The sequence below is a fragment of the Rhinolophus ferrumequinum genome, chromosome 2 (genome assembly GCF_004115265.2).
Source record: "Rhinolophus ferrumequinum isolate MPI-CBG mRhiFer1 chromosome 2, mRhiFer1_v1.p, whole genome shotgun sequence".
Classification (NCBI taxonomy): domain Eukaryota; kingdom Metazoa; phylum Chordata; class Mammalia; order Chiroptera; family Rhinolophidae; genus Rhinolophus; species Rhinolophus ferrumequinum.
Window position 1 is genome coordinate 63,663,637 of NC_046285.1, and position 144,179 is coordinate 63,807,815.

A 144,179-nucleotide genomic window follows, 5' to 3' on the forward strand; every position below is an offset into this window, starting at 1 on the left:
AAATACGTGGACAACAGGAGAACATGAGCTACATTCAAAACACAAAAAGGTTACATTTTCAAATAATGAACTCAAGCCATTTCTACGTCCTACCTCTAAATAGCAGGTACAAATTGGTTTATTTGCATTTTCTTGGTTAATTACACATTTTGGAATGATCTGTCCATGTGGAAGTCATTGATAACAGGATCTAATTCCAGAGACCAAAGTGCCATTAGGTTCATTGAATTGCAGCATTTTCAGAGGTTGGAGCCAAAGCCTGGGAATTAGAAATTGTGAGTCTTAATTACATCTTGGTCACAGATTGGTTGTTTTCTTGGAAACACACAACCTCAAGAAATTCGAGTGCCTGTGAAATGAACATGAGAATCTTTGCCTTTTTCAACATTGGACTTTTATGTGGTTTAATGAAATATTACCTGTAAACACCTTTGAATTCCTAGGATTACTTTCCTGAGCCCTTAAATAAAGTGGTTATTTAGCATCATGAACAAATAAGTAAATCAAGGTCTTTGGTCCAGTGGAATGCAAAGTCTAGTTATGTATAAAGGAGGCACAGAAACAGGGAAGGGAAGAAAGCCTAGTATTCACCAATTGGGTGTTGGGCCAGGCTCTTTATGTTTAATCCTTAGAAAATTTTTATGAGATAGACAGAACACATTTTATCCATAATGAAACTGAACCTCAGATACCTTAAGCAATTTTCTTCAAAGTCACACAAACAACAGCTGGATGATGGTCTGTGTGCTGGTCTTTGTAGAATTATGATGTAAAAAGACTATGCTTTTGGTTCTGGTAAACTAAGCCATTTACTTAAAACATTTAATAAAAACGAGGCACCCATTTTGGTTATCTTTTCAAAAGTAGTGCTATATGTTTTTTTTTAATAACTATTGTCAGCAATAGGGGGAACTTTCAACCTCAGAGTGTTTTTGCTCTATCAGGGTGGCTAATAAATTTAAATACTTAGCCCTTGAGTTTGTCTCTAGATGTGACTACAGGAAATCTGTGGGAAGTCATTCTCAAACTACAGATTAGGCATCAGATTCACTTGTGAAGTTTATTGAAAAAGTCAACCCTAGAACTATTTCATGTCGACTCTGAATCTGAAGGACGTGTGTGTGTGTGTGTGTGTGTGTGTGTTTACACTCTCCTCTCTGAGATAGAAAGATAATGATCTAAGAATGACAGGTTTCCCTGGGAGAAGACTAAAGCCAGTCCTGTGAAGGTGCATGATTGTGAGAAACCCTATGAAATCTAGGTTCTTTTCAAGGCAACCAAAGTCCCTAAACTCATTCTACAGTTGCACACATTTCTAAACTGGCTTCAGAATTGACCTGCTCTTTATATAATCCATTTGGCAGAGACATCACCTGGTCCTGATAAATTCTCGTCTCTCATCCTGAAGTAGGTTCAAGTCAAAACAGCTAACAGAGGTGAAGAGACAGCCTCTGGGTGAATATGTGAAACAGCTAAAAGGAGAACCTCTTGGCAACAAGCCAAAAACCTTACCATTAAAGGAGGCTGCACCCCTTTCAACCACCAGATAAGACGGGATAATGCCTTCATGTCTCACTTGGCCAGTTCATAATGTGGCACTGGAAAGGCAGCAGGTCTGTCAAGCTTGTATCTGCATTATCTGATTTTCCCCACACTGCCCTTGCTGTCCCCCATTGTGTCAGAAGTGCATTCCTTGTTGGAGCAGTGAGGCTCAACCAACGTGCAGAGTGGGGTTGAGAGGATTATGGTGAAGAGCAGTGAGGCTCAACTAATGTGAGGAATCCAGGGAGAGGCAGGGAGACGTACAACAACACAAGCTCTGCTTTGACTCACATGACCAAATCTAGTTGAAAAGCCAGTTCAGATTTTGGTTTAACAGCTCTATTGGCAAAAGACAGCAAGAGTTTTCCCAAAACTGTTTCTTTTGAATCCCGAGGAGACAGTGTTAGAAGGATGTAAATATCATTCTCGTAACTGCTTTTCTTGGAAAAGATTTAAGCGTGTGTGTGTATCCACATGTGTGTGCAATAATTTTTTACTCCCTATACTGCTATGGAAACATGGAAGAAGCCTCTCTTGGAAAGAGTCATAGAGTGCTATGGGATAAAGTGATCTCACTCATATTTTTCTTGTCCATAATACACAGAATTTGACCTGATATTTCTTTCCCATGGAAACCAGTAGTAGTTAAACAATATAGCATGGGTGTCTTATGAGGATGAGGGTGTATGAAGGTCCATATCTTGATTTGAAATGGCAACTGTATGCAAAAGCAAATAGTTTATGGCATAGTCAAACAATCAGTATACAGTATACAGAGTGACTGTGGATTCTAGTTATGGATAATAGTTCATAAAATTATTATTAATTAATATAGGTATACTAATCACAATGATTATGAAAACTGGCCTTAGAAAACCACAGAGATCATTTAAAATATTGACAGTTTAACCAGTTTAAATAGATCTGATCCTAGGTGATGCCCTGCTTTTTCTCATCTTCCTATGAAAGAAAATTTTAAATTCCTCAGGTGAGAATACCACTTAGGAAGTGTACGGCAACTTTTACTAGTGAACCTTAAATGTACTTTTTAAATGAATATTAAACTAATAAATAGTAATAATAAAAACAGTTGCCATTTACTGAGTAACTACTACATATCTGACACAGTGGTGTTTTATACAAATTATCTAGATCAATTCTTTCAAAAGTACTGTATACTTAGTGCTATTAGTATCCCCATTTTACTGATGAGGAAAATGAAGCTTAGAGATTTCAAGGTCACACAGCTAGAATAAGGAATGCAACTTATAGAGTCCTGATCCTTGGGATTTGGCTCTATCCTGGAATAACAAACACCTACAACATAACACAGAGATGTAGCAAAAGGAGTTAAAGTCTTTTCATATTGATGGATCTAGGGCAAGGTTTTCCAAATTCATAAATTGGGGGTTGTTCACTAGAACATATAAAATCTTCATTAAGGCAAATTAAATTGTCCTCCTCGTTTGCTAGCCTGATCTCAATAAAGTATGAACCAGGGAGACCAGATTTCCAGTTAAAATTTGTACCAAGTAGAAACTTATGCAATGTAAGCAACACCCACTGTCAAAAAGACCCCAGAGACACTCTATTACAATCTCTTTATGTTTCTTTTTAAATCAATAATTTCTATTTACTAAAGAAATATAGCTTCATTTAAAAAAAGAAAGAAAAATAGAGATATATTCAAGGAAAAAAAAGTGAAGCTTAACATGATCAAGTAACTTTCCCAAAATAACATCACTACTGGATAATGGAGCCAGATAAGGTGACCTTGACCATGCTAAACTTTACTTTCCTTTTCTGTAAAAGGGGAATGACAATAAATATCTACTTCATAGGATTGCTGTGAAGCTGAAATGATAGAAATAGAGTGCTTAGCTTAAGGCCTAGCATTGAAAAACAGATCAATAAATGCTAACTGTTAGTCTGTTTGTAGTCCCTTCATTTCAAAGATAAAAAAAATTAGGTCCACAAAGTACAGCATACATGGCTGAAGCATTGAGATGATAAGTCAAAATGACACAGGAAATTCAGTAAGAAAAAGGACATGTCTGGTCTTAGGTGATACATTTTTTGTGCCTGGCTGATCAATATGGGTATCTTTTAAAAATATTTTCAGGTAACTTCCTGTGGCTAGTGCTCAGCATATATTAATTAGTGACATGAACAGTGGGATAGGAAGTATGCTCATTAAACCTGCCAGTGCAAGGGAGGAAGTGAGTGCACTTCATCTTGAAAGAAAGAACCAAGAATATACAATTCTCAAGGAAAAGGGATAGTTGTCTATTTAAAGAGAAAAATCAGTTGCCTAAATACCAGGTAGGGAATGAGTGATTATGTTCAAATCAGGCAGAAAAGGTGGACCGTGTTTCCTTGAAAATAAGACCTAGCTGGATCATCAGCTCTAATATGTCTTTTGGAGCAAAAATTAATATAAAATCCGGTATTATATTACATTACATTATATTATATTATACTATATTATATAAGACCTGGTCTTACATTATAGTAAACTAAGACCGGGTCTTATATTAATTTTTGCTCCAGAAAACACATTAGAGCTGATGGTCTGGCTAGGTCTTATTTTCAGGGAAACACGGTATTAGCCAGTTTGTGCAAAAAAACGTACTATGAATGTAATTCTGCAGATTAAATTAACCTAGGAGGCTTGAGTAGACTGAGAACTGGATGGTGTCCTGCTCCTTTGGGGGCACCAATGGTCAGCTTTCTATATAAATAACAAGGCAGGACTGGCTTCCTAATTGCCTTGCAGAATATAGGATGTCATCAGAGGAGACCTGCAATACCAATGGCTGGAAGGATTACAGGACTTAGCAGTATTCACTTTGAAGAGTTTAAGTCAGACAATTTTGTGATGTTTTTATTTTTTTAAGTATGGGCAAAACTCTCTTGAGAGGAAAGTGTACAAGCATTTATTTCCACTGAGAACACAACTATAGGAAGTGAATTTCAAACTACAGCATGAAAGATTTAAGTTAGAATGATTGGGAAAAAAACAACTATTACTAGTGTGAACTGTAAAACAGTACAAATAATTACCAAGGAAAGCTATGTGATCTCTCTTCGGAATTATTTAAAACAGGACTTTTTTGCATTGGTTTCAAATTATTTTAGTGGGTCTTAACTAAAGGCAGGAGAATAGGCTGGGTAGACTCTCAAGGTTCCTTTCTATGATTTGATGATAAAAAAGACTTGATCCTATAAAGATTGCTTCTGGCTTCTTTTCTATTGCAGCTACCTAAGGAATAGCTGTTGCCTTGACAACAAGGGACATTCTTAGATTCCTCATATGCTAATAAGAAAACGGCCAATTTTCTTGTTCATAAAAGAAAACTGTTGGTTAATGCGTGTATCCCCCCCCCACTACCACCATTATGGGCCACCTTTACAATAACCTCAGTGACAGAGTTAAATAAGATAAGAAAGAGAGTAGAATAGTTTTTGTTTTTGGAAATCCTCACTGAAATTTAAGAAACTCATTCACAAAGGAGTTTGGAGTAAGATATTGATATGGGAATAACAAGAAATTAGCATTCAATGTATAGAGAAAAAAAAGCAATGCATAGCATAAAATTCTTAGTTCACAGTAGAATATGAACAGACACAGTGGACAGGCTTCAAGAGGAAAAACTCAACATACCTTCATGGATGTCTCAGCATGGATGACATCTGTCAGTTTTTCAAAAAACCACTTCCAGCCATCCAGGTACTTCCATACGTACACCATCCACTTTTGACTAAACTGAGTAGATTGTATATAGATCTAGCTTTATCTAGGAGTTAACGTGAATAACACTACAGAACATAGTGGAACAACAATTACTTCCACACACAATTCACTAAAGTAATAGGCAACAATTAGCCCCCCACCCCGCAGCCAGGGCAAAAACCATGCAATAATCCCTGCTTTCTCCTTTGCTACCTGAAATGTAGCCAAATGCAGACTAAGAAACAGATTGACAGCTGATAAAGTGCTTTGAGTAAACTTACCCATATATTATGTGGAGAGCTGTAGCTCACAGAATAAAAGCAGGCCACCTCTCTGCAGTGTCTCTTAAAGTCTTAATTGTAAAAAAAAAAGCCATGTTTCTTAACCCAGTGGAGTGGTGCTTTTTCCGTTCAGTAGCATGGAATGTTCAAGCTGTAGCCCCATACTAGGCATTGTTTTTATGCTGGGCTCATACGGATGGTGTGTACAGTATCATGACAAACACGTTTTCTTGTATCTTTACCCTACACTTTTTAATATAATAGTTATTTGGTGGGTATGTTTTTGTTTTTACTATTTCCCATTCGCTGCCACTGATTTTTTTGAGGGTATTATTGTTCTTAAAAGATACTTTTCTTCAGATTATAAACATAAGTCATGAAGAATATGGAAAAAAGTTCAGAAAAGAAAAAAGAAGGAAATGAAAGAAACTTTGTATTATTTTGAAGAGCAATACTGAAAGCAAAGAAGGCCATTACCAATCTTTCTAACTGCTAGGACAACATAAAACTGCCTGCTTTCTTCTCTTTCTGTGTTTACCAAAGACCCTGGAGCATAAGAATACCATGGCAGATACAAACATTCAGGTACTCATAGGTGTTACTACATACTCTGATGACTTGAAGAGCGAGCATATGGGAAAATAAATAACGTTTGAAAAGCTAGGTAAAAACACATTTACACTTTGACAAGATAATCTTAAGGAGGTTTTAAAAATTTTGCTATTTGTGGCACGATATTGCTAGTAGATTTTGGAGCTAGCTTTTCTCATCCCAAGGCCACACTGATCCCTGATACTTCCCACAGCATAAGAAGACCGTTCTCTTGGTTGGCCCCACTTCTAAACAGTGACAAATCTTACCTTCTGCCTCTTTTCTCTTTTCCTATTTCAAATCCTTATTACTAATCTCTTTTGCATTCACCTACCCCATTTAAACTTATCCAATGTATCCCTATTGTTTACAAGAAAATATTTGTGACCTGGTACTTCTCAACTTTCCCTGCCTCATCTCATGTTACTCTCCTAGGCAAATGCTACACTACAAAAGTCACCCCATTGCCCATGCAGTAGTGTTGAATCACATGCAATTCTCCACTTCCCTCCTAGGCTCAACATTTTCTATATTATTGCCTTTTGATTGTTGTGTCCTCTTCCTGGAATGCACTTGTGCCTCAACTTTTCACCAGATGCCTTTGCATCCTCATCTTTGAAGTTTCAGGTAAGACCCTATTTTAATGGGGTGACTCCTCTGCTCCTTATTCCCTCCCACCTGGAGACAGACGTGCTTTCCCTGATGATTTCCGATATCTTTGCCATACTGTGTGCACTGGCTCTGCTTTAGTTAATTTAACAACAGTGCTAGAGGGCCGTATCGTAGTCTGTTTTGTTCACTGATACATTTCCCTATCACTTACTGTAGAGAGCATGTCACACATTAAGTGCTCAACAATTGTAGAATGAATGAATGAATGAATGAATGAATGAATGTCTACTGTGTATCCAGTGCTGGGGAGCTAGTGTCACATAAGCTAGACACTCTGACTGATGTTCCTTACAGTGTAATGGGGGACTCAGAGAAGTAAAATGTGTAAAAGCCACGACAGTAAACGTATGATGCTAGGGGTAGCACATATGGGTCAGGGAAGGATGACACTAGCTGGGGAAATATGGCAGAAGTACCCAAGCAGAGGGAACAGATGTCCTAAGGCTTGAAGTGAGAGAGAACTTGAGGAAAAGAAAAATTCATTTGGGCTAGAATTCCCGGTTCAAGGTGAAGAGCAGAGAAATGACACAGAAGCAGGGTCAGTCCATGAAGCCTTAGGTATAAACCATGATGCGAGGGAGGCCTCTAGGAGCTGGAACGAGGTTTTTAATGGGAAGGGATAATGTGGTGGTTGAGATTTGTGGCTTAGAAAAATCATTTTGGCTGCAGTGTGGAGATGATATTAGAGAGGCCTATTATGGAGGCAGTTATCAGTTAGGAGGCAGCGTCTGTGCTCAGTTGCTCCACTTGACAGTAAACTTCTTGAGGGAAAGGATAATCACTTTTTAAATTTTGTAACTTAAGGGCTTAGGTGGATGTTTTATCAAATGCAACGTTTCTTTATGAACGAAGAGTAGTTCTACATATGTCAATTATCTTATCTCAAACAACAAATAAAAAAGCCACTTCCTTTAAGGAGTTGAATACCTTGTGGCTTATCTAGTCCATGGATCAGTGTTATGGCCTCCAGGTAAGCTAGTTACATAAAGGAGATTTGGCAGCACCCTGACCTTGAACGCCAACAGATAAGTAAATGATTTATATTACCTTACCTTACTGATATTACAACTGACCATTTGAATTGTGTATATATATATATATATATATATATATATATATATATATATATATATGTCTTTTTCATCATGACGCCATTCCTGATATAAGATGATGGCTTTTCCATGTTGTGTAACCTACCTAGGAACAACCAGTTCAATTCTGCCTCCTAGAGTTTGTTCAAGGACTGGTGAAAGAGTTAATGAAGATATGAATAAAGAAAAGCATGAATGACAAAACAGTCATCTGAAAGATTACTTCTGACTTCCTGTTTTTGTACTAGAACCTAGTCCTTAAAGTGATATAATTCACTGAATAAAACCATTTTATTAAGTCTTTGGTCAGCAGATTATTAATACCTATATTATGTAGAGAACTCATCTAAAATTAGTGACTACAGCTTTCATTTTTCTTTTGATACAATAAAAAGAGTAAAAGAATTTTCAAAGAATGTGAAAGGACTTTATGAAATTGCATCAAAATTTGACATAATAAACTAGTACAGTAATAAAAATGTTCTGATTTTTATATTATTAATAGTAGTTGATGTCCTTATCTTTGATTTATAATACAATGACACTTTCCAAGCATTTTGAATTTGTGAGCTAATTACATATTACAAATCTGCAAGATAAAAGGAGGCAAAAAATAGATAACTTCTGATTCAGATTATATGTCAAGTTTAGTTGTGTAAATAATAAATAAGTAACATAAATTAATTGTTTGTAAACTGCCGGGTGATACGGATTATTTATGCTGATACCTAAATAGAGTTCCTACTTTTTTAAAGCTTTCAGTCCTTGATGATTCACAAATATACATTAATTTGTATGGCTATCTTAATCACTGATTCAACAACAAACTTGGTTAATAAAATTTCACATACCTAAGATTTTTAGCATATGTTATCTTCTTAAATGATTGATTTATATGTTGATCTATCCATTGCAATCCTAAATTTAAACTTTCATTGTTAATTGCTATCATTGTTATGGTTGAAACACAATAATAGCAACTAACAGTGTTTAGAAGAATAAGAGGGACTGTGATTTTGCATCTGGATGTTTTTAATGGACTAACACAGAGTTCTGTGTGACACCAAAGATTTTGTCATTTTAGAGTGAGAATGAGCTGAGGAAAAAAAATAACTGTTAATAGATTGTTAGGTTGATATTTGGTCCACAATTATTTCTGGGGGGTTTTCTCCTTAAGTACATCTTTAATGCTGCACCCAGAGATTTGGCTCAGATGTCGGAAATAATGAGCTTCATTATAATAGTAGACCTTGATGAGAGTTCTGGCTAAAAAAGAAAGAAAAGATTAAAAAAAAAAAAAAGGCATTGTGGTACTTTACATATACAGACATGTAGCACCATCTACTGGATTAGAATAAAGGAATAAAATCTGCAAACTACCTATATGTGTCCACTTGCTAAAGTATGAAAATATGAATATCAAATCTTCTTATAGTATTCATTTAGCTAAATATTTTGATTTTGAGGTTTGTTCTACTGATCAATGAGAATACTTTGATATAAAGAGTCTTCTTGTTCTTGTTGTCCTTGCATCTAAGAAATAAGTCACAGAAAACTGTTAGCTGTTTGTTAAAGTTGCTCATCTACTGTAATTGATTTTACACACACACACACACATACACACGCACATTCCACTGTACCCAATTCTATTATGTAATATTTTTTACAAGGTAGTGGTTACCATGGGCAAATAAATTTTGTGAATGTGTATTTCCCAGAAAAGGATATTAGAAAGTCTATAATTATGGAGGTCTTTCCTCTACTGTTTCTCTGCAGTAGAAGATGTTTGCTTTAAATATAGTTATGGTCCCCTGTTATCAGGAGAAATACATCCTTAGGAATAATCCATTCATTAATCCAGCAAGTATTAATCAAGGGATTACTATGTTTCAGCAACAACGATAAAAACATTAAAGAAAAGGAACAGTGATTTCAGATATATTGCACAATATTTGATTGTGAAGTAAATGTTCCTTTGTAAAGACATATCCATTTCTTTCACTAACAGGGTCCAACAGAACAGCCAAATATCTGATATAGCCTTGTGAAAGTTTGCAAAATGTTATAGATACGAGGCAAGATATTCACCACTAAAAATATGTTTTGTATAGGTAAGGAAATTGTACAACAAGACAGTTATGAGACCCCTCTGACAGTCTTCCAAAAAGAATGCTATATCATTATCCAAGTTATTATCTATTTGTAATAAAATGCATTTCCTCAGGAAGGAATGGGTACCTAAGCAGTAGAAGCGTAAAATCATTGCATGTTGCTGAAGTTCATGTTACAGCCAGGGGCAATCTTGGGAGTTTCTTCTAATTCTGAGGTTATATAAATGCTCTGAATCTAGTCATAAGCAACCTTATCAAGAACGAATTGCATAAAAGAAAATCTGATAAAATGGAGACGTTTACCATATTGCTGGGTCAGAAGACAATACAATAAAAAGTTTCAGTTCTTCTTAAATTATTATGTATATTCAAGGAAATTTCAATAAAAATCTTTAACACCCTGGGTTTTTTTTGTTTTTTGTTTTTGCTTTTTTTTGAACTTGACAACTTGATTTCAAGGAAGTGTTTGAGAATAGACAAGAATGGATGTGATGGTGATGATAGATAGTGTGTTTGGACATACATATTAAGTAGCTATGCTACTCAAAACAGAATGGTACTTTTGTAGAGATGGATAAATAAATCAATGAAATACGAGATATACAGAAACATATGTTTGTGTATATGAGAATTTAGTATGCAAAAAGGACAGATTTCAAATCAAAGTAGCAAGATAGACTATCTAATAAGTGGTGCTGGAAAATTACTATTTGTTTTGAAAAAGAACTGAGTCTACTTTCTCTCACACACACATAAATTTTATGTGCATTAAAATTTTAATGTAGAATATCAAATTATAAAAGTGCTAGAAAAATATTGAAGACCATTTTAATAGTCTTCTGGGAAAGGCTTGCCCTAGTGTGGTGCAAAACAAAGTTATCAAGGAAAAGACTGACAGATTTAACTACATAAAAAATTTAAACTCCTCTTTTCATTTGTATATATTATTCTCTCAGCAGATTTTTTTCTTAACACTGCTGTGTACAGGTATTGTTCTAGTTTCTGAATATAGGGTGAACAAAATCCATGTAGTTTCTACTGTCATGCATACTATAGTCTAGTGGCAAAGAGAAAATAAATAAATAAATAAGCCAATAAAAATGTAAGTACTAATTGTGGTGACTTAAACCATCCTCATTGGATTCTTTTCTCTTTTTTTCTATTCTGATTTGGTGTTTTCTGTTACCTTATCTTCCAAAATGTTGATTGGTTTCTCTGCTTCCTCCAATCTACTGTTGATGCCCTCTAACGTATTCTTTATTTCATTTATTGTAGTCTTTATGGCTGACTGTTTTTTTTTTAATCTCTATTTTTATGTTTCCTATCTCTTTGTTAAAGTTCTCACTGAGATCATTGAGCATATTTATAACTAGTGTTTTGAACTCTGCATTTGGTAGATTGCTTATTTCTATTTGGTTTAGTTTTTTTTCTGGAGCTTTGTTCTGTTCTTTCATTTGGGATATGTTTCTTTGTCTCTTCATTTTGGCTGCCTCCCTATGTTTGTTTTTATGTATTAGAAGCTGCTATGTTGCCAGGTCTTCGTAGAATGGCATTATGTAGTAGGTGTCCTGTGGAGCCCAGTGGCACAGGCTCGCTGGGTACTACCACCTTGTGTGGGTTGTAGTTGAGACTTCATTGCTGTTGGCACATCAATGGGAGGGACCGACCCGCAGGCTGATTTGTTGTGAGGACTGGCCGTGACTACAGTGAAGGAGCTATTGTGCAGGGGCTGATTATGCCAAACAGGATTTGTGTTAGTGGGTCTCTCATGCATGCCAAGACTACACTTTGGGTGTGTCATTTGTGAAGGTGGATGGGTGGTCCTCTGGTGTGGTCTGATGCTGGCCACCGGGTGTGTTGGTTCTGGGGCCTCTTGGGGTGCTCTGGTGCAGGGCAAGGTCAACCACTGCCTGTGCTCTTCCTGAGGCCACTTGCTATGATCTACAAAGTGATCTGCAGAGGATTTCCACTTGTGCTGGGCTTGGAGATACCTGGGAGAGGCTAAGCTGAGAAGTGAGGCCAGCTGCTGCTAATGCTAGGCTTGGGGCTGCTTAGCAATAGGTATGGGGCATGCCACAATCAGATGCTGCTTGTTTGGGGTTTGTGAACCTTTGAGAGATTTCAGGAAAGTCTGCAGCATTAGCCAAGACAGGCTGTTTGTATGGAAAAGCCACTAGAAGTGGTTTGGGTGGGCCTGAAGGTTGGGTTGGGCCAAATCTTAGGGAACCAGCAGGGTGGGCTGAACGGTGTTACCTAGGTTGATGGAGATTCAAATCTGGTTTCCACCTGCATGTGAAGGCTTGGTGTTGGGAGATCTCAACAAGGGAACAATAGCACCTTCCATTACTTCTGTCTGTGAGAAAGCTGCTCCTTCAGCCCTCATCCTGAAGCCAGACAATTCACTTACTCCCTGTATGTCCCTGTTGCCTTTTGAGGTAAGTCCACGGGTGGGCCCTTTCAGAGGAATGCCTGGGACTCTGGCTGCCCTCTGTCTCACTCAGCCACACTTTCTGCTGATTTTTACAGCTAGAAGTTATGGGGACTTCTCTCCCTGGCACTGGGACCTGGGTCTGGGGAGCCTGGTGTGGGCCTTGGACCCTTTGCTCCTTAATGGGAAACTCCACAGCCAAGACATCCCTTCCAATTTTTAATTGCCACATTTGTGTGTGGGACCAGCATGTTCTGCCTCTCTGCCCCTCCTACCAGTCTTGAGGTGGCTTTTTTCGTTATATTCTTAGTTATAGGACTGCTGTTCAGGTAGACTTTAGGTGACTCTCGATTCTGTAGTTTAGTTGTAATTTTGAGGGACTTCTGTTCAGCTAGATGTTAGGTGATTCTCAATGATTCTGTAGTTTAGTTGTAATTTTGAGGAGATTGTGGGAGGAAGTGAGCACATCATTTATCTATTCTGCCGTCATGACTGGAAGCTCCCAGGATTTAATTTTGTACTGCTGGATAGTAGTTCTACTGTGGTTGAGCAGACTTAGAAAGAGATTTGGAATATATGTGGGATGAAATGAAGAATTCTGTCTTGAACCTGTGTATCAAATTTGAGCTCTCTAGGAGACATCTCAATGGAACTCTGAGGTGGGCAGTTGGGTATGTTTAGAGTGCCTAAGAGAGATTGGGCTAGAGAAATATTAATGGGAGTCCTTAAAAAAATACCAGCCACAGTTTTTAAAGCCATGAAAATGGATATGTTCACCTAGGAACTAAGTGTAACAAGAGTAGACGGACCAGCTTTGGGTGTTCAGCAATACCAATATTAAGAGGCCAAACAGGACAAGCTAAAGCAGCAAAGGAGATTTAGAACGTTAATAGGAAACTGACAGAAAAAGAGTCATAAAAGGCAAGGGAAGAAAATATTTTAATAGGGAAGCAATAGCGGAGCTGAATGCAGCCCATAGACTGGAGAAGTTGATGATGAATGTACCCATTGGAATATGGAGCATACTAATATCAGCAAACACAATTTCTGAGGTGTGTATGGCAAAATGTACTACAAACAAAGTTAAAAAAACAGATTTTGGAGAAAAGTATTACACACACACACACAGAGACACACACATGCGCACTAAGAATACTATCTGTATCAGACAAAACACTATAATTAAATAAGAAAAGACGACCTAATGGGAAAATATTGCCAAAGGAGATGATGAAGAAATTATTAGCAGAAGAAATGTGATGCTCAGCCTCACTCATAATTATAGAATTGTCAATAAACAAAAATAAGATACCATATTTTGGTTTTTAGGTTGTAAAATATTTAATACTTCATAATGTCCAGAGTATGCAAGGACAATGTCATACTCTGCTGGTATATAAAAATGCTTTAAAAGATAATTTAGTGTTATCTATAAAAATAAATTTGCTTATACCTGTTTTCCATTAATTTTACTTCTAAAAATGTCTTGCAGAAACAGAAAGGTGTGCAAGATGATATCTTATTTACCAGTTCCAAGACACCACTGATTGAAAAATGAATCCCAATTTCAGAGATAATAAAATGTGAAAATAGGTATACCCTAGAAGTGATAAAATACAGTATTATAAAGATGTTCAGTGTATCATTGTTTAAAAAGTTAAAATTGATTGCTAATAGTGAATTTTAAGCTGCCATTAAAAGACCAGAGATCTAATGTACTGATATGGAACCATGGCCATAATTATTAAGTGAAAAATGAATTTGCAAAATAATATTTTTAATATGATTTTACTTCTATAGGAAAAAAAGTATATTTACAGCTTCATTAAAAAAAAAATGCTGGTAGGATAAACTCCCAACAGTGGCAATCCCTTGGGAATAAAATTGGCCTGGGGGTAAAGGATATGTTTTCCTTTTACATTACATATATGTGTATTGTTCTATTTTATTGCAAAGATGATGTTGTTTTTGCAGAACAAAAAAATCTCTTTATATTGGAGCCTGAACAACCTGATTTGGATAAATTTATCTACTTGTGAATGAGATAGTAGAAAGGTAATATTTACCTTAGCATCTTGGGATTAAATTGAATATCTCATGGTCAACAACAAGACTTGTAAAACTTTGGGTTTTCTTTCCAAATCTATCTGAATGAATTGAAATAAAGTTATGATCCAGAAGTTGTAGAATTATAAAAGTGGGAACTAGATGATATGGAATACTGTGGTGATGAGCTGGAGACACAGGAATATTGTTTTAAGGCAGAAATGTAGAATTTGGAAATGTATAGACATTCTGCCCAAAATTCAACATTGTATAATTGTTATCCTGAAATTCAGGACATAGAATCCTTGAGATAGGGGAAATGTGATTCTTTGTAGGTATTTGGCTGCCAGATTTCTTATGTCCTTGGGACCTAGGGAAGTACTCAACAAAGACAGCTGCTGTCATGCATTTGGCAGCTACAGCTGATACTGAGAGGGGTGGATCAACAGACTGGCACAGGCCAAGGCAGCTGCCTCAATATCCACATTAGGAACTGGGATGAGAAATTAGAAAGGGAATGTTTAAGACACATGGATAGTAACAACACTAATAATTTTAAAAAGCAGCATTGCTATAACAAATCTCAAATATAAATAACTACATGCCATCTTAATACATGCTGGGTACTGACATTTTCTTTTTTAATTTATTAAAATTTATTGGGGTGACAATGGATAGTAAAATTACATAGGTTTCAAGTACATAGTTCTGTAATACATCATCTATATATCACATTGTGTGTTCACCACCCAGAGTCAGTTCTTCCATCACCATATATTTGACCCCCTTTACCCTCTTCTACTATTCCCCCTCCCTCCTTACCCTCTGGTAAACTAACATTTTCATTAGTAGGAATGACTAAACTATTATAAAAGATGATCTATGCAGTTATTGAAGCTCTAAAATTCCATTATTCTATATATGTCAAAATTTCCTCTATGAGCCGAGTCTTTCTCCCATACAACCTTGGGAATTTAGGCATTGTAGAAGTGGGGAATAAAATGCCTTACTAACTCTAGTCTTTGAAGACACTATTTCTAAGTCCATAAGATTAAATAGATAGAAAACCACATAAACACAGAGACAAAGCTACTACAAGAATAGTAACAAACCAATGGTAAAAAAGACATTTTCAGGAAATTAAGTATATATAAATATGAAATAATTATTAGATGTTACTGAAGAGTTTTGATACTGTTAATTTTGTTAGGTATGATAATGATACTGTGTTTATGTTAAAAAAATTAAATGTTAAACATTAGTGATGTATGCTTAAGTAGTTAGGGTGAGATTTCATGATATCTGTGATTTACTTTAAAATGCTTCAGCAAAAGATACAGATAAATCTAATGTGGCAAAATATGAATGTTAAACCAAGGTGATGAGTATATGGTGGTTCATTATACACTGTTCTCTATTCTTATATGTAAACATTTTATTAGAAAAAGTTTAACCCGGTACAGGTAAAATAAAATTAAAGAGAAGCAAAAAAACTACAGATATTTTATTGGATAAGCAAAATTGACTCACAAGATAAAGTGGTAGAAGGTATTCCAGCCAAGAACACCCGTCATTGCAGAGAGCATAGTTTGGATTTGGAGACCTGTACTGTATCCTAATTTAGGTCCTGCCTGTTCTAATCTCTTCACCTTAGTTTATTTATTTAGAAAATGAAAGGATTATGTTAGTTGATTGTTTTGTCTTTCCAGTTCTGAGATACTATACAACAGAAACCGTTAACTCAAATGCCTACCAGTGCCAAGCAGGTAATTCAAATTGTGCTTGCCAGCCTAAATCGGGCACCTCATCAACCGAATAATGCCTTTTGATAATGTGGGCTCAGTGTTTCCTAGCCTTTTTCGAAGTTAGAAAGAAATACAGATTTTTACGTGAAATTAAAGATTTGTAAATGTTAAATGAAAATGTAAAGTAAAACAAAGGTGAAGGAGTGAGACGGGAGGGACCACCCAACTGCGCTGCGAGTTTGCCATCTCTGCGCAGTCCACGTCTGCAGTCAGCTAGGACTCTACAATGGGGCCCACAAACATTATGAGGAAGATCGGAAGATTAAAACCAACCACGATCGAAACAGCCAGCAATGATTCTAGGGAGTGAATTCTGCTTCAAAATACAAGTCTATTTCAGCCTAAGACAGTTCATCTACGGATGAAACTCAAACATCACTTGCAAAGAAAGCTCGAGTTATTATTTTCGTTAGCTCTCGTCTTCCGCAGGCGACCCCGTGGCAGTAAGGTAGGGCAAAGCCATTCCCGTACCCTGTGGTGGTCCCTGGCGACTGCAGGCGCCAACGATTTTACATTCTCCCGGGGCGCCTGGGGGATGACCCGAGCCGCACTTGAGGGACAATTCTGCCGGCGCCTGACAACACCAGCGAACCTCTGGAGGAGTAAGTCGCCTCGCTCCCCGTAGCGCTCAAGAGGAAAAAGTTTGCTCCGAATCCTGGAGCCAGTTCCCAACCGGAAGTTTCGCCTCTTGGCCTGAACTCTTCCTGTTTGGTAACTAAGGGCGCGGGACGGTTACTAGGGCTCCAGAGGAAACTACCCTGGACTTTGGGAGTGCCTCGGGTTGCTCGGATGCTGCTCAAGAGCTAGACCGAAAGGCACCTAATTTCTCTGAACCCTATCTGAGGGCCCGTTTGCCATCATGAGTAGCCAATTTCTGGGCGAGCTGCATTGGAAAATGGGTTCGCCATTCCGGTGGCAAACGAGGAGAACAAGATACTGGAAGATCAGGTGAGGGTCAGGTGAAAAAGGCGGGGGAAGAGGAGGGTCGGTGAAGGCACTTTTTCTGGTTCGCAGGAATGCTCCAATACTTTTATTTCTCCCTTTTCCTTCCCTAATCTCATCTGTTGTCTAACGCTCCTCCGCACCACCTCCTTCCCTTACCTGCCCGCCCTTTTCGGTACTTGCTAAGCATTAAAACATAATAAAATAAAAGAAAAATATGTATAGATATATAGAAGCGATAGTTGATATTTAAGACAGTAAAGCCGGAATCTTTACTCCCTGCGCCCCTCCCACTCTATGTACTGATTTCCTGACTCCCGGCGGGAGTGGAAAGGTTGGGTTCCGTGCCCAGGTTTTCCTTCCTCAGAATTACATGTAAGTGCGTTTTGCAAAGGGACTTCTGAGGTTTGTGTAGCAACAGTTATTTGCTGATGTCTATAAACAAAAGAGGCTTTGGTTGACATTTTTCTTGACTTTTGCCTATGATATTTAAAGTTGAAAGTGACTCGAAGAAATGTTTTCGAGAGGGACATTCTAGTAAGAATGAGAAATGTGCAGTTTACAGCTTTCAAAGCGAGGATTAAGTTGTCACAGAAATATTATAAAATATTTTACATTATAAGGGATATTTTACACTAGCTTGCAACCAAAGCATAGTAGTTGTTAAAAATAAAATTGCAACCAGCTGAGGAAAATTTAAAAAACCTTTAGCAGTCTAAAGTTCCATCACATGCAATGTGTTGTGTGGAAGAGGGCCCAAAAAGAACAGATGATGTTTACACTACTTTATAGAATGGAAGAGAAGGTTTTCCTCTAAAAATGAAAATCCTTCACTCTTTTTTGTTTTGAAAATATTTATTTTTCCAAATATTCTGACCTATTTACTCATTCCTAATTTAGATGGCTGCAGTTTTTGTTTTCAATGAAGGGCAACATTACGGAATATAAGAAATCTAGCACTAAGTACTGAGGAATAATAAGAGGTATCCAGCCCTGAATTCAGATCCTACTTACCTGCAGCACTGAGCCTCTTTCTTCTTCTGTCAACTGGAGATTAGTAAAATAATGATCTCACAGGGTTGTTATACATCTCTAAGGACATTAATATAGGTTCAAGTGCCATTCAAATGTGTAGTTTGTGCCATAATATTTCTCTCATAGGATGTTATATACATATTACTTATATTAGCTATTTTAAAAATATTACAGAGCAATTAAAAGAAGAATGATGAGGACCGTAATCACTTCACCTGAATACACTCTGACATGAAAAAGCATCTCTTCTAAATTTAAGATATTCAAACAGAAAAGAAGGGTGTAAAATAAGAAATATAAGATTCCCTCCCACAAGTATCCACTGTTGACCATAGAAGTGACTGTCATGGCATAAACAACTATTCCAGACATCACAGTCTACATATAAATAATAGAAAAGACCAAAAGGAGTATTATAAAAATGGAATCCTACTATATGTGCTGTTTTAACATAAAATGTAAATTTAATTTTACTTGTATTTAAGAGAAGAAAAAGAAAGGAATTGTTGAATTTCAGGTACATATTACTGATTACAAGAGATAGTGATTGCTGAAAACGTCCTATAACATTAAGAAAAATGACATAAGAAAAAAAGAATGGTTAAATTATTGCTTTTTAAAAAAATCTTTGTTTTAATTGTAGACAGTATGGGTTGACTCCCTGCTCTTCATCTTTTAAATGAAGAAATTAGCTGTTTTACTCTTCTTTCCACATTCTTTTATCCCATTTAAATAGTGGTTTTATTATTTTTCTATTATCAAGTTTTATTTATTTCAGTGCCCTAATTTAACTACAGTGTTTAGTCTTAGTTTCATACTTGAAATGATTTAATGGTCCTTAATATAGTCACTTATGCTCAAGATATCTTTTCTTGAATTTTTCATTTGGATTCATTTTTGACTGTTGGGTTCTACCCTCAAAAGAGGGTTAGACTCATCGTTCTGTGCTTTTAATTCCTTGCATCCTAAGTTGCCAGTGTGATTCCTTGCATTGTCTGCTTTAAGTTTATATTTCTTAAATCATAGTATCAGATTTTCAAGATACTTTCTCCCCCACTCCTTCCTTTTGGAGTTCTATTTTCCAATATGGACAATTTTTCCATATGCCTATTTCCTAACTGTTAACTTTTTTTTTTACCTTAGTGGGTTCTCTATTTCCTAGATCACATATTTTTTTTTTTTTGGTTTATTCCCCCCCACTTTTTTTTCTTTTTATGGAATACTTTCTGTGTCTCTCTAAGGGTATGGGATGTAAACGTTCTGAATCAGAAAATGTTTTAATTTGCTCTCACATTTGATTGTAATTTGACTGGTTGGAACATTCTAGGTTAAAAATAATTTATCCACAGAATTTGGAAAATATCACCCTGTTATCTTACAGCAGTGTTTTTGGTGTGTAAGCTAATATTAGAATGATTTCTATTTCTTTGTAGGTTACTATTTTAATCTCTGGAAGCTTTTAGGATTTCGTTTCATCTTTACATTGCAATTTTTATTTGGCAAATATAGCAATCATATTTTTAATTTTCAGGTTATTTTCTTGTTGCTTTTTTTGTAGCACATGATCTTGTTTTAGGAGTAAAATATAATTTCCAATCTCTCTGAGTGTGTGTGTGCGTGCGTGTGCGCGCGCGTGTTTAATCCTTATCTTTTATGTCCTGAATTATCTCTTTCCTCTGGTATCTTTTTGTTTGTTTATCTTGATATCCCTCACATTATGTAAGTTTTCGATAAATATCTGGTGGTCCTTGCACGTACTTTTATATTTAAGAAAGAGGTAATAGAACTCTACGGGGAAGGAATTACCGTCTTATGGAGAGTTAATCATTATGCTTTCATTTAAAAACAGATACTTTAATTTTGGGTTCATTATGCAAAGATTAAAGTCATAATTGATGAAGAAAATAAAAGCCATTAACCTGTATACACCAAACAACACGACAGCAAAATACATAAAAGTAAAAGCTATTATAAACTCAAGTAGACCTTGACAAAAATACAGTTATGGTAAGATACTTCAATATTGACCTCAGAATTAGATAATTCTAATAGACAAAAATAAGGATATAAAAGATATAAATACTACAAGAAAAAATAAGAAGAGAGAGAGCATATCCCTTAAATAGAGAATATATACATTAAAAAATATGTCCATAAAATATTTACAAAGATGGTTCATGTGCTAGACCAAAAAGAAGATCTTAATGCATTAAAAGTGAACGATAAACCTTAAAGACAGTATGCTAAGCGAAATAAACTAGACACAAAAGGATAACTAGTGTATCATTCCATTTATATGAGATACTTAGAATTGTCAAATTCATAGAGACACAAAATAGAATGGTGAATTCCAGGGGCTGGAAGGCAGGGGAATGGGTAGTTCGTGTTTAATAGTACGGACTTTCAGTTTGGGAAAATGAAAATTTTCTGGGGATGGGTGGTGGTGATGGTTGCACAACAATGTGAATGCAGTTAATGCCACTACTTAATGTTCTTCAAAAAACGGTTACACTGGTGTATTTTATATTATGTATATTTTACCACAATTAAAACAATGAATGATAGACATTTTATAGGTCACATCTCTGATCATAAGCCAATAGAATTTATAATAATTTAAAAAATTATCCTCCATTGTTACAGACTGAATATTTGTGTCCTCCCCAGCTCTCATTTATGTCGAAGCACTAAATTTCAATATGATGGTATTTGCAGGCTGTGCCTTTGGGAGGTAATTAGGTTTAGATAAGGTCATGAGATTGGGGCCCATGATGGGAGTAGTGTCTTTAGGAAGCGAGAACAGAACTCTCTCTCCTGGGTGTGAGTACAGACAGAGAAGGTTAGGAAGAGAGGTTTCACTAGAACCGAAGTGGCTGGCCCCTCGATCTTGGATTTCCCAGTCTCCAGAACTGTGAGAAATAAATTTCTGTTGTTTAAGCCAATGAGTCTCTGGTATTTTGCTTTGGCAGCCTGAGCTAAGGAATTCATCTTAAATACTTAGGCAAGTTTCTCAGAAATATATTCCTGGGTTGCTCTTATATCAGAGAGAAACTGAAAGGGAAAAGTCACCTATTAGAAAACAATAAAATGAGACTGCTTTATACCCACATCCATGGGAAACAGCAAAAATCTTACTTAGTGAAAACTTTTAGTCTTAAATGCCTTCATTTTTAAATCAGTGTCTTAGTCGGCTTGGGTTGCTTTAACAAAATACCATAGACTGAGTGATTTAAAAATGAACATTTATTTCTCTCAGTTCTGAAGGCTGCAAGTTGAGATCAGGGTGTCAGCATGGTTGGGTTCTGGTGAGAGCTCTCTTCCTGCTTTCTAGATTGCTACCTTCTTGCTGTGTTCTCACGTGGCAGAGAGAGAGCGTGCTCTGGTTTCTCTTCTTATTATAAGGACCCTAATCTCATCACGAGGGTCCTACCGTCATGTCCTAATTTAAACCTTAACTCCCAAAGGCCCACCTCCATATACCATCACATTGGGGATTAATTATGGCTTCAACATATGAATTTGGGGTGACACAGAGGTTCAGTCCATAACAATCAGACAAAAAGTAAAGAAACTAAGAACTTTTCATAAATTACAAAAAACAACAATAAAGTAAACAGAAGAGGGAATTAAAAACTGAAATTAATGAAATAAGCAAGAAATACATATTTACTATTAGTAAGTTTAATAAAATACAGGACATAACAAATGAGGAAATGAGTATTTTTTTTCTTTCTTCCATAGTTCACAATTCAAATATTCTCTTCCGTACCTCAGTGAATTGTGTTGTGCCCCTCCTGGGTTGTAGCCCCAACTTTGGGAACTGCAGCTCAAGACTAAAAGGAAGCATATTTTTGTTTTGTTGAACTTTTATATTGCTTTAAGGGATTTCTAATGATTTTGAGAATCTATCTTGTAATTTCCTAAAGGTATTTCCTAAAGGTTTTGTTGTTATTGTATATTTGTTATGCATATTGTTTAGTTTTGTTCTAATTCAAAGACACAAAATGCATTAAGAAACAGGTTCTAAGGATGTGAGAGTGAGTTCTGTTCTGTTAAACTTAGCCTAAATCTGTTGGTTTTGAATAGGAATTCAGGGGGAAGCTATTATGCCTGGTGTCCAGCTACTTTTCAAATTTATGGTTCATGATCTATGTTTTTTGTTAGGCCTTGTTATTATACTCTTGTTTGTTTTAGAGATCTTGTCATTTAATTATGGAATAGAATTTCCATTTTTTCCTTTAAAATGTATTTTAGCTGTGGACCCTGCTAATGCTGCAAATCTGAGAGATTTCTGTTCTATTTTCCCCACAGAATATTCTAAATCACAACACTATTTTATAATATTTTAGATTTTAAAAGTTCAAATGGATATTTAAAGAACGCAAAGTAACTGAAGATTTAATTTTCTTTTGATTTACATCTTTTAATATGGTAAAAACTAAGGACTAATCATACTACTTATTATTTACAGTTGTCAAAGCTGCAGAATGAAAGGTCAAGCTTGCAAGATCAGCTACGTGACTACGAAGGTCGAATTAATGATATGACATCTCACTTCAAAAATGTTAAACAAGAACTGTTATTTACACAGGTATATAATGTTGAAATTCAATTGATTATATCGTGTGTAGTCATGGAACATTTCGTGAAAAGTGTAATACACTTTAGAAATATTACTACAAATAATAAAAATTAAAACCCTACCGGTGGTTAATTAAATAAACATCTGTTTTATGTGCAATCTATTCATGTGTAAAACCTCATTCCCAGATTGATGCCCAGCAAAGCAGACACCTCAGCCAATCAGCGTTGGAGAGTTTATTAACTTACACCCCACACTATTTTTTTAAATTCATCTACCTTCTCCGAAAAGTATATAGTTCTTAAAAATGAAGAAAGTCATATTTTTAAAACCAATTTACATTAATATAGATAAATAAACTATTTCCTGGTTTGACAAGTCTTATCGAAAGTTAAAAATTTAATGAACTTTTAAAGACCAATACTCAAGATGTTTTGAGTATTATTGTTGAGTAATTAATAAACTGTTTGGAACAACAACTTTTCCTCAAGTTATTAAAGCACTGAGTTGGGGATTTGAGAGAGAATCTCTGTAGGTATATGAATTATAGTGAAACCTCAACTAAGTAGTATAATAGAGACAAAGTGCAGTAAACTTTCTACAATACTAACGGCTTTAATAGTTGTAAAATAATACTGATGGTGATAACTTTAAAGCCCTATAAGAGTAGTAGTCAGCAAATACTATTTTATTAGTTAAAAGCTAACGCAAAGGCATGATTATATATTAATATATTCTAGGAAATATTTATAACCATCAGCGTTACATAAGTATTTTAAATTATCTCAGTTAATTAGAATATGGTGATCAATATATATAACTCATTCCTAAGTATTTTTAACCAATTTATTTCTTATTTTTAGGTAAGTAATATCTTTTTAAGTCTCACCATATAAACTTTGGTTTTCTTCAATTTCCCTAGACCAGTGTAATATCTGAAAACTGCTGACAACAATTTTTCTCCTAGCACATTCCATGAACTGACTTTCTTACAACTAGTAAGCAACACCGACTACACGGAATCACAAAGTCTAATGGTTGTAAATTTTAAGAGAAAGGAATGAATAATACTGAATCTAAGTAGTAGTGGTGGAACTGTGTTATGTTTGTGTCTAACAGATTGTTATACATACTTTTTAATATTAAATTCAAAAAGTCCTTCTATCTTGTATATTATTCTCTAGTCTCTTGCATAAGCCAGGGAGCAAGAGATTGAAAGCGAAGAACATTTTAAGATCATTGCTGAAAGAGAGCTGGCACGAGTGAAGGATGAAATCCAACGACTGGAAAATGAGATGGCTTCAATACGGGAAAAGAAAAGTGATAAGGAAGTATGTGTTGAAATGTTACTTAAAATTTTGTGCTATTGTTCCTTCTTCCCTCACCAAACAAATACTGATATTTTTTCTGTATGGGAAAGGCGTTCATTAGTTTCATAACATGTACTTAGATTTTTTTTGGACAATGAAAGGCACATGGAACTGTGATTTGAATGCAACAATGGTACAGTGTTACATTTATTTTCCCAATATTCATTTACCAAATACTCATTGACCCTTACTGTGTGCAAAGTACCATGCTAGTTGCCTATTATATGACACTGGGAATAATTTATTCATAAGTGCTACATTTTTAAAAGCCACATTAAAAAAAAAACACTTTTAATTTTGAATTTCACTTTACCTTCAAAATTTTTGCCTTTTATATTAATTTATCAGCTTGCGACTAATATTAAAACTATTGTACTCATTTTGCTTTTTTCCTTAATTTTTAGTTACATGATGTGGGAGCTCTTTCCAAATTTGATTCTTCTTTTCACATATGCATATACAGATAGAAATGTACATGTATGTATGTGTATACATACACATGTACATAGTTTATTACATTTGTATTTGTATATTCATCTGTTTTCTTTTATGACTCTAGATTTGTTAAATGAATGCATGTACAGAAATGTTTTTAACTCCTTAACTGCTACCTTTATTTCAATTAGAAGTGCTTCTATAATTTCTTTATAAGAAGCCTCTTAGAGACAGCAATCTGATTGGAAGTGGCGCTGAAGGGGCCTTGTCTTGGGCTTGACTTAGCATATCAAGCACATCATATTCACCAAGATTGCACATCTACTTGGGGTGGTTTTGGTGGAGTGACTAATGAGATTGCTCTGGGGCAACTACCCTAAATCCTTTTTAAGCAACGTTTGGCTCAACTACTGTTCTCAACTTTGTATAATTATTTCCCCTCTATTTTACAACTAAAGATTTAAAATACAAGTATGATAGTCATATAATTAAATATGGTATGTTATATACAATCTGGAGGTCAGGGACAGGATTTCTTCTTTCCTTTTTAATATGTTCTGTAGTATGTAATGTTACGTTTTATTTTAGTTGGTATAGTAGATAATGTTTTATAATCTCCCCCTGTCCTCTGTCTTTGGATACTAGAATAACATATTTAAATTTACTCAAAAACTGGATGGTTTGAAATGTCAAATGAACTGGGACCAGCAAGCATTGGAGGCCTGGTTAGAAGAATCAGCTCATAAGGACAGTGATGCCCTCACTCTTCAGAAGTATGCACAGCAAGATGATAATAAAATTAGGGTGAGAAATTAGAAATTGTAATGTTAGGGTTTTTCTGAATCTGTAGTGTGTCAACCTTTTTATCTCAACTGGACTTAGAATTTTAAAGCAGCAGTTTTGCGTCACAGCTTACCTTGAGAATCTAATAAAGCCATGTATCCTCACTCTGGAAACATGACTATACTCAAATACCCACAAAATTTTGCTGAAAATTTTACAGTTCCTCTGAAACCCTTTGACCATTTAGGGATTCCTAGACTTCAAGGTAAGAATCCTGAATGAGAAGGGTTCTCAAAAGTATTTTAGAAAAGTTTTGTACTAGAACTATATGTACGTATTTCAACTTCTTTTGTCTAAATAATAATTTGAATGTTACATATAGTTTTTGCTGATTTGAGAGTATAGTGCTATTGATTAATATATTATTATAACCATTACTTAAAATCTACTTGTAATGAAATCTGGTGGTACTTTAGTATTATGAAACATATTTTATAATAGACTTAATACCAAATGCATTATTTAAATGGAAAATTGTTTGTTTAATCTTTTTTCTAACATACTTTATTTTTTTTCACTCTAAAATTTTTTTTGTTGTTGATATTTTTAAAATTAAATTTATTGAGGTGACATTGGTTAGATTATCAGAGGGTAAGGGGGAGGTAGAAGACGGTAAAGGGGGTCAAATATATGGTGACAGAAAATCTGAGTTTGGATGGTGAACACACAATACAATATACAGATGATGTATTATAGAATTGTACACTTGAAACCAAACATACTTTAAAAAGTATTAAAGTCTTTTAAAAAACAATTGAGTTTTCACTGCAGCCCTTTGGGGTTAAAATATGTATCTTTATTCTTTTGTAGTTATTTTAGATATCAAATACATGTATATTTATTTATAACATAATAATACTTAATGTGAAATATGCTAACAGCTTTTAAGTTAATAAAATGATAATCGTGAATATTTTGTGTGTTAATACTTCATAGGCACTGACCCTGCAATTAGAAAAACTGACTTTGGAATGTAATCAGAGAAGAAAGGTACTTGACAATGAACTTATGGAGACTCTAAGTGCGCAGGTTCGTTTAGTGAAGATTTTTATTTGTTCATTGTCAGTGATGTTTGCAAAAGCACTTAAATTCACAAAAATGTTATTTTCTCTCTATCTGACAGTTAGAATTGGATAAAGCGGCACAAGATTTTCGTAAGATTCAGAATGAAAGACAAGAACTCATTAAACAGTGGGAGAATACAATAGAACAGATGCAGAAGAGAGATCGAGACATTGATAACTGTGCCTTGGTAAAGTAGTTGTTCCCTCCTTGCAACGTTCAGCTATACTTAATCTCTTCAGTATTTAACTCATTCATTTCAAATATAAATCACATTGTTATTTGAAAGTCAATTCTGTAGGAGATTCAATAGTTTTGTTAAATGTTTTTCAGAGCTGACTGTATATCAACTTAGAAAAGTGATTTTATGAAAATTATTTATTTATGGTATTATTTGGAAGACTGGATCCTGCCATCTCTGATATGTAGAATAAGAGAAAGTCAACGGATAATGTTATCGAAGTGAACCTAATGCCCTACTTACACATGATTGTTCAGGGTGTCTTGGATTTAACATGTGTGCTATCTGTCCACATAGTAATCACAGGTGTAGGGAAATGAGCCTCGTGGAGAGCCAAGAGACAGGAATGAGATTCAGGAAAGAAACTTAGATTGCAATAAAGTTTTCCTTTCAAAGCTGAGGCACCAATAATGGGGTAGAAGTCCAGAAGGGGAGGAACACCAGGCCTACTGTTATCTATTACTACTTTCTGAGATAATTTAGAAGAATTTTTTTTTTTTTTAAATCATTAAGGGGTACAATAGTGGGAGTAAATATGGGAAGATAGAGGGAATAATTGGGAAAGAGAAAGAATTAAGGAGGTAAGAGGACACATGAGGAGATACAACTTCCGTTCTGAATCTACTCCATGGAAAGGCATTGGGCAATCAACTCAGGTCACTGGGAGTTTGGAATTCTGATATCTGGATGTGGTTTACTTGTTATATGCAAATATGTTATTCTTTTATTTTAAATTTCTGTACGTGACCAACATTTTATCAACAAAATGATCTATGCTTCCCTAGGAGGGACAGAGAGAACCTATCTTAACTGTGAGTTCCTCTTAATTCTTAATGCTGATGTTGATTTCTCTTTCTTGACTTCCTTACTGCTTTCTAACATCAAGTCCTAACCGCTTCCTCTGTGTAAATCAAATGTGCCCAGTACAAGATTGCAGATCAACAATTGCATTCTTATGCAAGCCCATAGCTGAATTGACTCAACCTGCTGATTTGGCAGAATACACAACTTGTAGCTCCTTGGTCATATTCACAGTGGTTCCTTATTTATAGGTTGACATCTCCTGGCTCTCTGTATTGTAAGAGACTAGGAACGGTGCTAAGAAGTGGCTCCATAGGTAGAGGTATGCTTCTAAGTGTTTAACAACTGGCTCCCGATTTGTAGCAATTCTGGTTTCTGTGATGAAACTACTTCCATACCAACAGGACTCCACGGAACACAGAATTGAGAAGAGATGTGTGAGTTCTGGTGAGCAGTGAGAGCCAATTCACATCACTAGAAGATGAAATCTGAGATTGGACCCTGTTTTTCCTTCTCAGTGTCTTCTTGGACAGGAGTCTGACCATATGATCATGTAATTGGCTTCTTTAAAGAAACTTATACATTATTAGAAGAGAAAAAATGTTTTTCTATTATGCTTTATTCCAGTATAAAAATTTTGGGACCATTACTTATAAGCATCATCTATATGAAAACTTAACTGAATAGATAGCTCTGTTAAAAAATGTGAACATTGAAGTAGATATAAAATATCTGATTAAGTGGTAGAAAATCAATATAAGGCAGGAAATTCTAGAATGATCATTTAACATATAAACCTACGAAGTTTTGTCCTTTGGTTGAATGAACACAATAAATATATAGAATGCTACAATTATAGAATGTTGATTGTTATAGAGAACATATAGGAATACTAGATTAAGCAAATTAAAAATTTTTTTAAATGCAGTGCATCTCAGATATATATCTATTTAATATGCTCATATGTACAATATTACATGCAGCATTTCTAAAACTTACTGATATCAGAACACATACCTCCCCCAACCATTTCCTGGCATTAGTTGTTTGTGGGACCCTATTTTGGAAAATTTGAAAGAAATGTATTTTAGGGTAAATATTTTTCTCCCTCCAACCCAACATTTTACCATAACAATAATTTGTAAAAACCACCTAACATATTATCACAACATTCACTTCCAAAGCTCGGATCTTTTTATTTCCCAGCTCTAAAATCTTTTTGTTCCACATTGCTTAAAAATTGACCCTCTTTAAGGAGACAATTGAAAAATTGAATTTCTTCACAGTTCAGCCCTAACCTCTACCTTTCCAGCCTCATCCCTTTCATCTGTACCTACCCCTTCTTAATCTATCGCCATTCCATCCCTGCCTTCCCACCCTGCACCTTGACCACAGTGGAATTTTTATGCATCTCCATGTATCTTTTTAGCCCTGATTCAAATGAAGCCTCTTAGGTAATGCCTTTTAATGATTCCTCTGGGTAGGCTTTATCATCTCTTTGTTTATATAGTACTTTGTATATTCTATTAATTTGTATTTGCATGACCAGCAAAAAGCTTGAGTGAAAGCATTCCTATTGAAGCAAATAACTAAAATCCTATTTCTCAAAAAATGAAAAAAACAACAAAACAAAACACCCCAAAAACTGGTCCTGTGAAATATTTGGAAAATTTTATTGCAATACAACTTTCTATGTGAATAATATTTAACACTGTTATATTTTTTAGATGTCACCTTTCATTTATAAAAGATTGACATTTTCCTCATCTCTTTAGCAAAGTGCCAAGTAGATGAAAGAAAATATAGAGACCTTTAAAAATATAAGGTTATTATTTTGGTGTGTAGCATATTAATAATTTGTTTTATTCATATAAAAATATCTCTTAAAACATTCTGTTAGGAAGTTTTGATAACATAAATACTGAATATAATAATAGAAAAATATAACAGACACCACAGAAATACAAAAAATTTTAAGAAAATACTACGAGCAATTATATGCCAACAAATTGGACAATCTGGAAGAAATGAATAAATTACTAGATGCACACAATCTTCCAAGGCCGAATCAAGAAGAAACAGAAAATCTGAACTGACTGATTACTACTAATGAAATCGAATCAGTAATCAACTAGCTCTCAACCAAGAAAAGTCCTGCACCAGATGGCTTCACAGGTGAATTCTACCAAATGTTCAAAAAAGAATTGACACCTATTCTTCTCAAGCCTGTTCCAAAAAATTCAAGAAGAGGGGTGGCTCCCAAGCTCATTCTATGAGGCCAGCATTACACCAATTCCAAAACCAGACAAAAACATTACAAAAAACGAAAATTACAGGCTGATATCTCTGATGAACATAGATGCAAAAATCCTCAACAAAATATTAGCAAACCGAATTTCAGCCATGAATTAAAAAAAAGCATACACCATGATCAAGTGGGATTTATTCTGGGTGTGCAAAGTTGGTTCAGTATCTGCAAATCAATTAATGTGATACACCACATAAACAAAATTAAAAATAAAAATCATATGATCATATCAATTAGTGCAGAAAAAACATTGACAAAGTCTAGCATCCATTTATGATAAACACCTCAGCAGAGTGGGAATAGAGGGAACATTTCAACATAATAAAGACCGTACATGACAAACCCACAACTAACATCATACTCAACAGAGAAAAGCTGAAATCATTCCCACTTAAGAACAGGAATAAGACAAGGATGTCCACTTTCACCACTTTCATTCAACGTAGTGGAGGTCCTAGCCACAGCTCTCAGACAAGAAAAAGATAAAAGGCATCCAAATTTGAAAAGTAAAACTGTTACTATTTGCAGATGACATGATACTATATATATAGACAATCCCATTTACAATTGTATCAAAAAACCCCCAAAAACCTAGGAATAAATTTAACCAAGGAAGTAAAAGACCTGTACTTAAAAAATTATAAGACATGGAGAGAAATTAAAGAAGATACATTAAATGGAGGTATATACTATGCTTATTGATAGGAAGAATTAATATAGTTAAAATGTCCATACTACCCAAAGCAATCTATAGATTCAATGCAATCCCTATCAAAATACCAAATACATTTTACACAGAACTAGAACAAAGAATCTTAAACATAAAAAACCCCGAATACCATGGCAAAATTGGAAGTATCATGCCACCTCGTATCAAGCTATACTACAAGCTATAATAATCAAAACAGCATGGTATTGGCATAAAAACAGACACATAGATCAATGGAACAGACTAGAGAGCCCAAAAATAAATCCATGCCTATATGGTCACTTAATCTATGACAAAGGAAACAAGAATATATATTGGGGTAAAGACAGTTTATTCAATAAATGGTTCTGGGAAAACTGGACAGATACATGCAAAAAAATGAAACTGGACCATCTTCTTACTCCATATACAAGAATAAACTCAAAATGGATTAATGACTTAAATGTAAGGTCCAAAACCATAACACTCCTATAAGAAAACATAGGCAGTAAACCTTCAGACGTTACCTTAGTAGTGTTTTTACCAATATATCTCCTTGGGCAAGGGAAACAAAAGAAAAAATAAACAAATGGGATGACATCAAACGAAAAAGTTTTGCACATCAAAGGAAACCAACAACAAAGTGAAAAGACATCCTATCGAATGGGAGAAGATATTTGCTAGTGATACATCTGAGAAGGGGTTAATATCCAAAATTTATAATACAGCATAACACCAAGAAAAACCAAACAATCCAATTAAAAAATGGGCAGAGAACCTGAATAGACATTTTTCCAAAGAGGACATACAGATGGCCAATAGACATACGAGAAAATGCTCAACATCACTAATGATCAGGGAAACGCAAATTAAAACCACAATGAGATATCATCTCACACCTGTCAGAATGGCCATCATGAATAAATCAACAAACAACAAGTGTTGGCGAGGATGTGGAGAAAAGGGAACGCTCATGCACTGTTGGTGGAACTGCAAATTGGTGCAGTCACTGTGGAAAATAGTATGGAGGTTCCTCAAAAAATAAAAAAAAAATAGAGCTACCTTATGACCCAGTAATTCCGCTTCTGGATATATATTCAAACAATTCCAAAACACTAATTTGAAAAATATGTGCACCCCTACGTTCACTGCAGTGCTATTTACGATAGCCAAGATGTGGAAACAACTGAAATGTCCATCAATAGAAAATTGGATAAAGAAATTGTGGTACATATATACAATGGATATTACTCTGCCATAAAAAAAGAATGAAATATTACCATTTGCGACCACATGGATGGACCTAGAGGGTATTATGTTAAGTGAAATAAGTCTGATTTCAGTTATATGTGGAATCTAAAGAACAAAATGGATGAGCAGACAGACAGAAACAGACACATAGATACAGAGACAAAGTGATGGGTTGCTGGAGGGGAGGAGGGTTGTGGGCTGGGTGAGAAGGTGAAGGGATTAAGAAGTACAAATTGATAGTTTCGGGAGAGTCACGGGGCTGTGGAGTGCGGAATGGGGAGTGTAATCAGTGGTATAGTAGGAGCTGTGTGTGGTGTCAGGTGTGTGGTGGACTTATGAGGGGATCACCTCATAAATTGTGTAGATGTCTGGCTACTATGCTGTACACCTGAAACTAATATAAAATAATACTGAATGTCAACTATAATTTAAAAACTCTAGTCCCAGGGATGTGTAGTGCAGCATGAGGAATATAGTCAGTAATGTTCTAATAACTGTGTACAGTGTCGGGTGGGTAGTGGACTTGTTGGGGTCATCACTCTGTGAGTTATGTAAATGTCTAATCACTATGCTGTTCTGTATGCCTGAACTAATAAAAAATAATCGAAAAAGAAAACCAATTCTTTTAGTTTTAGTTTTGTCCATTATATTAAACATATATTTAACATTTTCTTTTTTTTTTTTTTTTAAATCCTAGGCATTAGCAAGGACCAAAGCAGGAAATGAGAGAAAAGAAAGTTTGGTTAAGGAGAAGATCAAGTTTTTGGAAAGTGAGATGGAAATAATGCAGAGTATGAGAAAAGAATTTCAGTTGCTGATCGTAAAGTTTTAAAATGTAGAACAGAATATCAGCAACATGAAACTAATAGGAATCACCTTGAAGGATGAGGTACATCAACTAAAAAGACTGGTTTGTGTGTTTATGACAGATTACTATAAAAATAAGCATGGCTTTCCTTTCAGTAATTGCCTTCTAGTTCTTTTTGTTTTGTCTCTCCTTGTAATGAACTTTTAGGATTCTTTGATTGAGCCTCTAATTGGTTGAAGGCAGCAAGGTGTGTGTGTGTGTGGGGGGGTGCCATTCACATCACAGGTGATTTGAAGGGCTTCTCATGGAGTTACACGGTGCCCAAGTTGCCTGTCATGCTTGGTATTTTGTAAGTGACCCAAGGCAAAAGGCTTCAAAGGGTCTAGACTGGAAATTATAACCTGCAAATGGGCAAGGTGAAGGTGAATACTGACATTAGTATTACCTAAGAGCATCTTTCTGGTGTTACATGTGTATGGTAGTTTTAACTCTCAAGTTCTAGGTGGAACTACCTGTTTAAGTTCAGTTTCTCACCTTGTTAAAGGATAAATTTCAGTCTGGTAGTGGGACAAAGTAGTGGTAAAATACCTTGAAACAGACTAAGAGAACAAAACTTCTGCTTTGTTCTTTTCTGCTTTTGCAGGAATCCACGCCCACTAGATTATTTCATAGGGAGAGGAAGTGATCCCCTTAGTAAGGGCTCTTTAAGAATTTGTGCCTTGAGACCATATTATCTGAAGTTACCACTGTTTAGTTGGGAATTGGAATAATGTAGAACTTTTTATTCTATAAGTTATAATTTTATTTCTGATAAAGAAGGAAAGATTTTTTTCTGCCCAAAGAGAATAATTACATAAGATCCTGAAAAAGTAAAATAAATGAATTTCTTGCCTAAGTTAAATGTCACTGCTTATAGCTCATTCTTAAATACTTTACATTTAAATCAATTGCAGAAAAGAATGCAGGAATTTATTTATTTATTCATTCATAATTTGTTTATTGAGATATAATCCACATACCATAATTCACTCTTTAAAGTGTATAATTCATTGGTTACAGAATTATGCAACCATCACCACTATCTAACTTTGAATATTTTTGTCATTTTAAAAAGAAACTCCATACCTATTAGCAGTCACTTCCTTTACCCCCTTCCCCCAGTCCCTATCTTAATTAACCATTTTAAATGTACATACACTTCAGTGATATTAAAAAGTTCAGCGGTATTAAATACATAATGTTGTTTAACCATCACCACAATCCATCTCCATAACTCTTTTCTTGTAAAACTGAAACTCCTTACTCATTAAACAATAGCTCCCCATTCCTCCCTCTTCCAAGTCCTTGGCAACTACCATTCTACTTGTCTCTATGATTCTGACTACTATAAGTACCTCATATAAGTAGAATCGTATGGCATTTGTCATTTTGTATGTGGCTTATTCACTTAGTATAATGTCCTCAAGGTGTATGCATGTTGTAGCATTTGTCAGAAATTCCTTCCTTTATAGGGGTGAATACTACTCTATTGTATGTATGTATGTACCGTGTTTCCCTGAAAATAAGACCTAGCCAAGGTTATCAGCTCTAATGAGTCTTTTGGAGCAAAAATTAATATAAGACCAGGTTTTATATTATAGTAAAATAAGACTGGGTCTTATATTAATTTTGCTCCAAAAGACTCATTAGAGCTGATAACCTTGGCTAGGTCTTATTTTCAGGGAAACACAGTACCACATTTTGCTAATCCAGTCATCTGTTGATGGATACTTGGGTTGCTTCCATGTTCTAAGCTATTGTGAATAATACTGCTATGAACATGGGTATATGATCTCAAGAATTACTGGATCATATGGTAATTCTATTTACAATATTTTGAGGAATTCCCATACTGTTTTCCACAGTGGCTGTGCCATTTTACATTCCCACTAACAGTACACAAGAGTTTAAGTTTTTCCATATCCTTGTCAACACTTTATTTTATATATATATATATATAATATATATATATAATATATATATAATATATATATAATATATATATAATATATATATAATATATATATAATATATATATAATATATATATAATATATATATAATATATATATAGATAGATATATAAGGTATATTATATATATATAGATATATATAGATATATATAGATATATATATAGGCATATATATATATATATATATATATATATATATATATATTTTTCACCCCGATGGTAGCCATCCTAATGGGTGTAAGGTGGTATTTTATTGTAGTTTTGATTTGCATTTTCCTAATGATTAAACGATGTTAATATCTTTCCGTGTGCTTATTGGCCATTTGTATATTTCTCTGGAGAAATGTCTGTTCAAGTCTTTTGCCCATTGAAAAAAAATTTTTTTGTTAAGTTTTATAAATTCTCTACATATATTGTGGATATTAATCCCTTAATAACATATATGATTTGCAGATATTTTCTCCTATTCTGTGGGTTGCCCTTTTACTCTGTTGATACTGTCTTTTGATATGCAAAAGCTTTTAATTTTGTTGAAGTCTAATTTGCCTAGTTTTTCTTTTGTTCCCTGTGCCTTTGGTGTCATATCCAAGAACTCATTGCCAAATGCAATGTTCTGAAGCTTTGCTCTAATGTACTTTTAACACATATATGTAGGTCTTTATTATTTGCCAGTATTAATAGTACAAGTCATTAAAATTTAATATTAGACCAAAAAGAAAACTGTTAATATGTATTACAGCAACATGCTTACTGTGTTTATGGGTGTGATGTAGGTTAGAGATTAAAGTGTTCAGAATAAAACTTCTTAGAAATGAAATTAATTTATAAAATATACAGTAAATATGTAATTTCTGTTTGTAACTTAATAAATAGTTGGACTCTTTAAAAGCCACCGTGAATAGAAGTTCCAGTGATTTAGAAGCTCTGAGGAAAAGTATTTCCAAAATAAAGAAGGATATTCATGCGGAAACAACAAGGTAAGAAAAAAAATAAATGTTTTTACAATTTTTGACTACTTATAGAAAAATTAATTTTTTTGATAAATAACTATAAAACATAGCTACTAAATTATTAAATTAAAAGAAACTTTCCTGGGATTTTTATCACAAAGGCTCAGGAGCAATATTTTTATGTCTTATTAAATATGAGGCCTGACAATTAAGTTCGCCAACTCATCCCAGGAAAAAGTGCTACATACCTCATCGCTGAATATCACTATGGTCACCTTCGAAGTACTCCCCTTGGGAAGCTATGCACCCATGCCAGTGCCTAGTCCACCCTTTAAAGAAATTTTGGGACTCTTTTCCTGGAATGGCCATCAGAGCTGTCGTCGTATTACCCTGATGTCCTGAATGTCATGAAAATGTCTTCCTTTCAATATTTCCTTTATCTTCAGGTGAAGAAAGAAGTCATTGGGTGCCAGATCAGGTGAGTAGGCAGGGTGTTCCAATATAGTTATTTGTTTACTGGCTAAAAACTCCCTAACAGAAGGTGCCTTGTGAGCTGTTGCATTGTCGTGATGCAAAAGCCACTGAATTGTTGGTGAAAAGTTGAGGTCGTTTAACTTTTTCATGCACTTCCAAATAGTCAACTTTGTTAACTGTTTGTCCAGTTGGTACAAATTCATAATGAATCATTCCTCTGATATCAAAAAAAGGTTAGCAACATCGTTGCAACAAGTTCACGAACTTAATTGTCAGACCTTGTGTATATTGGTAAGAAAAAGATTTATGACAAAAAAGCCTTCAAGACATATAAAGAAATCTTAGGATAAACTATTCCTTGTTTGTTGCGTTAAATAATTTTTAGACATGTTTTCTGTTGTTTCCTCATAAACTCTCTCTAGGTTAGACAAAATTAAAAATCATAATCAGATTGCAAGAACAAAATTACAGCAGGTTACTGAGAAAACCATGTCTGTTGAAGAGAAAGCTACCAATTTGGAAGATATGCTACGGGAGGAGGAAAAAGCTGTAAAGGTAAAGTTTAGTTTCAATTAAAAAAAAAATTGCAACAAATTTAGCAATAATGCATTAATTAGACTTTTGAGATTGGAGGAGCAGAAGGTCTTTTAAGAGGCTCTGCCTTCCAGTGTGATCACATTTGTAATTAGAGTTGTTGGGCCTTTTTTTAATTGCTTCTGAGGATGTTTGTGACCTGCTGTCTTCTTAAGCTCTTATTCTGCATTTGCTCCACTTCTAGCATTGACCTCATTTAACTTTGATGTCTCCTTTGAAAGGTAGCTCTTCTACCTTAGAGTCCATGCCTTACCAATTCCTACTGTGTCCATGTACTAGCTTGTCATCCATATATATGTTCTTATATTACTGGTGTGGGGGGCATTTCCCATACAGGGTCAGCAGGCCCCAAGGGAACATCCCGGGGGCACACGTGAGCACACCTGAGCACTGATGTGGGGGGCATTTCCCATACAGGGCCAGCAGGCCTCCTGGGAACATCCTGGGGGCACATGCGAGCACACCTGAGCACTGACGTGGGGGGCATTTGAAAAGTGCCCTTGTTTTACAACTGATTTCCACATGATTACCATCCTTTTTGTTTGTTTGTGATCAAATTCCCCCCAGTGGTCTACATTCATTACCTGTATTTCTTCATACTACTGCTATTTCTTTAATCTCTTATAGTCTGGCATCATCTATTGGTAAACGACAGGCACTTTAATGGTATCATTTTACTAACTCTACTGGCATCCACACTTCTTTCTTAATCTCTTTGGTATGTGGGTAGCATTGAAGCCAATTTTTGAGGAACTGGAAAAGGCTGGTTCACCATTTCCTATTTGAAAACTTCAAAGTGACTTGTGTGACCTGACACTGTAGGCACTACTTCTTGCTTTTAACTTTTTGAGGGGGGAAGAACAAGGGCAGCTGAAGTTGGTGGCAAAACCCCTCATTTGCTGAGGCTTCTATGAAGTATGTTTCATTTATATTTGCTTCCCTGGTGTGCTGTTGTATGTTTAAAATTCCTGAGTAATAAAGTTATGCAGTAATTTTGACTTGAGTGGCATTTGAGTCCAAATCGTACAACATTATTTTCTTTGAAAGTTATTTTTTTCCCTTAAGAGCATGATTCCGTAGCACATGAGATGGGATAGTATTAGACGTTATCAGAAATCTGGAAAAACTATAAAATTCATGTGAAATAGAACTTTTGGTGACAGAATGAAAAACTCGTGACATTTTTGAAGAAATTAGCTGAATTAGAAAAAAAATGAGATTGTAGCATGTGTGGTGATTGTGCTTGAGCAGGGTTGTGTTTGTAATCTTGGTTTTTGTAGCTGTTCGATTTTGCTTGTTTGTTTGGAAATATCCCAACCCTGTATGTTTTGGAGGTATATTATGTTATTTAACACCAAACACTGACTTTAGAACTCTGCTAGGCAATCTTTGAGAAAGAAGGTATTAAACCCAATGAAAATTGCCTATTATATGAAAAGTAATGCATTTTATACGTTTATATCAGATTATATTTCTTGATTTGTGAAAATTTAAATTTACATTACAGAAAATTTAAATTACAGACATCTTTGGTTTTATATTGAAGTTCATCGGTTGCCAAAGGGAAATATGTTCATCTGGATATAAGGACACAGAGGGAAATTATTTCAACATTTTAAAATGATGACTTTCAATAGATCTTGGCATGGTAGATCTGTTTGAAGCCTAGAATACATTGGGCGTGAAGCTTTGAGGTCAAGACAGATCTGCCTCCTGAGAAAGGAGCAATGGGAGTGGGGGATTGTTTTTTATTCCCTAAGGGGCTGCATATGTAGGGAGGCCAACTGGAAACAAAGTGTGAGTAAGGGATAGTGCCAGTAGTGTGATGGGGCCAGCCCTACCAGCTCACAGGAGCTGTCAGTTCAATTTCCCAGAATTTTGAAAGTTGGCTGCTAAACATAGCTACTATTAAAATTAAATTATATAGACTTACAATTAAATAAATAATATTAAAAACAAATGTAACAAATACTCATCACTTCCAAATGATTTTACTGTTATCTGTGCTTTTAAAGTTACTTAAGATTGCTTCCATCTATTATATCTGTATATTGGAAACACTGCATAATGGTCTACTACTGTGTATCTCTTCCCAACTCTGCATTTAGTGCAATCATGTTAGTAGCTTGTAATTGACCATAGTGGGAGTATTTACACCCTGGAAATCAGCCACTTCTCCCTAACCTCTTGTCCACTGGAAAGCTGGTGGTTAAATATTTACCAGCTCACCACTGATTAATGCCCCAAAGAAGATGGGGGAATGCGTGATGTGATTTCTTTCCTGTAACATCCTCAAGACTTTAGTAAACTTTATGAACTTAGAAGCTGTATATTTCATTTTATAAGGAAACTAGTAGAATGGCCAAGTTCTAAAGCCAGGGTGGGAAGGATAGAAGATGACATATTGAGATATATGATACAGGAATAGAAAACTACTATTCTAGTTTACTAGAACAGACTACAAGAAATGCTGGGGATTTGTTGAAATTGTGGGAAGGGCTTTATATTCTCAAGGGCTAAAATGTTAGCATGGTCATTTATGAGTCCCTAAATTATAACACTCATATAATAATAATACATCTTAAGATATTATAATTTCAATAATCACTATTATTATTATCATCATCAGGAAGTGGAAGTTCAATTGAACATAGTGAAAGATGTGCTATTTAAGAAAGTTCAGGAATTACAGACTGAGACAATGAAAGAAAAAGCTATTATATCAGAAATTGAAGGAACTCGTTCCTCTCTAAAGCACCTCAACCATCAATTACACAAACTGGATTTTGAAACCTTGAAACAGCAAGAAATTATGTACAATCAGGTAAATGTTACTCTTATGAATATCTTCCACATTGATTTATTATAGTTGTGATGGTCATGATACCAAAGTATTCTAAGAAAACAAAGCACAGATGCAGAAGATGGGATACCATGTTGGGTCACTATTTTTCCTTGATATGAAATAAACAGATAAAAGGATAGACAACTCTAGTGAGAGAGAACCGTGCTTTAAAGGAACCTGGGCAATTGGGTGGACCTGGAGTAAAACAAAACAAGGAGTTGGATATCTGCAATCTAGAAAAACCATATGTTAATTCTTAGTTATGCAGACATAGGCTTTCCCACCCCCACCCATAGACCAATCGGTTAAAAGTATTTTTTCAGTTTTTCCTTATTTGTTCTACTTATATATTCTGTCATCATGTTAATTTCTTAATGTCCTCCCTCTCTACATCTTAATTTCCCCATCCAATATATTCTTAGTTTCTCAAAATTACAAATGCTGGAGTATCATTTAAAAAAATAATTCATTAGAAGTTTTGAGCCTTTCATGCCTAACAATTTATGACTATATCAATTTTTGGCGTCCCTTAGAAAATGTACCCTTGAAAATTCATGTCCATGTAGATCCAGTGGATTTACTCAGGTTCCGTCATGGTACTATGATAAATATCTCCCTATATGACTTTGTTATATTTTCAGAAGATTACTTCTGTATCACTATCATGTACCCTGGTTGTTGAAGGATAGGTTGCTGTTTCTCCTCTTAGGGTAAAAAAGGATTTTATCCTATCAATTACTGAAGGGTTAAAGTGACTCCAGTAAATGATGACACCCAGCCCAACTCATAAGAATGTTGTCACTGTGTCTTTAAATTTATAGAAATGATTTTAACTGTTTGTTTCTCCTTACTAACTTATTTTAAAAAACTGTAACAGGATTTTTCCATTCAACAAATGGAACGCCGAATGTCACGGTTAAAGGGAGAAATTAACTCGGAAGAAAGACAAGCCCTTGAAGCAAAAGTTGTTGAACTTAAAAAGACATTGGAAGAGAAAAAATCTACATTTGTCATTTTGGAAACAGAGATCAAGAAGCTTAATGTAACTTATCCAAAATATATTTTATGCTTCAGATATTCTAGTCATTGGTCATTCTGTTTTAAGTCAACATGCCTCTAAGACTTTATACTTTGGGTAGATGGCCCAGCTACCAACATATATAACAAATGTATGAACTGATGTTCATGTTTCTATACTATGAAAATGTAACATTACCATTTACTGTATGCTAAATATATTACCTGCCTCTAGTAATTTATTTCAGTTAATCCTTATAAAGGTCTTGTGAGGAAGATATTACTTGTTTTACAGATTAAGTAACTTGTCCACAATTGTACAGCTAGTACATGGAAAGCTAGGATTTGATCCCTCATTCATGTGACTTCAAACTACTCTTAAATAGTACATGATTTAAAACATTGATAAATTCCAGTTTTCTCTTTTGTATGTGCCATAATAACTTGATTGCCCTTCATGTATGAACTAACCTCTAAAAGAAGGTACTCTTTTATGGGTCATCTATTGTTGTTATTCAATTATTTACTTAGTTGTAATATTTCAAATAACTCAATTTTGTTAAGATGAAAATGTTCTTAAGCATTAGATATTTTAATATATTTATGATAATATGAAACCTATGTTAGGGGAAACTGTAATATAAAATCTATGTTAAGCTTTAATTGGAGCGTGAGAGTGAAGGAGAGCTGGCAAGGCCGAGTGCCGAGTGTCCTCTAGTGGTTGTAAGAAGAGTTGCTCTGAATTCCTTTAAGGCTACAAAGGAGAAAGGGAGCGATTAACTTTTTAAAATTAATATATACAGAAGGTGCCAAAAAAAGTATACACAGTTTAAGAAAGGGAAAAACTGCATTAAAATTACGCTATGGTAACCACTTTGAGCATCTCTTGTAATTGCAGAAGTCAAATGTGACTTATATTCATCCTTTGTTATGGATATATATTCTTACAATTTTAATACAGTTTTTTGCTTTCTTAAAATGTGTATACATTTTTTTTGGCATCCTGTGTGTGTGTGTGTGTGTGTGTGTGTGTGTTTTATGATAAAATTTTGGTTTGGAGTAGTTTGTAGCCTGATGAAATGGAAGACAGCACATGTTTTGGAATCAGAAAGAACTGGTTTTGAACGTCAAGGTTATACCCCTATTGCTATTTTAACTTTACGAGCTCTAGTTTACTCATCTATAAAATGGAAAAATAATTAATATTAATTTAGGGCATTTGGAAGAATTAGAAACAACGTATATCTTAACACAGTGCTTTTAGTAGGTACTTAGTATGTTTCCCCCAAAATAAGACTTACCTGGACCATCAGCTCTAATATGTCTTTTGGAGCAAAAATTAATATAAGACCGGTCTTATTTTACTATAAGACTGGGTCTTATCTAACATAATATAATATAGTATGGCTAGGTCTTATTTTTGGGGAAACACAGTAATAAATGGTATTGTTTTAATTATATATAATATGAGAATGTTAATGCTACAGAAAAATAGGAAGGTGACCTGTGTATCTGAACATGTTTCTTGACTGTGGCCTGAATTGTCTGTTTTGCTGTGGAGGGATGATTCTAGTGTTCCTTTTTGAAACTACTCTGGGACTCTGCCTGTTATGCAGTTGGCTAGTACTTATGCCTATCCCGACTCTGGTTTTATCAGAGAGATAAATACATTTATAGAAATGCAAGTGAATTTTTAAAGATATTAAAGTTAGATACCCTCCTTATGAAGGTTTATTCTATCTCAATAGTAGCATCAGTTTGTAAAGTCATTCTGCATTCCCTCTGCAAAATCTCTGATTTTGCATAATAGAAACTAATTTCTTCTGATTAAAAATAGCCTTAAATTTCATTTTTTCATTCTAAAAGTTAATTTTATGAAATCACAGCTTTATGAAAAAAAGTTCTCTTCTTACTATCTTGCTGCAATCTTAGGTCCTGATACTTCAGAGAAATACAGGCAATGAGAAAGGCAGAAGAAGGAGGGAGGTGTGTAGAGAGAAGGAGAGAGAGAAAAAGACAGAGAGAGAGGAAGACAGATAGATCTTGGAACTAGAAAGTTTTTGCTTTAGGTACCTACCCCGAGGGGACTAAGAGCACAGACCTTGTTCTGGGTTCAGGGTGCAAGGAGGGATACAAACTGGTATAAAGCTGGAAAACTGGTATCTATGTATGTACAACGTGTTTATGCATCCGATGGAGTTAGATCTTATCTAGCATTTTTTCTCTCTAGTGATATGTAATTATATATGTAATAATAAGAATAACAACAACAATAATAACAGACACATCTATGTATTAAACACTGTCGTACATACTCTTTGCCAGTAACATCTTTAATCCTCACAACAACCCAGGGAGGTAGGTATTGTTATTATCTCCCTTTTAGAAATGAGGAAACTTAGGAAGAGTTGGTTGCCTACCGGGCTCAGATGACTAATATGTAATTACAACCATTTATTTCCAGCGCTTGTACTGTTAACCAAGCCCCTATGCTTTCTTACACTGTTAATGTTTTCTCCTTCTGGGACTTTGGTTGAATCAAATAATGAACTCTAGAAGGTGAACCAAAGCTTAGGCTCCCTCCTCCCATTTCTTCCCCTAAATGGTGATCACTTAATAATTCAGGTTGGATTGTAACCATACATACTGAAACTAAACCCAAAACATCAATAGATGAGAAAAATGAAAAATGTTTAATGTGAATACCCACATATATTGTACTAGAGATGTCAGAGCACGAAGAGTAAGATTTTTAAAAATCTGAATATTATAAATATTTCATGGAGTGCATAATTTAATGTTAGATATGTTTAATAGTATGTATTTAATATTGTTTAAAAGTATATTTATGTACCTTTTTTTCCTTTTTACAGAATGATCTTTACTTTATCAAGAAGTCAAACAGGAAAAACTGTGATGAAAAACAGTTCCTCATGACCAAAATAAATGAACTAAATCTTTTCACTGACAGAGCAGAGAAAGAACTTAATAAAGTTAAAGCTTTTAAACAGGTACAATAAAATCATATGTGTATATAATATTAAAACTCACATGTTTTCATGCTAGTTATAGAAAAAATTTAAATATAGCAAATTATAAAGAAGACAATAAGTCATTATAATCACTGTACATAAGATAAACAGTGTTAAAGTATATTATTAGATTGGTGGAAAAGTAATTGTGGTTTTTGCAGTTACTTTTAACCTTTTAAACCACAATTACTTTTGCACCAACCTAATATTTCTTCCTAGTCTTTTGAAGAAAATTAGCTGTATTTACTGTATTTAAATTTTAAAAATATATTGTACATGTTACAAAAACATTAAATATTCTTTAAAAAATATTTTAAAAGGTTTCCTACAGTCCATTGCATGAAGTTACCATATCTTATTTTTTGGTTTTTGTTTTTTCCCCCAATGTTGGGCTATTCTAAATAGTATTATGTTCTTTGCAAATATGTCATTGTACAATTATTGTACAATGTACAACAGGATAGTTCCTTAGGATAAATTTCTAACTGTATACTGGAGATTCAAAAAGAATGAATATTTTTGGTGTCTTGCAACTATTTTTAAGCAAAATTACTATCTAGAGGGTTCAGTTAATACTCCCAGTAGCAGTGTGTAAGCATTCTGTTTTACTCATCAAAACTGGATATAGTTTATAAAATTGTTGTCAATTTGATGGGTAAACATGGTACTTCATTGTTTTTAGTCTGCATCTTTTAAATTGGTGACACTTGAAATGTTTTATGTTTAATCATAAAATTTAAAATATTTATGTTTAAATAAAAATGTTTAAAACATTTATAATATATTCTCTAATTTTTCTTTTTGGATTCCTACTTTATTTTCTTGGCTCATATTTCCAGTTTTATAATTGCTTTGCAAAAGATCTTCATATGTAAAAATACTGACTCTGTCATAAATATTGCTAATATTTTTCCCATTTGTCTTTACATTTTTATTCAGTTTTTGACATAAAAACATTTTTTAACATCATATATTTAAGTGTTTTTCCCTGTATAATTTTCATGCTTAGAAATGTCTTTGTCACACTGAAAATCAAATAAATGTTTACTATTTCCAGAAGCTGGATTCTAGTAGTTTTATCTTTTACATTACGATCTTTCATTCATCTGGAATTTGTTTTGGTACAAAGGAGATGTAGGGATCTAATCTTTTCTCCAACTGAAAAGCTGTATTTTGAAATCTTATGTTTCAAAATTTTATGTTTTGAAGTGTTTGTTTCTGGGCTTTCGATTTTGAAAATTGATTTATTTGTGTATTCTTGTACAGTACTCTACTCATGACTGAATTGTTTTAAAATAAAAATTTATTTACACATTATTTTGTGAGATTTAGATTATAATACAAAAATGCTCATCCATAGGACTTTATATATTTTCTGGCTATTCTAAGTTTCAATTTTAGGAATAACTCTTTTTTTTAGTAAAATTTTAAATTTAAAATTGAATTGAAAAGATTTGGAATAGCCATAAATTGTTTTCTTAAAAAAAGAAAAGAAAAACCAGTCATGATTTGGAGATATCTAAATTTAACCCTAGATAATATCTTGGTCAATGGTCAAACTAGAAAACATCATATTTTCAAGTTTGACTTTTGTAGCAATAAAAAAGAAAAATATTTTGGTTTGGGTATAAAAATAATTACTTCAACATTTGATAATTTTGTTTTGTTGATAGGATTTGATGATAGAAGACAATTTTTTAAAACTTGAAGTTAAACGTACTCGAGACATGCTTCACAGCAAAGCAGAAGAAGTTCTTTCTCTGGAAAAAAGAAAACAGCAGTTACACACAGCTATGGAAGAACGAACTGAAGAAATTAAGGTGCACAAAACAATGCTTGCATCACAAATAAGATATGTTGATCAAGAACGGCAAAACATAAGGTAACAATTAGAGTTTTAAAATGCTGCTAAAGAATTTTGAAAACATAAAGGTGATGTCAGAAGAACTGACTGCTTCTTCTATCATCCTGGATGTCCATCTCTTTCTTGTTCATTTGAAAAGCCTTTTAATATAATATATGGGACATATCTTAGCCATAAAGCTATGTTTTCCTCTCTCTTTCCTTTGGCTTACTCATCATTCTTTAGATTCTCCCTTTTACATTAAGATTGTCGATTCCCTTGGAATTGATTTGTTTTGTATGGTTTGTGGTAAGGATTCATTAACATGTTTTCCCTTATGGATATCTAATAACTGCATTTATTGAAGCAATATTCCCCTAAAGATTTTGCATATCTTTTATAAGATTTATTCCTGGCTACGTGTTATTTTTTTTAATGTTACTTTCAATGTTATCTCCTTTTAAAACATTTAATTCCTAGTTTGTTGCTGGTATATAGAAATAGTTGATTTCTGTATATTAAGTATTCAGCAACCTTGCTTAATAATTAATTTTCAGCTTTGAGGGCTATATCCCATACAATTTTCTATAAGGGCCAGATACTAAATATTATACGTTTTGCAGGCCATATGTGACTGGCTTATTTTATTTAGCATGTGACAGAATTAAGATTCATTCATGTAGCATGTGACAGAATTTCCTTTTTAAGGCCGAATAATATTCCGTTGTGTGTATATATAACATTTTGTTTATCCATTCATCTGTCCATAGACATTTGGATTGCTTTCACCTGTTGTAAATAATGCTGCTATGAACATTGGTATTCAGATATCTCTTTGAAAAATCTGCTTTCAATTCTTTTGACTTTATACCCAGAAGTGCAGTTGCTGGCTCATATGCTAGTTCTATTTTTAATTTTTTGAGAAACAGCCATACTGTTTTCTGCAGCGATTGCACCATTTTACAGTCCCACCAGCATTGCATAGGGGTTCCAATTTCTCCACATCCTTGCCAATACTTTTTTTGTTTCTTTGATAGTAGCCATCATAATAGATTGAAGGGATATCTCATTGTGGTTTTTACTAACATTAGACTATCTTTTAAAAGATGTTTGATAGTGAACAGCCTCAGAAAGCTAGAGGTAGTATCTCCCTCTGGAGCAAAGGTTAGGCATGTTTGCTTATTTCCTATTATAAAATATTTAGATTAAGCTTGAGGTTCTTCATCTGTGATGTAAACCTACTGTGTGCAGCATTCATTTGAGCCCTCCTCACCCACATGGTACTTCAGGAGCAAGGGGACCCCAGTGCAAACAGGAAGCTCATGCTATAAGTGACAAAGTGCTTTTTCTATGACTCAGGAATCTTGTGTCTTCTGTGGCAGGCTAACTTGTCACCTTTCAAATAGGGTGAAATTTGAGAACCTTCACACTGAATTATAAAATTGAAAAGTAAGAACATATTTAACCTGTTTGAGTTCAGTAGTAACAAATATACAAATGTCTTCTATAAGTACACTATAGTTCTTTTAAAAACTATTTGTTTTTCAGTGTTTTTTTTCTTTCCTTATTAGTGCTGAGCTTCATGAGAGGCTAAGTAAAATCGATAAGCTGAAGAACAGATATGAAATTCTTACTGTTGTCATGATGCCTCCTGAAGGAGAAGAGGAGAAAACACAGACCTATTATGTAATAAAGGTAATCTTAACTGATATACAGTTGTTATAGGATGAAGTATCCTTTGTCAGCTCTTTAACAGCCAAAATGGCAACAATGGCAATTTTTTTTTTTTTTTGCTGTGAAACTTGAAATTTCATAGCACTCTAGGTAACTATTGCACTTAATTAGGGCCATAAAACATGAGTTGCTAATGGAGGTTCTGAAGCTCTGTTAGTATTATACACCTCCAGTCCTGAGGACAAAGAGAAGTCTGGACTACTCTTTAACATTTTTTTTTTTTTTTTTTGCCATCTTTGTGTCATGTCATTTTCCCTCATGTATTCAAGATTTATAATCTCTTTTACCCTAAGACCTACTGTCACTCTGGGTGTCTTTAGTATGCCTGTGACAACCTATACAACACCTCAGGCTCCAAGCTTTACTTCACTATAGCCACTCATGCATATGGCCAGCCCCCTAGACCTTATCACCGGCCGCTATACTGCTTCTGAAACCTTACAGTCCAACTTACCACTGTAGTCCCTGTAGGGCAGGTATCTAGAGGAAGACAGCTGTCCGTTTGCCTTCGTATTAGATGGGAGACAAACTGATCAGGTGAATCTGCTCTGTTCTTTCTGATGTTTCAGAGTTGTCTGCCATCTCTTGGTTGTCTTTACGATGGAAAATCCAGAAGTGCTCAGGAATTGGATGTAATTCCCTTCCTGAGCACTACTATATTCATCTTTCCCATGTAGAAAATACCCTGAACAGGTGTGATTTCTTTTACAGAGAGGTCTAGGAAGTTCCTCAAAGCACCAAAAGAAGGAATGGAAATTTTAACTTGAACTCTTTTTTTCCTGTATCATACATGGATAGGAGTGGGAAGGCGATCTCCCAATTCACACCGTTAGAGAATGGCCCCATGGATGCTCCCTCCCCTAGACTTCTTAATCTTCCAAGTTTTCTGCTGTATCCTTTGAGGTTGCCCCTAACACGTAACACTAGTGTGATACGCCTACCACTTTGTCTCGGGAAAAGTTTACCCAATCTATATGAGAAATGACTCTTGGCTCTCAAAACCTTTTTAATAACTCCTCAGGCTTCTGCGCAATATTAATGGGACTTTCCTCTCAGGTTTTGAGGTTTCCAAAGGTGGATTCTAGTCTGTTAAGTGTTGGGAAGAAGGTAGATGTTGCAATTGCAGTTAAGTTTCTGTAGCAACAAGGGCTGTGATGATTTACCTAAAAGCACTGGTGTTAGCGTGCCTTTGACCGTATCTTGGTTCTATCACTGACTAGGTAAGTGACCTCGAATGTTAGGTAACCACTTGGGGCCTTAGTTTCCTCACTTGCAAAGCGAGGATACTACTATTACTTTTGTTTTGAGAAGTGAGAAAATATATGTAAAGCCCTTAAGACAGTGCCTGGAACAAAATGAGCTCTCTATAAATGTTAGCTATCGTCATTGCTGTTATAAAATAGTATCATCATCATCCACTTCTCAGGAAAACGGCAAATTTTATGAGGAAAAGTAAGAGTATTCCTTCTGTTCACAGTGAAGGTGCTGAATAAATGCCAGTATATGTTAAATGAATCGAGGCTATCTTATTTTCTCAATTTCCTGATGCCATAGTTCATTTTTCACCTTCTCCAGGGTCTACAGCTTACCAGTTATATTTCCATGTTTTGTTGTGTGGCATAAACGTTTTACTCATAACACTTAACATGCCAGATGTGCAAAAATGAACCTTTCTTTAAAACTAAACTCATTGTGTCTTATGTTGTGAAAACTATCTAGTGCCTAAAAATGGGCAAAAGCAATCAGTGAGTGTGCAATGATGCCACTGCATTGTGACACCAGACAGCATTTTCTGGTGGGCCCTCCAGGGGTTACCTGATTTGGTAGTAGTGTACAGCTTTGGCTGATTTTCTACTGACTAGTCTATTTTATAACTCTGTAAGGATACACTGTTAACTTATAGAAAACTTGATAGTAAAAAGCATATGATTCTTGTCCATAACAATGCAAATGAATTTTGGCTAGTCGAAATACAGCTGACTTATACTCTGTAGGAAAAACAACTCAAGCATATTTTATTTCCTAAAAGATATTCAAGTTTCCTATCTGTAAGCAAATTTATTTCAGCATTTCTGACTGTATATTAATTCCAATTCTCCTTTTGAACTTGTCTAAACATTTTACTAGTTCCTTCATTAATGAGTTGAATAAAATCTTTGACACATGTTCATTTTATATTTGAGAACAATTTTTAACTTTTTGAAAATACTTTAGCAGCTGCACTGCTGGTAAACTTGCCAATTAGAAGTTAACTGTCACTTTTGTTTTTGAATGTGGTAGGTGGATTTAGGATGTAAATTTAGTCAGTTCAAGATTCTTTCCCTTCCTTATATCCTTTACATTCCCTTCAAGGTGACCTTTCCTGATGGGCACATTTATAGCACTGGAGAAGAGGAATTTGGTTACAGTGCCAACTACTGTTCTGTTTCCTGTTTTTTTCAGGGGTATGCAAACTACAGACCCTGGGCCAAATGCTGCCCAGCGCTAGTTGTCAATAAGCATGGGAACGCACAATACATCACCTCATTCATTTACGTATTGTCTATGGCTGCTTTCATGCTACAATAGCAGTGGTATTAAGTATGAGTAGTTTTGACAGAGACAGAATGGCCCATAAAGCCTAAAATATTTACTATCTTGCCCTTTAAATACAAAGTTTGCTAGCTCCTTGTATTTGCTAGAGCTGCTGTAACAATGTACTTACAAGCTAGGCAGTTTAACCTACAGAAGTTTATTGTGTCACAGTTCCAGAGGCTAAAGTTGGAGATGCACATGTTGGCAGGGTTGGTTCCGAGGGTTGTGAGGGAGAATCTGTCCTACGCTTCTAGCTTCTGGCGGCTTCTGGTAGTCTTTGGTGTTCTTTGGCTTACGGAAGCATCACCATGATCTCTGCCTTCATTTTCACATGTCGCCCTCCTGTGTCTCTTCAGTCTTCCCCGTGAATGTCTGTGTGTGTCCAAATTTCCCATTTGTTATAAGGACACATCGTATGATATTAGAGCACACCCTAATGATCTCATGGTAACTTGACTACATTTGCAAAGACCCTATTTCTAAAACAGGTCACATTCTGAGGTACTGGGGGTTAGGACTTGAGCATCTTTTTTTGGGGAAATAATTCAATCCATAACTTGTTTTTGGTCTTGTCTATGGACACACATGGTTTGGTTTTTCTTTTTATCCACCCTAGTACTTATTAATTTAATATTTGACGTCTTTCAAAAAATTATTTTATTTTACAGTTGACATTATTACTTTATATTAGTTTCAGGTGTACAGCATAGTGGTTAGACATTTATATAATCTACTATTTGACTGTTAAGAGCCAGACTGAAAAATATGATCAGTAACCAATGAAGAACTGGCATCTTTCAAATCTTGTTTCCAGGTTCCTCTTAGACTTTGTAAGGCAACAGTTCAATTTTGACAATTTAATGAAACTTTCCAGTGAAATTACTAGAAAATGTTTTAAAATATTGATATAAACGTATACATAAAAATTTCTTCCAAATATCAGCTTTTTCTAATCCAGGATAAAAGGTATAAATTATTTAAGGTCTGATTTAGAAGCAAATGGGATTGAAGTTTTAGAAGTTTGAGGTGTATGTGGAATTAGATCAGAAATTTGTATAAATGAGCAAATTCAACCCCTTCATTTGACAAATAAAGAAACTGAACTCAGAAAAGGGAAGTGATTTAATGTTACTCAACTAACTAGTAGGAAATCTGCAACTAAAATCTAGCTGTTTTGATTTATTCTAGCTCTTACTATACCGTATTTTAAATGAAATCATTGCTAATTCTAGACTCAAAGCAATTAGGTATAATTTATCTAAAAACTTTACTTTTTTGCCAAGCTTTAGTTTTTGTTATGTACTGTTTGCTACAAAGATATGTGTAACATATTTTGAAGCATAATAAAACAGTGAAAATATTAAGAATTGAAACATCACCGAGAAAACTTCCAATGACCACATTCTGGTTTAAATACACACACCTAGGGAAAGAATACATTAATGAGTGAAATTGTTAGCTGTTTGACTAAAAATGGGTTTGGGGCACTTTTAAATATATATGCATTTCACTTTATGATGATCCCTGTTAACCCTTAATTGGAGAAGTTCTTTGGAACTTTTGGGTACAATTCTAGAGAGCATAGCTCAGTGACAGAGGTAAGACGGAAGTCACTGAATATATCCACTCAGGAATTTTTGGTTTGCAGCAATTTATAGACTTCATTTTCCTAGCCACATTTCCACTATTATCTTTCTCTAATTAAAAAAAAAATAGAAATGTGGTAAAATATATATAAAATTTGCCATTTTAACAATTTTTAAGTGTACAGTTCAGTGGTATTAAGTATATTCATACTATTGTGCAACTAATGCCACTACTTTTATTTAATCAGTTCTATTCTGTATTTTATAGGCTGCTCAAGAAAAAGAAGAACTTCAAAGGGAAGGTGACTGTTTGGATGCTAAGATCAACAAAGCTGAAAAAGAAATCTACGCTCTAGAAAACACCTTGCAAGTGCTGAACAGCTGCAACAACAATTATAAACAATCTTTTAAAACAGTGACTCCGTCTAGTATGTAGGAGTTAACTTTTATGAATACATGCAATGAAAGCTGTAGTCATTTATTTTTTAAAAAGGGACACTGTGAGACATGGAAAACAAAAAACGTACCATGTCTGATTAAGAAACACTTCTCCCCCTCCCCCTTAAAATAAGTGCTAAGGTGTTATTTCCATTATTCTAGTGATATGGCGTATCACTTCTCTAGGGGATTAATTTCAAATCTGCAGAAACTAGCACTATTATTGGTTGTTTTCTGTTGACGTAGCTACTACATATGACCATACTGTTTTTCAGTAAGTAGACATACGGATTTTACCCTTTCGTAAGAAAAAAAATATGTAAGACTTTAACATTGCTTTCTACACAGTATGTTAAAAATTTTAACTAAAAATTCTCTAAATTCTAGGTGATGAGTATGTACTAAAAATCCAACTAGAAGAACAAAAAAGAGCTGTTGATGAAAAATACAGATACAAACAAAGACAAATCAGAGAGCTACAGGAAGATATCAAGGTAAATTCTACAGGCTTTATTAATAGACCTTTGGTAGAAGTTAACTATCATTATTACATCTACTTTCTTGTTACCTTGTACAAAGATGACAATTTTTTAGAGAAGTACGTAGACAGTAAAAGTCTCGAGAAAAAAGTAAGTGATCAAAGCATTAGTTAAAATCCCAGTGTGAAGCACAGGATGGACTTCTGATCACCACTCGTTAGTGGATCAATCATGGCTAGTTAATTATGATCTATGATCTATCCACTAACCTTTATTTAATGTACTTTTATTTCATTTAATTCCTTAAAGATCACCTAAAGATTGCTCCTTAGAACAACAAAAAAAAATTTGAAAGATAAAAATAATCTAGTAGAAAGTTACTAAAGCACATCACCAAAAGAGAAAACAAACAGTCTCACATCAAATTTAGATTTTTTTTTCCTAATAAAGTTGAAGGAACAGATGATATGAATTGTGAATCTCTGAAAAATTGCATGCTTTTAATAATTATTGGTTTATTCTTCCCCCAAGTACCATAAAAATACTTTCCAGTGAAATTACATATAACTTAATCCATAACACCATTATATTTATCTTCCAGTAAAATGTATGTAATATACAAAAATAAATGAATTGAAATTAAATGAATATTTGACAAATGGCAAGTTATAAAAGTCATTTTTAATTCTAATATGTTAACATTTTATTTTCTGCAGAGCATGGAGAATACTTTAGAAGTTATAGAACATTTTACAAATAACGTCAAAGAAACATTACTAGAGAAGCAGTCTTATTCACTTCAACTAAGTAAAGAAACAGAGGAGCAAAAACCCAAGTTAGAGAGAGTAACTAAACAGGTATTGATATTTTAAAAAACTGACCTGTCATATTTACATTTTTTGAAGTTCCAAATGGTAAAAACAAATCCTTCTTCATCATTAAAAAATATTAAGTTCTGGAAAATAGTTATATAATTGACTACTGTTGTCCAACAGTGTGCAAAACTCACCAAGGAAATCCGTCTTTTGAAAAACACAAAAGATGAAACACTAGAAGAACAAGACATCAAACTTCGCGAATTGAAACAGTTTCACAAGATCATTGATGGAATGTTAGTTGATGTCACAGAAGAAAATGCTGAGATCCGCATCATCCTTCAAACATGCTTTCAACAGGTAGTAACACTACTTTCTAGTTAAATATTTCTTAAATACTTCATGAAAGTAATTTTTGGCATCTATCATAAAGTGAAATCAAAAAATATTCTTCTAAAATGCCGTGGTACTAATAATGATTGCTATTGAATATTCTTCCAGAATGGTTTAGAACTACCTACAGCTGGTATTAAAGGCAGTCGTCGGAGTTCTAGATCTCCTTCACAGACTTCACTATTATCAGCAAGGTAAGTAAGTGGAAGGTTAGAAAAACCATGTCCTTAACTATCACGGCTGCTACACTAAGTGAACCCAGCCACTTCCCCACCGCCACACCTGTTGGATCTGCCAATACACTGCCGGTGCTCTCCTCATCCTTCCTACCCTGTATCAGTGTCAGCTGCAGACAGCAGAGCACCTTCCTTTCAAACCTGTCTGGTGTCACCATTTCCTAATGGGCACGAGTGTTTTGTGACTACCAGCTATTTCAATAGGATGAAGCAGGGTGAAATTTTGGAGGTTATATCCAGCATGATCAACCCTGAGTAGGGGGAGAATTTTTTAACCGTAAAAGGGCAACAACTTACATAGAGACATGGAGTATGATTTTTATGATTAAAACCACACTGTAACATTTTAAATAGGATCTGATTTTATTTATGCTGTTTTAATTTGCTAAAAAGGAAATTATTCTTCACTCCTGCAGTTTAGTGTTATACAGAATTCTATCATCAGGGATGTTAAATTAAAACTCTTGTGCTTTGCTGACAAAATAAAAATTGTTGATGATCCTAACTTTAAATTTCCAATTTCCTATATTCAGCAGCCACTTATTTTCCATTATTCCATTTGGATTTCACAAAGAAAAAGGGATGTCCTTAAAAGGGTTTAAGTTAAAACTTTCTACATAAAAAAGTTTTTGGTAGGCAACCACTTGAACAAAGGGTTTCCAGGTGGAAATCCCCGCCCATTCTCAGGAATTTTTTCCTTTCCCGTTCCTGAATCCCAAGATATAAACTGTTTTCTGTTCTCCACGATGAATCGTTTTCACAAAGTGATGGCTGATACTACCAACCACCTGGGTTCAAGGAGCCGGTTTTCCGACCACATTTTTTTGGGATTTGGGAACGGAAAAGCAAAAAAAGTCCCCAAGAATGGGCGGTAATTTCTGCCCAGAAACCCTAACAATAAATAGGAAAAATGTCTAGGAGATACATTGTGAGTAGTATGTTTATTTCCCATTGTGGGTATTAATGGGTTCAAAGAGCCGATTTACCCCGATTTCCTGACCAACTTTTCTAGGGATTCAGGAACAGGAAAGTGAAAAAACTGAGAACAGGCGGGAATTCCTGCCTGGAAACCCTACTTGAACATCCTTGTACTTTCATAAAACATGTATTTTAAAAACTTAGTATTTCAAAATTGTATGGCTAGTTATGATTTTTCAAACGATCCCATCATTTTTTCCTGTCAACAAGTCTGTCATTCTTCTCATATAAAATCTATTAATTATTTTGCCAGCACTCGAATTCCCATATCCCTTGTTTGTGTTACCTTTTATACTTAATTTTTGTGGGTCTTTAATGCTTAATGATTCCATCTCTAAATTTATTAGTTGAAAACGTTTTTCTCACACAAAAACATTTGTTGAACATTTTACTGATTTGAAACTTACATTCATTAACTTTTCCTTTTAAAAAAAACTAATTACTTCATATTATCATACTTTTATAATTAACACTATTAAAATTATGTACTTTGGGATCTCTTTAATTACTTGTGGGATTATGTTATCTTTTGCTATTAATTAGGGGGTCTCTATTAAAATATAGATTTTAAATTGAATTTACAATAATTCTGCTTTTTCTTCTAGGTCATCTAGGAGTACCACAAGTACTTCAGCTTCTCAGACTTCAATTAAAGTGTTAGAGATGACCTTCCCAGACCCGTTACCAACTGGCAGCTCCTCGAGGTCAACTAGTGGTAGCAGTAGCTCCAGTAATGGTAAAAGCAAAAAAACCAGCAAGTAAACATTTTATCTCTTTTGAACAAGTTATACAAACAAAAAAAAAATTTCAGTTTTAAAATAGTAAATTCCACTCTATGCTCTTGGATGCTGTAAATGATATAGAGTACTACTGAAATAGTATTACAAAATGAAATGATCAAAAATTTAATCCAGTGGAAAAATGTCAAAACTGATAGTTAAAAAAATGTCAAGCAATTTGGGTCCGGATAAGCCACAGAAACGTTTAATTTTGTCTGTTTTTCTACTATCTTCTTCACACAGAGGGAAAGCAGTAATAGCAGATTTTAACAAGGCTACAGGTTACATAAACATAGGGAAAATGTTTTCCACTGTCATTTTGATGTCTGTTGTATCAGAAAATAGTTTGCTTCATTATTTCACACTAGCTATGAAACTATACACTTTTGAAACTACTCATTCTTTTTTGTTCCTGAAAGATATCACAGAATCTTTCAGGAAGAAATTTCTACAGATTCATTGTACTATACTTTACAACAGTACTCAAATTCTCCTTTACCCCTACACGATCCTGAAATTAGGTTTTCTTTACTGAAACATATTTCCCAGACTTTTGGGGGAGAAATCTGGTAGTTTCTTTTTTTGGTGTAATTTAAAAAATTTTAACTAAAAAATAGCATCACCCTCACCCCTCATCAAAAAAACAAGTGATAGGAAAGAGAAACACTGTATCAATAAAAATGCAGCTTAAAATTTTTAGGAATTAGTCTACCCTGATCTTCAACAAGTCAAACACGTTAAAGACTCTGCTCTCAAGATACAGACAACCAAGCATAAAGAATGTATTTTCAAAACTTTCTTGATTTAACAATTTAAAGTTAGGTGTGATTTGATTTATAATAGGAATTACATAAATTTATAATGGAGGTGGACCAGGTATAGAATTAGGTGTTCTAGCTAATATTTCATTATAACATGTGCCCAACACTTTTAACTCCTGGAAGAGTGTGGAATATGAGTATAATGTTATTAAACTAGTTTTCAAATAAATGTATTAGAATCTAAGTACTTAAATGATTATTGTCTCTTTCAAACCCTGGAAAAAAATGTAATTGTCATTGTTTAGAACTGTCATTTGCAGTTCCTTCTAAAAGACAGTAACTGTAGTAACCTGTTTTTCCTGATTATTTGAAAGTATTACTATTTTTAGAAACAATCAGCAACAGGCATAGCCAAGTCCAATGAATAAGATGGGTAAAAAAGCTGGAAAACAATTTTTTGGCTGAAACATCTAATATATGAGTTTTATCAGCTCTAAAAACTGATGGTTATTAATCTTATACTTTACCAAAATTCTTATTTTCTGCCTATTACTTTGTAAATTACTTGGAACATGAAATATTACATACTGTTCCATGAAGACAGGGTAGCTGTGACCTTGGGAGTTACTTCTCTATGCTTTTTTCCTCATCTGTAACACAGACAGTAAGTTACCTGCAAGTTTACTGAAATAATCAGGTAATATATATAAATTGCACATGGCCTGACACATAGGAACTGCACAGTAACTTCTGCCTATTACTGAGTCACTGACCAAAGCCTAACGCAGTATTTATGGAATAGTTAGGTTCTCCAGCCAGCATACTAGTCCACGATTAACTCTTAAATAAAGTTAAGTTCCAACTTCAGTGTAGTAATGCTAAATGGTCAGACAAGGGATTAATCCCATCATCTTCAAATTGGGAGTCACAGTACCACCAGCCTGTTAGAAAGTCATCTACTTAAGGAAACCAAGACACAGCCTGGGTATGTATAAACTATAGACTTGATTTTAAGGAAAAAAAATGCTGAAGGTTATCACTAGGGATTCTTGACAAGTATATCCCTAGTATATTTGTTTGCTGTGATAGGTTTCCTGAACACATCCTTAGAGATTGGCTTGTGTATGCTGCTTAAATTTACTATGTCCCAGGAAAGAAGCCCTGGGGAAGATGGACTTTCTAAATTTGGGCACTGTTGTATAAGGTACTATCCTGCTTTTTTTTGGAACCTAAATATAACAGTAAGCCACAAAGATATCTGGGAAATCAGTGCTGGCTGATAGCAATGCTCAGAGATTTTATTAAACAAAAATGGTATAAAATTCTGAAGCTGTACCAGGAATTCCCAAAGATCAAGCAAGGGCTTTGCCAAGCGAGTTTTCACTCCTTAAAGACACCATTATGTAGGATTATGTAGAGATGACACCAGAGCTACTAATACACAGAAAGAACTGGGGACTCCTGGGTTTCTTGGTGGAAAGACCAGCGCTCAAGTGACTGACCAATTCCTCCTATTACCTTTTGTTTTCGACCAGTTTCTTTCTCTGCTCCATTGCAAAACAAATTTTAGCTATATCATAAGGCTTCCTCACTAAAGTCTGATGGTCACAAGTAGTATACACCCAGTTATAATAAGGTTTGATATTTTACTCTTGGCAAGAATGGTGAGACAGAACAAGGACTAAAAGTGTCTTCCTTTATCATTCTCTTAGACCTCTGTAGATGGATACTCACCTATCCCCCAACCCATTCATCCAGTGTCACCATGAATGATCGTACTAAATGCCAATTGTCATTTACAGTGTCTAGAATCTTAAATTGAAAAGAGTATCTAAAGACCATTATAAACTCACCACCTATGGCTCTTTATCTCTGTCTCCCAAATAATATACTATACTGTTTTCAACAATTTGGGGAGGATCCTTACAATCCAAGCCCCTTCCTTTTTCAGCTCTAGTTGCTGGAATTTATTCTGAGTAAAAGCAGGCTCTGTTGGCCTGGTCTTTTATTCAGATCCTGAGAAAGGAGGCATCAGGGGAAGCATCAGGGAAGCATCAGTGTCAAGGAACAAAAACAGAAACGCAGCTCTAGACTATTTAACACATGCCCAGTGTGTTCCCAACTGGACATTTGCAATACTAGGACAGTTTCCTAATTTTCTTTCCATTAGAGAAAACAAGATTTATAGTGCTGTCCTTGCCACTGCTGTTTCTGCTAAAAGGATTCTTTTCTATACTGATCTATTCTTGCCTGGAATATAGTTTATCTCTTGCCAACATTAAAGTTAAAAAATTTCTTAAGACTATACTGCTAGTGATAAGGTAAAGATAATAGACAAATAAATAGAAATGAAAAATGGGCCCCTAGTCATTTTTCATGGCTTTACTCCTAAGGTACTCGTTAAGCTGGTACAGAAACCATTTTTAATTGAATCAGGCTTTAGAGGCCAATTAGATCAGACAGATAATCTGTCTACCATTTTAAAATAAAAGTTTTGTAAAAAACTTAATATTTAAACAAGTGATGACTATCAAATGGTGCTTGAGTAACATTCAAATGTATCTTTTTCAAAAGCTGAGAGCTTTTAACAGAAGAGAATGAAATAATTTTTGAGGAAAATGACCCAAGTGTTCAGATCACAAATTTAATATTTTTCAAGCAGCAGGATAAGATGGATCCAAGGAATTCTCATACAACATAATATAATGAAGAAACAATACTTTAAGAATTATCTTTAAGTGAAGTTTAAATCATCAAAGAAATATTGTACACACATATATATATATATTTATATAAAAACATATATATATACACACATATGAAAAGCCTAAAAATCAAGCTGTGAAAGGGGACCTACAACTGAAACAAACTTTTGAGAATAGCTAAAAAGCACTTGCTTTCTGCAATCTGTACAGATAAAGTAACTTTAGGAGCAGAGATTTCTGCATTGGACTGTTATGACTAAAAGGCCACAAACTTTTAAGAGCCTTTAGTATAATGGTGCTGAATTCCTTTAATTTTTTTGCTTATTTCCTTTTTCTTTCTCAAATGCAGCTATCTGATTAAATATATTGAGTAAATTTTGAGGTAAATTTTTTTTAACTTCACTTTCTGAATGGCCTTTGCTATTTAGTCCATCATCTTCTGGAACCTCTGTTTTAACATCCTCCTCGTAATTACCCTCTCTTTCATATGCTCCTTGATTTTTACTTAATTGATATCTTTGCTCATGTCTACTGGAATCACGTGATCCAGAATAAATACATTTTTTGTATCTTTCTACTGACTTCGAAGAATAGTCAGAGCTTGCTGGGGAAGTGGAATACCTCCCGGAGCCTGGCTCCCACCTCCTGTAGTGCTCTTTTCTTCCCTCCATGTCTTTTTCGACTTTCCTATAACCACACATTTTTATCTTGTCCTCTGAATTCCTAGAGAAGGAATCTGAGGAATCTCTTTTACTGGAAACATGTCTTTCTGCTTTATATGGCTTTTCTGTTTTGCTACTACCTGCCTGAGTTTTATAACTATTATAAAAGTCTCTTGGCTCTTCAGACCTACCTCCAAAATCATCCGGAATTTCAACTGAAGATGAAGAGAGAGGGCATCTATCTTTCTCTTTTACCTGTTTCTTTTGATATGGTACCCTATCCTGCTTTTCCAGTAGTTTTTCCACTTCGTGTCTTTGGTTAAGAAAAGATGCTGATGTATTGGCTGGAACTGGGAACCAGTCATCTTTCCTATTCTGATCTATCTGATCTAAGGATGCCTTAGCTGAATGCCTTTTAGAACTTCGAGAAGACTCCGAACGGTTCCTCTTATGTTTTTTATGCCTTTTGTGACCAGAAGAGGAAGAGGATGATGAAGAAGAAACTGATTCATCAGCAGAAGAAACACTTGAAGAGGAAGAAGTTGATTTTCTTCTTTTCTTCTTTAGCCTAAAGAGGTAAGTAACTCATCAGTGTTTAATTATCCATAAAGATTTTAGTTCTATTTTGTTCTCTTTAAAGATTTCATAAAAGTTGTGGCTTAGATAAGCAATTATAATAATTTTAGTTACTGTAAGATCCAATTTTACCATCAAGCACTACTTTTGGGAAAAAAATACTTGTGTACACGACAGGTGTCACTGTAAGCAAGTCCATTTCTGAAAGACAGTGACATTTCCAACATTACCTTAAAAACAAGACAACCTGAACACAAAGGAAAGAACTGAAGTTTTATATCTGGCTACCTCTTGTGCATAGTTTCTCCACCTCAGCACTACTGGAATTTTGCTGGGAGGGTAGGTGGCAGTGTAGGAGTGGAGGGGTCCTACAATATCACCATAGGATGTTTAGCAGCACCCCTGACCTCTACCCACTAGGTGCCAGTAGCACTCCACCAGCGTGACAACCGAGAATGTCCCTGGGGCATAAAAGCGCCCTTAGTGGAGACCCACTGCTCTATTTCTAAAACATTTTCTCCCTAAAACACAGACAATTAAAATAACATTATATATCTTAATTTTAAGGTTTTTTTTTTCTTCAGATTTCTAGCCTTAGATTTCCATGTTCTTTAATCTCTTTTCCAGAAAAATTTGTGGTATATATAATTGCTAAGAACAGTTGATGATGACTTGAAATACTTTTATATTTTTACTTACTTTACCTCCATATGGAGCTTTGGTTCAACTCAGTAGTTGCTTTAAGTCAAAAATACTGAATATTATAGTTTACCTTTTCTCCTCTTTTAAGAGCTTACGCAACTTTTCTGCACTTGTTTCTATTTTCTTTGTTTTCTGCTTTTCTTCCTTTTCAGCTTGTTTTTCTCTTAATTCCAAAGATTTCTTTTAGAACCCAGATATCGGAAAAAACCACACGTTAAAAATAGCAGAATATACAAAACCCAGTTTTCACCCCCCCGACCAGAAACCAAAGGAGGTGTACCCAAATCACCATATATCCAGCATTAAACAAGTATTTTTAATGTATAAAAATTAATCATACAGGTGTTCAGCATTAGTCATGGAATAGCCAGAACAGTATTGAGGACCATATTGCAGTTGGTATTCCATGAAAAAGAGGGGAAGCCATTGCATTGATACCCATGACCCAGAGTGCAAGAAAGGGAGAAAATAAAGATTTTTAAAAATCCAAAAATTTAAACAGGACGTAGATTTTATAAATAAAATTCAAATAAAGAAATTCCATTAAGGTGAATTGAGGGGGGAATCACCATGTTCAAATACAAACCATTTAAAAAATAGCACAGCCCAGTTGGACGCATGATTACATAAGAAATCATTTTCCAGTTTGAGGATGGGGATGAGCAGCACCAGATGTCACAGACACAGCAGCAGTGGTCCAATTCAGAAGAAAATGCATGAGAAAACATCATCATCAGTATTACAGGAAAAGACAGTTTAAAATATCTCTCAAAAATATCTTTAGAATTAGCTGAATTACAGTAACATCACTGAATTTTGTAACCACTAGGAAAGCTTACTACGAGGACAGTACTCAAAACCACATACCAAATGTAGGCAATCGGAATTTTCTCATAAGGCTATTTGTACTTTTGAGTACTAATAAAAACCAGACACTATGAAGCATTGTCAAACCCAATTAGGAAAAGCCGTATCTAGAAAAAAATTTTTCATGCCTTAAGTAATCTAGAATCATTTTCCGTGGAACAAAGTTAAATTTGGCATTAATTTCAAATAACACTAAATTTCTAAGAGGAAATAAAGAATCACCTGCATATATTTATGAAGCTTCTGCAAAGCATCCTCTGCATCTTTAAAAGTCTGATCCAAATCCAAAGCTTTCTTATAGTAACTTTCAGCATTTAAAAACTTTTCTTCTTCTTCTAACCTAAATTTGAGAGGAAGATTTAGCTTTTTTGTAAAAACAGAAAGTCCTCAAATATGCATATTAGGTCAGACGCTTATATGAGAAACTTATCAGGAAAAAACCATGCTCTGCAAATTATTTTCCAGTTTAAACAATACTTAATCATATGCTTTTTACTACTATTTCTTTAGTAAAGAAGCTACACAAAACAGAACAAAAAAACAGATACAGGAAATAGATTGGTGGTTGCCAGAGGCGGGCACAGTGGGTGGGTAAAAGAGGTGAAGGTGGTCAAAAGGGTTAAACTTTCAGTTATAAGAATAAATAGACCCTGGGAATGTAATGTACAGCATCGTGACTGTAAGTAATAGTACTATGTTGTATATTAGAAAGCTGCTAAGAGAGATCTTAATAGTTCTCACCACCATAAAAAAACATTAATTTGTGAGGTGATGGATGTTAACCAGACTTATTGTGGTAATCACTTTGCCATACATGTTAAACCATTATGTTGTGCACCTGAAACTAATATAACGTTATATGTCAATTATGTCTCAATTTAAAAAAACAAAACAAAACATCCCAAATCCAAAATCAAACAGGAATCCATTACTAGTAACTAAAACCATACTGCAAGTCCAGCATTGGTATTTTAGTATAATACATGAAAACACAGGGTCAACTGATATCCTCTGTAAATACAGTATAATCTTGAGATTTAGCATAGAATTATACAGGCTGGTTTTTCCTAGTTTATGAAGAATTTTCCTTTCTATAGAAATATTTTCCCAGAATACTTATTGTTAAAGTAGGAAATACCAACACATACATGTATATCACAACTAGCCTGTAGATATAATTATTAGATGACGCTCAGAAGTCTATGCTATGAAAAATCAGAATTAGAAAGTTTGAATATAGAAAAATGAAAGGATTTTGCAAAATATTTTCAGTTTTTAGAAAGTAGGAAAAAGTAATTACTGTAAAACAAATAAAAAACAAACAAACAATGGCTTCAATGGGATTAACTTGGTGTCAGATTGGGTGTGGGGAGGAAGGAACCAGTCAAAGACGATAAACATTTCTAGTTTGGGGGACTGGACAGATGGTGTTGTCATTAACTTAGTAAAAAGACATCATACATGGGTAATAAGACAACCACATCTAAATAGGTACTAGCTATCTACCTAGTGAGAAAGTAAAAAGATGCTCTATCACTTGGACTGAAGCAGAAGTTCATATGAGTTAAAAACAGATATTACAAAATCTTATTAATTTGGAATTCTGATATAATCATACAAACTGGAGAATGATCAGGCAAATTCATGAAACAGGAAAGAGAGAGTTTCATTTTTAAAATTAGCAAAAAGATGCTATTATAAACTGTTTTTTATTATCAAAGCAGGCTGTTAGCAAATTATATTTGAAGTATGTTTCTTCAAAATATTTTACAAATTAGACTAGTCTATTAGTCATTAAATATTTATAAGTATCATACCAGCATCTCAGGAGAGTAACATAATTTACAGGGTTTGTTCTTAATGGTTTGCTCTTCCATTTAATCTGAGTTTGTGGATTTTATTGGACAGAGTAGAGCAATAAACACTGTAACAGTGAAATCTTATTCATAATTAAGAACAGGAATTCTCAATTCATATTTCTGGCATTAAACTAAAATGATGAAGTAAATTAGAAATTAAATTCTTCTCTATTAAAACAGAAACCTCTGGTGTGTGTCCAGGAAAAGGATACTCACCTAATTTCTTGTACCTTTACATTTATATATTTATGTAATGAGAATAGTCAGAACAGTGAACTCAAGACACTAAAATATCTCCAATTATAAAGAACCTCAGCAATACAGAAAGAAAATATGACTAGAAAATTTAAAGAGGACTCTATTTAAAAAACATTTTCAACCAAAATTGAAACTAATAGTATTCTGAATTAAGAATTAAAGATACTATTTTCTTATGTTAAGTTCAAAATTTTATAGAGTTGGCTGAATACTAGATCTCCACTATTAAACAAAATTTGACACTTACTGCCCTCCTCTTTCTACAAGTGTCTGGCAGAGGTATTTTCTTGCATTCCTGTGAGTTGGACAGTTTTCTAATGCAAGCTCAAAATCTTCTATTGCTTTGTTCAGACTTCCTTTTGTTGCGTATCTAGAGATATGAAACAAAATTAGAGGGATTTATCTTATGAGCTATTCATAAATCTTGCACACATTTACCTTGTAAATATTCCTTAAAACCCATGATCTACTTACAATGCTCCACGAGCTACCAAAGCTTCCACATTTTGTTTGTCTATTTCCAGAGCCTTATTGTACTCATTCATAGCATCCACATGGCGTCCAACCTTAAAATAATCAACTCCAATCTTCACACTAAAAAGACATTTGTAACGCATCACAAACATTTCACAGAATATCCAAACAAAAAGTTAGCATGGATGAATTTTAAAGCAAAATCAAATTTGGCTAATACTTAGTCTACGGTACTCTCCATATACCCAAGAAGCATTCTGCCTTTGGATAGTTTAACAAATATTTATGAAATACAGGTATCCCTTTTGAAAATATTTATGAAATGCAGGTATCCCTTTTGAAAAGAATTTAAAATGTTGGCTAAAACTTAAGTCTGTTTACAACATAACACCATTTACACCTATAAGAAAGCTACTTGTCAAAAAAGCATTTTAATTCATTTATAAATAAATTTGGTCTTGATGATGTAAGAATGCTTTCCCTTACCCTAACCTTTTGGACTAGATAATGCAATTGTTGACAAAGTCTTCATACCATTTTAAAGCCCAAGATGCAGACTGCTTCTTTCTTAATGCAGAAGCAAAGTCGTCTTCAGAGAAATTTTTGCTATTAAAGAAAACAAAAGTTATTTTTTTGGTAACTATAGTTTATTCTGCCTGACAGATAAAAACTCAACACTGAAAGAGTGAATCCCAAGCAAGAAATTTGTATTCCATTTACAAAGAAAAATTCTTGAACTCTAAGGAATGACTATTCTTAACCATTTTTCTTTAGCATATACACAAAATTCTTACAAATTTTCTGAATATTTCTCTACTTGGTCACATGAACTCCTGATAAGAAACTCAATTCAAGAAGGAAATGGGATCACCTAGCTCATATCCACCAGGCTTAGGAGAGTCAAATATGTCCCTCAGTTACGCAGCTTTGAGCTCAGCACCATTACCTCACCACTTAAAAGAATAATACTGATTTACTGTACCTTTGTAGGCCTCTCATTAAAGATGGTGGATTAGATTCATCTATTCCTAGTTTTCCTAGAAGGAATTCAACTACTCCTGGATTAACAAACCCCAAAGAACTCTGCATGATATTTTCATAGGATTCCAAAGAATTGCTATTTAGTTCATTACTCCTCCTTAAAAAAAAAACAAAAAAAAAAACAACAAAAATATAAAATGATGAACATAATTAGCATGTCCCACTTCTATTAAAAATAACATTATCACATGGGGTTTAAAAACTCATACCATTTTTGTACGTGCAAGTGTGGCAGTATCATGACTTAATTCTTTTTATCAAATTTGAAGAAATTTAAGAGTTATAAAACTACAATGAGCATACTTTGGAAATAATTTAAAATTCTACTTTGTCAGAAGATAGACAAAATTTGGTATTTTTTTGTTAAACTATTTTGCAATTAACTGCTATTGACATAATGTGGATAATTTACCTGTAATACAAAGGAAGCTCTTCAGAACTAATTACACCTAATTTAATACCAGATAGGTGTGGTGGAAGAGATGAGCCATATAGAGATACTGCAAGCTTTTCATGGTATCTGTCAATATCTTTGATTCCAGCTTAAAAAAATAAGAAAACCAAGTTAACAAGAAAATACAAATAACCCCTCCCCCTAAACAAACAAAACCTTTTCAAAACATTATTCTCATTAAACTATATTTTCAAAATTAATAAAAACAAAAATCTGACAACTGTTACTTTTTTACTAATATGATGAAATTGATCACCTCGAATGATATCACCAGTTTGGTAATACGATAAAGGATCCCCGTGGTTACTGTGAGAAGGCACATCTCTTAATGGGCAAAGAGCCTGCAATGAGAAGTATTTTAAAACAACAGCTGTTCCATTCTTTGGTGATAAGAGTCTTCTTTTATCCTCGTTGTTCAGTATAAGTAATTAATAATTGACATAAACAAACAAACAAAAAAATCAACCAGCACCCTAAAGTCTAAATTTAAATAAGGATTTCAATTTAAGTAATTTCTGTACCCAAACAATAAAACAAGTTTTCTGGTTCAGTTCAGTTCAAAAACTAAAATCCCATGAAATTTGCATTTAGTTTTAGGAACCAAATATAAGTATGGATTATGAAACAAAAGATATTTTGCACTTGTTAAAAATAAAACTAAAATTTGTCCAGTAAGTATGAGAATTACAATGAAAATGAAATGTGAACTCTCCAAAGTTTGTCTGTTATCCAGTATGTGATACCTTTAGCTTTTCTTTGATTTCTATCTGCCTTGTTTGACAGCAAATATCAAACCTTTTGAAGTGACACATCATTGCAAATTCAGGACGATTCATCTTGGGCATAGTATCTCACTATAATGTACAAATCACATTTAATTACTCTAAATATATAAATAGGTCAGGAATGTATTCCTAAATTATATACACTGAAGTATCTATTGTCAAATACTAAATAAATAAGAACATGTTCAGCTAGAAAAAATAAGCCTGGAATACAAATCAATCTCAACATACCCACTGATATCTCTTTGAACGTTTGAAAAAGGACCCCACCCCCCATCCAAAAAACCCCCCAAAAACAGAAATGGAGGAGAAATTCTATCACTGTTAATAATTTTTTTAGAAAGAAAAGTACTTTATTTTTTTCCAATTAATACTTATTTAATTCTCAAAACTGTCAGCAGTGTACACTTAAACAGAATTGGATGCAAAAACATAATTCTTGCATTGAGATGACTATCAAAAACAGAAGCAATCAAATAACTGAGAAATGAGTAACTTACTGTGATTTCTAAGTGGGATATATCTCTCATGATGCCACTTCCTAAACAAATCAACACCATGAAAAACCCAAATTCCCGAATGGAGCTAATTCTTCCAATCACTATATCGCCACGCTCAATATCTCGGAAAAACAGTTCTCTCTGATCCATACTAGGTATTTCCATGAATTGCTCTAAAGGTGGCATGATTGCATAATGATCTGAAAAAAATAATTAACAAAATTACAATAGTTTTGTGTTCGACTGTATTTGAAGTACTGATAAACCAAGCGCAATCAAACGATTTTCAGACACAACTCACCTTCACTGTCTTCATTAACTTCAGAAGTTGTAGGTGCATCTGATTTCCAGGAAAGTGCAAAAAGCAGATCCGCTTTTTTGGAAATGAATTTTTGTATTTCAACGTTGTCAACTCTCTTCTCTTTTCTAAAAAAAGACACCAATTTTATGAAAACTTATGAAATTGATGAAAACTGGTTTATTTGCAAAATCTTTTAGTATGTTCAAGTTTCTGCTGAAAGCTTTCATCGCCCATTCGGGTTCATCCTAAACTCCTGCCCGTACATACTCGAAGAAAAAGTTTTAACCAGGGATTCCCTAACTCGCCAGCCCATACGTGGAGGGCGGGGGACCTTGAAGAGTGACGCCTGCAGCCCCAGATACGAAAGCCCAAGTGATTTTAGTTAAAAAATCCGCGCCTTTTCCAAGCAATTACCAGACAAAAAGTTCAGCCCGCACCCCGCATTGCCGTCACACTAGGAGCGCGGACCCTCTTCCATCCAACCCTCCGTACCAGCGCCGCAGTCGTCACGTGCTCACGGCCACGGCTCGGCTCCTTATGGACTCACCACCCGCTGCAGTAGCGGAGCCGGAGCTGCATCCCCTCCCCCGTCTTGCAGCCGCGCCGCGGTCCAATTACCTGCTCTGTAACTGCTGCTGGGGCGGCGGGGCCCGGGCAGGTTCGGCCGCCGACCCTAGGAGGCTCCGGAAGTGTGGACTGTCCTGCTGTTCACTCCGGAGCATGGAGAGCAATGACGGCCCATGGTAATTCAGTGACTGCCGCAGAAGGTCCCGGTCCATGGTTAGAGATTGCGGGGCTCAAAGACCATTGGGCTCCTAGTCCCCCGGTTCCGTACCCACTACTTTAGACTGGTGGTCGCGAAGGCTGCCTGCAAGCAGCCTTGGAGCCGCCGGAAGCACACATAACAGTCCCTTGGCGTGGCCTCCCGGAAGTGTTCCGGGGTGGCCTGGCGGCGGCGCGGCGGAGCTCCGCCTAGGTCTCGCGAAATTGAGTGAGACTACGGAAGCCGGAAGGGGTGGGCTAAGCTTTCCTGAGCTAAGGGTTGACTACCGTTCTGCACTAGTGATGTGTGTGAGAAGTTTACTTTTAAAAAATGTGTTATTATTACATGCAATGGCCCGAGCACTAATCTAGGGTAAACAATTCATCCTTTAGTTTGGTGAGACGCGAGTAAGTGCTAGTGCCCCAAACAGGTGAGAACTCTATAAAAGAGTTACAAACGTTCTTCACTCAAAGTACTCGCTGGATAAGTCACTACCTACGTCTCAGAGATAACCACACTAAAACGACTGCTTGGGGAGATTTCCTGGTAGGATAAAGGGCAAAAGAAAGAAAGAAAGGACAGTAACATTTACTAAGCACTGGAATTGTGTTCTCCATCCATAACCCATTCACGGTTATTTTAGGGTTAACTTAAAACCAGAATGGCTTTAATGCCTAAACGCATGCATATATACTTTCTTTTTAATATTTTAGTTTAAGTGGTTTCTCAAAATTTAGTGCCCATAAGATTTACTATATGATGTGTACAGTAAAGTCAATACACTGTATTTATGGGTAATTCAAGTTATTTTCAAAGGTAATTGTGACTTAGGCTCCACGCCTCCCCTCCAACCCCCGTTAATTATTGGCTCGAAAACCTAACCGCTGTATCTCATATACTTTCATTTTAGAGACTGAGGAAACAGGCCCAGAGAGTTTCAATAAATTGCTCCATGTTTTCTAGCTGGTAAAAGCTAGAGTTAGGGTTCCAATTTGGTCGTAATAGATCTTTGCAGGCAGAGTTGCTGGAGAGAGTATTTTTATTATATCGAAGGACTAACTCTGGTTCTGAGAGTAAGTTTTATTTCAATATAAATTTGTTTTATTTCAAAATATGAAAATCTGTACCACTTAATGATATGTAGTTTAGCATAGTCTTCTTGAACAAAAATAAGTGGTAGTAGTTATTCTGCTCCTTCTCCAGCGATGTGTCTTTGGGGAGATCAATTTGCCCTTCACTGTTTCAGCACCTGGATAGAAGACCCAGCCCAAAATATAGCGTTTGCTGCCACACTATTTTGTGAAAAATCCTGGCAAATAAGTGAACAGTTTACTGAGACTTGAGAAAATGCAGCAAAGAAGAATGTAAGTGTAAAAGATAAATTTCAAGCCACATAACACATCAGGAAGGTTTAATCAATGGTACCAATTGAATTTTTGTTAAACTATAACCATAGAGAATAGCTTTTATTAGGAAAGAGAGTGCTGTCACTGAAAAGAAAAGCAGACTACTAAAAATGAACTATAGAGACATTCTGGTAAATAAAATATATAATTTTACTTACAGATGATCTGCTATGAGGGATCTGATTATCTCTGAAGGGACTAAGAAGCTCAGTGTCTGAGAACCAGATGCTGGACAGTGGCACTTACCTGCCCTGAGAATGCTACCCTGTGAAGCCATTCTTGAGTAGCATATGCCTTCATCACTACGGGACATGTCTACTCTTCTTCCTAATTCTAACACCAGGGTAACCTCCAACCACCCCACATCTAAAATTGCGGTGGTATGGCCATGACAATAAAAGAAAGTAGCTGCTTTTATAGGGTAAGCAGCATTCATTGAGTGACATTTATTACATGTTGTATACACAGTAGTAACAGAAAAAAATAAACTTCAAGCAGGTGTAATCAACACTCAGGCTGGGATATTTTTTTAAATCTGTGGTTAGTGATAGCCCTAAACTGAGGTAGTCACGGTAGTTAAGTCCCAGGGGCAACCTTGTTCTTTACTTCCCAAATGCCCTTGGACTTTGAGGGGGACAGAGCACCCAATCTTTGAGGTAGGACAAGAGGGGTGAGGAAAGAAAGTGAGGAAACGTTTTGCTTCTCACGTTTGAGAAACTAGTCCCACATATGGGGCTTCTCAAAGTGGATGTAGAAAGAACACACCTTTTTTTCACTTCTTGCTGTAATTTTTTGTTTACTTGTTTGACCTTTATAAAGTCTTTTCTAAATAACTTTTCCAAATTAAGCAGCATGAAAAATTAAGTGAATATATGGGAAGGAAGAGAGGCCAAAGCACACATGAAGTGGTGCCTGGATCCTGGGACTATTTTATTGTGCTGTCAAATTCCATTTCTAAACAAACAAATGTACATCTTTTCTAGGCTCTGGAAATGTAAAGATGAGAAAAACACTTGATTCTTGAGCAGCACAAGTCCAGTAGAGGAGCAGACATAAGAAGAAACAAATAGGGCCTAGTGGTAAGTACTATTATTGTAGACACCTACTAAGTGTCTGCTTAGATCCCTTTTTTTATGGGGGATGAGGTAGTGGAAATTGATGGGGGTAAGAGAGGAGAGGAGGAGATGAGTTTGTGTATTTCAAGAGGAGGGAGCAATATAATTAAAGGAGAGAGAGATGAAAAAGTAAGAGGATTCTGGAGACTGCAAGTGTAAAAGTGAGGTAGGTAGAAGCATTTTAGTTATGGACATACAAGTTATGTAAGCATGTCATTTCAAGTAAGTTTTAGATCGGTGAGAAAAGACCCCCCATCTCCTCTGTGTGAACACACACACACACACACACACACACACACACACACACACACAGATTAAATGCCTCATTTATTTAGCAAAGAACACAAACAGCTGAATCAAGGTAGCCACATAAAGCAGGGGCAGAAGCAGCATATCTCAAAATAGCTTTTCTTGGATTTCCCAAGTTTCCCAAAATAATACGTCCAGCTGCTAATGACACTATATGCAAAAGATAGTCTATCTGGATCTCAGAAACTTGTGTATTACCACTCGGGAAGGACGTACACAGATAATCTATGACTTTATAAAAAATATTTGTAGACAGGATCTTTCTGGTTCTTGACTCTAATGTGAAGAATTTCAACAAAGCCTCATCCTCATATGGGGTTTAAGGATGGGATGTGTGTATCAGGAAGGAGTGGATAGAACTGATTAAAACCCCAGGGGTATGTTAATACTCCTCCCTTTAATTTTTCAGCATTTTTTTCCCTCCTCCTTTTTTTCTTAAAAAAAAATCCCTTTTGGTTGCTTAAGCTAGCTTGAGTAAATTTATGGTTTGGAACCAAAAAAATCTTGACTATTGCACTAAGAAGCCACCAATTAGTGCCTCTGCTCTTTCTACTCTGCCATTTTAAAAATGAAGAAACCAATATGGGAAGGTTAATAACTTGTTCAAAAACGAACTTTAGAATCCACATTATCTTACTGTATATGTAGCACTCTTTCTACCATGCCATATGGTTTAGAGGATCAGCTGAAACCATGCTCTTTAAGGATATCGTTTGTAAGTATATATGTATGGAACTTATTTTAAAAATATTTATTATTACGCTAACATCTAGAGATAGCCTTGAACCATTTTTCCTAAAATCAGATCACTTAATTTCATTCATAAACACATGGTGCAAGAGGTTTTGATTACAGATTTGCTAACAAATAAGGTAGTTAGCCTTCTTCTGTTCAAAGTTCTATTCAGACTCACCTGAATTGACTCAGAGAAGAATAGGAATACTAAATGGAAAGTATGGCTGTATCAGCCAAAAATCTATCCTCATTATTAAATAAATAATTCAAACTGTGAGCTCTTCTGATAAGGATTGGTACATCTTCATTTATCCAATAGTCTTTATTTTTCATATCGCAGACCCAACACCTCAAGAAGAAACGCATTGTCAGTGTCATATTTGTCCACTTGAGGGAGCAATAAGATCATTGTGGGTGTCAAATTTTCTGCCCTTTACCAGGAAACCTACTGCCAACTAAACAAGGATTCAAGGATGGGAATTGCAACCTGTCATACAGTCATTTTAGGATAGTTGTGTTTTTAACACCTCCATTTTTTAGTTACTTGTAAATGTTTTGAGGATAGTGTTTTAATGTAAATCAGTTCATATTTCATAGTCTAGGATTGATTAGCTCGGTAATTTTGAATTACTTTTTCCAAGAGGAAAGATCACTGATTTCAGTTCTAATCTAAGCCAGTTAGTTCTGAACAGACCCAACTGTAGGGCAGGGCAAGGGTGGTGTTGTTGGTGCACTTACATCATAATCCATGTGTGATGTACTTCCAGAGATGAGGCAGTTCCCGAACTGTGCAATGCTTGGCCACACGCAGTGGGCCATCTGCAGTGCGATTCTCAGCCAGCCATTTTTCCCCTTGTTTTTCTTTGTTTACATAAAGGACTTGGAAATAGAATGAGGATATTTTGGAAGAAATCTATCACGATTTTTGGAAAACAATACAGTTGAAAGATGCTGACATGGAATAGCTCAGTGTACTTATCATCAGGTATTTTGTCATAACTGCTACAAAGACGCAAGCATACACACTTCCTAGATTCTTATTTTGTGGCAGTGTCTCAGAATACTATGCCAGGGAACATGTTATGATTATAACCAAGAAAAATTTACAGTTTAATTGATGCTAAATAAATAGTATTCCTTGTTACTACATTCTGGATTGGTCTGATACCCATTTTTAATGCAATTTGGACTTTTTTTTTGAAAAAGACTGATTGATCATCTTTTAATTATTAAACAGTAACTCCTTTTTATTCTGTTGATGGCAGCACCAAAGGAGAATTTCAGATTCTAGAAATATGTAATTGATTTAGTATATTGCCCTCCTTAATGAAATCCATTGGAAGATCCAGCATATTTGGGTAAAGATTTAACTTTGATCCTACTCACTTTAGATGTGACATTTGATTATTGGTAGACAGAGAGTAGTCAAATTTCCAAATGCAATTAATTTATGAATGAATTAATTTATTGAGCAAATATTTTTTGAGGGTTAGACACTGTTTCAGAAGAAATAGCAAAAAAATACACCAAGATTCCTGCCTTCGGGACCTTTCATTCTGGTGGAGGTAGACAGGCAATGAGCAATAAACATAATAAGTAAATGAAATAGTATATTAGAAGGTGACAAACCCTATGGAAAAAGAAGTAAATCAGGGTAAGAGGCATTAGTGCTGAGAGATGAGTGTAGTAGTTTCAAAATAATATGGTCAAAGCAGGTCTCATTGAGAAGATGGCATTTGAGCAAAGACTTGAAGGAGATGAAGGAGTCAGCCTATTTGAGAGGAAAGAGTTCCAGGCAGAGGGAACAGCCAGCACAAAGGAACTTGGTGTATTAGGGAGCAGCAAGGAAGACAGTGTGGCAGGACAGAGTAAGCATGGAAGTACAAGGTTTGTAGGCTATTGGAGGCTTTTACTCTTAGTGGAACGGGAGTTGCTTCAGGATTTTATATATATATATATATATATATATGTATATATATATATATACGTATACACACACATATATACATATACATATATATAAGTATATATGTATACATACATATATATATATAAAATTGCTCTTTTTGAAGCTTTCAGAAATTTTTTTAAGTGGAAGCCCAATATACAAGCTACCATTGTTGAAGCAGTAACAGGAAGATAGTGAGAACTCAATGTATTAATTCCCCACCCCTCCCACCCCGCCATACACATGGTAACAGATGGCTGGAGAGGTACCTTTAAAGAATATTTTAGACTTGTTAACAGATTACTTCTTCAGGCAGGTTTCAATATCATTGATTATGTTTCAGCTTATGTTATAATCATATTCTAACCATTCTTCTCTATGACTGTACTGTATTCACTCTGGAAGTGTATGTTTTTCAAACTCTGCAGTCTCACACACACACATTCTCTTCTGCTTGTAGCCACTTGCACCATGGTAATTCTTGTGCATTATGCTTTGATCCTTCCTAGTAAATTCACCATAAACCCCTTTATGATCTGGTATGTATGTATCTTACTGCATTTTTAACATCAGTCATCAGGATTCAACTAAATAGATTTTCTGATACTTTCTAAGTACTCCAAGTTTTCCCCACTTCAGAGCTTTTATACTTGCTGTTTTCTGGTATGCTCTTCTCTCAATTTTCTTTTCTTTTTATCTTCAGGTCTTAGCTTAAAGGTGACCTCTTCTCTTTCACAGCTCTCCATTTATTTCCATCATAACAGTTATAATTTATTTCCTTATTATCTGTCTTCCACTAAATATAAGATCCGTGAAGGCAGGGCCATATCTGTCTTGTTCATGACTCTGTGCTCAATAACTAGCTCAGTATCGGCAGGTACATAACAGTACATAACAGGTACTAAGTAAACATGTTTGAATGGATGAATGACAATGTACAAATATTGACATGTAGCTATCACACTCAAAGTAAGGGATGACACATATGTCACATATAGCTGAGCAAAGCTTAATTAACCAGGTTGTATGGAAGGATCTGGAAGTAAATTCTAGTTCTGGGCAATGGGACCACGTCTTGGATTGGGAAATAGTTATGGAAAAAAAACACACATGTCATTTGGAAGTTATAGCAACAGACAAAAGGTAGTATTCCAAAAAAGTAGGCCATATTGTTGGTTCAACCTGGAATAGAAGTGCTTTCTGGACAGGTGCAGGGATCATGGTAATTAGATACTTCAGAAACAAATGTTTTTTTTTTTTTTTTTAACCTTAAAGACATTTTTTTTTCTTTGAGCTCAAATGTGAGTTAAACCATGTGACAGCTAAAAAAGTAAATGTAATTTTATTTTTCTTCTCCCAGATTTACATTTGGTTTTTGTCTTTTATCTTGTGTTAATTGTTGTTGATTTCATTGTACCTGTGACTGGAACAATCTTTCTGTGATGTTCTGTGCATGTAGAACAAATATGTACATACTTGTTATATTAATCTGTGTTCTCCAGAGGAACATAACCAGTAGGATGCGTGTGTATGTGTGTGTGTTTGTGTGTGCGTGCATGGAGAGATTTAGGGAATTGGTTCATGTGATTATGGAAGCTGGCAAATCCAAAGTCTGCAGTGTGGGCTGGTAGGCTGGAGACCCAGGAAGAGCTGATTTTGCAGTTCAAATCTGAAGGTCATCTGCTGGCAGAATTCCCTCTTGCTCCAGGGAGATGGGTCTATTTTTCTGTTCAGGCTTCAACTGATTGAATGAAACCCACCCACATTATGGAGGGCATTCTGCTTTACTCAAAAGCCACCAATTTAAATATTAATCTCATCCTAAAATCCCTCACAGAAACATCCAGAATAATGTTTGACCACATATCTGGACACCATTGCTGAGCCAAGTTGACATATGAAATTAACCATCACAATTGTGTTGTACTTTAGTGGCACATTTTAAGACAATGAAGCTCATTTGAAGCAGTACAACCCATGATGGCAAATCATCTGGAGACCATGTTATATGAAGAACAGCTCAAGGGACTAGGAATGTTTAGAAATTCTGCATTGTTTACTGGGTTCCACCCTGGTCCACAGCCAGTGTCTTTCTGAGCTGAATCATCACTTCTTACTTGAATCACGTTATAATATGAATTGTACACATTTCACACATGAAATGTCCTTTGTTTTGAAATTGCCTTAATTTCAGTTATCAAGGGAAGCTTTTATTTTGCTATTTCCAAGATCTAGAACTTATGGATATTTCTTATCTACCACGGTTATTTCTGCAAAATAACTTCCATGTTGAGCATTGAGTAAAAAAATTATCTCCAATTTTGCATGAGTCATTGATTCCAGGTGACTTCCCTTTGAGCTATATGACCCTCGTAGCCTAGGGTTTTGCTGGTAACCAGTTCATGTCCATTTCTGTGGCCACTTTCAACTCCTTCCCCAACAATCTCAAACGAAACCAAACACCATCATGTTGGGAAAGTTTTTTTTTGTTGTTGTTGCTATTTTTCTGTGACAGGCCTTTAATTAGTTGATAATCCAGAATTTATTGTTTTCATTTACATTGTCATCGTGGTGACTAGCATGAATACGAGAACTGTAATTCATTTATTCACCTAATCTTTATTGAATATCTACTTGTGCCAGGCACATCTAGGTGCTGGGAATTCAGTGATGAACAAGTCACAGAAACATCCTAATTGGAAAAAGATTGCATGAATGGTTATTGGGGATGTTTTACTTTTATCCTGTTGGATCTTCCTTAACTCTATACCTGTGGATTTAGATATGAAGGAAAAGTGAATTATTTTTCTTTTATCAGTTTCACAGATAAAAGAACTAGTACCCTTGTTAGAATGTAAAGATTTGGAGAAAAAGAAAATTCACAATAATACAGTATAATTTTACAATAACAAGTAATAACAATAACCATCACATTGGTTATCACTATATAATAAAATATTTCCACGCATTGGCTTTTATTTCTGGCCATATTAAGGATAACTTATTAAGGATAACTATATAACAAAAGAATGCCTGTAGGACTCTCAGAATTAGTGGCATAGAGTCAACGAAATCTTTATATCATTTACTAGGAAACTAGTTTTTTGGAATATTCTGAGTTCACATAATCCCCTATCCCAGTGTTTATGAAGAGAGAGAATGGAATTGTGAGCAAGTTTCTTATGATAGATTCTATTAAGAAGATTCAACAAAAATACGTTTTATGTAAGAAATACTAAGTAGAATGTTAGCATATTGAATGAAATATATGTGAAATGAAATAGCTGCTGAACTTTTCTGGGCAATCTCGTATTTACAAACCTATTTGTCTTTTTCAAACATTGACGCCTTCATCTCAGAACTCATATATGAGACTTTTTGACTTCCTTATCCATTTAGGTTGTACACCCTCCAAAATTTCCTGAAACTATCTTAAGTGTTCATTTCAGTTTCTTCTAAGATTAATGTAAGACCTATGTTCACCTGGGGCATGTGACATACTTTTTTCCTAAGGCTAGCCTTATCACATCACATCTCAAGTTCTAGCGGGAAATGAAAATGCTCTAGATCTTTCTCACTTGAGCTTCTATTTGCCCTCTTCTGGTGCATTATTATTTATTTTCCCAAGGCCATGCAGTAAGCAACTCCTAGCTCCCTATCCTGTCATTGACTGCAATCTCCTATATTATTAAAGTCTGAAACTCTTCAATTTTATTAGAAAAGAGGAGAAGTTAATCCCTTCTTTGTTCTCCAGGAAGTTGTTTTTCCTTTGTTCTCCAAGAAGCCATTTTTACTTCCCGTCTTCTTCCTCTCTCCCAGTAACTTCTCTTTTGTCTTATTTTGTGAATCAATCTTCTAGTCACATCTTTCTAAGTCACATATCTGGATTATAGTCATTACAGTAGTAATAAAATTTGACTATGCAATCTATCTATCTATCTATCTATCTATCTATCTATCTATACATATATTTATGGAAATTGGGGATAAGGTATGACAGTATGATTTATGAATTATTGTCTTTTTCCCTGATTCAAATAATTAAATGGTGATTCTCTTCTCAGTTGGGCACATTCATAGATAGATATTCATTATTTTAAGGATTTTTGATAATAGTATAAATGGAGAAAATCAAATGTTTGATATTTAATTGCAGCTATGACAGATTAATTGGTGCCAGACTAGCCCTTCCATAATAAACAGCCCCTTGCCCCCAAAAACTGGACAAAATACATGAAATAAATGTTTTCAGAGATTGTACAACAGGCAATGCAGGGCTGCAGTGTCTGAGAGAAGGGAATTAAGCTAGTTGTGTCCTACAATTACTTAGTTTATCTGGCTGGAGGCACTTACTGGATAGTAAAGCACAGAGGTGAACACAGAGTGTGGCAGTCCTGCTGAGAAGACAGATATGAGAGTTCAGGAAGGATTAAGCAACTGGAATTTATGGGACAGAGGACCAAAAAGGAGGGAGCTAAGCAGGCAAAGAACTCTATAAATTTGCATAGATATCCCTTTGAGTATTTGATTGAATACTAAGGTGTACATATATATAGGGTGAGACTCTACAAGGCTAGACAAAGAACAACTACCAGAAAAAGAACAAGTACAGGGAACCTGTAAGCTGAAAACCATCAGAGTTTTACAGGGTTCGTAGGTGCTTGAGTTCTGACCATCTAGGGTGGAAAGGCCTTTTGACACTCAGGGAATTCAATAGAGAATCTCCCAAAGGATATACTTATAATTTTACTCATAAAAAATTAGGGGCAAGAAAAACTAGCCCTAGAGTAAAGTCTGTGATAGACCTGCCTTAACAAAGTTGAAAAAGGAACTTCAAAACGATCAAGTTAATCTCTGAGTGAATTAATTGACTGTCATAACAAAACTCAACTCCTTTTAATGAAACATAAATCAATCAATTTCCATTAAAAATTACTAGACATACAAAGAAGCATGAAAATGTGACTCATAGCCAGGTGAAAAATCCATCAATAGAAACAGACCTAGAAATGCAGAGATGATGGAATTAGCAGAGAAGGACTTTTAAAGCAGCTATTATAAATATGTATAAAACTTTACAGTGGGAATAGAAATATAGGTAAGGCAAGAAAGCTTTGGCATTTTCTATGAATATTTCTCCCTTGGAATGAATTCTGGGGCCCATATTGGGAGAGGACAGAGTGGTGGTGAATCCCTTCTCTTCCTCTTCCTCTGATGGGTTGCCTCTCTATGATCCACCATTTCTCTCTGGGATTTTGGTAGGTTTACTGAGCTTTACCACATCATAGCAACTGGGGAGTAAAGGAGCAGAGAATGCTGGGAGTCTGGTATGGCATAGCAAGTGTTTGCTGACATCCCTAAGACCTTTGTGGTGCAAGATGTATATAAAAAAAGCAGTCAACATTTCTCGGTGTCCACAAGAACAAAAGGGCACTGCAAATAGGTGAGAAAGAAAGACTCAGCAGAGTTGCAGGAAGTTTATGAGTCTCTCAGTGGGATGAGAACACCACTAAGGAAGATGGTGCAAGATCAGAAGAGGATGCTTCCACATCTCAGTGAATTATCAGCACAGTGGGGAAACATGATCTCCAAGGATATCAGCTTTCAAAAGTGAGACCATTTAAAATCCAAAGTGGATAACCCTTCTACCTGGATGTCATAATGTCATTATGTAAGTCCCCCAGCTCAGTAACAACCAGGGAGGAGGAAGGAGACAAAGGGAAAGCAATCTTAAATAGTACTGAGTTTTCCCTTAGGTACATCTCAGTTTGTTTCTTGTTAAACAGGCTGAAAGAAAATGATTTCCTGTTCCCCACTTGCTTTGCTAAGCATCTAGCGTTAGATTTGTTACTGGATAATTTTAGAGATGTGCTCATTTCTGTAAAGGAATAAACATGAAGGCAGACTACAAACCTATGAGAAGCTAATGTACTTTGTGTAGGTAAGCAATTTAAAAACTAATATATAGTTCATAATTGAGATGAAGGGTAAAAAAGCACAGTAGATCAGTAAAAATAAATGTTTTTCTCATTTTAGAGGAGATATGATGATTAAATACGTGCATTCTTAATTTTGTCTTATCAGCAAATACACAGATGTAATAAAAAATTCCATTTACCCTATCAATGTGATCTGAGAAAACTGAATCCTTTGTCTACCCTAAACAGGATGACTTAAGGGGAACACACACCTAGGCACAGCCTTAAGAGTCCCTTGCCACTCAAGTGATAAAATTCACTATGGATTGCAAGTTAAAAGAGAGAACATCTACTTGTATTACCTTATGATACAGTAATTTCTCTGGGACATAGACTTTCATTCCTTCAATATTGGAGTTTGAAATGCTACCTATTTTTAGGTTACTTGAACTTTGTTGATTCTCAGTTCCTAAAAAGATTCCTATCTTTTCATCTTTAAATTTCTGTGACAGTGTGATATTTTGGTTTGAAAAATATCAACAAAAATACCATTTTTGTTGGAAAAAAATACTTCCTTTTTAGAGAAAAATACTCCAAAGTATAATTTTCTCATTAACACCAAAGGGACTCATTAATTCATCCTCCTGTGCCAATAGTTTGGGAAGAAAATTAAACTAACAAAAGAGAAATGGCTTCTCTTTTTCAGGAATTAGCAACCTCAAGAGAAGGCTTATGGTGTGCATAGTGCTTATAGATCCAGAAAGCTAATATAAATGTTTAACAGCACAACAAATCAAATTACTGCATAATGGGAAGTTTTGTATACATAGTTACACAGATATCAGTATATACATATAAATAAATGTGTCATGGCCTTTTGGCATAAAATGTGGAAATTAAAAGAAAGGTGGAAGTTGTTACTGTATTTTTCTACTGTTACTTGGTCAGCCCAAACTGGTAGATTCATATATTCCTGAACATCATGACAATTGGAATTGAGAAGAGAACTGGATTATCAAATAGACCTTAGTAGTCATTTGTGGTCTTTTGGCTGCCTAGCATTCATTTTTCCTAATTTTAACAGTGCCCACCTTTTCGCCACCTCTGTCCTTGGGCTTTGCATGGCCTACACTATTGAGTCTAAGGAGAGGCATGTGATTCAGTACAGGCCAATCATCATATTTTGTTTCTTTGATTAAATTTATTGGTTTAGGATTGAGCAGGTGACTTGATTTAAGCCAGTGAGAATCAAACCCAGGAACTGATTAAACTGTTGAAAGAACCTTGTATTTTTTACCTTACTTATTTTATTATTCTTTTACTGTTTTTTTTTTCTTCTGGACTTCAACCTGAAACTGCTGTTAGATATCTTTCCACTTTGAATAAAGTCTACACGGAAGAGTGTAGAGATGAGAGATGGAAAGATACTGAGTCTCAGTGACATCCTTTGAGATGCTGTGAGATGCTTGGTGAAGCTGGGCCTGAAGATAGAGGTACTCCTATAGTTTTCAGATACGTAACTCAATAAATTCCCTTGTTTGCTTAGACAAGCTTGAGTTAGACTTTCTGTTAACTGCCTCAAAGGAGTACTATATTGGACATTTTCCATTTGCTCTCCAAATTCACTCCTTATTCTTCTCTACCGTTTCTGTGCCCCAGGGGACTGACCTATCTGGACTGCATCAGAGTTCTTTTGCCCTCTGGCATCTGGCTATGTTCAGCCAATGGAAATCTCCCTGGAGAGTGAAGTCAGGACATTTGTTCTTTGGGGGTTCTACCTGGTAGATAATAGTAGGTTGGCTGGTCCTAGTTTCACCCAGAAGCTATGGATCCTGCCAGGTTCCCTTCTCCAGGTTTGAGTAGCCATTCTCTCAATGGCTTATGCCATCAGATGTAGGGGAGTAATATCTCCTTACAGTTGCTAGCCCTGGGGTAAAGCATTATTCTTAATTGAGTTCCTGGAATCCTTTCCACACTTTTGTAGTCTTGTTGTTAAATTCTCAATTACCTAGTTTGAGCGAGCCATCTCTTTCTGCCAGGACCTGAGTGATACACACTCCATTCATTTTGGTCTTCAAAATAAGTGGAAAATGCAGTAGTTTTAAAAGACATAATCAGATTTTTCATTTGAATAATTAATTGTTTGGTACTGAATGCTAATTGAGTATCAAGGCAGGACTTTAGATTATTTGCAATGCATGGAATTTTAGTAAGCCTTTGGTGAGGGGAACTAAGCGCTGTTGGCATCTATATGAGCTGGGACTTATTTTCTTTTTTAAATTAAATTTATTGTGGTGGCAATGGTTAGTAAAATTACACAGGTTTCAAGTGTACAATTCTATAATACAGAATATATATATCACGTTGTGTGCTCACCACCCAGAGTCAGTTCTCCTTCCATTATTTACAGTGATCAAGACATGGAAACAACCAAAGTGTCCTTCCATAGATGATTGGATAAAGAAGATGTGGTATGTACACGCAATGGAATACTACTCTGCCATAAGAAAAGATGAAATATAGCCCTTTGCGACAACATGGATGGACCTTGATTATTATGCTAAGCGAAATAAGTCAGACAGAAAAAGTTGAGAATCATATGATTTCACTTCCATGTAGGATATAAAACTGAAAGCAACAAAGGACAAGACAAACAAAGAAAAAGTCATAGACACAGATGACAGTTTAGTGATTACCAGAGGGTAAGGGGGGAGGGGGATGGTAGAAGAGGTTAAAGGGGGTCAAATATATGGAGCTGGGACTTATTTCAAGATTTTGGATTCCTTTCCAGTTTATCACTCCCAGAAACTACCTTTTAATGTAATCATGGTGGAATCCTTCCTTGCTCTGTGTCAGTATCACATTGTTCTCATAAATTTACATTTTCACTTCTCGAGGTCCTAAAAGAGGACTACTTGAATTTCTGTGAATAAATGAATAAAGAAATAATCTAGAAATGTGTGCAAATTAAATGACAGCAATCTATATTCAAGTAAAGCATTCCTTTGCTCAGTAAATTTATATCCCATGATTACGTACTCAAAATTTTCTCTTGTACCATCTGTGAGGTGTGATTGAAAACTACGGTGAATGTTTAAAGTTCAAAAAAATTTATTACAGTAAAAGACACATTGCCATTGATCCCTTCAAAATACTCTTCCTCACTTCACATACACTTATCCCATCGTTCTTTCCACTTTCTGAAGCAGTTCTGGAAGTCCTCTTTTGTTGGTGTCTTTACTTCATTCTCTATCATGACAACGCTCTGTGTCACACATCGCTTCTGGTATGGCAGTTTCTGTCAAATAAAAAAATTACAGTGTGTCCTCATCCACCTTATTCACTGGATCTGGCACCATGTGACTTCTGGCTCTTCCTCAAAGTCAAAATGACCATGAAAGGAAAATGTTTTGAATCGATTTAGGGCATGGAGGCAGCCATGACGCTCAACTGAAGACACTCATGAAAGAGGACTTCCAGAACTGCTTCAGAAAGCAGATAATTAGATTTATTAGACAATCAGAGTATGTTTAAGATGGTAGCAGAGAGTTTTTCCAGTTGTAATTTTCATACCTATAACTTCAGTTACCAGTATAAAATTAGAAAAGTAAAAAATACATGGTCATGTTTTCATTTGCAAGAAAATAACACCTGAGTATCAGCCATGGGTAAAATAAGAGGAAGAAGGAATGGAAAATCCAGGCAAAGTTTATGAGGATCTGAGCTCAGGAAATGATAGTGGGTATGTAGGCTAGGGCTAGGTTAAAGGGGTATGTATTTAAGAGGAAGGTAGGCACATTTGGTTTGGAACATAGAAGCATTGGAATGTGATCTTTGGAGGTTTGCTAAAATTTCCTGTGAAACCATTTTGGTCTTGTGCTTTTTGTGGGCTTGTGTTTTGATAAACTATCTCTATTTCTTTGATGGAAATTAGTTTGTTCAACATTTTATATGTGCTAGGGTCAATTTTTGGAATGTATATATTCATCTAAGATTTTCATTTTATTTACAGAGTACTAGGCAATCTGTTATGATTTTTAAAAATTTCTCGTTTTTGTGGTTATTGTCATTTCTTATTTTGTGTATTTGAACTTTTTTCTTGGGTGTTTGATTAATTAGCTATGAATTCTGTATTTTGTTAATTTTTCCAGCAATTATTCATTTATTAATTCTATGTTTTTCTGTTTATAACTGATTTTTAGCAATTATTTTAATGTTTCCTTCTTTCTGTGTTCTGTTTATTTTTAACTGCTCCCAAGTTAAATGTTATATTTCTCATGAAAAATTGACATCTATGTGATAGTAAATAAGTCCTATTCAAAAACAAGAGATGTATTTCTATTAATTCAAGAGGATATTTTAATTTTTAATTTTTTTTGTAACTATTTATGGCTGTGATATTTTTCTCTAATCTTTGCTTTAATTGTATTTCATTGATTTTGCTATATATTGATTTTATTAACATTATTTTTATAAATCTGAAATTTCAGTTCCCCTTTGATTTGAGTTGTCTAATAGAGAGTTATTTAACTTTAGAAAGGCCTATTTATGTTTTGATTTTGTTATTAATTTCTGTATTTTTAATATGCAAGAATGATCTTATCATTTCTACTTTATGAAGCTCATTGACATTTTCTTGGGACCATAATATATGGTCTATCTTCATGAATGTTTATGTGCTATTAGAAAGAAGATACATTTTCTATTTTTGGATGCAAAAGTCTGAAATATATTCATGAATTTACTTTATTGGTTATGCTGTTTAGGGCCTCTGTATCTTTATTTTTGTATACTTGACCTATTTTGTACTGACAGTGGTATGTTACAATGTGTACTATCATGTGATTCTGGTTATTTCTTCTTGCGTCTCCAATAGTTTCTGCTTTATAAAGTGATTGCTATGAAATTTGGTACACAAATATTCAAACCTTTTATATTTCCATTGCGATTCATGGTCTTTTGCATAATGACTTATCTTTTATTATCCTCTTTAATGCTTCAGGTACTGAATTCTAACTTGTCAGATATTAAGATCAGAACTCCTTCCTTCTTTTTGTTTGCATTTTTTTGATATACCTTTGCCTATCTCTTTATATTTAAACTTTCTGAATTACTTTGTTTTAGGGGTTTCTCTTATACAGCATAGAGTTGGGTTTTGCTCTATGCTAAACCCAAAAAATTTACGCTAAAGTAACTTTTTCTTTTACTATATGAGGTAAGCCCATTTGAATTCATTAATATCATTGATAGTTTTGGTTTCTGTTATTTACATTTGTATCATGTTTCCTTTGTCTTTTTTTAAATATTGTTTTTGGTATTTAGGAAGCTTTGCATTTTTGTACAAATTACCTTTATAGTAATTCTACCATTTAAAAAAAAATATAATGCCCTTTGTGCCACTTTTCCTTACTTAGGCTTCTGTTTAGTTCATGAGTTTCACATGATATCCTTTGATTCTCACCTAAGGCCTACGTTGGAAGGTACATAGATAGCTTGTGATTTAGTGTTAATTTTTTATATAAGTTTGTCTCCCCCCCCAATTTCCCCCATTTGGTTAATTACATCTTCGCATTTGATTGTTCATTTCTACACTGAGTTTTAAAAACTTTATGTTTACAATTTCTTGTTTAAGTATATTTAATCTGTATTGAAATGTTTTCTCTGCTTTGTAATTGATGTCTTTCTTTCTTTCCTTCTTTCCTTCTTTCCTTCCTTCCTTCCTTCCTTCCTTCCTTCCTTCCTTCCTTCCTTCCTTCATTCTTTCCTTCCTTCCTTCCTTCCTTCCTTCCTTCCTTCCTTCCTTCCTCCTTTCCTCCTTTCCTCCTTTCTTTTCTTTCTTTTCTTTTCTTTCTTTCTTTCTTTCTTTCTTTCTTTCTTTCTTTCTTTCTTTCTTTCTTTCTTTCTTTCTTTCTTTCTTTCTGTTTTCCTTTTGTATTTTCTGCAGCTGAAAACTTTTTATTTCTCTTAATTTTTGGATGAGAAAATTTGAAGTATGGAGAAGTTTAATGATAATTTTTGGTTTACACGACTAATTAATGAAAGAATGGAGATTATGACCCAGGTCTTTTGACTACCAATATGGGATCTTCCTGAGCTACACTAAATTCAAAAGGACTGTCTTCCATTGGGTAATAGAGCAAGGCTACTGAGAAACAGAATATACAAATGGACAATGGCCAGACCATATATACAGATGGAACTCTGAACCATCATCTGTAGCAACATTCCCAGGACACTAGCCCATTATTTACAGTAAGTAGTTCAGGCAGCCAGCTTGCTATAAATCAGACTTTTAGGAAGTCAGACTGCTATCTCTAGTAACAGTGAAGGAGACCAAACAATAACCCTTGTTATAATCTGCCCCAAATGGCTGGGACTTGATTAATAACTAACCACTTCCCTACTTTTTGCCCGTGCTTCCAATTTAGGACTAAACAGAGAAAGCCAAATATATACCCTAACCAATGACATAGCATGCCCCACTTCTGGTAAGTTAGCCTATGGCTTCCCCATGCCAGTAGCCTCCATTCAAAGCATACTTGAAGCCTTCCCTTTTTTCTCCTACAAAGCTTTCCTAATTTGAGTTTCTGCCAAAATGCTAGTGACAGCTAATTCTTTTACTCTAGCAAGCTGTAAATATATGGCCTCTGCTTGTTTTAATTTGGTTGGTTTTCATTTATTTCCACACTGCTCTTATTCATAATCAAATATTTTTTTAACATAACTAAAATATAACTCTTTCCAAATAGGATAAACTCCTCCTTAACCCTATTACTGTGGCCTCCTCATTTCTCATTCTCCTTCTAGTACATTGAACTGCCTACAGAGGTCTGCTCTTGTTCCCTAATGTCATTTCTAGGGCTGTTTTCTGCCACTGTCATTCCACTTCTCAACTGAGGTTCGGATAATCCATTTAGGCTACTTATTCCCACTTCCAACATTGCATGGCTTTCATGACCCATTCTTGTCTTCATCATGTTGCATGGGGCGTGTTTACATTCTCTGACTCTGAGATATCCAATAAAGAAGCTACTTTTCACATGTGGCTATTAAGCACTTGAAATGTAGCAAACAAATTGAGATGTGCTCTAAGTGTAAAATATGTACCAAATTTTGAGGATGACAGATAAAAAGAATGTAAAATTCTCAATTTTTAATTGCAAATTGAAATTTGGGGTTAAACAAAAAATATTATTAAAATGAAATTCATCTGTTTCTTTTTTAATGTGGTTACTAGAAAATTTGAAATTACATATGTGGTATCACATATGTAATATGTGATATGTATCACACATGTAATATGTGACAAAAGATGGGTGGTATCATCCATCTTTTTCACTTTCTCATTACCATCAATCTAGCTCATCTGAAACATATTAATAGCCTCCTAATTTCTAAGCCTAATATTTTTCCTTGGTCCCGATTTTCACTGGTCTTTTTTCTTATGCTTCATGAAAGTGAAATCCCCACTTTCTTGGTTATCTTCCTCCCTTGGCCTCTGTTAACTCTGAGTCACTACAGTTCTGGTCCAATTTCTCTGATTAGTGTTCTCCTCTCCCTTTCAATGACTTCTCTTCTTTGTCATACTTTAAAGGTCCAGCCACATGCTGTGCTTGCCTTTTTTCACTTTCTCTTCAGATGTTTCATCCATTATAATGACATAACTATTGCATAACTGAAAATGCTCAAATCACCATCTCCAGGCCTGTCCCCTATTGTTATTGTATCTGCAATTATCTGTCAGACATTTCTATTTGAGCATCCTATCATCAGTTTGAAAATTCCATATTTAAAGTGAAACACATCCTTTTGCTCTCAAAACCAGTTCTTCTCTTTTCTATTTCTGTTGGTGGTGTCATCGTGCGCTTTATTACCCCGTTTGAAACCTCTGAATTAAGCTGAATTCTTTCCTCTCTCCCATCCATTCAGTCAGAAAGACCTTAAGGCTCTTCCTTCTTAATGTCCCTTGCTTCTCTCTGGTACCGGAGATGGATGTCCTCACGTGCTACTCAGACAGCTGCTTCTTTCTGAACCCAGAGGATGTGGGAGTATGGCATGGGTATGAAACACCAAGGGATGGGGTGGGGAGTGATGATGGCCTTCTACTAGATAAATGCTCCGAAGTGAGTTATTCTTTTGTTTTTTTAGTTTGCTAACTGATAACATTTTTATCTCATGAATGAAACTAGGATAAAAAAGAGGAACTGTTCTTATAAGGTCACAGTCTGAGGGAGCATTCTTTATTTGGAAATAAAGAGTTAAATGTAGACACACAGGCAGAAGAGACAGAATGAAAGCACAGTATGGACATTAGAAGATGGAAGGAGAACTGACTCTGGCTGGTGAACACACAATGTGATATATAGATGATGTATTACAGACCTGTACACCTGAAATCGATGTAATTTTACTAACAGTTGTCACCCCTATAACTTTAATTTTAAAAAAAAGAGCTGAAGAAAAGTGAGCCTTATCACTCAAACCACATTGACTCTGAAATATATTGAAGTCACAGTGTTCTTAGATTCTCTTTATAGGATGCATATTGGGACTGTGAACAAGGCTGTGTGAACACTAAGGCTTTTGCATAACTGACAATATTTTTAACTAATATTTTGTTGCTTTGGATTTTAAGCCCTCTTTCCTCCCCTCCTTTTTTTTTTTTTGGATAGAAAAGAAGTTCATAGAGAGACAAAACCACTTTATGCATTCTTTTAATTGCTTTGACACCTTCTACCTGATATTTTTTGGCTATAGGAACACACTCTACAATTTTCGAAGATGTGAGACAGAAAACTGCAAGGAAGCAAAACACAAAGATATTTGGGTGGCCCTGTAGAGAAGTTACTTAGGCATTTCAAATAAAATATAATCACTATATAATACAAAGTCAAAGTTGAATTTGGGCTGGCTGATAGAGGACGAAAATACAAGGGACTGTGCCCTGTTCCCATTCCTGTCATTGACACATGACACACTAGATTTTTCCTTCAAGTTCTACAAAACTCGTAATAAAGACAGATTGTTCCTTTCAGAGCATCTCCCCGTGAGAGCTTTTGCTTCTTTGTCATTTTGTTATTAAAATCTGTGACATCATTATAGTGCTGTCTATCTTAGTTAAAGGATCAGTGAGTACAGGGTTAGGCATGGCAAAGACAGGTTACAATTTGATTTTGGTGTACTCAGTCTCATGTTTCTGTCCTCCGATTGGATTCCGGTCTGATTATCTTATCCTGCTGTTCTAAGGAGAGATATTTCTGACACTGGTTTCCTTTCTGTTTTAGTTTACTGATTCTCAAACTTTAGTGTGCATTAATGTAACTTCGAGGAGCTAATTTAAAATGCAGTTTATAAGTCACCAGTCCTAAGGATGCTGATTCAGCCAGTCTAGGATAAGAATTTTAATAGGTTTCTAGTTACTGAGATGCAGGATGTTGTTAGATTATACTGTGAACAACACTGGCTTAGTGAATTTAAGGAAGTGTGTTCTTTTTCCAAAGTTATATATGCATGTTATTTCCTATTTTCTATTGTGGAATTCAAGTTGTGTGTCCCATGGAATTTCAGATATTTAGGGGCAGAGTAAATGAAAATCTACTTGGTGTGTGAAGGTTATAGCGATTTAAAGAAAAGTTTTTAAGTGGTATTAAAATGGAGTATTATGCAGCCATAAAGAAGAAAGAAATCTTACCATTTGCAACAACATGGATGGATCTAGAGAACATTATGTTAAGTGAAATAAGTCAGACAGAGAAAGATAAGTACCATATGATCTCACTTATTTGCGGATTCTAAAGAAAAGAATAAGTGAATGAACTAATCAGAAACAGTTTGGGAGACAATGAGGAAAAACTGAGGGTTGCTAGATGGGCGGGAGGGGTGGGGGGTGGGGGGAGGGTGAGGGGATTGGAGGGCAGTCGGTGACCACAGGATGGCCACGGGGTTTGAAAATTAATCTGGGGAACGTAATTTGGTGGTTACCAGAGCGTAAGGGGGTTGGGGGGTGGGGGATGAGGGTGAGGGGGATCAAATGTATGGTGATGGAAGGGGAGCTGACTCTGGGTGGTGAACACACAGTGTGACTTATGGATGATGTGATACAGAATTGCACACCTGAAATCTATGTAATTCTACTAACAATTGTCACCCCAATAAATTAAAAATAAATTAAAAAAAAATATGTGTTTTCTCTAGTCAGTTTATTTTTTTTAACACCTTAAATAGAAAACAATCAAGGCTCAGTCTTATTTGTATAACTCACCAGTGGAACAGCTGGGCTGAGGTTAGCCAAGTGAAGAGATGGGCAGGATCCCTTTTTCAGTCTCTCATCTTTTTGTTACCTTTGAGGAAGAAAGAAGTATTACTGAGATTGATCAAGAAAGCCTCCCCTTTTTATCATAGTAAAATATGCATAACATAAAATTTACTATTTTAACCATTTTTAAGTGTACAGTTCAGTGGTATTAGGTACATTTATTTATATTGTTGTGTAAGCATCACCACTATTCATCTTCAGAACTTTTTCATTTTCTTCAACTGAAACCGTGTACTTATTAAACACTAACTCTCTATTCCTCCCTTCTCCCAGCCCCTGGCAATCATTATTCTACTTTCTGTCTCTATGAATTTGACTGACTACCTTAGGTGCCTCATATAAGTGGACTCATACGATATTTGTCCTTTTGCAACTGCCTTATTTCACTCAGTAAAATATCTTCAAAATTCATCCATGTTGTAGCATGTCAGAATTTCCTTCTTTTTTAAAAATCTGAATAATAACCCATTGTATGTATATGTCACATTTTGTTTATCCATTCATCCATCGATGGATACTTGGGTTGTATCCAACTTTTGACTTCTATAAATAATGGTGCTATAAACATGGGTGTACAAATATCTGTTCAAATGAGAAAGCCTCTCCTAATTCACGAAAAGAAAACCATGGAAGTTCATTTCTGTGCTTTTTAGATACATAAAGTTTCTCTATCCTGAGCCACCTACTCCTAAAGTGGGTATAATGCTACCATTTGTTTGCAGAACACAAAAATCCCTTGGTGGAAGGTCTTCTGCATTATTATTTATTTATGTTCTGTTCTGATACAAATGACATACTTATTCAACAGACAGTGAAGTCCGCAATTGAAATACCACTCTGGAACTGGAGTACAGGGTTGTCAACCAGTGACCTGGAACCAACCCATATGCAGTAGCACCACAGCATACATAATACAGAGGTATTTGAAAAAATGAAAATACATCAGAAAACCCATTAAACCTTTAGCAGACTAGTTTCTAGCTCAGCTTTTTCTATCCTTACAAGACAGAAATGAAGGAAGTCTTATCAGTGATGCAGAACCAGATGTGTTGAGTATAGGTGGATGTGTTTCAAAAAGAGGTAAATATAGAAAGTAGGAAGACAAAGAGAACCAGAGCCTTTGCTGTATCACTGGGTTAAGTGGAGACCTAGGAGTGAGAGAAGGTTGCTTTGCGATATCTCCTCTGGGCAGCCTGAATCCCCCTGTCTGTGTTGGTGCTCTCACAGCACCCTATGAGGAGCTCTTCATAACACCCCTCTCCTAGTTTAAAAGGAAATAATGTATTCTCCTAACCCCTCTGGAATTTATGCTCTGGTTATAGAGAAGAGTACAGTTCAACAAAAGCAAAGCAACCAAGAAATAAAGAGATATAATGAGCAGCAGAGAAAATGATGCTTTAGAGAAAAAGGAAATCTATATGGCTGATGCATTTAGAAGATGACTCAGGCAGAAGTTGGAAGGGGGAGGATTTAGCTAGAATTGAAAGAACAGGAGAACAGTTTGGATATGGATAGAAGAGGGTCTTTCTGAGAGATGTTCATTTGTATACATTAGTCCAAAGATGGAAGGCAAATCTTGGGCAGATTTTTTTCCCCAATATTAGAATACTAGAATGTTCTGACAGTTTTAATCCAAGCAGTTCTTCCCGTTATAAACACTTCCACATTAAAAAAGCTTCCTTTCCTTAAGTTTTTTTTTTGAGATAGTTAGACATCACAGTTTGACAAGATTATCTCTTTTCAAGGACTTGTTATATATAGTGTCAGGAACAATTTAGCCACCTCTTACAACTTTGCAAATTGGGTCAATCGTGTAAAACTTCCAGGTTAAATTCTGAGTACATATCAGTTTCAGTTGGAATTTGGCAGAACTGGGTCTTTTAGATTCATTGATAACTTTGTGCAAAGGTTGCCAAAGGAGTTAAGAACATAAGAGACTTCAGGATTCTTTATATCTGGTGAACTTACTGGCAGTTTTGCAGATTTTCTCTTATCTTTGAATCAGCAATTCTGATGAGCAGCTTGTGAATGTGCACAATAAATACTCACTAAAGAGCTATTAGAACAAATAACCATTGAGCATTCAATGAAGAGGGAGTGTACACATTTCCCTGAAGTAATTAACATTGCTTTTTCTTGTTTTGTTTAAATTTTGTTTTTACCTAAATTACCTTAATGCTACCCTTAGTGAAATAGTTTAAAATAAGAGTAGCTGGAATTGCATCTTTCTTGACTAAGTGCTAGAAATACTGAGGTTAATTAGACCAAAACTGTGTTTGAGGCTATTGAGTACAGATCAGTGGTCCTGATGTTTTCCAAAGAAGTCTTTCTCATGTTTCACATGAAGCCTGGATTTTAAGACATGGAGGTCCACTCCATAATCCCCAGAGCTCCATTTTGTTCCTGCATGTTTGTAAAAGCAATGCATAAAGGGGGCTAATGATTTGGAATTATTATCTTGAGTTGGGAGGACTTCTTTCTGTTCACATCTTGCCTTAGAAACAGTATAAATTGCATCACCCCATTTGGAGCTGAAGTGAGGCTTAACAGAAATGTTCTTAAAGTCTAGACTTGTAGTAGGGAAGAATCAAGAATTTCTAGAATTCAAATGTTCATAACCTCTGAGCCAGAGGGTGTCCTAAACGAAAAGAGATATGTCCCTGTCATCCCCTAAGCACATCTCTTACAAATACAATTGCTTATATATATGTATCTGTCAGTGTTTATATGTCTTCTTGGGAGAAGTGTCTGTTCAGGTCCTCTGCCCAGTTTTTTTTGGATTGTTGGTTTTTTTTGTTGTTGAGTTGTATGAGTTATTTATATACTTTTGGATATTAGCTCCTTCTAGGAGGTGTTGTTGGCAAATACCTTCTCCAAAACAGTTGGTTGCCCCTTTGTTTTGTTGATGGTTTCTTTTGCTGTGCAGAAGCTTGTTAGTTTGATATAGTCCTGTTCACTTATTTTTGCTTTTACTTCCCTTGCCTTTGAAGTCAAATTCATAAAATCCTCTTAAGACCACAAATTTAGTACCTATGCTTTATACTATGCACTTTAATGTTTCAGGTCTTATATTTAGATCTTTGATCCATTTTGAGTTAATTTTGGTGTACTGTGACAAGTGTCGATCTTTTGCATGTGGCTTTCCAATTTTCCCAGAAACATTTATTGAAGAGGTTTTCTTTTCTCCAGTGTATGTTTTTGGCTCCTTAGTCGAAAATTGTTTGTCCTATAAAGATATGTTTACTTCTGGGTTCTCAATTCTGCTTCACTGATCTGTGTGTCTGTTTTTCTGCTAATACCATGCTGTTTTGATTATTGTCACTTTGTAGTGTAATTTAAAGTCAGTGAGTGTGGTACCTCTGGCCTTGTTCTTTTTTCTCAGGATTGTTTTTCTACTCACGGTCTTTTGTGATTCCATACAAATCTGATGATTTTTTTTGTTGTTGTTGTTCTATTTATTGAAAAAATGCCATTGGGATTTTTATGGGTATTGCAGTAAATCTGTATATTGCTTTGGGTAATACAGCCATTTTAACTATGTTGAGTCTTCCAATCCATGAACATGGAATATCATTCCATTTCTTTATATCTTCTTCAATTTCTTGTAATGATGTCTTGTAGTTTTTAGTGTATAGTTCCTTCACATCCTTTGTTAAGTTTATTCCTAGGTATTTCATTCATTTTTTGCAAAGTGATTTTTTAAAATTTCTTTTTCTGAAATTTTATTGCTAGTAAATAGAAACACAATGGATTTTTGTACATGGATTTTGTATCCCACAGCTTTACTGTATTTGTTTATTGTTTCTGATAGGGATTTTTTTTTTGTGGGGGTGGGGAGTCTATCAGGCTTTCTATATAAACAATCATGTTATCTGCAAAAAGTGATGATTTGACTTCTTCATTACCAATTTGGATGCCTTTTATTTCTTTCTTTTGTCTGATTGCTCTGGCTAGGACTTCCAATATTACGTTGAATAACTGTATTGAGAGGGGGCATCCCTGTCTTGTTCCTTATCACAGAGGAAAAACTTTCAGTTTTTCACCATTGAGCATGGTATTAGCTGAAGGTTTGTCATATATGGCTTTTATCATGTTGAGGTACTTTTCTTCTATACCCATTTTATTAAGTGTTTTAATCAAATTGATTTTGTATCTTGTATGCTTTTTTTGCATCTATTGATATTATCATGTGATTTTTGTCCTTTATTTTGTTTATGTGGTGTATCACATTGATCTATTTGCATTTGTTGAACCATCTTTGTGACCCTGGAATGAATCCCACTTGATCATGATGTATAATCTTTTTAATGTATTGTTGTATTTGATTTGCTAGTATTCTGTTTAGGATTTTTGCATCTGTATTCATCAGAAATATTGGTCTGTGATTTTCTTCTTTTGTGTTATCCATATCAGGTTTTGGTATCAGGGTAATGTTGGCCTCGTAAAATGAGTTAGGATGTATTGCCTCTTCTTTAGTTCTTTGGAAGAGTTTGAGAAGCACAGGTATTAAATCATCTTTGAATGTTTGGTGGAATATTCTGGTCAAGCCATCTGGCCCTTGATTTTTGCTTTTTGGGAGGATTTTGATGGCTGTCGACCAGTCTATTTAGATTTTCCAGTTCTTTGTGATTCAGTCTAGGCAGTCTAGGCAATTTCTAAGAACTTGTCCGTTTTTTTCTAGGTTGTTGAATTTGGTGGCGTATCATCTCTTATGGTATTTTTGTATGATCTTTTTTTTTCTGTGGTCTCCATAGTGACTTTTGTTTGTTTGTCTGTTTATTTGTGCCTTTTCTCTTTTTTTTTATTAGTGAGTGTAACCAGGGGTTTGCCAATTTATTAATCTTTTCAAAGAACGAGCTCTTTGTTGCGTTTAGTTTTTTCTATTGTCTTTTTGTTCTCTATTTCACTTAATTCTGCTCTAATTAAAAAAATATTTCATTTTTAGTTACAGTTGACATTCAATATTATTTTATATTAGTTTTAGGTGTACCACATAGTATTTAGACATTTATATAATTTCGTGATTCCCCCATTAGTCTAGTACTCATTTGGCACTATACATAGTCGTTGCTACATTATTGGGTATTTTCTTTTTGCTCTACTTTACAGCCCCATCACTGTTTTGTAACTACCAATTTGTATTTTTTAATCCCTTCATCTTTTCACCCAGTTCCCCAACCTTGCTCCTGTTTGGCAACCATCAGTTGTTTTCTCTGTATCTATGAATATGTTTCTATTTTGTTTGTTTATTTTGTTCTTTAGATTCTACATATAAGGGAGCTCATGTGGTATTTCTCTTTCTCTGTCTGACTTATTTCATTTAACATAATACCCTCTAGGTCCATTAATGTTGTCTCAAATTGTAAGATTTCATTCTTTTTTTATGGCTATGTAATATTCTCTCTCTCTCTCTCTCTCTCTGTGTGTGTGTGTGTGTGTGTGTGTGTGTGTGTGTGTGTGTTTGTTTTCCACAATTTCTTTACCCAATTGTCTATTGATGGGCACTTGAGTTGCTTCCATATCTTGGCTATTGGAATAGTGCTGCAGTGAACATAGGGGGGGGGTGTATATATCTTTTTAAATTAGTGTTTTGGCTGTCTTTGAATAAATACCCAGAAGTGGAATTGCTGGGTCATAAGGTAGTTCTATTTTTAATTTTTTGAAGAACTTCCAAACCATTTTCCATAGTGGCTGCACCAATTTGCAATTCCACCAACAGTGTACAAGGGTTCCCTTTTCTCTACATCCTTGCCAATGCTTGTAGTTTGTTGATTTGTTGATAATAGCTATCCTGATAGGTGTGGATTGATATCTCATTGTGGTTTTAATTTGCATTTCTCTGATGGTTAGTGACAGTGAGCGTCTTTCTATATGTCTATTGGCCATATGTAGGTCCTTTATGGAGAAATATCTACTCAGGTCCTCTGCACACTTTTTAATTGGACTTTTTTGTAGTGTTGAGTTGTATGAGTTTTTTATAAGTTTTGGAATTAACCCCTTATCAGATGTATCATTGGCAAAAATCTTCTCATATTCATGAGGCTGTCTTTTTGTTTTGTTGATGGTTTCGTTTGATGTCTAAAAACTTTTTAGTCTGATGCAGTCTGACTTTTTTTTTTCCTTGCCTAAGGAGATATATCAGAAAAATACCACTAAGAGCAATATCAGAGAGTTTACTGCCTATGTTTTTTCTAAGGTTTTTTTTTTTTTAATGATTTTGGGTCTTACATTAAATTTTTAATCCATTTTGAGTTTATTCTTGCATATAGTATAATGAGGTGATCCAGTGTCATTTTTTTTTGCATGTATCTGTCCAGTTTTCCCAACACCAATTTTGAATAGACTGTCTTTACCCTGCTGTATATTTTTGCCTCCTTTGTCATACATTAAATGACCACATAGGTATGGGTTTATTTCTGGGCTCTCTATTCTCTTCCATTGATGTATGTGTCTGTTTTTATGCCAGTATTATGCTGTTTTGATTAGTATAGCTTTGGAGTATAGTTTGATATAAGGCAGCATGCTACCTCTAATTTTGTTCTTCTTCCTCAAATTTCTAATTTCTATGGCTATCAGGGTATTTTGTGGTTCCATATACATTTTAAGATTATTTGTTCTAGTTCTATGAAAATATCATTGGTATTTTGATAGGGATTATGTTGAATTTATAGATTTCTTTGGATGGTATAGACATTATAAATATTTTAATTTTTTCATATCTATGGTTTCTGCTCTACTATTTATTATTTCCTTCCTTCTGCTGACTTTGCTCTTCATTTGTTCTTTTTTTCCTAGTTCTTTAAAATGTATTGATAAGTTGTTTTTTGTTTTTTTTGTTTGTTTGTTTCTGGAGATAGGCCTGTAATGATATAAATTTCCTTCTTATTACCATTGTTGCTGTATCCCCAAATTTTTGATATGTCATATTGTCATTTTCATTTGTTTCTGTTTTTAATCTCTCTTTTATTTCTTCTTTGACCCAGTCATCTTTTAGTAACATTTCGTTCAATCTCCATATATTTGTGGGTTTTTTTACTTTCCTTTTGCAGTTGATCTCCAATTTCAATGCATTTCAGTTGGAGAATATGCTTGGCATGATTTAAATCTTGTTCAATTTAGTGAGAATAGTTTTCTGGCCCAACATATAATCTATCCTGGAAAATGTTCCATGTGCACTAGAGAAGAATATTAATCTGGTGGTCTGGGATGAAATGCCCTGTAAATGTTGATTATGTTGATTTGTTCTTATGTATCATTTAAGGCTGATATTTTCTTATTGCTTTTCTGTTTGGATAATCTATCTATACCTGTCAATGGGGTATATAGGTTCCCTACTATAATTGTGGTTTTGTCAGTTTCTTTTTTTAGTTCTGTTAATAGTTGCTTTATATTTTGATGCTCCCTGATTGGGAGCATGTATATTGATAAATTATGTCTTCTTGATGTATTGTCCCCTTTATTATTATGAAATGTCCATCTTTTTCTCGTGTTCCTTTTTTTATCTTGAAATCTATTTCATCAGATATAAGTATGGCTACCTCCACTTTTCCCTAGATGCCATTTATTGAAGTGTCATTTTCCACCCTTTTATTTTGAGTCTATATTTGTCCTTGCAGCTGAGATGTGTCCCTTGAAGGTAGCATATGGTTGGGTTTTGTTTTTGATCCATTCTACTACTCTGTGCCTTTTCTTTGGTGAGTTTAGTCCATTTACATTTAGGGTGATTATTGATATATGAGGATTTCTTGTAGCCATTTTACCTTTATTTTCTGGTAGCTCAGCGTCTCCATTGTTTCTTTGCCCTTGTGTTTCTGACTGTTATTCTAGTTTGGTGTTATTCTATGATTCCTCCCCCCCCCCCCCTTGTTTCGTCTTTTTTATGTTGAGTATCTTAGTTCTGGATTTCTTTTTTGTGTGATTACCATTAAGTTTATGCAAAAGAAAGTTTCATATATACAGTAGTCCTTTTTCTTCTGCATTCATTTTATCTCCATTTCCTTTTGCAAATTCAGACCTTTATCCTCTCCTTTTTTATGTTTTTGTTGTCACAAATTATCCCTATTTATGCTGTGAGTTCATTTCCGAGTTGCAGTAGGTATTTACTTTTTTCTTTTAAAAATATTTTTATTTCCTTTAACCTTTATGTTACATTTTAATTGTATAGTACCCTATTCTGAATAAGGGCTGCAATTTCCAGCTTCTGTTTCTCTGTTAGTCATCTTACTCATAGTTTTGTATCCTTTTGTCTTTTCGTTTCAGGTAAAATAAGCCCTTTCATTGTTTCCTGTAATGCAGCCATTGTGGTAGAAAATTCCCTCAGCTTCTGTATGCTTGGAAAGGTCTTTATTTCTCCTTCAGACCTAAAGGATAACTTTGCTGGATATCTTATTTTTGCCTGGTAATTTCTCTCTTTTAGTAATTTGAATGTTTGATTCTACTCCTAGCTTGTAGAATTTCTGCTGAAAAATCTGATGATAATTTAATGGACTTCCCTTTATAGGTTACTGTCTTTTTTTCTCTGGCTGCCTTCAGAAATTTTTCGTTATCATTAATTTTTGACCATTTTAATATAATATGCCTTGGAGAAAGCCTTTTTGGATTGAGGTAATTAGGTGTTCTGGTTGCTTCTTCAATTTGAGGATCCAATTCTTTTCATAAGTTTGGGACGTTCTCATTGACTATTTGTTTGAGTAGACTCTCTCTTTCCCCTCTCTCTTCTCCTTCTGGTTTACCCATTATTCTTATATTGCTCTTTCTGATGGAGTCAGTTCTTGGAGAGTTCTTTCATTTTTTCTTTTACTCTCAAGTCTTTCTCGTCTTCTGTCTATATCATTTTCAGATTTCTCTCTTCAATACCACTAATTCTTTCCTCCAGTTAGTCAGCTCTATTTCCTAAGTTTGCTATTTTCATTCCTCATCCCTTTTATTGAGTTCTTCAGCTCCAAAATTTCTATTTGGTTCTTTTTTCAAAGTTTTAGTCTTTTTAGTAGAGTATTTCTTTTGTTTATTGATTTTATTTCTGAGTTCATTAAACTGACTATGTGAGTTCTCTTGCATCATGTTGATATTTTCAGAACTGAAATCTTGAATTCTCTGTCATTTAAATCATGTATTTCCATGTCTTTAAGTTTATTTTCTGGAGATTTTTAAATTTTCTTTTTGAGCTGTCTTGTTACCTTGGTTGTTCATGGTATTTAAAGGATTATTTCTCTGCCTAGGCATTTATGGGAATGAACTCTGCTTTTTTGCCCTTTTTTAAAGAGTGATACCTCTTTAACAGGTTGATGAGAGGTCTTTCTTTGCTTTTCCAGTAGGTAGCGCTGGAATGCCAGCGTTTTATTTTCTCTTACACTGCTCTTGCTTCTGGTATCTCTAGGGAGGAAGAAGGGGGTAATGGAAAATGCCTTGCATTCCCTGGGAAGATGGGTCTCTCCTCTTTGACCAGGTTGCCTCATGCTTAGGGCACCACCCCTGTAGGAGAATGTGGTGGTTGTCAGGGTTTTGAGCCTGTGAAATCCTTGTGCTACCCCTGCAGGTAGACACAGTGCTGCAGTGCCCGAGGTGTCCCAGGTGCCCTCACTGGGATCTGGTCAAGGCTGCTGGTGTGTTTGTGGCTTTGTTCTGTCAATAATAGCAACTTCCAGGCCACAGCTGCCTTGCCTTTGTATCAGCACCCCTGTCACTGGGATTAGCCAACGTGTGCATCTACCGCTCAGGAATTGTTTCTCCAGTTCTCAGGGCTGTAGCTATTCTGCTGTGTATCCCCACACTCTCTGCTATGTTATCTTCTGGGGCGAGCTCTGGGAGGGTGGGGGGAGGAGACCAGGCTCCATGGCTTTGTTTTCTGCCTGGCATTGCTGGCTGCTAGGCCACAGCTGCTGCACTTCTGTGTTCTGTCTCTGCCCTATCACTGGGTTCAGCTGCACTATGTGCAGATCATTTGGGCAGGAATGCTCAGGTCCTCAGAGAGGCCCTGCACCCTGATTCCTCCCCTCTCCTGGGACCTACAGTGAGTTCTGGGCTCAGTCTGCATGCAGCACTGGTCTCTGCTCTTCTCCCTTCCCTCCTCCCATGTTCACTTGGATTTGCCCACCTTCAGATGTTTTGATTCTCGGATTTTTCAAACATGTTTGTGTGTTGAGCAGGGAATCCTTTGTTGAATTATAGCTGTTCAACTTGTAACTTCAAAGGGAGAGATCAGGGGGACCTCTCACGCCACTATGCCCCTGAGGTCACTCCCCAGTTTTACTTCTTATAAATAACATTTAAGTAGTGCTTAATATATCATTTAGTAGGTTACTAGCAAGTAACCTCACACGTACATAACAATAAGTCTATGGCGTTTCATGTCATTTATCCAGCCCATACAACCCAAGAAGGAACTCACAATTTTGAATCAGATATCATCAGGAGCTACATTGCAGTTTCCAAGATACCAAAGACCATAGTTTAAGAATTATCAGCCTAGACCAAGGATTAGTAAATTCTAACATTTTTTTAATGGCTAGTGAGTTAAGGAATTTTTAAAAACATTTTTAAATGGTTGAAGAATAAATAAAAAGAGAAATTATTTTTTGTGATATATGAAAATTATGTAAAATTCAAATTCCAGTGTCCATAAATTAAGGTTAATTGGGACACAACCGTACTCTTTCATTTATGTATTGTGTATGGCTGCTTTTGTGCTACAAAGACAGAGTTCAGTAGTTGTGATAGAGGCCTTACTATCTAAATCTTTATAGAAAGTTTGCTGACCCCTGGCCTATGCTATAACAATTTAAATGATTTATTAGGAGCATTTCCAGTTTTTAATGTTATAACTTTTCTTAAGAGGTCTTAGAAATAAGACCCTCAGAATAATGACCAAAACTCTTTGTGATAGTTAATTTTATGTGTCAACTTGACTGGATCATGGGGTGTCCAGGCATTTGACTAAACATTATTTCTTGGTGTGTCCATGAGGATGTTTCTAGAAGAGATTAGCATTTGAACAGTAGACTGAGTAAATCAGATTGTAATTCCAATATGGGTTGGTACCTTCCAATCCACAGAGGGCCTGAATAAAACAAAAAGACAGAGGAAGGAAGACTTGCTGAGCTGGGACATCAGTTTTTTTCTGTCCTCCGACTGAGACTTCCACCATGGGCTCCCCTAGTTCTTAGGCCTTTGGACCGGGACTGAACTACACGAGCTCTCTTAGATTTCCAACGGACGGTAGATCATGGCACTTCAGCCTCCATAAACCTTGAGCCAATTCTTCATAATAAATCAATAAATTAATCTCTCTTTCTCTCTACACACATCACACGTACTATCGGTTCTAGTTCTCTGAAACACCTCCTTGACTAATACATTCTTGTTTATAACTGCCTAGTAATACAGTAAAGCCAGTGCATACAGTAAAGCCAACACTTATCAATTGGGCCAAAGTAATTAAGGATGATTTAAAAGAATCGACGTGCTGATTCATGAATGGACATTTATTGACTGCTTGGATGCATAATCAGTTAGTTCCAGGAAAAACATACAAGTATGTTTACGAACCAAGCAAAGATTTTGGCAGAGGCATTATCTCAGTGATCTAAATTTCCGTAGAGTTTCTCTGTAGGAAGTAAAGGAGACAAGATGAAAATGGACTTTACCTACTCTCAGGCTTTGTTCAGTTAACCGACCCTAGGACCTGCTGCCTTCTCGTAAACATCTTCAGACCTATGATCATTGGCTCTGTGAGCTTGCATAATGGGGATCTCTCTGAGTTCCTAGACTTTCTCTGAGAGGTGACCTTTAAGGGGCTTCCAATCTTCCCTAACTAGAGAGCCTGGCTTTAGAGTATCCCTTTGCTCTTACCACTCAATGGGCCATTGTCTCAGGGCATCCCCCTTCTCATTTGAGCCTTAACTATACACCACAAATTGAGACTTGGAAGTCTTCTACTACAAAAGGAGCAATAATTAGCTTTGCCCCAAAGCCTGTCTCTGGAATTTACTTTTCAGGTTCTCTCTCAGCAGCCCCAATTCCTACACTTTTGTCTACTTCCTCTGAGCCCTTTCTTACGTGATTGCTCCAAACTGAGAGTGTCTTTAGCCCTATGGATATTTCAGGCCCTACTCTATTTATCCTTCAGTTTCAAGCCTGCTCCCCTGAAAGGCCCAATCCTACCCTCTAACTCTCTAGATCTAAAATTATTTCATTCTGTTTCATCAGAAAGTTAAGGAACATTTAGTCAGGATTCTTCAGAGAAATGGGATGTATGTGTGTATGTCACTGTATCATTTCACTGAGTAAAAAACCTTAAGCTCTGCGAGGTTAAAAACATCACTCAAGATCATATGGCATGCCAATGGGAGGCCCAGGATTATGAACTCAGGCTTGTTTGATTCCAAAGTCTACATTCTTTCTATTGTGCCACAGTACCTGAGAGATCAGTTTCAGCTTTTGAGTTCCTTGGTTAGATGAGGCCTCATAGGACTGGTGAGTATAGTTTACTGATATCCAAAGACACAATCTATATAACTTCATCAGCTGTTTTTTTTTTTTGGTACTTAGAGTGGAATATGGCAGATGTCAGGAAGCAACAGGCATCTGCTGTAGCCAGAAATGTGCACCCACATACACATCAGTTGCCTAAATGTTTTCTCTCATATATCCTGATATTTCTCAGAAGTACACCATCTGCTCATCGAGTAGATAACCAGAACATGTCTGCAGCAGTTTTCTTGTCAAGTTATCTCTCCTTTTAAAATGCATTACTTTTGTTTTTATGCATACTTAATCCAATCCTGTACAGAAGTAAAAATATCTGCCAGCTCATCTACCCAAAAGGAAGGGGGCATATGTAAAATGGATTAAACATGGAGAAGCAGAACATGTAAAGATGAAGAATTAAGCCTCTGGTGTTTGACAGGCCTGGCTTCAAGTATCTGGCCTACCATTTAGTAGCTCTGGAATTTTAGCATTTTACTTTATTCCTTTAAGCCTTAGTTTTCTCATTTACAAAATGAGGACAATAAAAGCAGTGCTTACTTCATAGGGTTTTGGGAAAATTAAATAAGGTAGCATTTGTAACACTTAGCACAGAGAATATCTTATAGTAAGAACTCAATCAGTGTTAGGTATTTTTATCATTATCTCTTTTTTTTTTCCTTGCATGACTTCCTTCCTTACTGTGAGTAGACTATGACTAATTGCTCTTTCATTGTGTCTTATATAGTATGTAGCATTTTAAAATTGAACTAATCTATTTGTTTTTCCAAAAATTATTTGATGTACATCAAGTATTTTTCTAGTTGCTGGGAAGAAAATGGTGAGCCGAAAGACAAAGTCTAAGACCCCGTTGGGGCTTAGAGTCTAATGTGAGAAAGAGACATTGAGCCAATACCCATACACATACATATATAATATGTATAATATGTGAGGGGAGAATAAGAACAAGGAGGGGGGAGGATTTGTGTTGGGAGTGAGGAATTTGACTTCATAAGTGACATTTGAATTGAGTTCTGAGGGATGAGTAGCATCTCACAAAGGGAAGAGAAATAGCAAGTTAAAAAGTATTTTAAAGGGACGGGAATGTTCATTGCTCCTCCTTTCCCTTCCTTTCTCCCTTCTTTAGTTACTCAAAGCTCCTGGTACCGTGAAGGGTAGTGTTCAATCGCCATGCATTGTATGGTTCTTCTAGGAGTTAAATACACTGAAACACTTTTTTACAGGTTGGTAAAGAGCTCCTATTCCAGGCTCTTTGAGTGGCCCCACCTTCATCCCCCACTGCCTTGGCCCCAAATCTTCCCCTAGAACCCACTAGACCTCCCCCATATCGGCAACTAAGTGGTTCTTCAAGACCCTACTTCTTCACTCTGGAAGACTGAGTCTATTCTGCTAGGTCAGTGCTGGTGCCATATTGGTTGTAAAATATTTTTAATGTCACTCCTGATTAGGATATTAACACTTCTGTCTTTATTTTATCTTCGATATAAAGACATGATAAAAAGGCCTATAGCAGTGTCAAGAGTTAAATTGTTCTTTCCCTTTGTTTCAATTTGGTTATAGTTTTTAGTTTATCATCTACAACCTTTGAAGCTAACAGCAGGGAAGCTAACTTGTCCTTTGAATGACTTAGTGAGTTTCTCACCGTAATTCCTTGGTTCATTGTGAGTATATTTTACTTCGGGGTAGTTTATTTTAATGACAGGCTCACAGAAACTGTAATCTCTCCTTTAAATAGAGTTTAAAATGTGTAGATCTAATCTTAGCAGCAGGTTAGCAGAGGGCACAACTTCAAATCTGATTTTAGAGAATGAAATTCACAGTCCCGGTTAGTGCAGAAAAAAGACTGTTGCTTTTAATACTATTTTGGAAATCGAGAGCTAACTTGTTTCAACTCCTATGGCTGAGCTGAGAAATCAGCCAGTTTAGAAACTTTTGGTTTTATTGTTGCCTGTACAAATGGAGGTCAAATCATAGGTGTTGCAGTGGGATATTTAATGAACAGAAATGGATTATATCCGTTGTATGGTTTTTTAAATCACTAGATAGTGGTTACTTCCATAGATCTTGAAGTGAGGAATTAATGCATTTAGAACATGTGAACAGACTCTGCTAGGGTACTTTCCTGGTCTACCACTAGAAACAAGGGCTTCTTTTTTAACTTTCGTGTACTAGGAATGTTGGACCTATTTGACCTTCCACCGTGATGTGGGGACCAGGTTCTGGACAGCAGCAGCCTTTCCTTCTGTATATTATGTATGCATGCCACCTGACTTGCTGCAAGTTTTAAAAATAAATGATATCATTAATTATTCCAAATTTTCCATCTCAGTGGACAAACATCAGTCTCAGCCAGAAACTTATCATTTCTAATGATGAATAGATAATACCTAGAGAATAAAAGACAGCTGAGCGGGTAGCCTTTGTTACTTTAAAAAAAAAAAAAAGAATTCTCACGGCAGTCTAGAAAGTTTCCAGAGACTGTGAAGAGCAAAGGAAGCAGGGGGCAGCTTTAATTTCTACATCTCCACATGGCATGGGATTTTAATGCAGTAATTATCTAGGTGTTTAATGCTAATGAGTTAGCTCTCTTCCAGAAAATACATAGCAGTTATATTTTGGTAGGAAAAAAACACAGAACATTGCAGCAGAAGTATAAGACTTCAGGAAGTTCTATTCAGATAGCAAAATCTGTTCCATAAAAAGAAGATGGATAGTAGGTCCAAAAGGTAAGGAATGTGTCCATCTCAAAGGGAACAGAGCAGTGAAAGCCTTCTCTGACCATCACTGGAGAAAGAGGATGTCACAGAGGAGCAGCACCAAAGAAGGATGTGCAGCATCTGCCTGCTTGTGGCAAGAACGGTGCTATATGGGCCGCTGGTCTAGGCAGTCTGCCCTGAGACAGATAGGCGGTGAAGTCACCGGCCTCTTCAGACTCTGACAGAGTCAGCATGTCAGCCTTCCCCACTGATCCTGTGAGTATCGTAACATCACAAAATGAGGGAGCTTGGAGGAATTAATTCACTTGGTTTCATATTTATTGAACATTTACTATTATAGCTGGTACTGTCTAGGCACTAAAGATAAAGCAATTAACAAGACACCCTAAGTCTCGGCCCTCAGAAAGGTTATCATCCAATAAATTACGACTGTGATTTTGGGTAATGGCAAATACTCTGAAGAGAAATGAAGAGCACGGTCAGGGTTAGTGAAAGAAGGGATGAGCTGTTTTAGGTAGGGTGGCCAGGGATTGCTCATTGTGGAGCAGACATTTAGTCAGGCACTTGAATGATATGAAGCTGCCAACCATACAAATGTTTCTGGGAAGAGCATTCCAGGCAAAAGGAAATGCCAGTGATCAGGGCCTGATGTGAGAATGAGTTTGCATATTTGAGGAACAACCAGAAAGTTAGTGGAGCACGTTAGGAAGGGTGGGTAGGGATGCGATGGAAGAGGTAGTGGGGCCACATCATGTAGAGTCAGGTCTTAGTAAGGAGTTTGGATTTTATTCTAAATATGACGGGAAGCCAGCCATAGGAGGATTTTTGAGTAGGGGAATGATGTGATCTTTTTTGTGTTTTAAAAATGATTACTCCATATGCTGTGTGGAGATTAGACTGTAGAAAGGTAAGTGTGAAAGCCAGGAGGCTAATGAGGAGATAATCGCAATATTTCAGGTGAAGATGAAGAAGATGCACCAAGTAATAACAGTAGAGTAGTTAGAAGTGGTTGGATTCTAGATTTGTTTTGATGGTAGACCTAAGAGGACTTGCTAATGGGTTTTAGGCAGACGGAAAGGAAAAAAATCAAGAATTGTCCTTTGATTTTTAACCTGAGCACCTGGATGAATATTGGTGCCTCCTTATTATAAACTGTCTTAAGAAAATGATCCCAGGAAGGATGCTATAATTAGAAGTTGTTATCCATTTTACCTTAAAAGACCGTCCAAAATCTTTTAATCTTTATCATTATCAGCAACCCAAACCTGCCAGGTCACCCATCATCAGAGGGGCAGTATAACAGTATTTTAATTCCATGGCTCTGGAGCCAGACTGGATTCAAACCCTGGTTCTTGCTCCTTACTATGTGTGTGACATTAGCAAGTTACTTAATCTCTGTGCCGCAGTCTCCTCATCTAGAAAATGGAGATGAAAATAATGCTGCTTATCTTACCAAGTTTCTGTGACAATTGTTCCATGAGTTCACATATATATATAGCTCTTAGAAAAAGTGTCTGTCATATGGTTGTTGTTCCCTAAGTTAGCGATTATTATCACACAGACTTATGTGCACAAGCCATGCTTATATCCTAGACCTGTTATTACCAGAATTGGAGTATATCTACATGGAGCTCTGGAGGCTTCATTTAGATAGGAATCTTTTAAGCTACTTAGTTCCAATTTCTCCCTCCTCCTTCTCCTCCTTTTCCTTCTTCTTGTTATTCTAGAATCTGGGCCATAGTGCTTAAGTTCGAGGTCTTAGAATTATTTAGTAGTTGAAGTGGGATGCCTACTTGGGTAATTTTCATTGCATTTTTACATCTCTGCCTTTATTTTAATGTGAATTGCTTAGTTTCTCCAATCCTATCAAATTTAATATCCTTATCAATAAAGCCACTTAAAAGATTTTCGTAATTTTGTCATTGACTATTCACAGTGCCTATCATACATAAATTGCATTTGACCATCTTTGAGCCATATATGGTTAGTGATGTATAAAACTATTGGGCATCGTACTTTTTGCTTTGTTTTTATCAATGAAAGGCAAGACTCAGAACTCCAATAAATAAGATACTCACTTTAAGAGAGATTTAGTAAGTAAGCTATTTGGGAAACGTACTCTGATAAGAATATAATTTCATGCAGTCTTGTGCAAGATAGGAAGTGGTAGTTAAGGGAAGCTAAATATGTTCACATTATAGTAGAAGCAGCACTATGCAGGGAAAGAAAGCATTGAACTAGACATGCTCATGACATGGATTCTAGTCCTAACGCTATCTATAAGTAGTGGTGCTGTGTCAAAGACGTCATCCACCCTCCCTGCACCTACTTGAGTGCTTTGCATATTCAATGGAAGGAGGAGACCAGATGACCTTGGGATCTGTGCTTATCACTGGACCACTACAGTAGGATCTAAGTTATTTTTGATTGTGTTCATTGAGTATTATTCAAAGGAGTCACCCATAGAACCATTTGAAAAAATGGGCCCTAGATAGCTTAGGAGTTGAGGGTAAAGTTAAAAATAGAATCAAATAATTGGATTTACTCTGAGCAAAAAGCAGTCATCAATTTCACAGACTCCGAGGACTGGTGTAAGGAGCGAGCACCAGGGTGATTTTAACAGCTCTTTGGGGAAATTTCATGACTATCAGATGCAACATTAGTCCAGCCATGCTGTGTTCTGCTCTAACCCGTGTGCCATTTGTAGTTACTGCCTCTAGAGTCTGGTGTTCTTCTCCCAGACCCAGCTTACAGACTTCATATGCCTGCAGACTTGCGGCCGACCAGCAGCCACGAATCAACGCGGATCCTGAAAGGGGGAGTGGGAATGAAAAGACACTCACAATGATGATGATGCGGCCGGTCTCCAGTGATACTGAAGCACGGAGTTTACTTTCCTTTACCAATATATACCACCTGTGTACGTGCAGCTTAACAATCACGAGTGAGCATTTTCTCATTGAAAGTAAAATTTGCAACTTTTACATATGAACTACAGACTCACTGAAACTCTCCCAAAGTCATTATCTCAATGACAAAGCCCACCAATTACCCTGATAATCATCAGTGATCTGTGTCCAGGAACTGGCCGTTCCCACCTCATTCCTCAGCAGCTTGCAAGCACCCTCCAGGTGTAAGCAGAGACAACGCCTTAAGAGCTAAAACTGAGCCAGTCTGCAAGGTTACAGAATAAACAAGAAATCATGGCTCCCCACACAGACTTCCACGACTCCCTCTAAGCTTCACTGCTCCTGTAAGGGGGGCCTAACTGGTTACTTCTGGAGGTCTCCATCTGGCCCACCTGTCTGGCTTCCCAGGATACCCAGGTCATCTTCATTATTGTATTTCCTTTCACTGCCCAGAGTCAGTTTTGTTTCTCAGTTGACCTACTCGGTGGGGCCATCGAGTCCTTCAACTATGCCATTCCTGCTGGAACTGATACGTGCATTCTGAGAACAGGGTCCCAGAGTTTTTTTTACATCTGTCTCATAGTTCCTAGGGGTTGGACCACTTGCAAGTACTTCCCAGTGTCACCTCCAAAAGACTGCTTGTTCATCATGAGCTCTCTGGTGGAAGGCTTGGTCTACACACATGGCTCATTCTAAAGCAATTATTTTTAGAAATGAGCTGAAAGCCACTAGTGCTATACTGAGGAACATCTGGTACCATCCCTTAACACCCTAGCCATCCGTTCAGTTTCACTGACTCATGGAAGCAGTCAGTTACTGTGGCTTGTTTAAGAAGTCAGATGGTTTGGCATATTGTTAGGACTGGAGCCGAGTCTCTGACCCAAAGGCTACTTTGTTTTTAAGGATGATGTCAAAAGATTTGAAAGATTATAGAGCTCATTTATTCAACAAACTTATTTTAACACCAATTCAAACATATGCGTAAGGCTAGGGATAAAAATGGTGAAAAAGGCACGTATCCCTCCTGATAAGGTCTGGGGTTTTTACAGGACTGGGAAGTAGTTATAGATTCTTTTCATATGTCTTCCTTAGAGAACATATGCAAATTGAGTCATAAAAATGGACCTAAACATGCCATATTTGCTCAGGATATGTATGCAAACTATTATTGGTAATATTTTTTTTGGTTATATGGGACTATTTTAAAATAAATGAACAAAAGTTCCTGTCATATAGATTGCATTAATAGGTACTCAGTAAGGGTTTATTGTGTAAGGAAATTAATAATCAAATGTTTTTATGAATTGATCATGGTCTATTTCACTACCACGGAAGTCAAAATAGAAAGTGAACTGAGTAGCTGCAACTCCTGGCCATGGTTTGACAAACACATAGGAAAGAGCCCAGTCTTGGGTATTCTGCAGACTCTAGGCTTTTTAGATTTGAGGGGTAACTCCACTACCACAGAAGATCCAGTGGGAAACTTCCACACTGGCCAACACATTGTTAGTTTTTCAGTAACCCCTGTAAAATTCATCACGATGTCGGCTGTTGGCAAGTGCTGCAGATAAGACTGGGAAATGTTGCTGTCAACAGAAAAAGTACTTTCATATTTATGCTCTTGGCGCCAAATAAAATATAGGTTGCTAACTTAAAAATGATTCATATTGGGGCCGGCCCGGTGGCTCAGGCGGTTAGAGCTCCATGCTCCTAACTCTGAAGGCTGCCGGTTCGATTCCCACATGGGCCAGTGGGCTCTCAACCACAAGGTTGCCAGTTCAATTCCTCGAGTCCCGCAAGGGATGGTGGGCTGCGTCCCCTGCAACTAGAAGCAGCAACTGGACCTGGAGCTGAGCCACGTCCTCCACAACTAAGACTGAAAGTACAACAACTTGACTTGGAAAAAAGTCCTGGAAGTACACACTGTTCCCCAATAAAGTCCTGTTTCCCCTTCCCCAATAAAAAAAAAAAAAAAAAAAAAGTAACTGCTGTTTAAAAGGTTAAAAAAAATTTGCAAAAACTGCAATTACTTAAAAAAAAAAAGATTCATATTTACTTTAACCTAGTATTGATTTGTGCATTGTTAGGCACTCTAAAGTTTTTTTTATATCCCTTCAATCTTCAAATGTTTTTAAGTAGTTCTTGTGGTGTAATAGAAAGAAAACAGAGCGAGATATAAGTTCAAACCCCAGCACTGCCACTTATGAACTTGAGCAAGTTATTTACATAAGAAAAGGTGTCTAAAATAAATCATAGTCATTCTTTTGATTCATAGTTGGTGAATAGATAAAGGGCTATTGGTCGAAATGTCAACTGTTTCTTAAGATACTCAGCAAGAAAAAGAATTAATACTCTTAAGAGGTGATGATTAGCCCTTTGGTGTTTCAGAATTAGCTCATTTTACATTAAAAATTTAATAAATTTCTGATCAATTACTGATGAAATTAAGAAATTCCAAGATGATTTTAGAAACATCCTAAGATGTACATAACTGATATGAAATTTGTTAATTTGGAAATTTGTAATGTATCATTATGTTGTAATAGTAGACTTTAATGACTGAAATATAGAGACAAAGAACAGTCAGAGAGAACAAAACTGTGTTTTTATATAATTCATTCTTTAATGTATTCAACAAACATTAATTGACATTTAGCCCTTGAACTAGATAACGGGGATACAAACAACTCAAGGGCTTTGCATACATTATTTCTCCCTCAAAGAATCCCTTTTTACTAGTTTCCCATCTAGAAAGCTACTTATTCCTCCAGATTCAGTTCAAAGGATATTCCCTTATGGAGATAGTTTACAAGCCTTCGTGCTTCTATATATTGCTTGTATGAGGTCTGCCAATTAAGTTTGAGAACTCATCCTAGAAAAAGTGCTACATCCCTCATTGCTGAATATCACTATGTCACCTTTGAAGTACTCCCCTTGGGAAGCTATGCACCAACGCCAGCCTCTAGTCCACCCTTCAGAGAAATTTCAGGACTCTTTTTCTGGAGTGGCCATCAGAGCTGTCGTTGTATTACCCTTGATGTCCTGAATGTCATCAAAATGTCTTCCTTTCAATATTTCCTTTATCTTTGGGTAAAGAAGTCATTGGGGCCAGATCAGGTGAGTGAGGGTGTTCCAATAAAGTTATTTATTTATTGGCTGAAAGCTCCCTCATAGACAGTGCTGCATGAGCTGGTGCATTGTTGCGATGCAAGAGCCATGAATTGTTGGAGAAAAGTTCAGGTCATCTAACTTTTTCACGCAGTCTTTTCAGCACTTCCAAATAGTAAACTTGGTTAACTATTTGTCCAGTTTGTACAAATTCATAATGAATAATCCCTCTGATATCAGAAAAGATTGGCAACATCGTTGCAACAAAGTTTGCAAACTTCATTGTCAGACCTCGTGTATCATATATTATTTGCATTTTGCTAAATAGATCTAAGTAACACAACTACTAATTCAGTATATCTACCAACTTAAGTGTAAACTCTTCAAGGACAGGTACCACTATTAAACTTTTTGGTATCTTTCATTCTTTCATTTTAATGTACATTGTTTTTCTTTATAAAATTGTGGCAATCTTTTTGTCCCATCCTGTAAACATTGTATGAGTAGCACTTATTCTTGTGGTTAATCTTCAAATCCATGGTTTTTATTGGCAGCATAATGTCACATGTATGAACCATAATTGATTTAGCCATTCCTCTACTTTTGGATAATTAGGTTATTTCCAATTTCCTAGAATCATGCATAATGCTGAAATCCTTGAAGATAAATATGTGTCCATATCTCTGATTATTTATTTAGAGTTTTAAAATTTCCAGAAGTTAAATGATATGAACACACTTAAGGCTCTTACTATAAATGGCCAAATTGTTTTCTAAAAAGTCTGTGCCAGGACTAATAATTGGATTTACCACACCCACCCTTGCCAATGCTAGACATTGTCATTTCAAAAACTTTTGCCAACTTGGTGTACAATAAATAGCTGTTATTTTATTTCTTGAATTATTTTGTTTTATATGATCTACTCTTGTCCCTTGGGTGGTTGCGTTTTCAACCACTTGATTCTATGTAGGAAAAGAGAAGTTAAAAAAGTTAAAGAAAAGTCAATTTAAAAATAATGCTTTTAAAAAGACTGAGAATGTTTAAGTAGTATATATTGTAAGTCAATTTTTTTCTTTTTTTTAACTAAAATTTATTGGGGTGACGATTGTTAGTAAAGTTATATAGATTTCACGTGTATAATTCTGTAATACATCATCTATAATTCCCATTGTGTGTTCACCACCCAGAGTCAGCTCTCCTTCCATCACCATATATTTGATCCCCCTTACCCTCATCTACCACCTCCCTCCCCCCTAACCCTCTGGTATCCACTAAACTAGTGTCTATGTCTCTGAGTTTTTGTTTTTTCATTTGTTTGTCTTGTTCTTTTGTTGTTTTCAGTTTTTATATACCACATATCAGTGAAATCATATGGTTCTCTGCTTTTTCTGTCAGTTAAGTCAATTTTTAATTGTTGATAAATACCGACATTAGGTATGTACCATTGTAGTAAAAATAATTTCTTTTTCTGAAATTTCATTGTTAGTATATAGGGATGCAATGGATTTTTGTACATTGATTTTGTATCCTACAACTTGACTGTATTTGTTTATTATTTCTAATAGTTTTTTTTTTATATGTGTGGAGTCTTTATAGTTTTCTATATAAAAGAATAGTTTTTATTTTCTATATAAAAGAATCTATATAAAAGAATAATAGTTTTCTATATAAAATAATCTATGTAGTTTTCTATATAAAAGAGTCTTCATAATTTTCTATATAAAAGAATCCACAAAAAGCAACAATTTGACTTCTTCATTCCCAATCTGTATTCATCAGAGATTTTGGTCTGTAGTGTCCATTTTTTGTGTTATCTATACCAGGTTTTGGTATCATGGTAACTCATAAAATGAGTTAGGATGTATTGCCTCTTCTTTGATAAATGATTTGATAAAGAAGATGTGGTACATATATGCAATGGAATATTATTCGGCCATAAGAAAAGATGAAATGCTGCCATTTGCGACAACATGTATGGATCTTGAGATTATCATGCTAAGTAAAATAAATCAGATAGAAAAAGTCGAGAACCATATGATTTCACTCATATGTGGGATATAAAACTGAAAGCAACAAATGAACAAGACAAACAAACAAACAAAAACTCATAGTCTCAGACAACCGTTAAGTGATTACCAGAGGGTAAGGAAGGAGGGGGGTGATAGAAGAGTATAAGGGGGTCAAATATATGGTGATGAAAGGAGAACCGACTCTGGGTGGTGAGCACACAATGCAATATATAGATGATGTATTATAGAATCGTATACTTGAAACTTATATAATTTTACCAACCAATGTCACCCTAATAAATTTAGTAAAAATTATTTAAAAAATAACTTAAGAAAAATACCTTTATCCTTGTCTTTCAGTCACATATCACATCATTTTGTGTGTCATTCTTTTTCCCCAATTTGCAGAATAGCACGAGTTGTGTCAAGAAAATCCAAGGAGTTAAAATAATAACAATAGATGTGGTATAACCTTAGAGTGGTTAAAATTAAACAAAAGCAATAACAAACAAACAGACAAACAAAAGACACACACACACACACAAAACTGACCATATCAAATGTTGGCAAGTTTATTGAGAAACTAGAACTCTCATTCTGGTGGGAATGTGAAATGGTCCCACTACTTTGGAAAACTGACAGATATTTCTCAAGTTAAACATATGCTTACTGTATGACCCAGCCATTCTGCCTGTAGAAGTTTACTGAAAAGAAACGAGCATTTGCTTGCATGAAAACCTGTATAAATGTTTATAGCAGCTTTATTTGTAATAGCCCCAAATTGAAAATAACCTAAATGTTCATTAGTGGGTGAATGGGTAAATATGTGGTATATCCATACGGTGCAGTACTACTCGGCAATAAAATGGGAATGAACAGTGACACGTGCAATAACATAGATCAATCTCAAAATTATGCCAAGAGAGACAATCTAGGTCCAAAAGAGTACCATATACTGTGTGATTTCATTTATACAAAATTCTGGAAGATAACAAATTAATTTACAGTGACTGAAAACAAATGAGTGATCATCTGGGGATGGAGGTCGAGGGAGGGATGGGATCCAAAGGGGTTGAGGAAACATTTGGGATGATGGACAATGTCATTTGTGGTGATGGTTTTATGAGTATATACATTTGTCAAAACTGATCAAATTATATACTTTAAGTAGTGTGTTGCATTTCAATTATTCTTCAATTAAGTTAAAAAGAGAAAAAAATTAGAAGTGGAGGACAGTGTGGTGGAATAGAATTGACGGCCACAGATTTAACTCTGGTTCTACTGTGTGAACTTCTGAAAAACATCCACCTCCCTACTACTTGTTTTTCTCATTTGTAACAAGAAAGGGTTTGGTTAACAGTGATCCATAATTGTGGATTCATAAGAAAAAACTAGAGTTAAAAATAGTCTCTTCCTTTACTGTAATAAATAAAATGGCCATTTTGTTGATAGGAATTGATTTAAAGCATATTTAGGATTATTTTAAAAACCTAAACCTCTGGCATTTCTTGAAATATTGAAACGCTCATCAAAATCTATCTCCCTCCCCATCCTAGGTTGGCCTTAGATATTATCTATTAAATCAATCTAATTCAGCTGGGTGCCAAATTTAATTTATTATGTGCATTAGAAATTCTACATGAAATGCACTTAGGGTCTTAATTCTAAATGTTTAGAGCTATCAAACAGCTTTTTTTAAAGAGAGGCATGACTGAAATCATTTTATCTTGACAGATTCTAAAATATATTCTATTGAAAATGTAAGATATACATTAACTCTAATTTTTTAAAAGTTATTAGTAGTTTGATTTGTTTGGACATAGTGACAGGTGATAATTTATCATAGTCTTTTCTTTTATTTAAAAAAAATACTCATCAGATATTACCAAATGACCTAAATCTGCCAAGTGAATATCTTATATTTGGTTTCAGATGAAGTATCTATGAAACTTTAAATCTTCATTCATGAGGGTTTTTGTTTAACATCTGTATAGCTGCAAAATTGAATTACAGAAGCTGAGAACTGAAAGAGACCTTATAGATGATTTAACTATTGCACTCATTTTAGGATGAGGATGCTGAGATTTAGATATATATACATACCACTTGCATAAGAACACATCTCAGGTTTTGGAAGACCTGAGGTTTGAACTTAGATTTCTACTCATCCTTTTTTGTACATCACCCAGAACATAGAAGAAGCTCAATAAATACCTGCTGACTGAATGAATAGGTTATTGTGGCAAAATACTTTAACCCCACAGGCTAGCCTTACAATTTAATGGATGTAAAGGAAAGAGAACCAAACTAAGAATCAGGAGGTTTCAGTTTGAGTCAAGCCTGGTGACTTTTTTTTTAATTAAAGTTGGGGTGACAATTGTTAGTAAAGTTACATAAGTTTCAGGTATACAGTTCTGTATTATATCCTCTATAAATCACATTGTGTGTTCACCACGCTGAGTCAGTTCTCCTTCCATCGCCATATATTTGATCCTCTTTACACTTATCTACCACCTCCCTCTCCCCTTGCCCTCTGGTAACCACTAAACTATTGTCTGTGTTTATGAGTTTTTGTTTCTCATTTGCTTGTCTTGTACTTTTGTTGTTTTTGGTTTATATACCACATATCAGTGAAATCATATGCTTCTCTACTTTTTCTGTCTGACTTACTTTGCTTAGCATTATACTCTCAAGATCCATCCATGTTGTTGCAAATGGTACTACTTCATCTTTTCTTACCGCCGAATAGTATTCCATTGTGTATATATACCACAACTTCTTTACCCATTCATCTATCAAAGGACATTTTGGTTGTTTCCATGACTTGACCACCGTAAATAAAGCTGCAATGAACATTGGAGCACACTTGTCTTTATGGATAAATGTTTTCAGATTTTTTGGGTAGATACTCAGAAGACAGATTGCTGGGTCATATGGTAATTTTATTCGTAATTTTTTGAGGAATCTCCACACTGCCTTCCATAGCGGCTGCAAGCCTGGTGACTTTTGAATTCATTTTACCTCTCTGAGTTCCTGTTTCTAAAATGAAGTAGTTGGCCTTGTATATTCCAAGATTCTTTCAGTTTTTAAGTGTATACTATTGAAAATTAAAGACTAATGATTGCATTTTTAATTTAGCATGTTAATTTGCAAACATATTTAATGGTCTGTATGAACTTTGAAGTCTATTGGGAAACGGTAGAATCCCCTCCACCCTTTTAAAATTCTTATGGCTGGACTAGTAATAAAATTAACCTAAGACCAGATTAACAGGAGAAAAGAAACTTTAATATGTGTTCACAAGAGAATCATAAGTGATGCTCAGAGAAATGAACCAGCCAGTGTTTTATACTTTTTAGACAAAGAATAAATTTGTGAAGAATTAACAGGACAAAAAAGAAGTTAGTGCTCATTAGCAAGGAATCCAAGCAAAGTTTGCATATTCATTAGTTAGGAATCTAAATAAAGTTTGGGCTTGGGTAGTAAATTAATAAAGAGGCAACAAGATTTGTTTATACAGGCTCCTTGGCTCTGTATTTCTTAACTCTAGTGATAACAGTGTCTCCAGATACAGGGAGGGTGACTTTCGCAGGGGAGATTTATCCCCTGCTTCCAGGGGGACACACAGGCACAGCGATATAGAGATAGAGCTAGAGATAGAAAGAAAGAGAGAGAAAGGAAGAGAGGTCAGTGTGTTCTAACATTGGCAGTTTCTTAAGTAATTTTAATTCGAAATAATCAATATGCCATTACGAGATATTTGGGGGTAGCCCGCTCTGGGCCGTGACACTGTGTTTATTGGGCTCATATTCTACCTTCACATTTTTTCCCAAATAACATTGAGATTTATCTCAGACTTTGAGAAAAGCGCTCTCAATATTTGAGGAAATATTTGCATATAAAATGTTGATCAAGACGATTTTAATATAAAGTTATATCTCTAATATTTCAAAATGTGCTTCTAATTAGTTTTAAAATGTGGGCTAGTAAAATCAGGACTGAGTACATGGAGATATGAAAACTTTTCTTCTCAGTCTTCCCTGTATTTCCAACTCTTTACCCAATTTGATTGAGTCCCAGGATCAGACTCTTACTGACATTTGTGACGTGTGTGAAGACTAGAAAGTGGCTCTAAGGAGTTACTGAACAAAACCAGAGAGAGGAGAGATAAGAGGGCTCTGGAGAGAAAAAAATCATCGCAACAAGTGAAGGTGTCTGCTACAATGGGAGGGGAGAATTAAGTGTAGGATACAGATGTGAGACTAAAATTTATTCCTGCCCAGACTGTTGTGGGTGCTTATGACCCTGGAAAAGAGATGGCGCTATGGTCAAGTTGAAAGCACTTTATCACTATGTGCCCATGCATTTCTGCTGTGGTATTCCCTCTGCCTTCGTGTGTGAAGAGATGAAAAAGTGGAAATCATTTCAATTTAGGTGAGGACTGGAGGTCAAAATTGGTTTAATATAACATATTGGTGACTAGAATAGAGTTTCAGGTGGTGTTTATGACAGGAATTTGGAGGCAGGTAGGATGGTGTGCCTGGCACCAGAAGTTGAGAAAAGAGACACCTCAAAGGATGTCAAGTTATTACACCATGTGGATTCCTTGCCAAGCAGAATTAGCTAAGAGGAATGTTAAGAACAAGAGCATAAGGGCAGCAGAGATAGGAAGCTGTGCAAATTCGACGTGAGATATTCCCCATCTGCTTTAAAATATCCAAAAGATACCAGAAAGGATGCAAGGTCCGTGATTTGACAAGTGGGGACTATTAATCTAATGACATTGGGTAAAAGCATTCAAGTGGCCATATGTAAGATCCACAAGCACATGGTAACTAGGGAGTCATTTAAGTTTAACTATTTTATAACATAAGATGTCAAATCTTACCAATTAGGTTAAGCTCACAGTTTGTAGAAAAACCTATTTTTAACCAAATTAGAAGAGCAATTTCTTTCATAGTACGAATATGATAGGCTATTTTATAGTTGGTAGGTTTGGTCCATAGTTCAAAAGCCGAAGTCCCAGGTTAGTCAAAGGGTCTCATCTCATGTCAGGTGCTGCCTTGGGCTGTTGATCACGCATATTCCATATTTTAGCTCAAAGGTGTCCTTTATCGTATCGCTGTTACATTTATTCCTGTTATCTGTTTTGAGTTTCCTCATTTAGTTTAGCAAACTCCTGCTCCCTGGTTATCTTGTCACTATCTCTCTCTGAACAGATCAAGGCTTTTACACCAATACTTCATCTGTGCTCTGGTTAATTTTGCTTTTTGTTGCCATCTTGTCTTGTAACCATTTAATGACATGGTCCCTCTGGGGCTGAATGTGGGCTTTAAAGGGATTTAATTTCATTATATTCATTTGGAGATCCTGAAAAAGTGTTCATTCAGTTTTTTTCTCTTTAGGACTCTTCCCTTCCTCTGTGTTTAGAGAAAGATGAATTGGGAGAAGACAGAGGCAAGAGGAAGGAAACCAGTTCTCTTTTAATCTCCATTTGAGGTTCTGAGAAGGCATAACAAATAAAGTAATTCCACATCTAATCAAAATGAACAGATTCAGCTCATGGTAAAAAAAAAATTGTAAAAATACATTTGAGTTTTAACTTCAAAGTCGTGTGAGAATTTTTATAGGGGGTTATGAAATAATTCTACCTGTTTTTCAAGTAGCTAGATTTTGCAAATGTTTATTGAGGATTTACTCTGTGCCAGGCTCTTCAGGTGAAATAAGTACATAAAATAAAAGAAAATTCCTTGAGGTAATTAATATTTAGTCTCTCCTTACAGATGAAGGAACTGAGGTGAAGTTAAGTATGGCCAATAAGTGGCAGAATCAGTGTTAGAACTCAGGCCTACCCATTACTCTTCCATTGTGCCCAGACAAGTACTTTCCAAACTGTAACCTATGTGTAAATTACCTGAGGGTCTTGCTGAACTGTGGGTCCTAAGCAGCAGGTCTGTGGCGGCGCCTGCCCGAGATTCTGCTTTTCTAAAAAAGTTTCCAGGGAATGCTGATGCTGCTGGTTCACAAATTACACGTTATGAGTAGCAATACCTTAAACCCTTCTCACTTGTACAAATAAAAAGGACCTTCTATAATGACAAGTGAACATAGAACAATTAATACTCTTATCAGTTTGCTTATTCAGTATTTGGTTTCCTGGAAAACCTTACATTGATTGTTTGATGATCCCAGAAGATATTGGTTATGTATACACTTGTTCTAGTCTAATCCAGCAAATACACAATATACTTTTGAGAATGTGATCTAAAGAGTCCGATACTAGCAAGAAAATTACTAAGTGCTTTTTAAATGATTTACTTTTTTGAAATAGTAGATTGGAAACAAATCCACATTAGATAATGTAGAGTAATTATAGCAAAGAACGTTTGGGTAAATCCTGGATAAAATCACTTCCTAAATCAGGAAGATTAATTGAAGATTTGTGGAAGATTTAATTGAAGAAGGAATAAACCCCTACTTTTCCCTTTTCTTTATTAGGCTTAAAGCAACGATACTGGCTGTAATCTAATTGAAGTCAGCAGTCCCCAGGTATTCAGAGAGACTGCTCATCAAGTCAAAATTTTCCAGCTCAAGCCTGACATGGATAAGCCCTTCCAAGGGCTTTAAAATTGAAGTCTATTTCTTTTCTCCTAAATTAGTGGATTCTTTTTGTGAGTAAATGCCCTAAGAAAACTATTTTTAATTTAGTTTAATGACAATCAAGACAAGATTACACTAATAATAGAAGTTATAGTAGGCAGTCTCTTTCTAACAAGAGATTATTCTAAATTTTAGACTATGAGAGGACTCTTAGAGACAAAGATGTTGTGTGCCTTATACTCCCTTTTCAATGTCAAGTGAAGACAATGAGTCCCTAAGAAACTTAACAACTTGTTTAAGATTAGTCAGCTTGTTGGTAGCCTAACTTTTATTAGTTTGTTTGGTCAGTGGTAACAAAGTCAACTTTTACAAGGGCCAGATAGGAATCATAATTTAGGGTTATAAATTATAACATGAAAGGGGGTGATAGGAAATGTGGTAAACGACATAGGTGAAAGAGTCACTGCCACAGAGATCTAGCTGATTATCCACATGTGGAAATGCAGCCTCAGTATAGCCAGATCATCTGATTTTTAAATAAAAGTTGAGAATCCAGAAATTTTATGTAAAAAATTTCAATTTTAAAATGCTGACAATAGCAACAAAAACAAAAAGGAAAACAAAACCAAACCAGTGTGAGTCAAATAAAACACTTGCAGAGCAGATATGGTCCACAGGGCTGCACTTGTACAGTCTCTGCCTCGGGGCTTTGCTCTCCCAGTTTGGTGTGGCTTCATCACTCATTTCTAGCAGCTCTCTGAAGTTCCCCTAGTAGATGCTCTAGGAATTGAAGGGTGGCCAGGTGGATGGGATTCTGGTCCCATCCCATATCAACAAGGTCTCTACATAAGGATTATTTGGAAAGAAGGGTTCAACTGATAATACTTATTTTACTATTTCATTGTTTACCTCCTTAAATGATGACTAAAAACTTAAGATCCCTCCCACTGTTCTTGAGGCAAAACCATTTTAATTTACAAGGCCAATGAAGAAAAATGATACCATAAAATAAAAGGATTCTTGCTTCAAGAGGGAGCTATCCTGATTGGCATTGGTCCTGTTTCCCCAATAACATAGCAAATTAGCTAATTTTGGCACTGGTTATTATTGAATATTATCTGTGATATGTAGCTATACACACATTTATATACATATATGTGCACCTATGTAAGAGAGAGAGGATAATACTTACAGCTAGAATTATCACTTTTTTCTTTCCCTTCCTCATCGTATTGAAAGAGAACTGAGGCAGTCCTGTAGAAATGATGAGCTATTGGAATACTAGTGTCATTTCAGATGGAAGTGGTTTGTGAGATGAGAGATGTTATCAGTATTATCGACATTGGCATTCATTTATGGTCTAGATACTTGTGAGCCTCCTGAAAAGTTGATGCCATGTAATATATAGTCATTTTTCCAAGGCACATATTTTAATTGCACAGTCAATGGTTTCTATGGAGAAGAGGGACACTTGGTGTGCAAGCTTAGACGACCATTCAGCATTTTCAAAGAATAAATAACCTAATACAGATAAAGTGTATTTAGTGTAGAGAAAATCTTTAATCAATGGTGACTGGTTATTATTAACTATTTCTTTATGTGGCTTTGCTGTTTAGAATACACTTTTTCATCATCTTTGCTTGATGATCTGTTATGATACTCTTAAAATGCGATGTCTCCTGACACCTTGGCTAAGGAAAGTTATATAGGCACATTATTTCTGTTAGAGACTCTTCTCCAAATTCCTTCTGTCCATACTTTAATGAGGTTGGATAGGACATAGTGTAAAATTTGAGGATGACCTCATTATTTATTATAATTTTTTATTACGTGCACGATTGTGTAGGGGTATAAGTAGATGCTTTCTTTTTCCCAAGGTTTACAGAATATTGATTTGAAATCATGATATGTGACCTCAAGCAATCAAATTTATGTAGTCATTGATTTAAGTTGTCAAACTAAAGTAGGAAAAGGAAAAGCAAGTCATTGCCATTGGATAAAACTTTTCATAAAAATTATGATACATTTTAAAATATAATCATTGTCAAAAATAATGAAGCTTGTATTCTTTTACTATATTTACTAACAATTCTCTACATGTGAACTCTGTGAGACATTTTGGTTTTGACATCAAAGCAGTAACATGACTCAATTTTATACATAATTTATTTTTGAACTATGCCTTCATAAGCACATTTTAATGCAGAATTGAGCTAAATTTCATTCAGTTTATTTTATTCCACTTTTGGAGATCATATACCCTGTCTCTGACTTGCATTTATGAATACTTTAGTACCTCAGTAATGAGACGTTGGAGTATTTTCTGAAACTAAAAAAAAAAAAAAAAAAAAAAAGGAATCTCCTATGGGGGAGGGAGCTGCAGTGTTCTTGACTTTCAGAAGTTTTTGCATTTCTAATTGCCTGAAAAGTATTTTGAGGGCCACATTTATGATCTCCTCGCCACTCTGCATAATTGCACAGTGAGATTTTTCAGCCATCTTGATTTCAGATTGATAAGCTGATAGTCAACTTCAAGAATTTGTAATAGCAATATTTTATGCGAACTAAACTTCAGTAGTGCTATATGAATTAAGATAAAAAAAGTTAGTCACTCTCATTTCCTCTAACTTGGCAAATGAAAAAGATAAATACTTCCTCTATTTCTACTTTGCAATTTAAAAACAAAGACTATAATTTGAGAAGAATGTGTTCTTTTTAGTTGGCTTTAATGGACTTGAAGGTCAGACTTTATAGCAATAACTGGAGTCCTATGGAGGTATTGTGGTTTTGGTATTTTAGTTAATTTTTTATAAGACAAGAGCCAACTCACTGTATATAGAGCTTCAAGTTCATGGGTAATACAGAGATGGGATGTAGCCACTATACATTGTGTAATAATGCATAGTATCAGGACTTTAGCTTGCATGTTCCAGGAAATGAAACTCAGACTGGCATAAGCAAAATATGGAATTTAATGCTTCATGTAACTGAAAAGTATGGCTGGCTTTCAGGTATGGTTTGGCCCAACGGCTCAATGATGTCATCAGGACTATGTTTCTGTCCATTCCTTGGCTCTGTCTTTCATTGTTTTCTACTGTAACTAGGGACTGAGTTTTTGAGAACATGGCAGGTATTTTGTTACATTGCTGATATAAGAGAAGGAGAAGTTCCCTGAAGAAGAAGAAGGGTTTAGGGAATGTGGAGTTCTGTTCCGAAGAAATTGGTATGGGACAAATGGAAAACAAATATCTACTTCAGAAGCCAAATTTTAAGCATGTGACCTAGCATAAGGATGTGTAATCAAAGGACAAGGAGTTTCAGTTTGAAATTTTAATTGCATCAAATTGTAATAGCTTTATTCATGCATCTCAGTAGCAGGAACATACATGCCAGGAAGACCAGGTGTTAGCACGCACTGGGTGTCCTTCTTGAGAGCTGCTTAGATGGTCCCTACCTATGTTAACTTATTTCTGCTCTAATTTTAAATGAATGCATTGTTTAGATTTGCTATTACAGTTAGCAATCTGTTTCTTAGAGATTCTACATATTTCTGATGTATTTCACTATGTGTTATTTTTATTATTTAATTATCAGAGGGAAATTTTATTTCCAAGTTTTGGACAGGAAACTAACTGTTGCCCTATTTATCACCTAATCCATTCAGAATTTTGGAGTGTTTTGTACGTTTTTCTGAGGAGGCAAAAATAATTTTAGCAGAGTAATTTCTTTTGCAAGTAAATTCTTAAGTATCAAACACACCCAAAAGTTTTACTTTAGTTATTAAGCAACCGATTTTGTTCTGCACGAAGCATGGTTTAGCCATGTAGAAGGAAATTTAGAGGATTAGGGAGAAATCTATGAAATTATTTTCACCATCTGCTCTTGAGGTAGAAAGATGTGATAGTAGCTGTTGGAGTATTCTTCATTGTATTTTCTCCTTTTACCTTATTCTACCTTTCTTATCATAGTTTACATCTTTAACCAAGATTTTTGATATGGCACCATCAAGCTCGCATTTACCCAAACCCCAAACCTGAAGTCATCGCATATGACTCCATCTCTCTCAGCCCATATCAGTTACTTACTAAATCTTTTTTATTCTCCTTCCTAAAATCTTCTAATCTCTCTGCTCCTTTTCATTCCACTGCCACAGATCTTCACAATCTCTTAGCTACCTGTCTCTACTTTCCAAACTAGTCTTTGTGCTTTAAGCCCCTCTTTACCCCCACTCTCCCAACATTGGCCCATCTTAGCCCTGCAGTCAAGGTTATCTTTCTGACAAGCTGATTTGATTGTAGAACCCCTTTCAATGACTTCTCATAGCCTTCAGGATACGGTTCAGATAACATGGCTTACGTTCTGGCATCTGACTACTTATTCAGCTCAGTTTTTTGCCTTGGTGGCGCATGCATCCTTTGCTCTAGACAAATGCACAAGCATCCTTTTGTCATGCTGATTACTTTTGCATATGATTTTTGTCCCCCCTCTTTCTCCTGCCTAGTTCAGTAACTCTTCCTCATCTTTCAAAATTTTGGTCCAATCATTACCTTTCTTCTAATGGTTGTCAAAATCACTGGCTGAATTTGATGCCCTTAATCTAGCCTTCTTAGTTCCTTAGCATAGCACTTCCCATAGTCATGTAATTGCTGATTTACTTGTTTGCCTTCCACTGATAATGTGATGGCCTTGAGGGGAAAGTCTATGTCTGGAGTAGTACTAGGCCCCTCGGAAGTGTTCAGTAAATATTTACTGACTGAATGTGTGATGGTGAACTTTATGTGTCAACTTTGGCTAGGCTGTGGTCCCCAGGGGTTGGTCAAATAGTAGTTTAGATGATGCTGTGAAAGTATTTAGTAATGTGATTAACGTTTGTAATCAGTTGACTCTGTAAAACAGGTTAGCTCCATAATATGGCGGTGTTCATTCAATCAGCTGAAGGTCTTAAGAGTAAGATCAGAGGCTTTCTGGAGAAGAAAGAATTCTACTTAAGACAGAAATCCTGCTTGAGTTTCTAGCCTGCTGGCCTGCCCTGCAAATTTCAGACTCAATCCGGTAACTTGAAATTTTTTCTGAGTCTCCAGCTGGCCAGCTTGCCCTATAGATTTCAGACTTGCCATTACCTGCAATCGTGTGTCAATTCCTTAAAATAAATCCCACTGTGTTTGTGTGTGTGTGTGTGTGTGTGTGTGTGTGTGTGTATCATCTTGATTCTGTTTCTCTAGGGAACACTGACTGATACATAATATATTAATTAATGAATTGAGGACAGTCTGAACATATTTTATCCCAATTATTTGGAGAATGCTATATATATTATAGTTCCTTATTTAATGAAGTGAAAGAATGCAGTTTAGCTACATCTAAGTTGAATTAAATGCTTACAGAAAATTTCTTATTAACATTTTATGTAAAACTATATGCTTATGTGCAAATTTTTTAGTAGGCAAATTCTATGACATTTAAATATTGCATCTTTGTAGCAATTCATAAAGTGAAACAGGGCCTTTCCACTGGAGGTTTAGGAAGGCCAACTTTAAAAAGTTGGATTATGGAATTTATATCGGCATTCTTGGTTCTAAACTTGTTTTTTGTTCACTATTTTTGGTACAGAATCCTGGTCAGTTTTACAGAAATACCCTGAAATTCAAAGTATGGCTTGTTCCCCTATTTACATGTTTTTATTAAATGTCAAAAATGTGATTAAAGTGTTGGAGCCCTTTGAGCTAATTTCCATTCATTTCCCTGAAATGTTCTATGAGGAAATGGAGGGCAACAATGGAATTTTACAGCTATCCAGGCGTTGACTTGTCCTTTATGTAAGGCATTATTCACCTCAGTTGACAGACTAATTTTCTTTCATCTAGATATCAGAAAAATAGATTTGCCATATGAAGCTAAAATGAGCCAAAGAAAATAAGATAAATTGTCCATGTGAACTAACATCTCTCTAAACTAAGTAATAAGGTAATAAGTAGGATCTTGAAATTTAAATAATTGCCAAATGCCTGTGAGATAAATAAGTTTTTTTAAAAAATTTATGAAAAGATGGAAAAGTTGCGATGGCTGCAAGGCAAGCAGTATTCATGTAGGTCTTACTTTTGGTATTACCAGATACTTTTGACTTGATCCAACTTTGGTGCCATTTGAGCTAAAATTTAATTCAACATTTATTGTGTCTCTACTATGAATAAAATCCTGTCTTAGATGTTTTGGGTGACTCAACGATGATCTGTAACTTGAAACAGATGGAGATAGGAGCAATAATAGGAGTACAAAGATGTTTTATAGGGAAAATAGCTAAAGAGTGAGACTAATTCCAAGTGGTTTAAGTTGGTTATGGTTCATGGAATTGGAATTTGACCTGGAGCATGAGAAATGATCCAGTGCTTTGAGTAACAGATATGGAAGTGGGAAGAGGTTTCCAAGCATCAGGACAATTTGAGCATCATTAGGGAGACACATTAGGCAGGAAAGCACAAAGCCATTTGGGGCATGGTTCCAAATCCAGATAATGGTTTGGAGAGGGAACTCTTGATACCCAGGAGACCAATTTCAAGGTCATTTCAGTGATCCAGAAGAGTGCTGATAAGAGTGGGTTCAGACACTAGTGATAGAAGGAGAAATAATGGAGAACATACGAAAGAGAGTATAGAGATGTATTTAATATTTTAAGATCTTTTGTAAGATGAATATTTTTAAAATGAAAATTTCCCTCTTAATAAACAGACTTTTGCCAATAATCTAAACTGAATTTGAAGCAAAAAATTCAAATCTCAGAAATTTAAATAATCATGATGAAAATATGTGAGTACCCATCTATTTTTTACCTCTTGCAGTAAAAAGGTGAATCTTCCAAGTGAAAAATATAGTGTAAATACCCTGCTGCTATGAAAAGATAAATAAGAGAGCACTGAGTTGTTTTACGTTCAAATGTTTAGTCTTAAACTGAATCCCAGGGTGTGAAAGAACTGTGGTTGTGGTCATAGGCCATTTATTGGCGATTTTGAAGGGCCCTGCAGAATAGGGATGGAAAGGATGCAGAGATGGATAATATCCATTTCAATTATGTAAGGTGTGTGTATGGCGGGGTGAGGAGGGGTGTGTGGTGTGTATGTTAGATATGGGTGGGCGGAATGCATCTTCTAGGAATAGAACAATGAATTTAACAACAATTTCTAGAAGAATTCTGGCAGAGAAATTGAAGAGTAGATTTTTGTGTACATAGAAATAACGTGTTAAACATTAGGAAACATCAGGGCCTCAAAGATCAAGGTATCATCAAATTGGTTCCTTTTTATTTACTTTGTTTTTCATTTTATTAGTAGTATATGTTCATCAAAGAAAGTCTGAATCACCCAGAAAAGTATAACGAAACAAATAATCTAAATACAAACTTCACTGACATTTGTGTATATTTCTTGCCCTTATTTTTGAGACTTCTATGTAATGTGTTTAGAAGTCAGTTTTGATTTATTAATTTTTATTAAATCCAAAAATTATGCAAATATTATTTGTTTTAAAAAGATTTGGTCAAATGATTCTTCAAGACTTAGAATGAAAATTATATACCTTCTTTCTTGATTAATAGTCTCCAGGCATAGAAATGTAGGTAGGGAATACTTTTCCTTCAGAAATTTGAAGGAACGAATATTTCTCTCTCTGTCTTTTTTTTTTTTTTAAATCTTTTTTGGCTTATCTTTCCCTCTTTTTAAATAAAAGATAATAAAAGTAAGTATATTTTTACACTTATATGTATAGATTCCAACTAATCCTTCTGTTTTTAGTTCCACCTTTAGTACTTATTTCCAGTTTTTGAGTCTTTCTGAAAGTATACATTATAAATCAGTTAATGTTTTGGCTCCTTCAGCCACATATATGTATATGTATATATAGGTATACACACATATTTTTGAAATCTTCTACATATAAAAGAATATAAAATCCAATAGCCACTAATATGGGAAAAAATGAATCCATGAATGTATATAAAAATGAATGTATATATGTGTGTGTATACGTATATATACATACATGTGTGTATATATATATGTTTATATATATGTATTTGTTCTGTTAAATTTGTTACTTTCCAAAGTCAAAATTTTATTTTTGATTCTCTTGTCTGCTGTCTTCTTATTTTTCATATTCTTTGTCCTTTGAGTTTTAGGACTCTAAAAATTACTGGCATTGATGTGGGATTTTGTGAGGGAATGGAGATAAACTCATGTGTTAAATATGCTGCTATTTGGTTGCTCTAGAATTCTTCTCCCACTTAATATTCTACTCTTTGAAGGCCCCTATATTTTTACACACTCTTGTATAAACATTAGTTTATACAAACACAATGTTTTCATAATATTGTGAGAAATGAATATGCCATCTTTCTTAACCTGTTTTTTACGGTTACATTTTTCAGTATATATTCTTAAATTACCGCTGAACATGTTTATGTAAAAATTTTTTTCAGTCTGTGGAAAATGATGTTAACTAAGAAGGTTTTATTAATGGTAGACTGCAGGATCCTATATTTGGTCCTGTCCTATTAACATTTCTTTTTAGTGACTTTGATGAAGTAATCTTTCAAAGGCCTCTTCTGCCTGTGAGATAAGGTTTATGACAGATTCAATTTATTTTTCATGATTCCAGAAGGCAGAACTTGGATAAAAATTTTAAGGAGACAGATTTTCGTTCAATAAAAGAAAAAAATTCCTAATATTTATAGCCATTAAAAAAAAAGAAAAGAAATGGGATTGCTTAGTATAAAAGTAGGTCTCTCATTTACTGAAAAATGAGCTCGAAGAGGGTGGGAATCATCTGGTTCCTAAAAGTCCAACCAACACCTAGCACAGTGCTGCCACAGAGTGGGCACTTAATAAACATTTATTTAATGTTGAAAGTTTTTATGCTAGTTTACTACCAGATAGAGTTGTAATAGTAGCAGAGAGGCCTGTTCTTATTAGTGAAAAGTTTACCTCGAAAATATCTTTATTTTTGAAATCTTCTACATATAAAAGAATATAAAATCCAATAGCCACTAATATGGGAAAAAATGAATCCAATATCTAAATAAATCCATTATCTTAATTTTGACATCTGTATAGAACTGTTACCATTAGTGATACCAAGTTAGGTAGGTAACCCATTTAGATATGTTACTACTTCAATAGTCAGAAGATTATAAATACCTAATTTGCTTTACTAGTGCTTCACATGGCTTCATCTTTTCTGCCCTATAATCCAAGGCCCTTGTTCTCTACTTTAAGTTGATTATGAAGAGAGTTATTTTTCTCCTGCTGGTATCCTCTAAATTTAGCAGAATCATTCATTTCATTTAGATCATCCTTCTACCAAAATGATGAAAAAAATTAAAATTATCTAATCAAATATAAAACTTAATCATATATTTTTGTATTTAATAACTTTTATAAGTTAACAACTTTCTAGCATGTATATTTGTCTTTTTAGATAATATACATATTTTGCCTAAATAGGCATCATTATTTTGCCTTAGTTATATGTTTAGAGTGAACCAGGAATTACATGGAATTTGTAGAGGGCAAAACAGTTCTTTTTTAAGATTTTTTTCAATTAACAATATAGCTAATATACAATGTTATATTACTTTCAGGGTTACACCATAGTTATTCAAAATTTATACGCCTAAAGAAGTGATCACCATGGTAAGTCCAGCAACCATCTGATACTATAAAACTATCAACTATCACAATATTATTGACTATATTACCCATGCTGTATATTACATCTCCATGACTTATTTGTTTTATACCTGGAAATTTGGACCTCTTATTCCCTTTCACCTTCCCCCCCCCTTTTAAAATTTTCAATTACAGTTGGCAATCAATATTATTTTATATTAATTTCAGGTCTACAGCATAGTGGTTAGACATTTATATAATTTAAGAAATGATCCCCCTGACTAGTTTAGTACCCACCTGGCACTATTCATAGTTATTACCATATTAATGACTATATTCCCTATGCTTTATTTTACATCCCCTTGACTATTTTGTAACTACCACTTTGCACTTCTTAATCCCTTCACCTTTTTCACCCTGCCCCCCAATCCTGTCTCCCGTCTATCATGAAACAAATCTAGTACCCATATGACACCATACATAGTTATTACAATATTATTGACTATAATTCCTTATGCTATACCCTACATCCCCATAACTACTTTGTAATAACAAATTTGTACCTCTTAATCGCTTCCCCTTTTTTCACCCACACCTCCAATCCCCTTCCATTTGGCAACCATCAAAATATTTTCTGTATCTATGAGTTTGTCTCTGTTTTGTTTGTTTATTTTGTTTGTTAGAGTCCACATATAAGCGAAATCATATTGCATCTGTCTTTCTCTGTCTGACATACTCCACTCGACACAATACCCTCCAGGTCTATTCATGCTGCCACAGATGACAAGAGCCCATTCCCTTCCATGGCCAAGCAATATTCCATTGTATATATACAAGTATGTACCACCTCCTCTTTATCCATTCTTCCACTGACAGACATTAAGGCTGCCTCCACATTTGGCCGTTGCAAATAATACTGTAGTGAACATATGGATGCTCACATCCCTTCAAAGTAGCATTTTGGGTTTCTTTGGATAAATACCCAGAAGTGGGATTACTGGGTCCTTCTTTTTCTCTTGTTTGTCTTCTTTGGTTTAGAGTCTATTTTGTCTGTTATAAGTATTGCAATCCCAGCTTTTTATTTGTTTCATTTCCATTTTCATGAAATATCTTTTTCCATCCCTTTATTTGTGTCTGTGTGTGTCTTTCAATCTGAAGTGAATTTCTTTTAGGCAGCTTATGTAAGGGTTTTGTTTTATTATCCATTCATCCCTCCTATGTCTTTTGAGTGGAACATTTAATACATTTACATTGAAAGTAATTCTTGATAGAGATGTAGCTATTGTCATTTTATTATTCATAATTTTGATTTTTTTTCCATCTTAAAGAAATCCCTGTAACATTATTTGTAATACTAGTTTGGTATTGATGAAACTTCTTTAGCTTTTTCTTGTTGGGAAAGCTCTTTATCTGTCCTTTGATTATAAATAACAGCCTTGCTGGGTAGAGTAGTCTTGGTTGTAGGTCCTTGTTTTTCATCATGTTGAATATGTTGTGCTAGTCTCTCTGGCCTGCAAAGTTTCTGTTGAGATATCAGTTGATAATCTTATGGGGGCTCCCTTATAAGTTATTAGTTGCCTTTCTCTTGCTGCTTTTAGGATTCTCTCTTTGTCTTTAACCTTTGTTATTTTAATTATAATATTTCTTGGTGTGGGCCTGTTTGGGTTCATCTTGTTTGGGACTTTGCCCTTTCTTGGACTTCTATGTCAATTTCCTTTGCCAGGTTAGCAAAGTTTTCAGTCATTATTTCTTCAAATAAGTTCTCAATCCCTTGCTTTCTCTTTTCTCCTTCTGGTACCCCTATGATGTGAATATTGTTATGCTTGATGTTTTCCCAGAAGTCTCTTAAACTGTCCTCATTTTGGGGGATTCTTTTTCTTTCTGCTGTTCCTATTGGGTGTTTTCTGAGACTCTGTGTTCCTAATTGCTGATTTGATCCTCTGCTTCATCTAGTCTGCTGGTGATTCCTTCTAGTGTATTCTTCATTTTAGTTATTGTATACTTCACGTCTGACTGGTTCTTTTTTATGGTTTCTATGTTATTTTTTTATGCTTGCTATCTCTCTGTTGAAGTTCTCACTAAGTTCCTTGAGCATCCTTATAACCATTGTTTGTGCCACTTGAGGAGCTAATTAACGGTGCTCTGCTGTGATCTAAAGCCAACCTACAATTATGTTGGCTCTAGGGCTCCTTGGGAGGAGTTCTGGTGCAAGCCTAGGTTACCCATTACCTGTGACTGGCTTGAGTCTACCTGGTAGGAGCTACAAAGCGGTCTGCGGTTGTTTGCTGCCTGTGTTAAACCTGGAGACACAGGGGAGAGGCCACGCTGCAAACTGAGGACAGTTGCCCGCAGTACTGGACCTGGGGTAGCTCCACATAAATCCAGGACACCCCAGGGCCTGCTGCCACCTGCTGGCTTCTGTAAGTTTCAGCCGCAGATAAAGCCTTGTGCAGTATGCAAATTGCATGAGGCAGGAGCTGACGGAGTTACTAGAGTGTGAAGAGCATGTTCCCCAGGTTAATGTAGATTTTGATTTGGTGCCAGTCCTGAGCTTCGAAACCACATACCTCAGTAGGTCTCCCATATGCCTCTGATGCCCCCGCATCACTGTCTCTCTGCTGGAAGCTTTGAAGGATAGTTCCAGTACTTTGAATATTTTCTCAGTGATGTAATGAGCAGTGAAGAAAAACATGCTGGATTGGGTAATCCCTTGTCTTAGGCAGATTTAATTTTTTTTTTTGTATTTCTAATGTTCAGTTTGTTGTTTCAACATGTCACCTGTGAACACTAAATTTATAATATAAAGAGGGTTTAGGATGTTCTTTGTTATTAATCCCCAGTGTGGCCAAAGGCAAGAGTCAGAAAGGAACTGGCAAACCAATTAAAGGCCATGGGTCAGAGTCTATAGGAAACTAAATAAATGGTGGTAGCGCCTCTATCACTCACACCATCTGGCAATTTCAGTGCAATTACACTAGGCTCAAGACCCTAACTATAAAGTGTTACACAAACATTTTAAATGGTTTAGATGGAAGCCGTCTATAGCATTGTGCTGGGATTTCCACAACAGCCACTATGAAAATACAGAGAGAATCCAATTCTTGAGAAATAGCAATTTGAGCAGAAGGTCCACAGTGTAATACACTAACATTTATTTTCCATTTATAGTTAAAAATATAATGATTACTTCCCAGGAGGGCAGAGATCTTTGTAAAAAGGAAAGGTTATATAAAGGCAGGGAAAGACAAGCCAAAAAAGGAAAAACAAAATAATCTAAAAATAAAACTTCAATTTGAGAAAAAGAAAATACTTAGATTATATTGTATTATTCATTCTAAAAATTATAATCGAGGCCTAGGGGAGGGGAAAAATGAGGAGGTAAGGAAGAATAATATTAACACCAGTTTTGATTTTATTTGAGAAATGTTGATAAAGCCTGAGACAGATCGAAGTGATGGTAAAACAGATCCAGATTTCATTCAGTTTTACATAATAAGGTTGGTAAGTTTTAAAGAACCTTCTTAATTTATTTTTTATTTATTTTTTTATTTTTAGGGACCAATGAAGTGCTCGTTGCAAAGTAAAGGCTTAGACATTTCTTCACCAGCTCCTCTTATGTGATTTCTGTGGAAAAAACAAGTGCTAGAAATCTATGAGGCTGTGAAAACAAGACTTTGACTTTGCCCTCGGGAAACTTATGGTTTTTTAGGGGAGATAACCCATGCTTAAAACAATATAAAAAAGCTACAAAATGGCAAACCTAAAAATATAGCTCAGATATAGTACCATAGGGGCTTAGAGTTGGGAAAGATTACTTGCATCAGTGAAGATGTAAGAAGGACTTGTGGGGAGTTTATGAGGGTGTCCCAAGAAGAGTGAATGATTGTATTTGTCTAAAACCTGGGGTATGACATAACATTATTTCTGGTGGTTGAAGTTCAGGGTTGTAAAAGTCGTCTCTTCTTTGTGGTGGACTGGAATTTTGGGGATGGACTGAAGCAAGACTTAGTAGCATATGGGCCTGATTTAACCCTTCCATAGGATCTAGGCAATGGCAGACCACTCCCCATCTTCCTGTCTGGCCTTAGCCTGTATCGATTCCACGGTGGTGTATCTGAACCCAGAAGAAAGAATTATTTCCCATGTTGAATTCCATTCCATATCATTCCATGCACATTTTTTATTTATGTATTTGATTTTAGTTATTTAGTTCTAAAAGATAGAGATTTTCTTTTAAAAGAACCCTTGGATGACACATACCATAAAAAATTCAGTTTGTTTTTAATATATTTGTATTAATTCTATCAGAGAGAAGATTGGTTAGAGGAAAGTCCATTAACATTTAATAACACCTACATTTTATGACACTGCATGGTCATATATAATCACAATGAAGAATCAGAGGGCACCTTACAATACATAATATGATGTATATTAAAGAAACTTAATTTTGAATTCTATGTTAGGTTTTTACCATTTAGGCTGTGCTTAAATAATAATTCAGCGCTCAAGAGACCCTCAAATCATTTGGATCCATCATGTAAAGAGGGTTTAGGATGTTCCTCTATATATAAATATAAAATTATTTAACAGTTTATGAAATTAGGGAAAGAAAATCAACCAGAGGGCTCCTATCTTAGTGATTTAGTTACTTAATGTTCCTAGCAACTTTGATCAAGTCTTAATTTGCAGTTATTACAAAAGGTAGAGGCTTTCCCCTCTAATGGGGAAATAATAGTGAATGCCTCTTCAACATCTCTCCTGTTCATTGCCTTCTTTCTCTAACAAGTGCCAGATCTACTTCAGGCTCTCATTATCTCTTCCCTGGACTATAACAAGAACCTCCTAATTGGTCTCACTGCCTTCTGTTTTTCTCCCATGTAATCCAACCCAACTCCCGAGAAACTAATCTTGCTTAAACAAAGCATGGATCATGTTATCTTATCGGACAAAATCCTTCAGTAATTCCCTATTACAACCTGATCTGAGCCCAGACAGCTTGCCTTGATTTGCAAGGTCATTACAATCCAGTTTCTTCATATACAGAGGATGCCAAAAAAATGTATACACATTTTAAGAAAGGAAAAAACTGTGTTAAATTGTAATACTCAATATATACCGATAACAAAAGACAAATACAAGTCACGTGTGACTTCTGCAATTACAAGAGGTGTTCAAAGTGGTTACCGTCAGCATCTAGACACTTCTGATTACGGCGAACTACTGCTTGAGCAACACTGACCAAAGTGTCCACTTGTATTGCTGAGCATGCCGTTTCAATTTCCTCACACACTACCATGCGTCTCAAACTTATCATGAATGCATGCAATTGTTAGGCGTGTTGCAGGTTCTGTTGCATACTCACACCTCCATTGTCGCTGTACTTCCACAATGTTCTCAAATTTGAAATACCACTTCAAAATGGTCTTGCGCTCCTCAAATGACAACCATGGTTCTGCCACTTTCTTTGACTATCTTGTCTGTCACAGGGTGATGCTAGCATTCATTTGATTAACACCATCTTTTGAGCAAATGTCATACTGCACTTGGCTACTCTAATTTAATTCAACTTCGAAAAGTAATACGTAGATAATATCGCTTAAAATGTGTTTACATTTTTTGTCACCCCCGGTATTTTATATGTTCTAGTCGAAGGTGGGAATTTTTCTGTAAACATTCCCACCTCCACATTTGAGCACGTGATCTGGAAAGTCCTCCCTATTATTTCTAGTTGCAAAAATCTTCATCATCCTGCAAAGTCTGACCTTAGCAAGTGCTTTCATCCTAACTTTACCATGCCCAGCACATCCCAGTCCAGCCAAGAGAAAGTGAGATCTCCTTCCTCTCAATTTCCACTCTTTCTTTGACCCACTGTTATACCAGTTACCGCACTGTGCCTTGCGTTATAATGATTTGTGCATTTATTTAAGCCCCCCATTACACTGTGAAATTCTTGAAGACCAAGATCACATCTCATCATCCTTATATCTCCCACAGAACCTATCCCAATGGCCTGCACATTGTTGTTGCCCAATACATTTTGTTGGTTGGAAGATGTATTTAATGCAATATTGACTTGCCCAAAGGTTATGATTGCCAGGCATATTAATGGGAGAAATTGGGGGCTTCTAATAATTTCTGTGGTTTACTTTCCCTGAAACACCTGACTCATTTTGGGCCATGTTTCAATGTAGAATATTTTAATTAGAGTCCATTAAATTGGACACAATGTGAGAAGAGTGGCAGAAAAGGAAATGCTGCAGATTGTACTTGTGAATTTGTTGAGCTCAGGATAAGGAAGCAGCATCTGTTCCATCTCAACTTCTAGTTAAGACCCAAGAAGTCAAACATACCTAACTATTCTGCATATAACATTCTTTCAGCAGGAGGTGCCAAGAAGAAAAGGAGCAATCTACCATCTGCTAAGCCATCTGTTTCATAAGACCTATTCCTTATTTAGTGCCATCAGGGTTTTCATTTCTTTAAAAAAATGATTAGCATCATCAAAGACCCCAAATAAGAGCATATGATAACATTATATATCTAATAACCATCTCAGCTAGCAACAGCTTCTGTTTTTCTCCAACTTGTTTCCTTGTTGATTTATATCCCTTACAATGTGTATAGTGTGGAAAGAGCATAACCTGTGAATCAGAAGCCTTGAGCCTGAAGCCTAAGTCTGCTTCCTACTAAGTATGTAGGCAGTTGCCTACATCTGACCTGAAACTTCCAGTGTAAAAATGGAAATAATATTTACCTCACAGGATGTGAGCTAAAATGTAAGCCCCATGAAAACAAGAATCTTCATGTATTTTGTTCATTGATGCACCCAGATCATTGTTTGGCACATGGAAGATGTTTATTATATACTTTTTTGAGTGTGGTAATACTGAAATAAATTGCTACCTATAAAATGCTTTGAAGACTATTATCTAAATAATAGAATTTTAGGATTAGAAGTATAAGGATCACATAATTCAATCTCCCTGGTTAAAGACGAAGTAACTGAAGACCAGAAAGACTGACCTGCACAAGATGTTACAACGATACAGTTGTGGAGTTGGCACAGTAATCTAGCCTTCTTAAATTCTAGTTCAGTTTTATTCTACCGAACCATGCCTTCTCCTTCTTTTTCAAATTGTATAACCAAGTAATGTTTTTTCGTTATATATTAAGATAAGAATGTACATTTAAGTACCACTTTTTTTTTTTTTTGCTTATCTCCTGCTGTACATATTTCAGTCTTCGGCAAATTCTGCCTATATGAATATTTTTCATGAAATAAAATAGCAAAGAAATTGTCAATACAGTCAACTCAAAAGTTTTTATATTAGAAGAGCATAGATAACTAAAAATATGAAATAATTAGAAATTCAGCATAAATTTTTCTCTTCTTGTTCTGTCTCAGTGGAGATGGAGAGTAAGGTCACATGTTATTGTAGTGGGTAGAAATTTCATAGTTACAGAGTTGATGCAAAAAGGAAATTTATTTATTTATAATCACATTTAACTCTTGAGCCTGCATTCCTGCAATTGGTGGAGAATGAATCTAGTCACTGAGAGGTCAATATAGACACTTGTGAATTTTGTCTCACCCATTTTTTTTTTTTTTGGATAAATACATTGTCAAACAAGGGTCTTTTCTTCTTCCTTCCTCTTTCCTTCTTTCATAAAGGAATTTAAGTTCAGCCCAGGGTTGAGTGGGTGGCGTAAATGGTGCTCTCATATCTGAGTCCAGGTTCTTTTCTTCTCTTTTTATTTGTAGCTTCCTTTCTTTTTAGTCCAAAGGATTTTTAAAAAAACATTTTTTCACATGTGTATAAAAACTAGGCTTCTACATTATCATTCATCATTCCACATTCTATGGTTAGTGGTATACAATCTATGTGCAGAAACCACCAAGCATTTGTCCTTAGGTGCTCAAAAAACACTTTTCTTTCTCCTTAGAGTCTACCTCTTACAACTGAAAACCTTGCGTTTCAAGCCTATTAGCTCCGTTGTGGGTTTTTGGAAGTAACAACCTGATTTCTGAAAATTCCTTATCCTGAATCATTCCTGTGGTATTGTGTATCTCTGAATGAATGGGCAGGGCCACATACAGGGGAGTAGAGGAGAGAGGAGGCATATCAGTTGGCACTTAAAAGTCTTGTTCCAACACATTATGCATAAAAATCCTTCATCTGTGTATGCAGTGTTACTTTATCAAGCAAAAATAATTCTAATCTCTAACTTTTTTTTCAGTTCTCATTTTTGAAAATTATTTAATAAATTTGCTGGCTCTGTAAGATCCTCATATTGTACCTCATAGGTACCACAGTTATAAAGTAGAATTAACATCTATTCTTGGGTAGCATTTTTAGTTTTGATCAGAAAATCCTTTTCTTATAAATACCTCTAATTTTCTCCCTAACGCTATAGGGAGATATTATTATTCACAAAGACAAGGAAATTGAAGCCAGAGAAGTCTAACTACAAAGTAATAACACATTTAAAAAAAACATAACCAAGTCTTTATATATTTATATATACACACACACACATACATGCATATATATATAACACATATGTACATATATGTGGAGGACATGGAAAGAATATCTTACAATTTTAGGGGCTTAAACTGATATTTATTAAAGTTATTTATTACAAAACCTGGTTTTCATTAAGCCTTTGTTTAACTTACATATTATATTTTCAATTCAAGTGGTTTTTTTTTATGAGTAACATTTTCTTTTACTTATTTTTGGATTAAAGTTCAATTAATTCAGATTGAATAGATTAAATTCTTCTAAATAATTTGTTCTATTTGTTAATAAATAGTTTGCTAAATTGCCTTAAACATTCAAACTTCGTTCCTAATTTAATATATTTGATACTTTCACCTTTCACATGTCTAAGAGGACAGATTTATAACCCAAGTGAACAAAACTTCCTGAGAACTTTAGCAACTCTTACAAACTTAATAAATTGAGTTTATAGGGTAACATTATCTTACACATTCCAATATTGTTTACAAACTGAAATTTTCCTATATCTGAGACCTTAACCTCACAACTTAATATGTCAGACTTTTCTTAGTCATTATAACTATTTTATATAACAAACACAGATTATCTTAAATGGAATACAAAAAATATGAGTGCTAAGAGTTTGTCATACTTCCTGACTTCTATTCTTAATTCTGAAGGTTCTCAGAGTTGTCAAGTCACTTATCCAAGTTAAAAGGAATGCATTTAATTAGGTTGAAAAACTTGCTATTTCACTATGTTTGCTTAGAGGTCAGACATTCTAGACTACTCAAGGATTGTAAACTCCCAGTGTGATTCTAGCCAAGTTGCAAGTGGACACTCTGGAATCATGCCTGTAGTCACCGTTCCTGGGGGCCTGGAAGTCTACACTCTCATCTGGGTTTAGTCTTGCAACCCCTTACCTGGTTCTTTAGAAGTCTTTTTCATGTTTCATCTTCTTCATCACTTGATTGGGCTCAATTTATATTTTTACACCCTGATTAGAGTTTCATTATTTTTCAAGCCAAGTTCTTTTCTTCCAAGTTTTTTTTTGAGCTTTATAATACTTTTATTAATTTTAGTTGTCACTCGCCACAACTCTAGTAATTTTAATGACATTATTTTCAATGTACCTTTTACTATTTTAAAAAAAAGCTTCATCAGATATGTCAAGTCTGTTAGTAAGTTTTTCAAATCTTAAAACACTATTTCAAACACTATCAATTCATTTTTCTTTTCAGCCCTGCAGAATTCTCTGCTGAAGTTCTCTGTCCCCTGCAGCAACCTGGGTAAGCTGTCATCCTGAGATTTTCCTTTGTTGCTCTCCTGTTTCAGGTCCCCTGTTTCCTGTATTTTCATTTCTTTCTTTTTCTTTATGTGAATCTTCACTTTACTGAAACATGTAGTCTGATAGCTTCCTGTTGCCTCAACACTTGGATTCTGTGGGAGGAATTGATTGGCTTGTTTCTTGACATCAGATACGTTAACTTTTTCTAGTCATTTTGCCAGTTACTATTTCTCTGTTGGATTCTCCTCTTCCAAAAGTTTGCTGACATCCCTTGTCTACTTTGTTCTCCTCTTATGTCTTTTTAATGCAATTTATATTACATTTAACTGGAAGTTTCTCCATTTCATTTTAAATTTCTTTCCCCTCACCACTCCCTTCTTACCACCAACCTAAAAGTATGCCCAGCAGAGTAACTGCCACATATCAACCCTCAGTGTTTGTTAAATGAAAGAAGCATAGATAAGGTTGTTGATATTCCTACATGCTATGGCAGAGAAGACTTCACTAGTTTCTCAAAACGTATCACATTAAACTAAAATATATCACATTATTTAGGTATATGTTCAAAAGGAATATTGTTTTTCTTTTTAATTCTTAGCAAAAGGCTATTTCCAAGATTATGTTTATAAAGGCATTGAAGGAACAGTAAAAATATGAGCTCTTTATCACAAAGAATGAAATTTAAGTAGTGTTAATATATGGTTAAGTAACTGCTAAATAACTGAAAACTGGAATAGATTCATTAAAGAACCATAATTAATTTCTTAATACATTTATTAATTAGGTCAAAAAGTGTGACAATGGCAAACATTAGAATGACTTTACCTGACACTCTCATGTTTCATATATTGAGTGAGAATATGATTTATTTTCCAAACTGGGACTATTTTAAAGTGAAGGGGGGGAGGGACTATCAATTAAGGAGCCTTCTGTGCAGTGCCTTCACTAAGAAACGAAACAAAACAAAGCAAAACAAACAAAAAAACTCAAAATTTCCACAAAAAGAAAAACAAAGGCTAAATCATAGTGACATCAGAAGCATGGTGGTGTAAGGGGGTCCCCTTGATCTCTCCCCTTCAAAATACAATAAGTTATACAGCTATAATTCAGCAAAGAATTCCACGTGCAACACACAAACACATCTTACAGATCTGTGCAGTGAAATATCTGAAGCTGGGCAAATCAGGTTGAAGAGGGGAAGAAGGAAGGAAGAAGAGCAGAGCTGTGCCACGGCCATAGCCCAGAACTCATGGAAGGTCACAGGAAAGGGGAAGAATCAGGCTGCATGTGCTCTCTCTGTGGTCTTAACTATTCCTGCCTGAGTGATCAGCATATGATGCGGCTGAACCCAGTGATGGGGCAGACACCGAATACAGAAGTGTGACAGCTGTGTTCTAGCAGCCACAATTGCCAGACAGGAAACAAAGCCGTAGGGCATGGCTGCCTTCCCCCACCCTCCTGCTGAGCTAGCAGCAGACCCCAGAAGAAGCTGTAGCAGCGAGTGTTGGGTTCCAAAGGAGAATTTCTATAGCCTGGGGACTGGAGAGACAGTTCCTAGGCGGCAGGCACATGCTGTGGCTAATCCGCTTGACAAGAGTTGAGGAGATACAGAAGCAAGGTAGCTGAGGTCTGGCAGTCACCATTACTGGGAGGAGAGCAAAGCCACAAACACACCAGTGGCCTCTCTCAGCCCACCCCACTCCATCCTTTCATGGCTGATTCCAATGGGGGCACCTGGGACAGCTCAGGAAGAGCAGCACTGCACCTGGCTGCTGGGGCAGCACCAGGATTTCAGGGGCTTAGAACCCCATTGCCCACCACATCCTCCCACAGGTGTGGTGCCCTAAGACCAAAGTGATCCAGTTATAGAGGAGAGGCCTACCTCCCCAGGGAATGCAAGGCATCTTCCCACCACTTCCCACCAGTGAGATCCAAGAAGCCAGCTGAAGCAGTGTAAGAGAAAATAAAATGCTCAAGTGCCACCTACTGGAAAACAAAAGAAAGACCTCATCTTATCAACCTGCTGCAGAGTTCACTCCCATAGATGCCTAGACAGAGAAATAATCCATCAAATACATGGATTATTTGAAAGTCATGAACAACCAAGGTAACAAGGCAGCTCAGAAAAAAAAGAAAAATCTCCAGAAAATAAATGTAAAGACATGGAAATATGTGATTTAAATGATAGAGAATTCAAAATTTCAGTTTTGAGAAAACTCAGTGACATGCAAGAAAACTCAGATAGGTAGTTTAATGAACTCAGAAATAAAATCAGTGAACAAAAGTAATACTTAACAAAGAGATTGAAACTTGTTTTTTTAATTTACCTTTAAAAAAATTTATTGGGGAATATTGGGGAACGGTGTGTTTCTCCAGGGCCTATCAGATCCAGGTAGTTGTCCTTCAATCTAGTTGTGGAGGGCACAGCTCAGCTCCAAGTCGAGTCACCATTTTCAATCTTTAGCTGCAGGGGGTGCAGCCCACCATCTCATGCGGGAATTGAATCAGCAACCTTGTTGTTGAGAGTTCACGCTCTAACCAACTGAGCCATCTGGCTGCCCCTCTGGAAGCTCAGTGGCAGCTCATTGTCTTCAATCTAGTTGTGGAGGATGCAGCCCACTGGCCCATGTGGGAATCAAACCAGCAACCCTGTTGTTCAGAGCTTGTGCTCTAACCAACTGAGCCATCTGGCTGCCCCAAGAGATTGAAACTAAAAAAAAAAAAAAAAAAAAAAGAAAAAGAAAAAGAAGTTAGAAAATTTGGAGCTAAAGAACTCAATAAAAGAGATGAAGGATGAAATAGCAATCTTAGAAAATAGAGCTGACAAGATGGAGGAAAGAATTAGTGATATCAAAGATAGAAATTTGGAAATTACACTGATAGAAGAAGAGAGACACTTGAGAGTTAAAAGAAATGAAAACTCTCCAAGAAATATCTGACTCCATCAGAAAGAGCAATATAAAAATAATGGGTACCAGAAGGAGGAGAGAGGAAGAAAGGAACAGAGAGCCTATCGAAAAAAAAAAAAAGGACTAAAACTTCCCAAACTTATGGAAAGAACTGGATCTTTGACTCTAAGAAGCAAACAGAACACTTAATTATCTGAATTCCAAAAGGCCTTCTCCAAGGCACATTATATTAAAACTGTCAAAAATTAATGACTAAGAAAGAATTCTCAAGGCAGCCAGGGAAAAGAAGATGGTAATCTATAATGGAAAGCCTATTAGATTATCAAAAGATTTTTCAGCAAAATCTCTACAGGCTCAGAGGGAGTAGAATCAAATATTCAAATTATTGAAAGAGAGAAATTACCAGCCAAGAATAATGTGTCTAACAAAGTTATCCTTTAGATATGAAGCAGTAATAAAGACCTTTCCAGACATACAAAAGCTGAGGGACTTTTCTATCACAAGGCCTGCATTACAGGAAATACTGAAGAGGGTTATTCTACCTGAAAAAAAAAAAGCAAAAGGATACAAAACTATGAGTAAGATGACTAATGAACAGAGAAGGAAATTGCAAGCCATATTCAGAATTGGGCACTGTACATTTAATATAACAAAAAGGTTAAAGGAAGTAAAAACATAAAAAAGAAAAAGAGGACAATTGTTATTGCAATTCAGAAATGAACTCATAGCATAAATAGGGATATTTTATGACAACAAAAACATAAAAGAGGAGGAAGTAACAGTCTGAGTTTGCAAAGGGGAATGGAAATAAGATTCATGCAGAAGAGAAAGAACTACGGTAAACTTTCTTTTACATAAACTTAATGGTAACCACACACACACAAAAATCCATAACTGATGCACATAACATAAAAAAAGAGGAAACAGAAGAAAAAAATCATAGAATTCCACCAAACTAAAATAACAGAAACACAAGGACAAAGAAACAATGGAGACACTGAGCTACCAGAAAACAGAAGATAAAATGGCTAAATAAAATCCTCATGTATCGATAATCACCCTAAATGTAAGTGGTATGAACTCCCTAATGAAAAGGCACAAAGTAGCAGATTGGATCCATAAACAAAATCCAACTACATGCTGCCTTTAAAAGATACTTCTCAGCCAAAAGGACAAATATAGACTCAAAGTGAAAGGGTGGAAAATGATATTCGAAGCAAATGGCATCCAGAGAAAAACTAGTGTAACCATACTTATATCTGATGAAACAGACTTTAGGATAAAAAAGGTAACAAGAGACAAAGATGGACATTTCATAATGATAAAGAGAAAAATACATCAAGAAGACATAACACTTATCAATATATATGCTCCTAATCAGAGAGCACCAAAATATATAAAGCAACTATTACATATTTGCTTTATATATATAATATATAAACTAAACTAAAGAACTAAAGGAAGAAACTGACAAAAACACAATTATAGTAGGGGACCTAAATACCCCATCGACAGCTATGGATAGATCATCCAAACAGAGAATCAATAAGGAAATATGACACATTAGAACATATGGACATAATCGACATTTACAGAGTCTTTCATCCCAGAACACCAGGTTATACATTCTTCTCTAGTGCATGTGGAACATTCTTAATGATAGACCATGTGCTGGGACACAAAACTAGCCTCAGCAAATTTAAGAAGACTGAAATCATACCAAGCATATTTTCTGACCATAATGCTTTGAAATTGGAGAAAACTGCAAAAAGAAAGTGGGAAAACCCACAAATACGTGGAGATTAAACAACATGCTACTAAGGAATGACTGGGTCAAAGAAGAACTAAAAGGAGAAATACAAAGATGCATAGAAACAAATGAGACTGAAAATACTTTGTATCAAAACTATTGGGATGCTGTGAAAGCAGTATTAAAAGGAAAAAAAAACATATATAATTACAGGCCTATCTCAAGAAACAAGAAAAATCTCAAATAAACAATCTAACATTATATTTTAAAAAACTAGAAAAAGAAGAACAAAAGAAACCCAAAGTTAGTAGAAGGAAATGAATAATTAAAATTAGCGTACTTAAA

At 35.3% G+C, this 144,179-nt stretch overlaps 2 protein-coding genes and 1 long non-coding RNA gene across 5 annotated transcripts; 2 read left to right on the forward strand and 1 right to left on the reverse strand.

The window, feature by feature from the left end:
- Positions 1–17,058: 17,058 nt before the first annotated feature.
- CCDC39 (coiled-coil domain containing 39) lies at positions 17,059–55,512 on the forward strand. 2 transcript variants are annotated; one of them, XM_033129556.1, is made up of 20 exons: positions 17,059–17,248; positions 22,749–22,868; positions 24,044–24,190; positions 25,310–25,468; positions 26,444–26,536; positions 26,631–26,759; positions 32,556–32,747; positions 35,551–35,654; positions 36,524–36,656; positions 39,325–39,519; positions 40,418–40,582; positions 43,431–43,568; positions 45,263–45,471; positions 47,004–47,127; positions 51,595–51,754; positions 52,152–52,258; positions 52,960–53,100; positions 53,239–53,418; positions 53,560–53,645; positions 55,271–55,512. In XM_033129556.1, the coding sequence occupies exons 7-20, from the start codon at positions 32,715–32,717 to the stop codon at positions 55,425–55,427; spliced, it is 1,932 nt and encodes a 643-aa protein (XP_032985447.1). In that variant the 5' UTR covers positions 17,059–17,248; positions 22,749–22,868; positions 24,044–24,190; positions 25,310–25,468; positions 26,444–26,536; positions 26,631–26,759; positions 32,556–32,714; the 3' UTR covers positions 55,428–55,512. The 2 variants fall into 2 exon arrangements, with proteins under 2 accessions (XP_032985447.1, XP_032985439.1); XM_033129548.1 differs by lacking the exon at positions 32,556–32,747.
- Positions 55,513–55,658: 146 nt separating this feature from the next.
- TTC14 (tetratricopeptide repeat domain 14) lies at positions 55,659–68,336 on the reverse strand. Of its 2 annotated transcripts, XM_033129530.1 has the most exons (12): positions 68,008–68,336; positions 67,390–67,514; positions 67,089–67,288; positions 66,060–66,144; positions 65,762–65,891; positions 65,291–65,446; positions 64,843–64,914; positions 64,309–64,428; positions 64,082–64,204; positions 61,940–62,057; positions 60,921–61,030; positions 55,659–60,140 (listed from the first exon to the last, which is right to left on the reverse strand). In XM_033129530.1, the coding sequence occupies exons 1-12, from the start codon at positions 68,166–68,168 to the stop codon at positions 59,219–59,221; spliced, it is 2,322 nt and encodes a 773-aa protein (XP_032985421.1). In that variant the 5' UTR covers positions 68,169–68,336; the 3' UTR covers positions 55,659–59,218. The 2 variants fall into 2 exon arrangements, 1 of the variants encoding a protein (XP_032985421.1); XR_004425217.1 differs by lacking the exon at positions 55,659–60,140 and having other exon boundaries at positions 60,992–61,030; positions 61,437–62,057.
- A 1,102-nt stretch (positions 68,337–69,438) lies between these two features.
- On the forward strand, positions 69,439–81,076 carry LOC117032199 (uncharacterized). The gene is made up of 3 exons (XR_004424699.1): positions 69,439–69,516; positions 70,542–70,637; positions 80,949–81,076. It is a non-coding gene; the product is annotated as an uncharacterized LOC117032199 (long non-coding RNA).
- Positions 81,077–144,179: the final 63,103 nt, after the last annotated feature.

Excerpts from the sequence above, each read along its gene's own strand:
- CCDC39 (XM_033129548.1), top strand. The coding sequence starts at position 24,155 with ATGGCTTCAATACGGGAAAAGAAAAGTGATAAGGAA. Across the intron at positions 52,259-52,959 it reads AGCTACAGGAAGATATCAAG|AGCATGGAGAATACTTTAGA; the intron begins GTAAATTCTACA and ends TATTTTCTGCAG. Across the intron at positions 53,646-55,270 it reads ACTTCACTATTATCAGCAAG|GTCATCTAGGAGTACCACAA; the intron begins GTAAGTAAGTGG and ends TTTTTCTTCTAG.
- TTC14 (XM_033129530.1), bottom strand. The coding sequence starts at position 68,168 with ATGGACCGGGACCTTCTGCGGCAGTCACTGAATTACCATGGGCCGTCA. Across the intron at positions 67,289-67,389 it reads AGTTAATGAAGACAGTGAAG|ATCATTATGCAATCATGCCA; the intron begins GTGAGTTGTGTC and ends TATTTTTTTCAG. Across the intron at positions 66,145-67,088 it reads TATCCCACTTAGAAATCACA|GCTCTTTGCCCATTAAGAGA; the intron begins GTAAGTTACTCA and ends TTCTCATTGCAG.